This window comes from Capra hircus, chromosome 3, assembly GCF_001704415.2.
Source record: "Capra hircus breed San Clemente chromosome 3, ASM170441v1, whole genome shotgun sequence".
Classification (NCBI taxonomy): domain Eukaryota; kingdom Metazoa; phylum Chordata; class Mammalia; order Artiodactyla; family Bovidae; genus Capra; species Capra hircus.
The window spans coordinates 117,346,206-117,490,384 of NC_030810.1; the positions used below are offsets into that span (position 1 = coordinate 117,346,206).

Genomic DNA, 144,179 nt, shown 5'->3' on the forward strand with positions numbered 1-144,179 from the left:
TGTGGTCTACTGAAGAAGGGAATGGCAAACCACTTCAGTATTCTTCCCTTGAGAACCCCATGAACAGTATGAAAAGGCAAAGTGATAGGATACTGAAAGAGGTAATCCCCAGGTCATTAGGTGCCCACTATGCTACTGGAGGTCAGTGGAGAAATAACTCCAGAAAGAATGAAGGGTTGGAGCCAAAGCTAAAACATACCCAGCTATGGATGTAATTGGTGATAGAAGCAAGATCCTATGCTGTAAAGAGCAATATTGCATAGGAACCTGGAATGTCAGGTCCATGAATCATGGCAAATTGGAAGTGGTCAAACAGGAGATGGCAAGAGTGAATGTCAACATTCTAGGAATCAGTGAACTAAAATGGACTGGAATGGGTGAATTTAACTCAGATGACTATTATATCTACTACTGTGAGCAAGAATCCCTCAGAAGAACTGGAGTAGCCATTATGGTCAACAGAAGAGTCCGAAATGCAGTACTTGGATGCGATCTCAAAAACGACGGAATGATCTCTGTTTGTCTCCAAGGCAAACCATTCAATATCACAGTAATCCAAGTCTATGCCTCAACCAGTAACGCTGAAGAAGCTGAAGTTGAACGGTTTTATGAAGACCTACAAGAACTTTTAGAACTAACACCCCCCAAAAATGTCCTTTTCATTATAGGGGACTAGAATGCAAAAGTAGGAAGTCAAGAAACACCTGGAGTAACAGGCAAATTTGGCCTTGGAATGCGGAAGAAGCAGGGCAAAGACTAATAGAGTTTTGCCAAGAAAATGCACTGGTCATAGCAAACACCTCCTTCCAACAACACAAGAGAAGACGCTACACATGGACATCACCAGATGGTCAACACCGAAATCAGACTGATTGTATTCTTTGCAGCCAAAGATGGAGAAGCTCTATACAGTCAACAAAAACAAGACCAGGAGCTGACTGTGGCTCAGATCAGGAACTCCTTATTACCAAATTCAGACTTTAATCGAAGAAAGTAGGGAAAACCGCTAGACCATTTAGGTATGACCTAAATCAAATCCCTTATGATTATACAGTGGAAGTGAGAAATAGATTTAAGGGCCTAGATCTGATAGATAGAGTGCCTGATGAACTATGGAATGAGGTTCATAACATTGTACAGGAGACAGGGATCAAGACCATCCCCATGGAAAAGAAATGCAAAAAAGCAAAATGGCTGTCTGGGGAGGCCTTACAAATAGCTGTGAAAAGAAGAGAAGCAAAAAGCCAAAGAGAAAAGGAAAGATATAAGTTTCTGAATGCAGAGTTCCAAAGAATAGCAAGGAGAGATAAGAGATAAGAAAGCCTTCTTCAGCGATCAATGCAAAGAAGTAGAGGAAAACAACAGAATGGGAAAGACTAGAGATCTCTTCAAGAAAATTAGATATACCAAGGGAACATTTCATGCAAAGATGGGCTCGATAAAGGACAGAAATGGTATGGACCTAACAGAAGGTATTAAGAAGAGGTGGCAAGAATACACAGAAGAACTGTACAAAAAGGATCCTCATGACGATGGTGTGATCACTCATCTAGAGCCAGACATCCTGGAATGTGAAGTCAAGTGGGCCTTTGAAAGCATCACTACAAACAAAGCTAGTGGAGGTGATGGAATTCCAGTGGAGCTGTTTCAAATCTTGAAAGATGATGCTGTGAAAGTGCTGCACTCAATATGTCAGCAAATTTGGAAAACTCAGCAGTGGCCACAGGGCTGGAAAAGGTCAGTTTTCATTCGAATTCCAAAGAAAGTCAATGCCAAAGAATGCTCAAACTACCGCACATGAATGCTCATCTCACACACTAGTAAAGTAATGCTCAAAATTCTCCGAGCCAGCCTTCAGCAATACGTGAACCATGAACTTCTGGCATGAACTTCTGGATGTTCAAGCTGGTTTTAGAAAAGGCAGAGGAACCAGAGATCAAATTGCCAACATCCGCTGGATCATGGAAAAAGCAAGAGAGTTCCAAAAGAACATCTATTTCTGTTTTATTGACTATGCCAAAGCCTTTGACTGTGTGGATCACAAGAAACTGTGGAAAATTCTGAAATTGATGGGAATACCAGATCACCTAACCTGCCTCTTGAGAAATCTGTATGCAGGCCAGGAAGCAACAGTTAGAACTGGACATGGAACAACAAACTGGTTCCAAATAGGAAAAGGAGTACATCAAAGCTGTATATTGTCCCCCTGCTTATTTAACTCCTATACAGAGTACATCATGAGAAATGCTGGACTGGAAGAAACACAAGCTGGAATCAAGATTGCTGGGAGAAATATCAATAACCTCAGATATGCAGATGACACCACCCTTATGGCAGAAAGTGAAGAGGAACTAAAAAGCCTCTTGATGAAAGCAAAAGAAGAGAGTGAAAAAGTTGGCTTAAAGCTCAACATTCAGAAAACGAAGATCATGGCATCCAGTCCAATCACTCCATGGGAAATAGATGGGGAAACAGTGTCAGACTTTATTTTTTTGGGCTCTAAAATCACTGCAGATGGTGACTGCAAACCATGAAATTAAAAGACGCTTACTCCTTGGAAGAAAAGTTATGAGTAACCTAGATAGCATATTCAAAAGCGGAGACATTACTTTGCCGACTAAGGTCCGTCTAGTCAAGGCTATGGTTTTTCCTGTGGTCATGTATGGATGTGAGAGTTGGACTGTGAAGAAAGCTGAGTACCGAAGAACTGATGCTTTTGAACTGTGGTGTTGGTGAAGACTCTTGAGAGTCCCTTGGACTGCAAGGAGATCCAACCAGTCCATTCTAAAGGAGATCAACCCTGGGATTTCTTTGGAAGGAATGATGCTAAAGCTGAAACTCCAGTACTTTGGCCACCTCATGTGAAGAGTTGACTTATTGGAGAAGACTTGGATGCTGGGAGGGATTGGGGGCAGGAGGAGAAGGGGATGACAGGATGAGATGGCTGGATGGCATCACCGACTCTATGGACACGACTCTGAGTGAACTCCGGGAGTTGGTGATGGACAGGGAGGCCTGGCGTGCTGTGATTCATGGGGTCGCGAAGAGTCGGACATGACTGAGCGACTGAATTGAACTGATGTGTGCATGTGTGTGACAGAGAGAGAGAGAGAGAGAGAGAGAGAGAGAGAGAGAGAGAGAGAATATGAACTAGTGACTCTTGGCCCTCTTAAAACTGCTGATCCCACAGAATGGTCACAACTCTTATTTAAAATAGCCACGGCAGATTTTAATAAAAGTTGCAGTAGAGAGAAGAACTGTTACTTGGATGACTCCAAGCCCTTACCAGCCAGGCACCGACTTCCAAAGCAGAAAAGCAGGTTCAGGGTCCTAGTAGGGAGAGGCGGGGTGGAGCTGGGATTCTGATGGGCTGGGTCATCAATTCCTCTTATGTCCATTGGGTTTCAGAATCCAAGAGGTCCATCCTCACTACACCTCCCAGTCTTGCCTAGCTGCCATCTGATCGTCTGAAAATGCAACTCTGAGGGAGAGAAGGCAATATCCCAGAAGGTTTAACTGCCTTCAGGAGCCCAGACTCTTCCAACTATCTTGGTGTAGTCAGAACTTGAGTAGCAAGTTAAGCTAGAGGAAAATCAGTTAGCAAAAGCAAAGCAGAAACTGGTCAAAGAGTGCTCCAGGGAAGTGAAGGTGGAGAGAGGATGGAAGAGCAAAGTTTGCCCTCTGTGTTTCTAGAATGTTCTCCTTCCCCTAATTTCAAAGCACTGAGTCACAGACTAGGATAGAATACCATCAGGGAGAAGGATGAGGACCCTTTTCTGTTCCTTACTCAATGTCATCCAGCTTCTTTCTCAACAGAGACTTGCCTTCTGGACCAATGATGATCGCAGCACTCTGCTTTAGTCTGCCAGATCTCCTCGCTGAGCAGGGCTCCTGCATCTGCCTCTGTATGTCCCAGGCTTGCTTATTCCTGGAGCCTTCCCTGGGCTTTTTGGAAAACCCAGCACTGCATCTTTAAGGACCAAATTAAAGAGAAAAGATACGTTGTTGTTGAGTACATACTGTATTTAACGTTTTTTAATCCCAGAGAAGTGAAATGCAACATCTGTTTGAGTTTATGTAATGTCCAAAGACTGACAATTCAGAATTTCCTAATTAAAGTCATTTTTAAGGCACTCTGCAGAGCCAGCTTTCATTCTCTTCCTTCATTGGGTTTTTCTCCAAACTGTAGCAGAATACCGGGGTTCTCTTTCTTCAAAATGATACACACATGCTCATGCTTTGAACCTGCTCTTTGTCCTGACAACACAGAAAACAGCACAGTTCCAATTGGGAAACAGGACAGGAAGGAAATACATGTGGGGAGGTGGGGCAGAAGAACATGGAGAAGATGTACAATTTGATGAACTAACACAGTGGGAGCAGAAAAGTGAAGAGCCAGAAGGGAAATGGGACAGGGTGGGGTGGGCCAGATGGCTGGCAGCCAGTAAAAAATAGGCTACATTTCCCAGTGATGTTTCAATTAATTTAGCTGGTTCCTTTTTTTTTTTTTTTTTAAGATGGAGCTGATATAAGGGAGGTGTCTCAAAATTATGGCAAGTGTGTACACAGTAAGTGTGCCTGCTTGTGCTCATGCACTGAAGAAGGTTTGATTTTAGACACAGGTGTGATTTAGGAGCTCTAAAAAGCCCCCTTTTGATAAAAAATAATATCCCTTACTGGCCCACAGCTGTGCCTGAAATTCCCACCATGAGAGCCATACTTTCAGATTAAGGCAAAATCTATAGCCCCTATTAAAATATAAATGTCACCGGAGAGGGTAACACTCAACTCTTTAGCACCCACTGACTGAACTGTCTGTTTCCTATCCAGAGTAGGACCCTGAGAGATGGGATGGAGGGGTGGGCACATTCTGACAGTTGGGGGAAGAAGGCTTGGTGATGTGGGCCGCAGGAGGGGGACAGGTTGGGCAGCTGAGGGTGTGTGACATTGTATTAATAGTTGCTCCAGGAGGCTACTCAGGGGCAAAAGAGTAACCCTTGGAGGGATGGGGTAGCAAAAATAACTCCTCCCACATCACAGGTTTCCTTAGTGTGTGTGTGTGTGTGTGTGTGTGTGTGTGTGTGTGTGGTATATCTAACAGTTTGTAAATATTACAACATTCTGGGTATATGCCCAATATATTGGGCTGGTCAAAAAAGTTCATTCATAACGTATTATGGAAAAACCCAAATGGGCTTTTTGGCCAACCCAACAGAATTCACTCAGGCCTTTTAAGAACAGAGTACATCTCTGTATGTCCCTACGGTGTGTATACAGTCTGTGCACATGTGTACACACACCTTTCCTCATACTCCACAGTAAGAGATCTTGTAAGCCATCAGGGATTTGGATGGGTCCTGTTCTTGGGGAAAGGACTGGCTTGGGGCAGGCAACATGGCTCCTTTCTTCGTTATCAGCAGATTTTCGTTCAGTTCAAGTGGCTCTGCAGAAATGGCCAAGGCTTGGGTTATAAACACTGGGCGTGGGCCTTTCCATCTGGACTGGGGTTTGGAGGCATTCATGTGGACTTGGGGATCCTGGGGGAGGGGCAAGTGGAGAGCAAATTTGGCAAAGGGTAGGTCTGAGATCAGCCCCAGGCTGCGTGCAGGAACCACGCGGGTACAGCAGGCAGGATCTGCCAGCTCTCTAGGGGTTTGCTCTGGTTGACTGACCTAATGGGGAAGAGTCAGAAATGAGGAAGATTCAGGGCTGGAGGAGTGGGAGGAGAACTCGTCATTCCTCAATGGCCTTTTCCTATTCTTGGCACAGAAGAAAACTTGGGAAATCACGGATGAAGAATGTGGGCAGGGGGAGGGGCAAAGGTGGGAAGACACTAGAAGTGCTTCTCAATCCTAGTCTCACATTAGGATCATCTGCGTGACTTTCTAAAAACACCCGTCCCAGGCCCCATCCCCAAAGATTCTGTTGGAATGCGGTTGGGGAGGGGATCAGACATGAGTTTTCTGTAAGCTCCTTGGTGTCTCAAAAGTACATGTGGCGTTAGTTGAGAAGACAGCACCAGAGCAATCCAGAAGTCTTGTTCTGAGAGGGCCAGGCTGGAGCTGACTGGTCAGTCCCCACCATCGTATGAAGGAGAAGAGGTGGGTCGATATGAGGGGGGACAGTGGGGGACGATTCTGAGAACTTCCATTTGGACAGTCAAGCATCTACTAGTTTGTTTGGCTTTACAGCCTCACTAGGTCTCTAATCCACTTCTGGTTTAAAATCTGTCTGAGGTGGAGGTGTTTGGGCACAGGGAGAGAATCCCCCCGCCCCCCGCCCCCGCCGCCCCCCGCCCCATTTCCTGTCACTTCAAAGAGGAGTAATTCACTGTGCTGTATGGGGCCAAGAAGACAAATTCTGGGGTGAGATGGGAGTAGATTTTTCTGTTATATAATAAACACATGTTTCATAAATAAATAAACAAACCAGTAAGCAAGGCAATAAACAAAATAATGCACACAGTTTCTGCTCTCTTAAAGTGGTTCTCTCCTCACCCCATTGATCCTGGTGGCATACACGTGGCCCTTGGTCACCTGAAGGTGACCAGCCCAGTCGTATGGAGGAAGTAGGACTGCTTTGGCCCCGGCTCTGCAAGGATCAGAGGAATCTAGAGAGAGTATTAACACTGGCCACCCGTGTGGTGGAGGGAGAAAGAGTGGAGATATATATTCCCTCTGTTTTTCATCCAAAAGTATAGGGAGGGAAGTTAGGGCTTGGGAACCAATGCTGGAACATTTTAGGTATCTGAAGTCCAAACTGACCGCACTTCATCCCAGCTTCACTTAGAGGTGTGGGGATGGACTTGAGATCTGGATGGACCCAATCTTTCCACACAAAAAGATACAGCAGGCACAACTCCCGCTTCAACACAGCTCCCCAGGAGCCAACCAGCCAGGCTGTGGAGAGTGCTGCACGGCATGTGGTGGGGTGGGAGGGAGGACAGGCCATGCGATGAGGGAATGGGAGGATGGTGAGGAGACAGGTAGGGTGGCGCCCGTTTTAGTGGGAAGGCAGCTATCCAGGGCTTCCGCTTCTGGAGCCAGCAGCCATTGCTCACTTCCTCCTCTTTAGTCTCTGCCATGTGGTTCTGCTCCTGGGCGTGCCTTGTTCTACTAGGTGACCTGTATGTGGACATGGAGACATGTAAATAAAATGGGCATTAAGACAGTGGCCAAAGAATGTTATTCCTTAAAAGCAGATGTTTATAATCTGGGCTTCATAAGTAGATTGCAAGGGGACAATGACCCTGAGACTTTTATGCAAAATTATGAGTACTTATTTACATATGCATTGCTCTGTCAAGACAGTCTATAGTATTTATGTGGCTGTTAAGCACAAACAATATTAGATTCTAGATCGGCTATAAGTGTAACCCACTAGCAAGGCACAAAAGGGTCTACAGAAATGGGTGGGAATTCCAGACCCTCTATGGCTTTGGTTCTCAGTATCCAAAGGCACAAGGGAATTTGTAAGAATTGCTGATTCACCAGAACTCTATCTATGGCTCTCCCAGTATACCTGCGCATGGGCATATATTCGAGCTCTGCTAAAACATTTTGAATGTGAATCTGTATTACTCAACTTAGAGTTGTTGATCAATTTTTCTTCTTTCAAAAAGACTGTTTTGGGGGAGTACTTGCATATATGGTAAGTTGTGGTCCTAAAGAAGTGAACCGAATTTTTAAAATAAAAAGAGTATTTTTGAATGCATGAACGGAGTTGTTTTGAGATAAATCCAAGCATTGGACATCTTCCTCTTGCTTTCCTGATCATTTGTTTATGCTTCGTATCATTGGATTGTTATTATGCGGGGTTGGTTATAGCAATGTACTACTATAATGGCACAATGAGTTTTTGTGATTCCAAATGAACACAGTTGCATTCAGATTTTAGGCATGGTTTCAGTTTCAGAAAGAAAAAAAAACCCCTGAAATTCTTATAGAGATGGTGAAATAAACTTGTTCCAACTGTTTGAAGTTTGCAGACAACCCCACTATATATACAAATGAGGACTTAATAGCCTAGAAGCCATTCTAGAAACTGTCCCTCCCTTCATCTTGTGCTCTGGAATAACTGCTCCCCTTCCTGCAGTGAGAGACTGCTTGTGCTGGGCTCTGCCAGCCTTTGATGTTATGCATGCCACAGAGAGACACATACGGTGCGTGATGGGGAAGAGTGGGGGTACTGCGTGGATACAGGTGTGCAGAGGCTTGGAGACAACCTCAGAATCTGTCTACTGCTCATGGACCACAGTGGAGAGATACCTGTGTGCAAAAGTCACATCATCGTGATGACCACTTTATATGACTATTATATTTATTATCATATTCCTATTATAGTAGTTATCCAATAAGGATGCCTTTAGAGTAGCATAATTTTTGCACAAAATTTTTTTTCAACTACATAGTTGAGTTCCATCTATCAATTTTCCTCAAGGCAAGGCACAAGAAGCTTAGAGTTCTCTGTCAATGTGCTCCCACAAACCTAAAAACTTTAAGGGAGTGACTGTGGCACTGAGGACAGGTTTTCTTCCCATTTTACAGATGGAAAAGTGCAGGTGATCTGTATGAGAAGTCTTGCCTAATAAAGTCAATTCAACATCAGGCCTTAAGGGTTCTCAGGTTTCCTCATCCACAAGACCTCCTGAGCACTTGAAATAGGCTTGGGAAATGACTCTTTCTCTACTGAAGAGGAAAAGACAAGATTGTTCTGGCTGCAGAAAGTTTGGAATCCAGCTGAGTTTAGAGTTGCTTATCCTCTCATAAGAAATGGCCCATTTCCTTTATGATAAACACGCCCAAAGATAGCATTTCTCCTTGCTATTGTGAATGGCTTTTCAGAGGTGGTATTTTCTTGTTGTTTCTTCAGGTGAGATAGTGAGTCTTTAGTCCCTGATGTGTGTGTGTGTGTGTGTGTGGTGTGTGTGTGTGTGTGTGTGTGTACACTGTGTGTATGCATAAGCACTGTGCATGGAGAGGTGGGTGGGATAGTGCCTTGGTCCCTGTTCATCGGATATGCACACACAGAGTCCTTCTTTCTTTCCTAGTTAATTAGTAATAATAGCTTTCTATAGTTTCTGGTATATAAGGGAATGAAGTGGGAAATAATCTAATTGGCTGTTTTCCTTTCAAAGTCCAGTTTAATGAAATTGTTCTCAGCCTGAAATGCATGTATTATCTTTCCTGTTATTTTTCCAATTAATATTTCATTGGATCACGTCTATGAGGAATATTCTAATTGGTTTGAAGGGGTGGGGGGTGAGGGGATGAGAGCAGATGGAGAGATGACCAGCTGCTCCTCTCATCACCAGAGCCACGTATGCACTGATGCAGCTGTAGGTTTTCCCCAATGCCTTTCCTTGGAGGAGCTCAAAGAGCTTGACAGAGTGCTGCCTTGCTACCTTAACCATCCTCACTGATCTCTTGGGCCACAGACCAAGGGGCCTCCTGCCAAGGTCCCTGGGTTCGCTGAGATGTGTGACTCCAAAGGCAAGATGAGTAGCTCCTGTTCCCTGTGGGCATTGTCTACCTGCAGACTCTGTTCAGCCTACAAGAGCGAACACCTCTTATAGACCCTTGTTTTAAGAGTGAGTCTCCAGAGGGACCTCACAACCATACCTCCCCATATCTGCTCTTCTTGTGAAGAGAACAATGCATAGAAGATGGCATGGCAACAGGGCTGGGCCTGGGGTGAGGCAATCTGGGTGCCCAGGGCAGACACCGAAGGGGCCTCCCTCTCAGCAGATGCAGAATCAGTGTTTGCAAACAGGAGTGAGTGCCTTCTTTGATTTCCCAGGGCAGGCACCTTGGTTGGGTTTGTGTCTGGCCTGAAGCAAAGCGTTCCGTCCTCTCTCCTGTCTCCTCCTTGCTCCCCGTGATGTGGGGTCTCAGCCGTCTGAGCCCAGCCCCATGCCTAGCCATCTCTCTATTCAGATGCTTCACGTGCACTCGCAGAGCCCCTCACAGTCCCCAGGGAGGTCTGCATGCAGCTGGGCTGCTGCTCTGCGACTTGGCCTTCTCCTTTCTCCTATAACTTGAACGTCTATTTTCCATTCTCTTGGGCATTTCTGACCCAGTATTCAGCTGTTTTAAGGGTCAGGCCACATTTTCTGGGTTAGTGAAGGACAGATAGGAGCCAGAGGCAGAGAAGAGCCTCCTTTGCATGGCCATGTGACCTGCTGCCCAAAGGCCTGACTTCATGTTTGTTTTGGTGAGAAAAGATAGTAGGTTCTCTTTGGGATCACTCTCCAGCTGGGCAAAATTGCCTTTCTTCCCAGAAATTCTGTGGTGTGGCCAACCTGGGAGTGAGGCACAGATTGGGATGTGGGAGCAGAGGGCCTTGGGAAGCAGCCCTGAAGCAAGCTCTGTGGCTGGTCCAGGGTGGGGCATGTGAAATAGGGCCTTAGCAGGCAGGGCAGGCAGAGAGAGGGGCCATAGCCAATTATATTTCCAGTGTGGTGAGACAGCTTGGGGGTGGGGGGCAGTGTAGGAAGAAGTATTTCCTCCTTTTATGTGCACCCATGTGACCAAATCTGTAACGTTACCTACAAACTTGAAGTCCCAGCCAAGATCTGGTGCATCTTGCAGAGATGGGAACTGTGTAGAGACAGACAGGCCAGTGGAGACCCACATAAAGATATGTATACATATAATAATAAGAATAATTTCCCCCTCTGTATTTCTTGCCTGAGCCTATGATAGGAAAAATGTAGCTGTCCCTGGCTGGCTTCTCCAGGAGGTTTAAATAGGCAAATCATTTTGGGATTTCAAGTCTGGCCCAGATCTGATCAGCCTCTTTTCCTTTCTGAAAGATCTCTTGGAATTCCAGCTATAAATTCTTCCCAGAGCTGCTTTCTACAGGGCTATGTAGAGATCTGCTTTCTTTCCTTGACTGCCAGGGTCCAGGCCTCACCAACAAGGTGTCTGGGGGCCGGGTGAACTCAAGATGCCCACTATTCCCCACAAAGCCAGGCCTCCCCTGGCAGGGACAGTGGGCTTCCCTGAGATGGTCTTGGGCTTCCAATCTGATGGGGCTTGAAGGCCTGCAACTCTTCCTGGGCCCCATGATTCTACTGACATGACAAGACCTTACATCAGGCAGCACTTCAGACATTTTTGAGTGTTTCCAGACATCACATCGCTGTGTCTTCCTGACTACAATGTTGGCTGGGCTGTGCTAGTGCCTCTGTTAACAAAGGACGAAACAGGCTGAGATGAATGACATGATTTGTTGATGGTCTAGTTCATCAGCTGGGTTTAGAAGACTCAGATCTTTCGGAGGTCCTGGGCTCTGACCTCTGACTTCAGAGCACCCAAGTAGGCCTCCTTTCCAACATGGAAGAAGAGAGAAGTCACTGAAGACATAGATCCTAAGACCGCTGAACCCAGATTCCTCAGGAGAGCTTGCTCTGCCTGGTCAAAGTGCATCCAGAGATCAATTAGGGCGGCTGTGCACAGACTTCCCCTGCAAGGGAGTCACCCTGCCTTAGGAACAGCAGTGGAGAAAATGCTCCATGAGAGTGGAGGAAAGGAGAGGAGCCAGAAGACTGAAATTCAAATCTTAAGAGCACCATTGGTAGTAGTGTGACCTTGGACAGGTCACTTGACCTTCAAGTCTCTCATCTGTAAAATGGGGATATAAATTAGACCTTACAAGGTTATTGAGAATCAAGTCAAAAAGCATTTGTGTCTGTGCTATGCAGACTGCAACAAACTAATCAAATGGGAATTCTTGTTGTTATAAGGATTAGACCAATACTAAGAATTTCTATCCTGAATAGAGATGTTTTATACTCTATGTAAAGGGAAGAAAGCACCCTTTTTAAGCTGTAAAGTGCTGTAGACCTCAAAGGAATTGTTAGGAGGAATGAGGTTAATTAGTAACGGGATCCATCATGGGAGGGAGCATGGCTAACCAAGGTAAGCAGAAGGACTCCATTTCTCCAAAAGCATTCTTATGAGTGTTTAAAAATGGCCAAACAACCTTGGCTGTCCTCTAGTCACTGAGCTGGCAACTCTTCTGAAGGCCTTCCATAGGCAGATGTCCTAACTAAGAAACTGGAACCAGACGTACTCAAGATCTCAAAAGAAATTTATGGCAATAAGACTCTGGGGTAAAAATATCTCTGGGCACTGAGCTAGCTCACTCCACTCCCTTTCTATCTAAGGATCATTTAGGCTTAATTATAGAGTTCAGGCATTCATTGGGGTTTTGATTAATTTTCTTTCCAGCTTGAAGCATGTGTGAGTGTAGCAGGTCTCTGTGTGTGTGTGTTTACATCTTTTTTTGCAACTCAGTTGGGAGCTGGCTCTGGCAATGTTTAATTGTGCCCTCAGTTCTAACAAGAATAGTCAATGTGCCAACTGGAGCTTGGAAAGCCATTGTTTCCAATGCCTCCGCCCCATGGGCTGCTCCTGCTGCATTGAGGGGTGGAGGGTGGCAAGGCCTTGCTCAGCTGGGACCTCAGCTGTGGGATGCTTGCTTTCCTCCCCCTTTTGTGCTCTTGGTGTTTCAGGGATTCTGAGACCAGGAGAGTAGGTTTCCTACTCCACCGATCACCAGTACTGTGCTACAAGCTGGTGAGTGACAGCCAGCTCACCCACACTGCAGCCCCTGGCAGGAATGTTTTCTGGGCAAGTCTCCTTGTGGATTACACAGTTTTCTGCATAAGAAAGCAGTGTTACTTCTCTTAGTTTAATATGCCCACTTAGTTGACAGGTAGGGACTACATGACTGTGTAGGTGAAAGTGACCCGCTTCCTCCTTCCTTCTCTTCTGTGCTCTCCAGGCAGGGCAACTCAGGAGGCGCCACAGTGTAGCATCATGGCGAGAGATGTGGAGCCAAGTGGCTCAGTTTGAATCCCAACTCCCCATATTTTCCATTTGTGTGCCTATCCACTTAACCTCTGTGGATCTCAGTTTACTGTTACACTCCTAAGACTGTCTGGGGATGGGAAAATGCACGTGGAAGCCTTTTGTAAACTACTCCATAAATCACAGTTGTTTTATTTTACTGCTCAGAATGACTGCTGAGAACATGATTTTGACCTATGAGATATTCCTAGCTCCAGAAAAGAGCTGCAAAAAGGCCCATGGAAAAGAAGACAGAGAAAGAACTAGCTTCCAACCTTCTTGGGTGCTGTGGACCAAAGCAACAAGCTGGGAATGTAAGATGCTGCAAAGACCCAGACTAAGAGTTCAAATCAGTTGATATAGGTAAAAGAGAATCAGGAACATTCATTTCTTGGACATAACTGTTTTTTAAAGCATGGATTTCATTGTCTCTAGTGCTAAGAGGGTGAATGGCTCAAGGACTGTGACAATGTTTTGCCTGGAGCCAAGAGGAGAACTACGGGTCTCAGGTGAGTGTGACAATGCTGTGATACGAGATATGGGGACCCAGGTCTTCTCTCGGCTCTGCTGCTGATTATGACCCTGAGAATGATGTGACCCTGAATAGATGAGACCTCAATTTCCTTGAGATTATGGAAAAAAAAATCTCAAAGGAATCTATGAGGAATTTATGATTTAATAAAATGCTCTTTCCCACACAGCAATTAAAAACTCTTGTGCCACTAAGAGACTGTTGTGGTATGTATGTGTGTTTAGAATTCAAATATAGTACTAAGACTACCCAACTAAAACCTAATAGAGGCACCACACGAACCCCTTTAAACTGATGGCATCTGGTGTCAGACACAAGGACTGTCAGGGAAAGAAAGGCTTGATGGGAGGATGGAGGTGACCCAAACAGAGATTTCAAGATGAATTCACTCTTGTTGGAGAGCCTTTCATTTGGCAATATCTGATGAAGCTGAAAGGTAATGACCTATGGATGACAGAAAAGACGCTATTTCCTTGTAAAGCAACTCTAACTTCAAAATAATAGGCTGCAGAGCAACAGAACATTCTGCCAGGCTGACTTCAGAACTGAGATACCCAACTAAGAGTTCACAGCACTATCACTGACAGTAGTCATAATGTATATTTGCACAGTACCTTTAACTTTTATAAGTACATTCCTATTTCTCTCATTTTTGTTATTACCTAATTTTCCAGAAAACTTGCCCAGGGCAATTTCTTTTAAAACTCTAGAAAATGTGAGTTTTCAGTGGGAAAAAATGTCTAACCAAGTATGTAGCATTTATAAATACAGATATGCCCTTGAAAAAGTTATGCTATATGTAAACATAATTGTGTAAGTCATATCATATTTTCATGGGCAGAAATCATGTGTAGCATTTTGTAATATAAAAAAAACCTTTCCTCTTTAACCTTCTGTTTGTTACAATTTTAGATTTTTAAATATCAGGTTTTCTTAAAGTAGGGCCATAAGGATTAGATTTCAGGATCAGTATCCACACTCCAGAATTCCATAAGGGTAACATCTAATTCAATCACAGGGAGAGATTCCTATTTCTGATGTCAACATGGAAAATTAAGCAGCTTTGTATTTAAACCATGGAGCTCTCTGAGACTACCTCTCCCATAAAATAAGGAGAGATAGGAAAGGACAGGGAAATCCAAACGTAACAGTTGAACTGTTTCTAAATGGAATGTCTCTAGGTCTTCTGTGAGTCACTGCTGTGTCATGAATGTGGTGTTATAAATAGCTCAGCTTGCCATCAATAACTAATCTATAGACAGTAGTTGGTGGTTAGGATATGAGGTTAAAATTTGGAGTGGATCTGCTAAACTTCTCATGTAAATAAGCACCTACTCCTGTGACATGAAGTAACCTGAAGTAAATAAGACCAAACTCCATTTTTGATAAAAGTAATAAACAAGTCTTCCTGCTTTTTATTCTCCATCTTCAAACTCAGATAAAAGATAGATCAGTGGAGCCAACCATGGGATTATAATAATTGCATGAACGTTAACTCTCTCGGCTCTGAAATTAGGCTGGCAATATCCACTCATAAAATCCACAATGGTATTGTGGGAGTTTTAGAATTATTTTGCATGGAGGGTTTTGAACAAGGATCTATCTATCTATCTATCAAAATTAGCACTATCAAGAATAAAAGGAAAAGCTCTTTTGTAATGACTTTAAAGTTCTTTTTGTGGTGATCCTTATGGCAAAGATTGGATACCTTTAAAAACTTATATTGTCCTGACTAGAGGAAATATGGCCTTTCATCCTTATTGGTTGGATCTCACCAATACAGGTTTGTTTGCTGTGAGTAGCTCAGATTTTCATTAAGAGTCTGAAGTTAAGCATTATGAAGCACGTTCTCACAAATGCTCAAGCAGTTGAAGTTGAGCTTCTGTGAAACTGAGCTAAAATAAACATATACAGATACACAGCATATGTACTGTGTATGCAGAAAGGCTATAAGCACACAAGCAGATACAGCTAGCAGGTCCTGCCAGCAATCATGCTGGCATGGGTGTTTGCATGTGTGAATGTGTAACAGCTAAATGCTATCCTTACTTGTTGAAATGGTCTCGAAACTCTACATGGGTTCAAGCCTTATAAACAATTATCTTTTTGTAAATTAGGGCTGGTAATAGGAAGAGAAGCAGCAGCTGTAAACAAAATCACAATTTGGGTTTCAGTAAAAACATGGTGAAGGCCCCAAATGTCACAGCTATTGCAGAATTCAGAAACTATCTATCCAAATACTGTGATTGAGGATACTTTGAATAAACAGTTTTTGGAAAGATGTGGGTAGATGGAAATGCTGTCATCATCATCAACTAGAACCACCGTCAGCACCCTGGACAGTTCCTAGGAGGCTCTCCCTCGGAACAGAAGCAACATATTGTTTTCTTAGCGTTTCTTTCATTTCAGTAAGTGTGTTGATGATCTGATGATTAACTAATACATGCATAGGTATTACTTTGCAGTAACAAAGTTATCCCCTCCTCCTTCCATTGCCCATTCACTTTCATTCCGCCCCATTCCCCAGCACCCTCCAGTTAGACAATGGGACATATGTCTTACAAACACCTGATGTGGATGTTTTCACTCTCACTTCTAATTGGTTGGGAAGCAGCATTTGCCACAGGCACTGTTTAATTTTGTTTCCATCCCCTGCCTCTCACAGGAAAGAAATGGTCAATAGTTCAGATAAAAGAATCATCCTGGTCAGCTCCAAAATATGGCTACTTGCATGGCAATCACAGCAAGTCTTTCAGAGCAGCGATTTTCTTTATTCCTAAAAGGAAGGGATTTTTCCTAAGGACTATGGTTCTACCAACCAAGGAGCAGCTCTACTCTTCACAAGTGGCTGCAAAGGCTGGCAAACCATGAGGTCTGCTTTGGCTCAGAAACTCAGTTTGGCTCCTGCCACCCCTGGCTCACTGCATGTCTCAGTGGCATATGCTCCACACACAGTCAGGCCAGTCTGCTTCTACTTAGGAGGGATCACAACTAGAGGTGGCCCCCGCTTGGGCCTCCACATGAGGACCTGGGCATCGTTGGCATTGGGCTTCACTAGTGCGTTGGGGGGTATGGGCTCCATCCGGCTCAGGATCCGGGGCTGCTCCTGCTGAGTCCTGCCCACCAGGCGGGCCCGTTGCCCCAAAAGTTGAAGAGGGTCCACCTCAATGTCCACCCTCATCCTCCACTTGATGGTCTGCAGAATGATCTTCTCTTTCGTGGTCGTGTTCATGGCCACCAGCCAGGTAGTGAAACTTTGGTCCCTCTTGATCCGTGTGAGCAGCGGCACATTGCTGTCACTCACTGGCACCGCCCATGTCACACTGGGGTAGAAATTGTCATTCATGCTGACGGAGAACCTGGAGATCTTGTTGGTGGGGCCAACCAGGGTCACAGTTTCTGTGGTGTTCCCGTACCAAGGGTAGCTCACCCCATCTGAGTCACTGATGGCTTTCACTCTCCCTTCCCTCAAGTCAGGCAGTTCCCAGCTTGACCTGGCAAAGCAGAAGAGATGTACAAGAAAAGAAGAGGCTGAATGAATTTTTAAAAGCTGGAGAGGTGCCCACCACTTACTAACAGTCAACTTGGGCAAAATGGGAAGTTTAGAGGGGGAATTCAGGTAAAAAATGTCTATGCTGTGCTGCTTCAGGATTAAATGAGAACAAATCAAAACAGAACAAAAATGCAACACCAATACAAATCAAGTTAAGCCATAAGTAGTTCAAGAGAGAGCAAAAATCTCAAAGAAGCATTTGTGAGATCCACAAAGGCATCAACTATCTGCAACCGTATAATTGTAATGAACTATTTAGAGGTATTCAACTGAATAAAAATACTTTCTCAGGAAGTGTGAGCTTATGTAAGGTTTGTTTGTTAAGAAAAGATGGTGGTTGGAATTTGACATACTTGTAAGGAAGTTGCATGTGGAAAGGAGGGCAAAGAGAGCTAAGGTTAAAGGTTATACTGGTTTCATATGAAATCACAATAGTAGATTTCTACTCAACAAAGAAAAATGTTTAAATTCTAGTCATTGGCCAATCCAGTATTTAGAAAACCTGCACATAGAAACTTGTAATAGGAGATAAGGGTCACCTTTGGGAAACCACTTCAGTGTGCAAGTTGTGCCACAGATTGGCATACATAGTCTATTGTGCTGTTCTCCCATCACCTTTAAGTCCAGCCTGGAAGTTTAATTGCTTAGTTTAGCAAACACACCATTCTGGGCACTTTGTTACTCCTCCTGGCTGCTTCTAACTTTGAACGGAAGGAAGGAGGAGAAGATATGCCCATATTCTTAGCCCATGTTTCTCCTCCAATGCTATGGAATATTCTTCATCATCATCATAGCTGATACTTATTGAGTGCTTACTCTATTCCAACCACTGTGCTGAGTTTTTTATGTTATCTCAGTTAATGCTCAAAATATCTCACAAGATAAATATATTTTTATTTCCATTTATACTTGAGAGGATGGACACTTAAAAATATTAAGGCACATGCAAGAGTTCTACAAGCTGTAAGGCGTGGGGCTGGGAGTCGTCTGACTCCAAAGTCTATGCTTTTGACCACAAAGCAACAATGCCTTCTGAAGTGGCCTTACACGATGCTGGAAGAAGCCAGAGTGGAGGGGATTCAGGCTGTCCAATGATCTAGCAGCTCCCAGAGCAGCCATGGGAAGCTGGACTGGACGCTACTGGGGGCAGATATTGAGTCAGCAGAGTCTGGCTATGCAACCTCCATATATCCTTTCCTGGGACCAAGAATAACTCAGTAATATTGTGTAAGAATTTAATAATTAAGGAAAGAAAGGAGACTGCGCCACTCATCAGCAAAGAGGTAGTCTTGTTCTATACAATGTTCTTCCTCTTACAAAGTGACAGAGATCCTGCAGGACTTTATACCAATCACCTGAAAGGGAGCTACGTTGCCAGGTTAATACTGAACTGTCTCAGAATCCTTCACACAAGGACACTAACTGCTGCCTCCTGCTGCCACTGCCCCCACCCCACCCTCCACCCCAGCGTTCCCTATGCTAGTCAGACCCAGCCTGAAGGGAAGGGAAGGCTGGATTGCCTGGAGAGGAGGTGAGCTCACAGCTTCAAGAACCCTTTATCTTGCCTCCATGCCCTTAATAACTGCTGGCAATAACTGCAGTGTATAATGGTTAGCAGAAACTAAGTAAGAGGAATTGACTTGGTGCAGAAAGTTAGAGATTTTGTTACAATTTTGTTACCTGTGCTAGTTGTAGCTGGACCAAGGAGTAGCTGCCAGATAATTCTATAGCTGCTTATTACTGTACAAAGGGGAATAAGTGTTGTTTGAGTGGGATATAATCATACAAGGGTCAGGTCAAGTGAGAACCGAACTGCTTGCTGGGTTGATGAAACAACCACACTGGAGGTAGCTTTGTGTCCCAAGTCAAAGGATTGCTACAATTATTCAGTCACAAGGCACTCATTTTCTGTGTTGCTCCAACCTACTTCTTCACTGGTTACAGTGACCAGGCTCCGCTGGCCTGTGGTTTCCTCTGTGGGACTGGAGGACAAGTATTCTCAATAGTGTAAAACTGTACTTGCTCTCCTGTCCTAAACACTGGGCCGGCTGTAGAATGTTGTTTAGGGAATTTGGCTTGTTATAATGCTGTCCTTTTCTGGGCTGAATATCTTGCCATTTAATTATTTTTTTCTATAAAGTATTTACAGTTCATACTTTGCCTCTATTTTCCTACACAAAATTATGTGAGCAGAGACTTGGGCCCAAAGCTTAGTTTGGTCCCAGATTTTCTGAAAACAGAGATAATAAAATAAAGTTGCACTCTTGTGCCTATCTTGAAAGAGAAAGATGATACCCTTGTCTTAGAAGATTCTCTGGAACAGAGAAGTGAAACAGGCTTCTTAATCATCACAATGGTCATGAACTTGAGCAAATTCCAGGAGACAGTGAAAGACAGGGAAGTCCGGAGTGCTGCAGTCCATGGGGTCGCAAAGAGACATGACTTAGCAACTGAACAACAATCATCACATCAACACAAATGCATCTGGAAAGTGTAGCCAGTGAATGTGGTGACCTTGGGAGGCTACACATTTGTTCATTCCACCCATTGCTGTGACTTTGTCCACTGGTCTATTGGAAATCCCTCAGGTCTGAGGTATGGTCTCTTTCACAGCTCCAGGTGCCCCAGGACTACTACAATGGTTAAGGAAGTGTTTGATTTTGGAAGCAGCCAAAACTCACTGACTTAAGCCTAGTGATTGAGAGTAGGTTTCTTTTTGAAAAGTATCATATCATCTTTCTATTATGAGAAATAGTTATTAATGTGCATTCCAAGGTAGTGGATTTTTACAAAAAGAGTTATGCCTATAAAATGCATAACTGGTTAATGCAGCTTTTGTAATAGTTTGCAGAGATCCCTGATAAGTTCCAAAAATAGCACCACTAGAATCATTCTATAACTATTACAACTACTTCAAATGAGATGCCAGAATCACTTCAAATTACACATGACCTAAACTAAATCACCACATCCGCCATAAACTTGGGCTTCCCTGATAGCTCAGTTGGTAAAATATCAGCCTGCAATGCAGGAGACCGCTGTTCAATTCTTGGGTTGGGAAGATCTGCTGGAGAAGGGCTAGGCTACCCACTCCAGTATTCTTGGGCTTCCCATGTGGCTCAGCTGGTAAAGAATCCACCTGCAATGTGGGAGACCTGGGTTCAATGCCTGGGTTGGGAAGATTGCCTGGAGAAGGGAATGGCTACCCACTCCAGTATTCCAGCCTGGAGAATTCCATGGACAGTAAAGTCGATGGGGGTCACAAAGAGTTGGACATGACTGAGCGACCTTCAGCATAAACTTGGTCCTTTCACCCTGTCTCTGCTGCAGGCATTGGCCCACTGCTCATCCCATCTTCCAGGCCAGAAGTGTGATCATTTTTGGCTCTTCCTCTGCCCTGTCCTAGACTGCCACAGCCACTGTGTTACTGCATATTGTGAATTTTTTCCCATAGGTGATGCTTGACTTTATCTCCCTTTCTCCATCAAACTCTCACTGCCCTCGTTTAAGCCAAGCCCTCAGCATCTCTTACCTGGTCTACTATAATGGTCCACAACTGGTCTCTCTGCATCCAACTCTGATTCCTCTTAAATTCATCTTCCAGGCTGCACTGATGTTCAAATATGCAGATATGATTATGTCTTTTCTCTGCCTAAAACCCTTCATAGTCTCCTTTACATGGACATCACTGGCACAACCTACAGGAAAAATTTAAGTTCCTTAATAGGACATTTGTGGCCCTCTGTGGCCTGGCCTTCCTGTCCCCATAAACCATGCTGTTTCTCACCTCTGGCCCTTTGCTCATGCTGTGCCCTCTGCCTGCACTGCTCTTTCCTCTCCTAAAGTTTACTGTGTGTAACTGCCTGATATTTGAGGATCATTGCATGTACTATCTCCTCCAGGAAGCTTTCTTCTGCATTTCCATGGATATCTCCAGGTCTTTATAAGTCCTGGATTTTAATTATCTGGAAGGCTTTACCCTTTGCCCCCATCATTCCTGGCAATCTTTCCTGATTTCCTGAATCTCAGTGCAATCTTTCCTGATCACCATATTTAAAATCAAAACTTCTTGCCCCAGCCCTCCGCATCCCCCATCTTTGCTTCATTTTTCTCCACAGCAGTCTAATATACAATATTAGACATATGCAGAGTACATATATTTAACTTATATGTTTATTTAACTTATACACAGGGTACATCATGCAAAATGCCAGTCTAGATGAATCAGAAGCTGGAATCAAGATAACCAATAACCTCACATATGTAGATGACACTGCCCTAATGGCAGAAAGCAAAGAGGAACTAAAGAGACTCCTGATGAAGGTAAAAGAGAGTAAAAAGGCTGGTTTAAAACTCAACATTAAAAAAACTAAGATCATGGCATCCAGTTCCATTGCTTCATGGCAAGTAGATGGGGAAAAGATGGACAGTGACAGACTTTATTTTCTTGGGCTCCAAAATCACTGGATGGTGACTGCAACCATGAAATTAAAAGATGCTTGCACCTTGGAAGAAAAGCTATGACAAACCTAGACATTAAAAAGGAGAGACATCACTTTTCTGATAAAGGTCCATGGTTTTTCCAGTAGTCATGTATGGATGTGAGAGTTAGAAAGAAGACTGAGCGCTGAGGAATTGATGCTCTCAAAGGGTAGTGCTGGAGAAGACTCTTAAGAATCCCTTGGACTGCAAGGATATCAAACCAGTTAACCCTAAAGGAAACCAACCCGGAGTATTCACTAGAAGGACTGATGCTGAAGGTGAAGCTCCAATACTTGGGCTACCTGATGTGAAGAGCTGACTCATTGGAAAAGCCCCTGATGCTGGGAAAGATTGAAAGCAAGAGAAGAAGGGGCCGAAAGAGGATGAGATGGCTGGATGGCATCACTGACTCAATGGACATGAGTTTGAGTAAACTCCGGGAGATAGGAAAGGACAGGGAAGCTTGGCATGGTGCAGTCAATGGGATTTCAAAGAGCCGGACATGACTTAGCAACTGAACAACCACAACATATTATATAACTTACTTATCCCTTGGAGAAGGGAATGGCAACCCACACCAGTATTCTTGCCTAGAGAATCCCATGGACAGAGGAACCTGGTGGGCTACAGTCCATAGGGTCGCAAAGAGTCAGACATGACTGAAGTGACTGAGCACAGCGCAAGGAACAGAGATGGGACAGGGTTAGAGAGAAAGGAAACAAACAACCACAGGACCCTTGCATGTGCAAGCACTTGGCTGCAACTGTAAGAGGCAGGGACTATTATGTGGTGTTCTTACATGAGGAAAGGGGGAGGAAATAGCAACCCACTCCAGTAGTCTTGCCTGGAAAATCCCCTGGACAGAGGAGCGTGGTGGGTTACAGTCCACGTGGCCACAAAAGTGCTGGGCATGACTTAGCGACTGAGCATGGATAAGGAAAAGAGAACTATGCAAAGTCATACAGATGGGGAAGGGGCGGTGCCAGGATTTAAAGCCGAATCTCCTTGACCTCAAACTCTTGCCTTTTCTACTGCATCACACTTGTGGGAACAGCTCCTCTGAGTTTTATATCTCACCTTTCCTTCCTTGAAGTCTTTGGTGTGATGGATGGAGGAAGCACCAAGACTGCCCTCAGGAGTCTTGGATGTCAGTCCCAAGGTGGCTGCTGGCTGACCTTAGCAAGTCAGCCTCAGGCTGCTCATGTGTAAAATAGGAAGGAAAATAAGCCCACCTCTTTAATCTCAGGGCTATTCCAAGGATCAGATGAAGTGACGTGATGTGTGAACAACTGCTTTGTAAACTGTAACACACTAGGTCAATATTAATCCTTATCATCTCATTCCCCTCCTTCTCCAACAACCCTTCTCCTCATTGTGATAAACACAGTGTTTTTGTTTTAGACAATCAGCCATTGACCTGAAGCTCACAGCTAATGGACTCGCCAATGGAGCTGATAATGAACACATCCATTACTGCAACCTTCATGCTTTCTGAATCCCATTTCTAGAATAAAGACGCAAATCTCAATCAAACAAGCTTATGTGAAGCATTTCATTTAAATAACCAGTCCCTGGATTTAAGTACAGGCCTCCACCCAGACCCAGCTAGTTTTCCCAGTGTCCATGAGGGCCAGAGCAACCTCTCTAAAGGACCCTTGCTTTGCTCTCATGGAAGCCCTGTGGTCACCAAGTGGATGTGGGCAGGGGCAGCAGCATTCTTCAAGACAGGGAGTGGGCAGGTGTGCAGGGCACGGTTGATACTAACACCCTCTGATGGAGACTGGGATGGGAATCAGAGAACCACACACGAGATGATGGTTTCATGCCTGTATAGCTGCCAGGGAAGGCTCTGAGATCCTGGATGGTTCTAAACTGACTCCCCTCTCCCGAAGAGCACCCTCCCAGGCTACCCAGGTTCTTCCTTGGGCTCTGGTTCTGTCCAGCAACTAAAGGGTTAGTGTAGGCATGGCAGAGGACAAGTTCCACCGCTGAGCCTCAGTCCTGGTCATGTCACAGGCCCTGTTCTGAGAGTCTCTGGCCTAACCACCATCACAAGCCTGCTCTTAAAGGAAGTCTGACCACTGTGTAAACTTAACTGCATTTAGAAGGTGGAAAAGAGGCCCCTACCTTGTCTCTTTATGTCATGGTCTGAACCTATGGAGTTACCAGTCAGGAATGTGGGAAGTTTAAAGAGCACACCGGGGTTTCTGAGAATTCAGCTTCTTTTCTCCTGACTGTGCTAAGAGCCCTGTGCCCACGTCCCAGGAAACCTGCTCTGCATCACTTTTGGCACATGCAGCACCCAGAATCTTTCCTCCCCACGGCCCACTGCAGAAGAGGCTCTGAAACAGCAGTCCAAGGCAGGTGGGGAGGCTGAGAGGGAGAGGACGGAGACACGCCCCTTTGGAAAGAGTCGGTGGGGACAGGGCTCAGCACTGGGAGAGGGCTGAGGTGGGGGTGGGGTGAAGCCAGCACCCTGTGTCACCCAGGGGAGTCATGAAGTCCATGGGCCCTCGGCTCACTCAGGCACCAGTCCCAGCCCGGGTGCTGGCACATATACTGATTCTCAGATGGTCTGCACCATGATTACAGAGTAAGTTTTAAAATTAGGTTTTTCCTCATTCTGCTCTGTTTATGTCAGACTCTTGAGAAGCCTGTAAATACCACCCTCCCACCTCCCCCTTCCTTCCTGACCACATCCTTTTCTTTCTGGCATACAGGGAGGCATTTTTCCCCCCACAGCAGAAAGGACAATTTCCAGTGTTTTTAGAGTCATCAGTGTTGGGCAAGACTCCACGTTTGAGTGAAAGTCTTCTTTGGTAAGTCACCCTCATGTTCTGTTTAGACTGGGTGTCTCTACCACTGGAGACACCTTTTAGTATGTACTTATCCTTCACCACTGGGAGGTCAGTTACCATCTCGAAGCCCCTGTCTCAGAGGCCTCTGCTGGGCTGTCTTATTTGATAGCCCTGAGGTCTTGGATCAGTGGCCAGTTTTCTGGGTCATGTCTGGGGATGGTTTGTCTCTGACTCTCATTCTGAGTTTCTTGGAGCAAAGCGAGAGTGAGCTACAGGCCGGGGTAGCTTTACCCATGGAGCATCCTCACATACGCCTGTGGGGTGGGAATGATGAGCTATGGCCGCTACAGAGCTGACCAGGCCCTGGCACATGAGGGTCTGTATCTACCCTCAAAGCGCTCACAGCCAGCCTGAGGTGACAGACCATACCTCCTGATGAGTTGGAGACCAGAATTCACCTTTTCTCTCTATGTGCGTGGCCCCCATCCTGTTCCTCATCATTTCTCCTCTCACTGGGATGCTGCAATGCTGGGCCCCAGCTCTAAACTTACCTTACCCCCACAAGCCACAGACGTGGTTTTTAAGAAATGTAAGTCAGGTCATGCCTCACTTCTCTGAAAACTCCTACGATGGTATCCCTTGCACTTAACATCCACAATGCATTATTTTCCCCCTGTCAGTTCTCCAGCCTCATCTCCACTGCCTCCCCGGCTCCTTACACTCCACCAACACTGGCTGTCTTCACCCTGGAAAAAAACACCTTCCCACCTCTGGGCCTTGGGACTTGCTGTTCTCTTTGCCCAGAGCTCCCTTCTCCCAGTTCTTTCAATGCTTGACTCCTCTTCATCCTCATCCTCAATTTGCAGTTACAATTCACCTCCTGAGAGGGAGTGAACAACAGAGTGTGAACTTCCATGTGCTGCATCTGCAGCAGAGGGGATGACATGGGGAAGGCTCTTCAAGAGACCAGGGAGACAGGCCTGATATGGTAGCCAAAGGAATGCAAAGGGATTGGATGAAGAAGCACTGGGACAAGTGTCCTGGGGCTTCTGGCTTGGTGCTGAGTGCCCTCCTTCTGACAGTCAGCACTGCCCATGGGCCCGGCTCCCCAGGCAGTGGGAGAGGCCATAGGAGATGGGTGGTGGTGGGTGCACAATTCGGGCATGGCATCCCATGAGGCAGACAGATAGTGGACAGAGGAAGAGGGAAAGTGGACATGTGTTTTTTTTTCTTATTATTTTGGAATTCTGCTACTACAGGTAGAATCTTAGTTAAAATTTAAAAAAGATATTGTTGGGTGGAGACCATCAAAATGTTAAAAGTATGATGATAAGGTTATGGGTATTCCCTTTTATTTTTATTTTGTATGTTTTCTCATATAAAAGGGAGCTTCCCTGGTAGCTCAGTTGGTAAAGAATCTGCCTGCAGTACAGGAGACCTGGGTTTGATCCCTGGGTCAGCAACAGCCCCTGGAGAAGGAAATGGCAACCCACTCTAGTATCCTTACCTGGAAAATCCCATGGACAGAGGAGTCTGGCAGGCTGCAGTCCATGGGTTGCAAAGAGTTCGGCATGACTGAGTGACTAACACTGGGTCACTGGGCTTATATAAAAAATAATTAATGTGTATCTATTCTGCAATCAGAAGTGATGAGATGCTTCACAGGATTGCATATCATGAGCATGACGCATTCGAGAAGAAAAAAGAGGAAGAGGAGTGGCAACATAATGTAAGATGAATTGAGCTGGGCAGGCGAGTGGCGACTGGAGGCGACACGGGGAGGCAGCGGGTGCGGCTGACACTGACCTGTGTGTAGCTCTGGACAGCGCTTCCTGACGCACCACACAGCCTTGGGCAAACAGCTAGGCTTCTCAGGTTTTCAGTTTCCAACAAGGATGGGAATAATAATAAAACCTATCTTACATGTTGCTTTTAGAAATAAATGAGAAAGCTTTGCAAAGCAATCTCTTTAGTGCCTGGCACAGAGTAGGTGCTTCATGAATGATAACTGTAATTATGGACACAGCTCATTTAGGGAGAATGTTGACTGGCTGGGACCCAAGCATCCTCAAAGGGTAAGAGGTATTTCCTCCTTTTATGCAGGTAATGTGGCTACCTAAGTATATTCCCTCCATCCCAGCTATGGTTTTTCCAGTAGTCATGTATGGATGTGAGAGTTGGACCATAAAGAAAGCTGTGAAAGTCGCTCAGTCATGTTCAACTCTTTGAGACCCCTCTTGGAATTCTCTAGGCCAGAATACTGGAGTGGGTAGCCTTTCCCTTCTCCAGGGGATCTTCCCAACCCAAGGATTGAACCCAGGTCTCCCGCATTGCAGGAAGATGCTTTACCAGCTGAGCTACAAGGGAAGCCCAAGAATACTGGAGTGAGTAGCCTATCCCTTCTCCAGAGGATCTTCCCAACAAAGGAAATCAAACTGGGGTCTCCTGCATTGCAGGTGGATTCTTTACCAACTGAACTATCAAGGAAAGCTGAGTGCTGAAGAATTGATGCTTTTGAATTGTGGTGTTTAAAAAGACTCTTGATTCATGTTGATGTATTGCAAAATCAATACAATATTGTAAAGTAATTAGCCTCCAATTAAAATAAGTAAATTTAAATTAAAAACAAAAAGACTCTTGAGAGTCTCTTTGACAGCAGGAGATCAAACCAGTCAATCCTAAAGGAAATCAACCTTGAATATTCATTGGAAGGACTGATGCTGATGCTGAAGCTCCAATACTTTGGCCACTTGATGAGAAGAACTGACTCATTGGAAAATACCCTGATGCTGTAAAGGATTGAAGGCAGGAGGACAAGGGGCCAACAGAGGATGAGAAGGGGCCAACAGAGGATGAGATGGTTGGATGGCATCACCAACTCGATGCACATGAGTTTGAGAGAGCTCCAGGAGCTGGTGATGGACAGGGAAGCCTGATGTGCTGCATTCCATGGGGTTGCAAAGTGTTGGACATGACTGAGCAACTGAACTGAATTGAACTTTCTTCTCAACATTGAGTCAGACTTTGTGGTTAACACAGAGGACCAAGGACACCAACACTGTCAAATTTTGCATACAATTTCACGGGAGAAGGGGTTTCAATTTTAAAATACCTCTTTTGGAAGCTACTAGCCTGGTGAGAGACTACCCTCTCATGCTCTTCTGGGATGACTTGTGGGGCTCCTTCTCCAATACCAGCCCTTTCATCCTCAATTTCTTCATCTATAAAACTGACAGAATGAAACAAACAGCCTCATGAATAAGCTCTTATGCTCTTTGACCAAAGACCTCAGTCCTTGTGCTGATGGCCAGTAGGGTTTGCAGGGCCACAGAGGAAGAAGCTCTGGTTTCAGAAGAGAAATGTCATGGGTACTTCCCAAGGACAGGGAATAGCACTGTTCCAGAACACAAGATCCCACACAAATTGTTCTCCCTGAGGTCCAGGAACACTGGGGACTTATGGTGGCTTCCCTTCATTCACACTCCACTCCAGGGTCTGACATCATCCTGACTGAGGTTCCCACACTGCCTGCAGCTGGGGAGCCACTGCAGTTCTTGAGCCCCGATGGGCGTCTCTGACTTGCCAGTTGTCAGGCTTCTAACCTGCGCCTTGGTGATGGAAGGAGACATCATACTTGCCTTCACATGGCCTGGATCCCAGTTCCCAGTGGAGCCTAGAATCTGGGAGCTTTGTGATGACAAAAGGCCTTTCACAGTGTGAATATCCAATCTCTTTCTTTCTTTGCATTTTTCCTGTTCTTTCTTGTTCCTGACTGGGAGGAGGTGTGGTTTGCTTCTTTCTTTTTTGTTGTTATTCAAGAAGGATTCCTAGTACGGAATCTTCTGTTGATCCTGGGGGTGGACATATTGAAGTCCTCCCATTTACTCCATCTCAGTGAGCTGACACCATCTGGCCCTGCGTGCTCAGCAGTCTCATTGACTCTTTTACCCCAGAATATATGCAGCTTTAACTGTTATTTATACAGATATGGCTAGTTTTCTGGGGGCTGAATCTGATGGTGGCACATATGTATGATGAAGGCAATAAGAGGAAGGTTGGCTGGGAGCCCTGGGCAGCCCGGAGGAGGAGACAGACACTCTGCCACCCCAGTCTGTCATCTGCACCTAACACGGATGGGGGCTGAGGCCAGAACTCAGAAGTCTTCCTGTCTGTTGGCCTGGACAGCAGTTATTATTTCTAGATTTCCATCTAATTTGAGGACTATTAAAGGGGAAAAATTCTTCAAGATCAAGGAGATATGGGTAATGACACAATTGCCAAATCTTCCCCGAGATGAACAGGAAGTCCCTAGACATTTACCATCTGAGTGAATGAATGAACCAGAGCAGGACTCCTGGGCACAAGTCTCTGCAGGCTTGCAGGGGCGCCACCCACCCTCTTGTGTCAGGGAGCATCCTTACCTTTCTCCTTGGACCAGAGCTGTTCAAGGCTCATTGATCCCAGCCTGGGAGAGGGGAAATGTTGCCCTCTTCCTCTCTTGCCCACCCCATCAGCTGGCCCCGAGGAACATCCCACAGAGCTCTGGATGCTTTGGGGACTAGAGTTAGGGAGGCACGTAGAGAGGCTAACAGACTCTGGTCTGTGCCACTGAGCCAAGAGTGGGGCACTGGGGCTCAAGAGTGGCCCGAGGGGTGGGGGGGGCCAATGCAGGGTTTTGGGGGGTGGGCTCCTTGGCCTCAGTGGTCTAGAGGTTAAAGTCTGGAAGCTGGGAAACAAAGTCAAAGTTAAAAATACATTAATTGGAGCAAGAACAAGACCAGAAGAATCAGACTGAGCAAAACAGCCATGCTGACAATGTTGAGAAGATCAAGGCAGACAGAGGGGAGACTCTCAGAAGTCAGGTATTATTAATACCGCTATTACTCATAAGAGCTGGAGGCTTACTGTGTGCCGAGCAAATCTACTAAATGCCTGACACATCAGCTTCAAAGGAGGCACTGCTACTCCCTCCACCTTTTTTTCTCCCCACTTAAGGGAAGTTAAATCACTTGGCAAAGTCACAAAGCAAGTAGGCGGCTGAGCTGGTGTGAACCTATCTCCCCAGCACCTGTGACCACCTTTTGCCTGGAACCAAAGGCATTGACCACCGTTTCCTAGCCTGATTGCTTGAGTAGTCCCCACACACTGGTTCCCTGTACAGGTGGCACTATAGTGACACTGCAGGTCCCCAGGGGAGGCCTGATGGCAGAAGGACAGGACTGCTGGCTGCTGCCGCTGGCTGCTGGGACCAGTCCTCTCTCCCCAGCACTGGGCCAGGTGCAGCTGCGAGCCACATTGGCAGAACATGGATACGCCTGTTCCCCTTCTCCAGCTGCCAAATCCTTCCACTGCTTCTTCAGGGAGCTCCTATATTCTGCCAAATAATGGCCAAGGTATTATTAGTAGCTGAGTTGGTAAAGAATCTGCCTGCAATGCAGGAGACCTAGGTTCAATCCCTGGGTCGGGAAGAGCCCCTGGAGAAGGCAATGGCAACCCACTCCAGTACTCTTGCCTGGAGAATTCCATGCACAGAGGAGTCTGGCAGGCTGCAGTCCATGGGATCACAAAGAGTTGGACATGACTGTGTGACTTCCTTTCACTTTCAGTGGCAAAGGAGGCAGAGGGAAGGGTCAGGTTCACCAGGCTAAGCTGAGGAGAGGGGCAGACACAGAGACGCAGAACGGACCAGGCTGAGGATGGAGGCGGAGGCGTGTAGCCGCACAGGCTTTGAAAATCACAGTTGACTGTTTTCATTAGCTTTCCACTGTGTGTTCATCCCAGGCCACATTTCAGCGCACGCTGAGCAGGGCAGCAGATGTGGGGAGCTACTAGCAGCAGCTAAGCTGGGGGCAGACCATGAGGATGCTGGCAGCTCCGTGTGTGTTCTGGTGACAGAGCCATGAAGAGGACTCATTAGACAGGTGCCTGCTTAGCACACGGAAGGAGCAGCCATGTGCAGGGAGTTGAGATCCGCACATGCGCAGGCACAGAGGGCTCCGTGCGGGGCATCTCGGTGTTTCCCAGTGCGGCATGTCCGGGTGGGACGCCCCTCTCGGTTCCAACGGAGGTAAGTGCTTCACACGCTTGTCCTCACACGCTTGTCCTCACTGTATCTGAATCACTACCAGGTGCTTTCTGTTAGGCTGACCAAAAAGTTCACTTGGGCTTTTCTGTTAAATGTGACAGAAAAACCCAAACAAACTTTCTGGCCAACCCAATATTATTGCCATCCTATCTTGCAAAGGGGGAAACAGATGCATAAAGATTAAGAGGTGCCCAGGATCACATGACTAGTAACCACGGGGCCAGGATTCACACCCAAGCAGTTCTCTCCATGGCCCAGATTCAGGCACTTGGCTCTTCAGAGACAGAGAAAAATACCTTTTCTTGAGCACCTCCTATGCTTCAGGCAGCATACTAGGTCCTTGGTCAACTAGTCCAGGTTTCATAACTGTCCTTGTGAGGGAGGCAAAGCCCTGACTTGGAAATGCAGCAACTTAGACTGACAGAAGTTGGTAACTTATCTACATTCTCCTGGCTAGTAACTACAGAGCTGAGATTTATGCCTTGATGCCATGCTCTTTCCCCTAACATGGGACAGAGTGTGGTGTGCCTCCTACATGGCCATATAGTGTTTCCAATTTTAAGAAGTTACACTACAACAGGCCCTCGGCATCCAAAGGTTCTGCATCCACAGATTCAACCAACAGTGCGTTGAAAATATTGGGAAAAATATTTCAGAAAGTTCCAAGAAGCAAACTTAAATTTGCCATTGTTGTTGTTCATCAGTATTGTCTGACTCTTTGCAACCCCATAGACTGCAGCATGCCAGGCTTCCCTGTCCTTAACCATCTCCTGGAGCTTGCTCAAACTCATATCCATTGAGTCGGTGATGCCATCCAACCATCTCATCCTCAGTCATTCCCATCTCCTCCTGCCAACTATCTACATAGCACTTGGAGAAGGAAATGGCAGCCCACTCCAGTATTCTTGCCTGGAAAATTCCATGGACAGAGGAGCCTGGTAGGCTACAGTCCATGGGGTCGCAAAGAGTCGGACATGACTGAACGACTTCACTTCACTTCTACATTGTATTTACAACTATTTACACACTCATATTGCGTTAGGTATTATACCTAGGTATAAGTAACCTAGAGATGATTTAAAGTATATGGGAAGACTTCCCTGGTAGTCCAGTGGTTAAGACTCCATGCTTCCAATGTAGGGGGTACAGGTTAGATCCCTAGTCGGGGAACTAAGATTCCGTATGCCATGGAGTGTGGCCAAAAAAATAAAAATAAATAAATAAAGTATATGGGAGAATGTGTATAAGCTATATGAAAATACTATGCCATTTTATATAATGGACTTGGACATTCCCAGATTCTGGTATACTCCAGGGGTCCTGGGACCAATATCCTGTGAATACTGAGGGACAACTGTATTTATTGACAGGGCTTTGCTCATTGATTGTTTAATTCCTTTAACATGTAATTTTTGAAGTCCTTCTGTGCCCAAGGCAATATGGGGGAGGGAACCAAAGCTGGCTGTAGTCTGGTTCCCAGTGGGTATGGTGACCGGGATGTGAGGAGGAAGGAGGAAGGCGAGGAGTGCTGCTCAACCAGAGAACATTTTGGGGTGTCGGGGATGGCAGAGGGCACTTGTTCTTGGTACTTTATTCTTGATGTTTCTGTAAGTGGGATTGTTTCCTGATTTCCTGTTCTGATAATTCATTATTAGTGTATGGAGATGCAGCTGATTCAGGGCGCACCTGTGTCTGCCACTGTTTCCTTCTGCACCCTGAGGAAGGTGGCTCAGGAGTCAGCCTTCCCCAGTGTGAAGTCCAGGCTTACACACTTTGAGCCAGTTCCCTTCAAGCTGTTGATCACCTCCATCAAACACTCAGGGGACTGGCTCTTTCCCTTGGATGGATCATCTCTGCTCTGATGATTCTGGTGTCAGCCTGAGAGCCAGGAGGGGAGCTAGCTTTCAACAGAGGCTTCTGAAACCTTGTGCTTTTTAGAGGGTCAGTTGAAAGCTGGAGCTTTATGACTTTTCCTTTATTTGAGAGCCCATCAAAGCCATGTGGGAGCTACCGTGGATTCAGAAAGAACACCAGCATCACAGCTGCATGGCCTGTGGCCCCACCATGTTCCAATTCACTCTCTTTCCAAGGGAATTTTCTTTCTTCTGCAGACCCTGCTGGGTGGGGCAGAAAAAACACTGGGAGGCAGAAGCTCCAGGCCCTCATTCCCAGCTGTCTCTCAGCGGCTCGACTCTCAGGAGTCAGATTCTTCTAGGCCTCAGTTGTCTGAGCTGCAGAATGGAGATAATAACGCCCTCTTGAGGATCCACCATGTGGAAGTAAGTGGAATGCTAGGTTTTATGTCCATTACAATTTCTAGGCTTCACCGAGGAACTTTCAGCTACAGCCAAGTCATGTCCACCCTCTGAATCTCTGTGAAGGGCTTCTTGATTAGTCTAGCCCACCTGACTTCCAGAGGGCTGTGTGACTTCTTCCCAGATGTACGGGCACAGGAAGCAGATGCTGGATTAATCTGGGGTTTGGGTTTTGCTGGGCTGGTGGCCTCCCCAGTTTACGATACTTCAAAGGCTTCCTATCACAGGTAGAATACAACGCAGAGCCCTAACTTGCTCCACATGGCCTTACCTACTCTGGTCTCTGACTCTCTCCCCAGCTTCACCTCACACTATACTCCCTTGGCTCTCAGCTCTCCATCCCCACCAGCTTCCATGATAGTTCTGAAATGTGCCTTCTCTTTCCTGACTCAGGGCCTTGGCGCACGCTGTTGAGAAAGCACTTCTCCCACTGTCAATGTGGCTAACTGAGTAATCTCAGCTGTCAGAGCAAGTATTACTTCCTCTGGGATCTTCTCTGGTCTGCACGTGATCACTGAGCTAAACTAGGTCTCTTATTGAGCCCAGATTCATAGAACATATCACTGTTTGCAATTACGTATGTGTGACTGCATTTACGGCTTAATCTCTGTCTCTTCATGCTTGACTGGACACGTAGACTCTGATGACTGTTACAGACTCAGCACCTGCCAGAGTCTGGCTCATGGTGCTGTTTCGTGAATTTGTGGAAGGGTGAATGCCTGCCGAAGAGGCAAGAGGATGGAGACTGCTGCAAAATCAGGGATGATGATAATGCGCCTGAGAGGTGAGGAGGCAGGGAGAAAGCAGAGGGCTCCATGAGAGGGGAGATGAGTCCAGGGGAAGACCTGAGAGTGAGTATTTGAATTTAAGACGTCATAGGAGCAGTCTTGAAGGATGGTCTGTTTTGATGCTCTCAGAAGGGGTACGTGCTGCCTCCTGATTGGGTCTTGTGCAGTTGGGGCATCCAGAGGCCCCGGGAGCTGGGGAACAGACCAGGAAGTAGGAGTGAGCTCCTGTGTTGTCATGACACTGTGGGATGGGGCAGCCCTGCCTCCAGGTATCTGCGGGAGTTGGGATTTCACGTATATTCCTTGGACTCAGCAGGAGGGAGCTCTCTCTGGGAGGCAGGGGTTCTGTGAACATAACTGCAGTGGGGGTTAAGTAGCAGCTTTCCCTCATGGTCTGGAACTCTGTGGCCAAAAATGCTGCATGGATTCTGTGAGTCTCAGCTGTCACTGCCCCTGGGCCCCACTGGGGCTCTTCATTCTCTTGGCAGCAATGATAAAGCTGAACAGCAGAGGAGGTAGGGAAGGCCAGGTAGGAAGCTGGTAACAGCCTCTTGCAGAAGCAGCTCTTCTGTAATACAAAGGTTGATACCAAGGGCAGTTATACAACACTCGCCCTGTCCTGCCCAGGCCTACAGTTCTCAGTGTCCACTTTCTGACCAGATGCTCTCATGTGGATTGAAAGATGTCAACATGAAAACTGGGAAACAGGAAGCCCTGTCCCGTGTGTATCACTTTTCAGGGCTCTTGAGCATACAGCTGTGGGGGTAAATCTTCATGTTCCAAGCCAGGACCATGATAACCATCTGCTCATTCACAAGCCCTGCCCCTAGACAGACAGACCACATTCCAGAGCCGCTGAAACTGACCCTCATGCAACAGGAAGACAGGCTGAAAAAGTAAAGGTCATCAGGAGAAGCAGGCGCTAGAAGCTGACCACTTTGATGATGACAGTGAAGTCAGAACCATATAAAATCATAGGTTAAGTCCATCCTCCCATGGCTATGACTAGCTCCACTGAAAGGACTGTTGTTCCAGTCAAAATTGACAGTAAAGAAAAACCACCCCAAGGCGACAGATGGTAACTAGACATCGTGGTGGTCATTTTGTAATGTATAGAAATATTGAATCACTATGTTGTACACCAGGAATTAACACAGTGTGGTAGGTCAAATTATACTCCAGTTAAAAAAACAATCATGATCAAATAGATACGAAGGCAGGGAAGTTTGCCAAATTCCTTTTAGCAGCATCCTGCTTGCACACCTAATTAGATAAATTGTGGAAAGCAGTTACACTGAAGTCCCACCCAACTGTAGCGTCTTCATTCCAGACCCAAAGCTCAGATGCCATTAGACAGGACAGAAGTCACCTAGAGTGTACACTGAAATGTCATGTTATTTCTGAGAGTGGTGCTGAGGGTGATTTTGTTTTCTGCCTTATATGCTTATGTATGAATTGCTTGTATAATAAAAAATGGTATTAAAGAAAAAAGAAAAACCACCACAGGGATATTTGAAGTCAGTTCCATGATTTCTTGAACTCGTACCATGTGCCTGGCTCTGTCTGGTTACAGAGACCATCAAGACTCATAAGACAGGGTCCCTGTCCTCAGAGAACGCCAACGTTATTTGGGGAGGACTTAGAGGCAGACCACTTCAACACAATGCGGTCTATTTGGGGATAGAGACACATCATCATGGAAGAAGGAGTGCTTTTCTGGAGAGAGGATGGTGGTGGCAATAGCAACAGCCAGCCTGATGCAGCATCTGCCCTGTGTGGCCACTGTTCATGGCCCTTCACATGTATTATCTGATTAATCTTAACCCAGTAAGGCTGGAACTAGCCTTGTCCCCTTGGAGAAGGACATGGCAACCCACTCCAGTGTTCTTGCCTGGAGAATCCCAGTGACAGAGGAGCCTGGTGGGCTGCCGTCTATGGGGTCACACAGAGCAGGACACGACTGAAGCGACTTAGCAGCAGCAGCAGCAGCCTTGTCCCCATTTTACTTATTTTTTAACACTTACATTTACTTATTTGTTTGGTTGCTCTGCATATTAGTTGTCTCATGCAGGATCTGCAGTTATAGCATGCGGGATCTAGTTCCCTCACCAGGAATCAAACCTGGGACCCCTGCCCTGGTAGTGTGAAGTCTTAGCCACTGGGCCACTAGGGAAGTCCCAGCCTTGTCTCCATTTTAAATAGGAAAAAATGAGGTTTGGGGAGGTGAAGAGACTAGTCTTCGGGCAACACAGGATCTGAATGCAGGCCAGCTGCCTCCTGAGCAGAGTCAGGAGAAAGAATGCAGAAGAGGAAGCAGTGTGAGCAAGGGCCTTGACGCGCGGGGTGGGCAGAAAAAGGCAGAAGTGATGTCTGTATCACCTGAACAGACGCTGGGCTAAAAACAAGGGAGGATGAGGCTGGAGAGGAGGTAGTGGCCTTGACAATGCCCCAGGGCTGTCTGCTCAGGTTGGTACAGGGAGGTAGGGTCTCAAGAATGATTCCTTGTGGTCCTGTTGCCTCCTGCTGCCGTGGAAATGCTCCACAATGTTTGGTGACTGAACGAGGAAACAACAGCCAAATATTGGCTGGTGCTGTGCTAAGTCGCTTCAGTTGTGTCTGACTCTGTGTGATCCCATGGACAGGGGAGCCTGGCAGGCTACTGTCCATGGGATTCTCCAGGCAGGAATACTGGAATGGATTGCCATACCCTCCTACAGATGATCTTCCACACCCAGGGATTAAAACCCACAGCTCTTATGTCTCCTGCATTGGCAGCTGAGTTCTTTACCACTACCGCCACCTGGGAAGCCCAGCAAATACTGGCTTAGCATTCTACTTTTCACAACATACTTACCTTTTTCTTGGCCGTGTCATGTAGTTTGTGGGATCTTCGTTCCATGACCCTGGTTTGGTTCCTGGGTCGGGGAGAATCCCTTGGAGAAGGCATAGGCTACCCATTTCAGTATTCTTGGGCTTCCCTGGTGGCTCAGATGGTAATGAATCCACCTGCAGTGTGGGAGACCTGCAGTTGGGAAGATCCCCTGGAGGAGGGCATGGCAACCTACTCTAGTATTCTTGCCTGGAGAATCCCCATGGACAGAGGAGCCTGGTGGGCTACAGTCCATGGGGTCTCAAAGAGTTGGACATGATTGAGCAACTAAGCATAGCACAGTTCCCTGACAGGGGATCAAACCTGCATTCCCGACATTGGAAGCACAGAGTCTTAACCAGTGGATCACCAGGGAGGTCCCAAAACATACTCCTCTTATAAAGGATCTTATTTAATCTTCATGATAATCTTATGAAACAGACAGTATGTCCTCCATTTCATAGATAGGGAAACCGAAGCTCAGAAAAGCTAACTACTTTTTCTCAAGGTTCAACAGTTAGTCAGCGATGGAGACAGGTCTTGAGCCCATGTATAAGCTCTGTGTCTCCTGCCATACTCCCCAAGGCCGTCACTGAGGCAAGATGGAGGAGAACGTAGAAATGCTGTAGTAGACAGTAGAGCTATCATTTTTCTGAAAGACAGGGGGATAGAAGCCTTATGTATCAAGCATCTATTTTTTCTGAAGAATTTTCCAGTACTTGACTCTCAGAAAGATGTATCCAAATTGTCCGTAATGCACTTGGTAAACATGAACCAGAAATAATTAGCTAATGAGCTACCATCAGTGCTAATTATCTGTGCCAAGAGAGACAGGCACTGAGGAAGGAGGTAAAAGGTCACAGGAAACTGTCTCTTAGATGGTGGGGCTATGGCCCTGCTCCCCAGCTGGGGGTCCTGGGATGGCCTGCGCCCGAAACCTGCCTGATGGTCCTGACCCTACTCTCTCTGGGGGCTTTGTTTAAAGGGACCCCTCCAGGTGGTCAGTGGTCGCAACCCCCCTCCTGCCTCCAGTTAGTCCTGCTCATCTTCTCTTCTGCAGACATTTCACCTTGGATTCCATTCTGGTTCTCTACCTATTCTCTGCCTTCACACTTCAGGCTTCCTGAGCCTGTTCTTGTTAATCAGGATGCAGACCTGGCTTCTCCTTTACTCCATGACCCTTAGTTACAAGCCAGCCTTGCCCACCCAGAGCTCCAGTCCTGACACTCAGGAGCCATGGGTATGGGCTCCCCAAAGTGAATTTTGTGTGCACAGCAGAGTTTTTATCTTAGGTCCAACCATCCCAAACATAGTCTCTTAAATTGGCTCACATCTGCCGGGTTCTTTTTGTGTGAAACAGTAAAGGTGTCTCTCAGACATGCCATTCTAAATCACATTTTTGATGAGTGAAGTGATAAGGAAATTGTTTAATCCTCTCAGCAATGTTTACTCTACAGAGAGGCATGTAGGATCTTGAGGTCTTGTAACTTGCCAGTAAGTGGCCAGGCTAGAATTAAACCTCCGCCTGTCTGAGCCCCAAGCCTATACTCTTAGATCCACTTGGAACTTCAGCAGTAGTTAAGGATATGTAAAGAGACAAATACACTGGGCAGCTGCTCCTTAAACGAGCCTCTCAGGGAAGCACTGTGGAACAGAAAAATCTTTATAAATAAGCATCCGTCAGTTTTCTGGTTTTATAAGTTTCTCTAAATCTGTATGTCCAGTTCCTTAAAGTGGGCATGTCAGTTTGTGAGAAATGACCCCCAAAAAAGTATTGGGCAGAAAGGGGTGGTGGGAAGACATGGCCAAATCATGTCTCAAGTCTAGTGATGAATGGTGGTTGTGAGCAGCAGGGAGAATACACAGCTGATCATGAGTTCTAATTTTCAAGCAGCTATTCTAAGTTCCTGCCCTTCCTATGACTCTTACCAAGAAAAAAAGGGGTCCTACAGAGACTTGTGGTTGTCAAGGGGGAGAGAGTTGGGGAAGATATGGATTGGAAGTTTGGGATTAGCAGATGCAAACTGGTATTTATAGAATGGATAAACAAGGTCCTATTGTATAGCACAGGGAACTATATTCAATATCCTATAATATAAACTGTAATGAAAAAGAATTTATGTGTGTTATTCACTAAGTTGTGTCTGACTCTTTGCGACCCCATGGATTGTAGCCCGCCAGGCTCCTCTGTTCATGGAATTCTCCAGGCAAGGATATTGGAGTGGGTTGCCATTCCCTTCTCCAGGGGATCTTCTTGACTCAGGGACTGAACAGGATCTCCTGCACTGCCAGCAGATTCTTTACCATCTGAGCCACCAGGGAAGCAATGTATATATATGTATGACCGAATCACTTTGCTATACAGTAGAAATTAACACAACATTGTAAAACAACTATGGGTTTCTCTGGTGGCTCAACTGGTAAAGAACCCACCTGCAATGAGGGAGACCAGGGTTCTATCCCTGCGTTGGGAAGATCTACTATACTTCAACACAATGATTAAAAAATAATAATAATAATTCTTGACATGGGCTTGTGGTGGGGGGAGAGGCATCTGTTGCTTTTTATTTCCTTTTCCCTTGGGCCAAAAGCAGAAGGAAAGAGGTTGATATTCACTCCCTGCCAGGTCGTATGGGACCCAGAGCTCAGAGAACCCTTTTAAGAGCCCTCTATGCTATCAAATATCTTCCTGGCCCTTCCCACACATACAGCCTCTAAAAACCTGTGCCACATGAACAGAGGACAAACTCATGAGAGAAAAGTGTGTCAGAGCAATTCTTTGCAGAATAAAAGATTTCTGATCAGCAGAAGCTTTTCAGGGCCCTGGCAGTGGCAGGCAAGCGGGTCATGTGAAAAGAGCGCTTTATTATTTATTAATTTTTTTTTTTTAAAGAAAGGGAGAGGATGAGCAAATGTAGATTAGGCACTAGAAGTAAGGCAGGCATTGATTTTTAGGGAAGATTTGATGCCTCCTGATTGGCTGGGATGATAGAACAGGGCTGCAAGGAAGAGACTGCGTTATCTTGGGAACAATGTCTGCAGAGGGGAGAGGCAGATGTGGATGTGAGGAACAGGAGAGGGGGGCACGTGAGCAGTGTGAATCTGTGTGTGTGTGTGTGTGTTCTGGAGTCCACGTTCTACAGAGCCAGAGGGCCGGCAGAGGGAGGGGAAGCAGGAGGCTGGGATGCAGGGCTGATCTCAAACAGCAAACGCTGAATGCAGCCCCACAGCAGAAGCCATTTGAGGGGGCCTGTGCCTAGGGAAGTGCCCACACCCAAGAGAAACGTGTGGCAAATGAAGAGCAAACAGGAGTGGTGGGAATGAAAGTCGATGTGGTCCTGGTGGAGTGTGAGGCTGCAGCCAGGAGGAGGGGATGGAAGTGGAAGGCCACCACCCGACTACAGAGGCAGGAAATGTCCTGTGCTCCCTGTGGGATCGGCCTGCCAGCCTCTCTCCCGGAGGTGTGCGCCATGCTGACGTCTGTCCTCCACGAGAACGCTGTGGCAGGCATTTTCCAGTCAAGGTGGACCCAGCGTTCTCTGCCCTTGGCCAGGCTGCACTGGGGCTGCAATGAGTCTGCGGATTCCTGCTGTCATGTTCTGCCAGCAAAAACTTCCCTCTGCTTCAAACAGTCTGTTCTTTAGCTGGAAGGCTGACGGGGCAGGAGTGTCCTGTAGATCTGGGGACAGAACGTGCCTTAATTCTTCTGAAGTGAACATTCTGGCCCCATATGGATGGGGCAATGAATTGAAACGGTCACGTATTCTGGGAGCAGCCCTGAGCAGAGGATGGTTGGGGCCACCTGAAGCTGAGAAGTGCAGGGGAGGGACAAGGCAAGGCTTCTGCTGCAGAGACAGCAATACGAGTGGTTCTCGTTACTGTGGTTTATGCACCTGTGACATGCCAGAGGCTGAAGAGCCTTTTATAGACGTTTCTCCCCTTAGTACTGAGAACCATGCTTCTGCACAGTGGGTATTCTTGGAGCCATTCAATATATAAGAACGCAAGCTCAAGAAGCTGGTGAGTCAGAGGTGGCCAAGCTGGTAGGTAAGATACTTGCCCTCCTCATTAGGCAGGAGACCTCTGTCCATCTGCACCTGCCCTTAGGACCCTGCAGAAGCAAGGCTGCCACACACCTGGGGGCTTGGGCGGCCGGGCCTCACGTGGCTATGTTTCCTCATTCTCCAAGGGCTTGCCAGGCCCTGTGGTGGCAGTTTCCTTTCCTTTGAGCGTGGCAAGCTCAGTGCACAGGCTTCTCCCTCTGTCTCAGCCCCTCTGTGGTGGCAGGCCAGGCCCGGAGGGACTTGGGTGGAGGAGTGCAGAGGTGAGACCAGGGTAATGGGGAGGCATCTGGACAGTTTAAATAAAAGCCAGAAAGGCAGGTAGAGGCAGCAGTGCAAGTGGCCAGTGGGCCCGGAGCCAGGCCAGGCAGGCAGGCGAGCTCACGGAGAGGGAGGAGTCAGAGCACACAGAGGCTGGCCCCATGCTGGCCCGAGGTTCAGGCACATCGGGGGCATGAGTGCACTTTACAGCTTCCTGATGGGGCAGCAGGGGACGTCAGGAGCTCTCAGGAGCTCGGAGGCAGGGACTTCAGGGGAAGGAAGGCCAGCAGGAGCATTTTCAGTAGGAGAGGTACAGCCGGGGCCTCTAGCACAGACTGCTGGGCAAGGCCCTGGCAGAGAATTCTCACTCCCTGCCTCTGCCCCACAACTCTTGAGCCCCCGGGGACCCTGGGCACCCCTAGTCATCCCTCTTGTCACCCCAGCCCAGATGGAGGCTGGGGGAAACAGGCAGCGCACTGCCCAAGTGATAGATACAGTTAGTGAGGCACAGACCCTCTCCAGAGAGAGGCCTCTGGGGCTGGAGCAGGGGAGGGAATCGGGAACCCTTGTGGGTGGAGACACTCCACCGGCAGAGAGGAGCAAGGCGCTGACTCCCGAGGACTGGTAATGGTTAGAAGAAGCACAGAGTTAATCAGATCCTACACGCACAAGCTGCAGACAGAAAGGTAATTCCCCAGCTGGCAATGATGACACCTAAAAATACTGAGCTGTGGTTCTCACAGGAATGCTTAACGGCCCACATTCAATCTAGAGCAGCTTCTGGATTACGGGTTAGAGTAAATAAAGAAGATCAGCTATGCAACATAACCATAGGCTTTTAGCTGAAAATGACGTCTGGTACAGCAGAGTGTCTGTCTCTAAGAAACTCAAATTGCCAGTCATCCCAGGAGGCTCTCTGCTGCTCTCAGCTAGTTTGCATCCTGACTTGTTCTGACCGGTGGCAAGAACACAAGTTTGGATCTCCAGCTTTCCTTTGGGTCCCCGTTGCTTGTTACCCAGGAGAGACTGCTGGGGATGACTGGCCACTGGCTAGCAGGGGCAGTGAGGTGGGTCTACTCCCACCTGTGGGCCAGAAGCTCAACCACTGGTCAGTCTTAACAGCCCCCCGTGCACCTCATTGTACACCTGTCTCTTCTCCAAGAGAAGCAACTTCAAGCGCTCAGCTTCCTGATGGCTGCTCAGTGGCAGCATTTTCTTTGGAAACAAGGAAAAGTCACTCCATGATAGATCTAATTCCTGGTTCTACACTGTCCTTCCCATGTGACCTAGGGCAGGTTACTTAGCTGCTTAGCTGGTTCAGTTTCATCATCCAAGATGCTGCCCTGAAGTTATCAGAGAGGACTGCTTCAGTGTTCTCATCCTCTTTTCACCCAGTTGGCCCTCCTGTCCTGAACACCCATCACGGCAGGTCTTTCTGCATCTTACTGCACCCTGACCTCTGCCTCTGGAAGCCAGTCTAGTCACCAGGGAAACCAGGCTGGAGTCTTAGGATCAAGAGACAATGAAGAGCTGTCTTCAAAAGGAAAAGAGCAAGATTTATCTCTGGCCCTGACCCTGGGTATCATGAAATCCTGACTTCACATCCTTCCTCGGCACAGCTGGGCACCTTTGAAGAGTCAGGCAGTGAGAGCCTGTAACTGCTGTCTTACTTCTGCTGTTTTGGACGTTATTCATGACCTTTTCTTCCTGTGGCTGAGGCCAAGGTAAGCAGTGAGCAACGGCTGGCTTTTCCTCCCATGAGCGGCTACCCAAATCCCAGCGAACAGTGACCTTCCCTGCTCCTTTCTTGCGTGCTGGTCACTGATGCTCTGAGCCCACCCTGCACACACTGGCTGCTGGCTAGGTGGGCATCAGGCACTTCAGATTCCACAAAGTTGGGCACTCCTCTGCTTTGGGAAAGTAGAGCCTGTGGCCCTTAACTATGAAAGATTCAGCTTCTGCTATCTCGTTGGGCAGAGCTCCAGGAAACTCAGCACGCCTGGACTTGTGAGGAGCAAGGCAGAAGGTACAGGATGGCATGGCCCGGGACAGGCACCAGCTCTGAGCCTCCAGCTTCTTTGCTTACAATACTGAGAATGAAAAAGTTACAGTTGTGAGCTTGGGCTGGCACTATACCATCAAGCTTTGAGAGGTCCTGTGCCCTACAAGCGTCGACAGGAATGACCAAGAAACCTGAAAGGTCCCTGCTGAGCAAGTATGAAGAAGGACACCATAGCTGTGGAAAACCCAGTGACCAGGATGAGCTGTCTTTGATGACCACAGCTGGAGAGCGGAAAAAATTAAGCCTCTTCGTGAAGACAACTGATGGGACCACTGTCGATAAGGGTCTCCTGACCGCCTTGAAAATGCTGGTCTGGACCTGACCCTTCTCTTTCATATGTCCCCTGGATCAAGCAACCATGGGATTTAAGCAGCTGAGATCAGTTCAAAGAACGCACCTTTCAGCGCATCTGCTCCTTCCGTATTAGGAGACCCCGAAAGCATGGTTTGTTAAAAGTAGGTACTCTCTCCAGCACTTATGGGCAGAAATAGGAAGGATAAGATTATACTGGGTGTTATGTCTGTACTCTGCACCCCAGGAAATGGGCCTCTGCATTCAGAGCTCGATTGTCAAGTCAAGGTGCCTGATATGATGATCTCATCAATGCAGACAGAAAACTGGAAGTCTCAGACAAGTCCAGGACAACCTGTAACAGAGGCTAGAATAGCTGTCATCCAACAAGGACACATTGACTGTGGTCCATGTACAGTCTCTGATGTACCTACAGTTTTTTCTGGAAATGCAATCAGTCTCTTCCTTTAGGTACAAATAACTGGGGACTGCCATTTCTTTTTGGCAAAAAAGAAAAGGGGGAGAAAAGTCAAACCACAAGGTCCCAGAATATGTCTTTATAACAGAAAACTGTCAAGTGCTTACTAAACCAGGATGGCTCCTGCACAGGGCTTTTAGAGGGGATCCAGTGAATGCAGGTTATTCGAAGTACAGTTCTTAATACATAATAAGTACTTGGGAAATGTTCAATTATCTAATTTCCTATAATATTTAAAATATAACCAGCCAGAAAGTAGGGCTCCTGGTTTCCCAGAGGCTAATTCATTGCCTATGGCTTTCCAGTTTTTAATGCTCTCTGGCTAAATTTCTATCCAGGTCATAGTGGTTTTGCCTAAGAGATAAATTGAATTCAGTAAGTTGCATGATCCAGGTTCTCAGAGACTTGATTAACATCAGGAATCATTACTCAGTGCTATGAACTTCCCTGGTTATATTCTGTAATCTTGTTTCCAGAAGCAGCCAGGTCTCTGGCGTTGCTGCTTCTGTCTAAATTCTTGGGGTGTATCTCCCCACTGGTTCTGTCTACAATCCTCTTTCCGCTTAGTCTTTCCTTCTCCAGAATAGACTTACTAGAGATTAACTTTCTTATTTATCACATTTCTATTTCAATCATACTCACAACCCCAGTCCCTGGACAGACACAAAACAGAGAGAAAGGTTAAGGGAAAATACAGGCCCAAGCCCAAAGCAGGGTTCTATGGAGTCCAGCCTATTTCTTCTCTTCTGTTCTCCACCTCATTTGTGCGTGCTCACGTCCGACTCTTTGTGGCTGTGGCCTGGGCCCCGCCAGGCTCCTCTCTCCATGGGACTCTCCGGTCAAGAACACTAGAGTGGGCTGTCATTTCCTCCTCCAGGGGATCTTCTTGACCTAGGGATCGAACCTGTGTCTCCTGCATCAGCAGGTGGATTCTCTTACCACTGAGCCACCTCACCACTGAAGCCCAGTCTTCACCTCACTTCACCCAGTTTATTTTTTTTCTTTTCCATTATGGTTTATTACAAGATACTGAATATAGTTCCCTGTGCCGTATGGTAGGACCTTGTTATTTATCCATCCTATATACAATAGTTTGCATCTACTAATCCAAACTCCCCAATCCATTTCCTCTTCGTATCCCTCCAACTTGGCAACCACGAATCTGTTCTCTATGTCTGTTAGGCACTAACCAGAGTTCTTGCTTAGGTCAACAATCTGAATTACCCTGGACAGAAACCTCTGGAACCCAAAAGGGTACTTTCCCTCATAATCCTCCTTTAAATGTTGTCAGACCAAGCTCCCGGCCCTCAGCGCACATGGCACTGCCTCAGTAATGTACCTGAGGAAAGGTCTCGAAGGAGATGTTAATTCATCAATTTCCCTGAAGAGCAGAGCACACACTAACGTCCCACTCTTCTGCAGATGGCTCACCATTCAAGGAGCAGCTAAAATACTGTAGGTGCTCCATCACTCCAAAGGCAGGTATTGTTTGAGCTCCTGTCCTCAAATCAAGAAGGATTTGAGATCCTTGGACTCAATAGGCTGGACTCCTAGAACCCTGCTTTGGGCTTGGGCTTGGGATTTGACAACAAGGCCCTGGATCACCTACAATTCTGGGAGTACTTCCTATATGCCAGACCCCATGCTAAGAATTCTATACAGTCACCTCATTTCATCTTTGCAACAATACTAAAAAGCACAGACTAGGTTACCCCTATGTTATAGATGTGCAAAGTGAGGCCCAAAGAGGTTATATAATTTAACCAAACTCACTAATATGCGCCAGAGCTGAGACATGAAACCATTAGACTGTATTCTTGGGAAGTCCACTCAAAGTACATCGTTAAATGTACATGGCTAAATTAGAGAGATGAGAGATTAAAAACAAATATGCTTCCTAATTAAAAAATAAAACTACAGAAACTTACTATCATTAATCAGGCTTGGCTGTGCCCTGCCTGATGGCTATTGAGCCTGAAGACAGTCACTGGCCCGCAGACCCTGCATGCCCTGTCCTGGTCCAGGTGCGGGGCCGGGTGTGGGTGGGTGGGCAGCAGATGAGCAAGCTGACTCTCATGATGAGCCTCCGGGCCGCTTTGCTGTACTCAGACAGGATTCCCCTTCTGCGGGCTCTGGACTCACAGCCCTTCCCTATTAGGGTCCTGCCCCCCAACAGGTTTCCTTGGAGACAAGAGACAAGTAGGGGTCAGGGAGGGGGAAGAGGGGAGCTGGATTTTAAATTCCATCTCTCTTACTTGTACCTATATGTTCAGATGACTTTACCACTCCAGTTTGGGTTTCCTCAGCTGTGAAGCAGAGCTAATCGGTCCATCACAGTTGTGAAGATACATTAAATGTGTGGTGAGAGATCACAAGAAGAGCTTTGTAAATGTTAGCAGTTAAATGTATAACAAGATGCATTTTCATCAGGGTGTGAATGACCACTGGGAGTTTTGCATTTTAAAGCGTACTTGCATTTTAAAAGAGGAATCTGACAAAGCAAATGAGGCTGAAGCCCTGGGTTGTTGATGTGACACCAGCAATCCAAGAACCCCATTTATTTCCTCCAGCAGGCAGGCCTCTGTCCTTGCTTCAGAAAGGCTCTGGCCCCGCTGTGTTGTTCTAGGTGGCCTCTGTGCATTCATACTCAAGTGTGTTTCCTTGAACAGCCTGGTGCACCCACACTCAAGTGTGTTTCCGTGAACAGCCCACCACAGAAATGTGCTGATGTTTCCTGGTACAGAGGGGCTGCCGGGGGTGGGCAGTGGGGAGTGGGGCCTGCATGCAGAGGAGAGCAGCTGTGAAACCTCAGCTCTGCCATGCGAGATGGGGAAGGTAGGGCAAGATGCCACCTCTGACAGGAGCAGTGTCAGGATCCAAATGTATAATCCAAAGAAGGTCAGACACAGGCCAAAAGGAGGCAGCCCATCGTAACCTGTAACACCTGCTACCATCCCAAGATTCACCGCCCTGAGGATGCTTGTCGGCAGGCAGACTCTTTATGTAGCAAGATGCAGGGCAGTAAGTAAATCAAAGCAACATTGTTTATGCTGTTAATATTCAGGCAAAGGCCCACTCTGTGCTCACTCTATGTTGGGGACCATTGGGGAATATGATATATGATATAAAAAGGCATTTCTAAGGCATATTAGAATTTTTGAGGTGCTCACACATGTGTTATCTAACTAAGTCCTTGAAACAAACTGCAGAAAATAGTCTAATGCCCATTTAGAAGTTGGGACACTGAGGTTCAGAGAGGGTACCCTGAATCAAAGTAAATAACAGAGCTCAGGCTAAAGGCCATTTGTTTATTCATTCATCAGTCACAAAGTGGCTGGGGTTTCTCTTAATTGATTTTGGTGTAGATCTGTCATCTTTTAGAAAAGACTGACTGTTGAGGCCAGAGCATCCAGTGGCCTATGAGGGACAGAGATGTCTGTTTGGTTGATGTGGTCTTGCTGGGACAGTGGCTGCTCTCTTGAACACAGAGGGAGGAGTAACAGGTAGAAAACTGAACTTTTACTGACTTCAAACTGTGCCTCTCTTTTGCTCAGCTCCTATGGGTCCAGAGACCATGACACAGAGGACACAGGAAGCCCGGCATCACAAATCACACTGGCTGGAGGTCAGCTGCCATGTTACACACTCTTTTCATCTCTATAACATCTGCGGGAGGAGGTGCGAAAACCTCACTTTACAAAAGGGAAAAGCAGGACAGGGACAGAAGGCAGAGAGCTGTTGCACCCTCCCACTGCTCTGCAGGTTGCCAGGAGCACTGACCACTACAGGGCTGCCTACCACCTTGCAAGTCCTCTCCTTCCTTCCATCTTCCTGCAGTCACGACTCTAGTTCACCCAGACCCTGATTTTGTCTCTCTTGAGCTACTGCAATCATTCCATCTGACATTTGTGAAAAAAAAAAAAAAAAAATGTGTACAGTTAGTGAGTACCAGCAGCGTCCCAGGCTCCGTGCTGGACACTGCAATAGAACAAGACGTGTAAGTTAGTGCCTGCTGTTCTAGTGAGGGGCACGGCAGGAGAACAGGCAGCCCTACGTGAGGATGAGCGCCGTCACAGGGACAAGTCCAAGTGTAGCATGAGAGCCTGGCAGATGCACCTGGTCCAGCTGATGGAGGCAAGGGGACGTGGTGCTCATGGTCACGGGTGGCTGGGGACCTCCAAGATGAGTCCAAGTCAGCCATCTTCCTAAGAATCCCCTTTGAGAGTCCTTTTGAAACTGAAAAACCAAGCAAAGCACTCCTCTTTTCAAAACACTTCAGTGGCTCCCTGTCAGCTACAGAATGAAGAACAGGCTCCTTAATGAGGCTCCCAAAGTTCTCCATGTTCTGACCTCATCTCCCACTGTGTCCCGATGTACCTACACATCTTGTCTCTTTCAGACTGGAAACATCCTGGAGGCAGGGTCTATGTCCAGTTGTTCTTTGTACCCAGGACACCCATTTATTTAGGTGTGTGATAGACTTTTTCAAATAATGAAGATATTCCTGAGGTCTGAGTTACTATCCACAGTAAGAATCTTTACCATCTGAGTCACCAGGGAAGCTCATTGTTCCCAAAGAAAAGGCCAATTCTGCTTTCCTCTGGGTCTCCAGATGGGAATGGCCTGAGCCCCCTGCAATTTTGGTCCCTGAGGGAAGAAAAGAAATTTAAAAAGGAATGGGGCATGTGGCTCCTCTGGGGTGTAGATCTGCACCCCGATTTCCTGACCTCAGCCTTACAGAGTTCTTCCTAGTCTTGACACAGAGGAATCCTGGGTCAGCTTACATATCCCTGAGTCAGACCAGAGTCCACGGAAATTCCTTTGAGTGACCTGTCCCTTCCCCACGTCCTTGGCATCCTATCCCTAGGAGCCCCAGGCCCCTGCTCACTGCTCTGCACACACCAAGTGTTTAGGAAGTTCTGTGTGAATACTGAACACTCTTGTCACCAGGATGAGGTTTATAATGGAGACAAATTCTCCTGTACTAATTTTCAAGGAGAAAGGAAATGCACTTCAAGCAAGAAAATTGGACATCTGGGAAGGTTTCCAGGCAGGAGATTTCCAGCAGGACTTGAAAAAAATGTAGTCCATCCCTCATTATAATAGAGTGGGGGTGGGGCGGTGGCCTTTACCGCACCCCCCCACCACCCCATTCCCTGCCCCACCGCACACACCTTTCCCCAGCCCTGTGCTCATCACCTCAGAGGACACAGAAGAGAAAGGCGTGTTGCCAGCTCAGGAGAGTATAACAATGTGGATTCCTTATTTTAAAAGAGGCAACAATGCAGCTTAGGTTCTTTGTGGGGTTTTTCCCCTCAAAGCTCAGAAACTGTAACTGCGGCGGCCAACGTTTTAGCAATGTCAACTTCAGGGCTCCTGACTCCCAGAGAGACAGGCTAAGTGAAAGTCGCTCAGTCTTGTCCAACTCTTTATGACCCCATAGACTATACAATCCGTGGAATTCTCCAGGCTTGAATACTGGAGTGGGTAGCCGTTCCTTTCTCCAGGGTATCTTCCCAACCTAGGGGTCAAACCCAGGTCTCCCTCATTTCAGGTGGATTCTTTACCAGTTGAGCCACCAGGGAAGTCCAGGAATACTGGAGTGGGTAGCTTATCCCTTCTTCAGTGGATCTTCCTGATCCAGGAATCTCCTGCATTGCAGGTGGATTCTTTACCAGGGAAGCTCTAGGAAGACAGTCTGGTCTTGTCCAAGAGGTTACCCTCAGCATTCTCTAATTGCTAGCATGGAGATGGAGATTCTCCAATTTAGGGGCGGTTGGGTGGAAGGGTGGAGGATGCAAATGAGGATGAGGAGGGGCATGTGGTACCACTATGCTCTCCAGATGTAACAAGAAAGCAAATTTTAGTGCCTTAACATGGAACAGCACGACTTGTTCATTCATTTGAAAGATGTCTGCTGTTCTAAGTTCTGGGGTCACAGTAGCAAACAAAACAAAGCTCCTGCCCTCAGGGAGCTTATGTGGTAGGAGAAATAGATAATAAATAAACAGGATAGAGATAATGAGGAATGGGGCTGATTTTTAAGACAGAAGTGCAAGGAAGGCCTCTTTGGGAATGTTGTTTCAGTGTCATTTTTAAGCAAACAACAGAATGAAGTGAGGAAGACAGCTGCTTGTATATGCGAAGGCAAAGGGGGGTGGGTTCCAAGGCAAAGGCCCCACAGTGGTAGTATCTCATGCATTTGAGGTCATCTTGGGGAAGGTGGGTAGAGGTGAGGTCGTGGGGGCTGTGGATCCAAGGGTGAGGCAGACATTATGGGCCCTGGAAGCCAGTTTGAATGAACTTTGGTGTACCTGAGTGCATCTGATTCAGGGTCTGCTGAGCATCTTCTCCGGGGCGGGCATGTCCTAACACCTGGCGATACTCTGGTGAACAGTCGTAGCCCCCACTTTCATGCAGCTTATGGTCTAGGAAAGGGTGACCAACAAAGAGAGGGAGTCCAGGACCCAATTGTCAGTGCTGAGGGGGCACTTGGAGGGGCCAAGGGCTCAGGAAAGACCTTCCAGAGATGTCGCTAAAGCCAGAGGAATCCTGTGTTCTGTGTTCTAGACCCAGTTTTGCTCATTTGCTATTTCAGTCCAGTTCCTCTCTGAGCCTCTACTTTCTTGTGTATAGAATGGGAATAATAATAATATCTGTTCTTTAAAGAAAAAACATGGCAGAGGATGAGATGGTTGGAGAGCATCACCGACTCAATGGACATGAATTTGAGCAGACTTCAGGAGGTAGAGAAGGACAGGGAAGCCTGGGGTGCTGCCGTCCGTGGGATCACAAAGAGTTGGTCATGACTAAGCGACTGAACAACAACAACAACAAAAAAAAACAGGGTCATAGATGTCAAAATGCTTTGAAAACTGTAAAGCCCCAAACAGATGTGAAACACTGCTATTCTCTCGTTGCACGGGTTTCTTTTCCTATGTATTGGGACTCTGTGTTTGTTACTGCAAAGACTCCTGGCCTCTCTCCCTCCTCTGGAGCCCAACCAGAGCTGGTGGCTCAGTCTTTGAAGATCTAAGCCAAGCTTCTCAACCAGAGGCCTGGTTGCAACCTGTAGACCCCTCACGTACTGTGGACACCAGTGCGGCTGGAAATGGCAACCCACTCCAGTATGCTTGTCTGGGAAATCCCATGAACAGAGGGTCCTGCTGGGCTACAGTCCATGTGATCGCAAAGAGTCGGACACAACTGAGCGACTAATGCACACCAGACTTGGCTCTGTCCAGAGAGGCAGTTGTCTGCAGTAAGAGGCCCTCAGCCAGGGAAAGAGCAGAGCCTGCTCTTTTTATAAAGAAGGTCCATCTTGGGAGTAAATTTTCATCAGCAGATTGGCAAGGTCATAGTTTAACACCAAATAATCTCCAACGAACTTAGAATGGAGTGCTTTCCACAAATCTTATTTCATGATTGAAAAGCTCTTTTTCCTAGGTCCCTTTATGAAGAAGAGAATTTCCTTTCAATTATCGTGGGCTTTATGCACATCCACCTGATGTTCCAGGGTATTTTCTTCAATCAGAGTTGTCCTATGGAAGCCTCACCCTCCTCATCTGAAACACCCAGTCTTGATTCATAGGGGAATACTGGCTGGGTTTAAGTACTGGCTCTATGACTCTGAGCACCTGGGCTTCAGTGACTGTCTGTGAAATGAGGGGATGAGACCACATGACTCCAAGGTCTCAGGACTCTTCCTTTTCAATGACACCTCCCTGCCATCTTGTCCTGTCTGAGAAGTCACCACGTCCCTTGATTTTACCTTGACGTTTCCCTTTCCATGGTCTCTTTCTGCATCTCCCCCCAGTTTAGGGAAAAACACAATTCCCTGGAGAGGATTCCTGCCTAATATGACATTGTGTGGAACATGTAGTTAACCGTTAGTGGTCAATAAACACAACAGCAAAATAACAGACCCCCAAATAGCAAGTTTTTCTTTGCTCATTTAGACGTGCAGCCATTGCCATCTCGGTACTCCCGGAGCTGTGTCTCCTCATCAGCACAAGCTTCTACTTCTCTGACAGGCTAATAACATAAGAGTCCATTTACTCCCACCCGAGAGGCAAAGTTCCTAGGGCTGCTGCTTCATTCCCAGTTTTAATGGCACTTATTTTCAATGGATATATGCTTTCATTAGCATAGATTTCTGTTGAAAAGGCAGTTAACTATTTTTTTTTTTTTTCAAAGCAGGAATGGCTGAACTGTGGGTTTATAGGTAAGCTAAAGACACTAGCTGGAAGAAGCACAAGCTGGAATCAAGATAGCCAGGAGAAATATCAATAACCTCAGATATGCAGATGACACCACCCTTATGGCAGAAAGTGAAGAGGAACTAAAAAGCCTCTTGATGAAAGTGAAAGAGGAGAGTGAAAAAGTTGCCTTAAAGCTCAACATTCAGAAAACTAATATCATGGCATCTGGTCCCATCACTTCATGGGAAATAGATGGGGAAACAGTGGAAACAGTGGCAGGCTTTATTTTTGGGGGCTCCAAAATCACTGCAGATGGTGACTGCAGCCATGAAATTAAAAGATGCTTACTCCTTGGAAGGAAAGTTATGACCAACCTAGATACCATATTAAAAAGCAGAGACACTACTTTGCCAACAAAGGTCCATCTAGTCAAGGCTATGGTTTTTCCTGTGGTCATGTATGGACGTGAGAGTTGGACTGTGAAGAAAGCTGAGCCCCGAGGAATTGATGCTTTTGAACTGTGGTGTTGGAGAAGACTCTTGAGAGTCCCTTGGACTGCAAGGAGATCCAACCAGTCCATCCTAAAGGAGATCAGTCCTGGGTGTTCATTGGAAGGACTGATGCTGAAGCTGAAACTCCAATCCTTTGACCACCTCATGTGAAGAGTTGACTCATTGGAAAAGACCCTGATGCTGGGAGGGATTGGGGGCAGGAGGAGAAGAGGGTGACAGAGAATGAGATGGCTGGATGGCATCAATGACTCGATGGACATGAGTTTGGGTAAACTTCAGGAGTTAGTGATGGACAGGGAGGCCTGGCGTGCTGCAATTCATGGGGTCACAAAGAGTCAGACACGACTGAGTGACTGAATTGAACTGAACTGAAAGACACTAGGGAGTCTGCTTGGTCTGAAAAAGAGTGGACTTTAAATATCTGAAGAGTTATCATGTATTCTAAATGTTTCTGGATACTGGGGCCCAAGGGCTATCCAGGAAGAGCTTCTGGATATCTGGGAAGGGCATAGGGGCTGAACCAAGTGCAGTCTGAGAAGTAGAGTTGGGAGTGCAGCTGGGATGGAAAGTTAACATGCAGTCCGCCTGGAGTGGGAGTGCTTCCCCCAAAAGTCTGGACCTGGGTGAGCCAGCCTGACATGTGGCAGCTGGAAAGGTGTGAGGAGTCAGGGACAGTGGGCCAGCTTTCTACTGGAAGGAAGGAGACAGCATTGAAATGGTCCTTTGAGGCAAACCTCTTGGACTCAAAAGAGGAAGTGCAACTCATCTGAGGGGGTTGAGGGCAGAAAGAGAAGGTAGAAGCAAGAAGCACGCACAAGTGGGACCAATGGGGTAAGTCACAAGGAAGCAGAGTCTGCCTTTGTTGAGAACTTACTGACAGCAGGAAGGGCCTGGGTGGGCTGGGCTGTCTCCTGAGATGGGGAGTTCAGTGCAAAGTACTGGTAAGCACAAATCAGGAACTTATGAGGGGCTTCCAGGATGAAGCAGGTAGTGATCCCTAAGACCCTTTAAGTTATGAGTCCACCATTCTATGAGATTTTTAAAAGTGCATACCAAGATAGTCATCTAATGTGTAACCTACCTAACCACATAGCAAATAAAATCACAAACAATTTCACATTCTAATGGGTTTGTGCTTTCACAAGCTAAAACCTATAACTTTATTATTAGGGAGAACCTTACTGGTAATGTTTATTACCTTGATTGAGGTGATGGCTTCATGGGTGGATACATATGTCCAAACTTATCAAATTAAATATTAAATATGTGCAGTTTTTTTGTATATCAGTTATACTTCAATAAAGCTGTCAATTAAAAACCTGTAAATTAAAAAAAACCAGGACCTTGTTGGTCATCTAATCCATGGTTGGCCAACTATGGCCTGCTGGCTGTCTTTACAAATAAAGGTTTATTAGAACAGTCATGCTCATTCACTTATACATTTTCTTTGATGGTTTTCATGTTATAATGGCAAAGTTGAGTAGTTGCAACAGTGACCAAATGGACTGTGAAGCCTAAAATGCTTATTTTCTGGCCCTTTAGAGAAAAGGTTTGCCACCCTTCAATCTAATCCAGACTTCCCTGATGGCCCAGACAGTAAAGAATCTGCCTACAGTACAGGGGACTAGGGTTCTATCCTCTGGAGAAGGGAATGGCTACCCACCCCAGTATTCTTGCCTAGAGAATTTCATGGACAGAGGAGCCTGGTGGTGTACAGGCCTCAGTCTAATCGAAGCCCCCATTTTATAGGTAAGAGAATGGAGGCTGGGCCTCCCTGGTGGGCCAGTGGTTAAGAATCTGCCTTGTAACGCATGGGACACCAGTTTGAGCCCTGGTGCGGGAAGGACCCACATGCCATAGGGCAATGAAGCCCATGCACCAAAAGTACTGAAGCCCACGTGCCCTAGAGCCTGGGCTCCGCAACAAGAGAAGCCACCGCAATGAGAAGAATGCGCATCAGAACTGGAGAGTAGCCCCCGCTCGCCGACAGCTAGAGAAAGCCTGTGCACAGCAACCGAGACCCAGCGCAGCCAAAACTTACAAAAAAGAAAACAGAGACTGACATCGTTCAGTGACTTCCTTTAGGCTGAGTAAGTTGGTGACTGAATTGGTTTAAGAATCACAGCATCTGACACTCAAGCTGGTGTTTCTCTACCTCAGTCCATATTTCCCAACCCTGGCTGTTCTCTGTACAAGCACCTCTTCACGGCCTGCCACGTTCATATTTCACAGACCCAGGGCCCCAGGGCGGAGGTGGACTGACTGGCCCATGGTCACTCCGCACACCTGCTGACCACGTGATGGGTCTCACCCTTGCAAGTTCTGACCCGACAAAGCTAGCTCCAAACCGCTCCTCCAGGAAGGCTGAGGCCTTGGGAGGCAGTGCAAGCTTCTGAGAGCTTCTAAGACAAGCACTCACCTGGCTCCCCGAGCCCCTCTCAGCATTAACATTCACCTTCTGTTATTCAACAAAGGACACATTTACAACTGTCTTGAGTTCAGCCTGAAAATCCTTTGCACAGGTTTCCAGGGAAATTACTTCAAGCAGCCCTGATGGGTTGAAATGATTTTAACACACTCAGTTGCCTTCAATTTCTTCGGTGGCGTCTGCTACAAACAGCAAAACATATGAGTACCTGATATTTACTTTCTTTTGAAATAACAGATTCCAAAAGAGACAGTGCAAAAGGAGGGGGAAAAAACCCCAAGCCCTATGTACCCACAATCATATTTAAAAAACAAACAGGCAATCTGAGGCCCAAGTCAGGCCTCCACTTTCCCTGTGGGAGATTTCCCAGAGCGACGAGGATCAATCAGACCAACAGAACAATCTACATTTGTCCCGGAGAGTATAAGCTGAAAGCCAGCCCCTACTTTGCCTCCCTAAGAGGGCTGTTTTCCTCTTCCTTGCCATTTATAAAGCTTTACATTTTCTGCATTTCCACTTCTATTACACATCTCTCTTAGATAAGAAAGAATATTCATGCAGGAGATTAAAGTGCCATCAGCAACCCTGACATAAGTGGTCAAGAGAATAAATGATGAGGTTTGTAAGTGGCCACAGGAGACCCCGCAAGCCTTGCCAAGGCGATACATTTGACATGAGTGTGGTTCCCTGGGCCCACAGTACTCCTGCCCAATTCCAACTCAAGTTCAAATTTCAAGGGTGACATTTTCTAGCCAAAGGAGGAAAGTTAATGACTGAGAGAGAAGATGGATCAACAAAGGCAGCTGTGCTTGGGGTTTAGCCAGTGGGATCTGCTGTTACTTGTACCAGCTTGCTCCTCTCAGCAGAGTCAGCTCCTAACAGCTTAAAGAAAAGAGCGTGTCAGCCACTGGATGGGGTGCTGGGAATCAGAAATAAATAAGGTCATTGTCTTCACATTTATTGAGAATTTATTTGTGCCAGGTCTTACGCTAGGGGTTTTACATGTGCCGTTCTTTAAATCCTTGCACAGCCCTAAGGTCAGCATTATTATCCTCATTTTATACATGTAGCACTTGCAGCTCAGAGAAGTTAAGTGACTGGCCCAAAGATGCACAGGAATTAAGTGTTGGATCTGGGCTTTGAACTCATGGTTGTGTGTGGGTGCTTCCAATCACTCAGTGCCACCTCTAACATCTGGGGACTTTCTTTAACTGCAGGTGCTGGCTGACTGTGCCTCACATACTTAGTGGGTTGCTTAGGTTGAGGAACCAAGGGCACTGAGTTGCTCTATGTCATACTGAAACCAGAACTTCTGGAACTTTCAAAGGTCATTTGGAGAGGGAAGGCAGAGAGTGAGACAGGGAAGAACAAACCCAATCTATGTGGAAATACAATTGTTTATGTTGGCCTGAATTATGTGAATTATCTTGGCTGGTGAGAGTGCCAGATGTACAGACAATCGTGCTAAGTCAGACCCTAGGGCTCCTGAAGAGGGGTCCCCGAAGGCCTCTGCAGGGATGCTGAAGATAACAGAAACACAAGATTCCAGCTGGATCTGGAGTGAGGTGGGTGGAGAAAACAGGAGGAGTCGAAAGCTGCTTCCAAGAGAAGGGAGAGTGGGATCCCTACCAAGAGCTCCCAGTTAACCAGCACAAACAGATAGATGTTTGAGGTGGGAGGGCTCGGCCTGACTTGAGGAACCCTGCTGCACCTGCACACGCTGTTTGTTTTGTCTGTCACTCCTAAGTTTCTAACACCTCTGCCTTCTCTCTACTTGGCCAGTCGGCAGAGGGAGGAAGTGAGAAAGCAAATCAATACGTCCTGCTGTCACTTCCAGGTGCTGGGCCCAGAACATCAGCTTGGCAATCATTCTCCATGTGCCCCTTCACCACCAATATCAGCAGCGCAGTCCCTCAACTCCCCTAAAATTTTCAGGGTCTGGGACAAGATTTTTTTTTTTTTAAGAAGAGCCCACATACAGTATGAGTAAGTATTTTAAAGTTATAGGTCAATCTTACAAATTGCTAAACAAAATATGTGCTCTTCTCTGACCCTGACAACTCTAAAGCTTCATGTCTGGAAGACTGGATCCAAATTTAGAATGATCAGACTCCACCGATTTCTGCAGGACCATGGTGGCGGGACACAGCAGTCACATGGATGTGGACACTGCAGTCCATGAGGAGCACACCCACATCCCCAACAGGCATGAGGGGCCACAGACACACAGGTGCAGGCCCTGCGGTCCACAGAGAGCTGATCACACCCAGGTGGGGACACCGAAGTCCACAGCCAGGTTCCATCCACACCATCATCTTCAGTTACATGGGGCCTCTGGGGTTTCCCAAGGCAGTGGAGTCCACCCCCAAGAGGCAGACGTGAGGAAAAGGTCTACAGGAGTTCTAGAAGCAGATATGAGGTTGTTTCATGGAGATTCTGAAGTCGTGGTACCTGAAGCTTATGGTCTAGAAAGGAGTCTGGACGTGTCTTCTTGGCCCTTTAGAACGCGATACAATGTGGGGTGCAGGGCTCTCTAAGGCATGGGGTCTAAGGATGAGGGTCTAAGAGTGATAATGATCTTCTCTGATACCCACTGAGCATCATGTAATAATCGTTGCCCTAAGCACTCTATGGGGCTTAACTTAGGTAATTCTCACAACTCCATGAGCTAGGAACCATTATCGCCATTTCCCAGAGGAGGAACCTGAGACACAGAACTGACAAGCTACTTGCCCAGGGTTATATCTGATGGAGTGGGCTGTCTGGCTATAGGTCTTCACTCTTATCCGTCACTCCATGTCCCTCCTCACATGGTAGAGCCCACCTTCAGGGCACATAAGGCTCTTACCACTCTTAGACCCTTGTCCTTAGACCCCATGCCTTAGAGAGTCCTGCACCCCACAGTGTATGGAGTTCTGAAGGGCTGAGAAGACATGCCTAGGCTCCTCCCTCCCAGAGGGATGCACGGCCCTCAAGATAACTTCCAATCAGGCACTATGGAGCATCTACAGTATACTTGTTGCCCATATGCCTGAATGTTTGGAATAACTTTTTGTCACATCCCTGCATCTCTGATGCCTTTGATGAATCACAGATTAATTCCCAGGTCTGTGTGGTGGACCTGCTGAAGAATCATTTTGAAGAGTTGGAAGTAACTTAGAAGATGAATTTTTTTCCTTGACTCAGCTGAGATAAGGAATTGAATCTTCCCTAAGGAAGGGGTAAGCATGGTTTGAGGGCACGTGTGGTTTGATGCTGTAGCTGATAACCAGAAAACAGTTGCTCTGCTCAGGACACAGATCTGCCTAAAATGTGAGAGGTGGAAAACACCCGAGATGAATGAGATTTGTAGAAGCCAGTGCATTGCTTCTTGGCCTTTTGGCCAAGATCCAGTGTCTAGAAGCCAGTGACGGTACCTGCTCTGAAACTGGGGGAGAGTACAAACCAACAAAAAGAAAACTTCTGTACCTCAACCTGGTTCTTTAAAAAGTGCAACCCATCTCTACTCAAATCAGATAATTAAAGTGAAGAAAAACACCATCAGTTTCATATTATGTTTGTAAAGTTTATTATCCAATGCTATGTTGGATATCCAACAACTGACATCTTAGATAACTATAGTTGCTTGACTTAGATAATAGCAACCCACTCTAAAATGGTAAGAAAAAAAAAAAAACAAAAACTGTCTAAAGGTGAGAATGATCAAGGAGCTGGGCTCAGAACTTTTTTCCCTTTACAGCTGCATGATGCTGTTTATGTTATTTGATTTTCCTGAACCGTGGCTTTCTCACCTGTAAAATGGAGTAGAAAGTATCTACCAAGGTCTTGTGAGAATTAAATCAAATGATATTTGTAAAGTCTCTCGTCTATATAATGAACTTTTTTCTTAAATTTTTTTTAATTTTAAAATTTAAAAAACTTGAATGAAAGGTTCTTCAAATGCTATAGTGCTTTACGATTTTATAAGCATTCACATACATGGTTTTATATAATCTCACAGTAACCATTTTTCTTTTTTCCCTACTCCATACCCTCTCTCTACGGGAAACCACTAGTTTGTTCTCTATTTCTGTGAGCCTTCTACTTTCTCATTATAGTCACTAGCTGGTTGTACTTTTTGGTTCCACATATAAATGACATCATAATACAGTATTTGTCTTTCTCTGTCCAACTTCTTTCACAGCCTAATGTCCTCCAAGTCTATCCATGTTGCTGTAAGTGAAAAAACTTCAATCTTATTGACTAAACAGCATTCCATTTATAAATATATACATATACCACCTTTTCTGTATTCACTGGTCTGTTGATGGGCACTTAAGCTCCTCCCGTAGAATGTACTTTTAAAACGTGCTCTCCTCTACACGTAAGCCGTCTCCCCTTCCACTCCTCCCCCTGGCAAGCTTCTCTCATGCCGCCTTTAGGCCCTTATGGGGCAGGCTCTTCACAGCTCCAGGAGGCCTCTTCCATGTGGGGGATACATGGTCAGGCTGGGAGCCCCGGGAAGGCACAAAGGCAGCAGAGAGCAAGGCCAACTTTTGATGAGGAATCACTCTAAGAAACATGGGAAAATGGACAAACACATTTAAAAGAAACCCCTCGGCAGTGACAGATAACAGACCACTGGGGTGGGCGGGGGGTGGGGGCAGACCCTCCACAGCCAGGTGACAGTGTGTTGAGCAGAAAGGCCTTGCTGCAAGGGGAGAACAGAATTTCTCCCTGTCTCTGCCACCACCTGGCCTTGACCTTCCAAGCTAGGCCACCTGCAGCGGGTCGAGAGGCCTCAGGCCCTGGGGTTCACGGGCGGGGACGTGGCTGACGCCGGTCAGCTCCTGGTCCCTCCTGCTCTGGGCCGCCTCAGGCACTTGCCTCCGTTTCTAGGATCCGCCTGTCATCCCCATTCCTACTTCAATTCTCTCAGGTCAGGCCCTCGCCACTTCTCTCCTAGTTGAGGATGACAGCCGGTACCTGGTGTCCCCATCTGCAATCTTTCTCTCTAATTCATCCTCCACAGTGCTGTCAGGGCGATGTCTCTGAGAGGCCCAACCGACCCCAATTTAACACCCTTCAACAGCTCCTCACTCTCAGCAGATGAAATCCCAGCTCTTTGGTGTGGTCTATTAGTCAGGCCTTTTTCATTTGCAAATGTCAGAAACTCCCTAGAAGAAGCTGAGATTCTCCCAACAGGCTTGCTGGCAGGACAATGGGAAAGTTCACAGCACAGAAGGAAGGCCTGCAGGCACCTGGGCAGTCTCAGGACCTGAGAGGCCGGGACTGGGGACCATGTCACGGCGGGAAAGAGGCCATTAGTTCCGCAGAACCACACTCCTCCAGCGACATGCCACGAGGAGCCGTGGGCTGGTCCTCCCAGGCCCCAGCAGAAATTCCTGGGGACCATTATGAATGGCCAGCTTGGGGCACACACTGATCTCTCCAAAACTCTTGTGGCCAGTAGTACAGGGAAGGTGACTGCTACCTGGACCTGGAGGAAGTGAGAAGAAGAGTGGGATCTGGGCTAACAGAATTCAGAAGAAGGTGCTGAGCTAATAAAATCCCCCATGATCTGACCTTGCTTCAGCCTCAACCCTTAGTATCCTGCCTCGAACCTCAGAACAGAAGCAACACTAGCCTCCGTGAAGTTCCTAACACACGGGTACATCACACTCGTGGTTTATCAACATCCCTTCCCTGCACCATCTTCCACCTTCTCAACTGGGGTAATGTCTACTTATCATTCCAGACTCAGGTCATTGTTACCTCTTTCAGGAATCTTTCCCAGATTAAAGTCTCTTTTTGGACTCCTAGAACCCCTGTGAATCTTTATAGCACTTATTACAGAATAACACTAAACATTAATAATGACAAGAAAAACAAGCATTTACTAATGCCAGGCACTGTTCTGGGCACTTGACATTCATTTGTAGCTTACAATAACTTGATGATATAGGCACTATTATTAGTCCTCATTCCCCAAGATCACAGAGTTAATAAGTAGTAGCGTGTGCTAAGTAGCTTCAGTTGTATCTGACTCTGTGCGACCCTGTGGACTGGAGCCCACCAGGATCCTCTGTCTATGGGAGCCAGGTTCAAACCCAGGATGGATCTGGGTCTGTATTCCTAAGTACTGTCTCTAGAAATGGCTTGAGGAGCCTCAGTTGGCAGTGTTGGGCTGGAAGCCCTGATTCAGGGACAGTGACAACCACCTCACATGGTTAGTGATGGCTGAGCGGGCCTTCACAAAACACTGCCAGTCAGGACTCAACAGAACCTTCTCTGTTGGGAGACAAAAGGAAGAAGAAGGAAGAGGAAAAGGCTACTTGGGCCCCTGGGTGTGCAGGGCCGAGGAAGGAACGGGATCAGAGGAGTCCAGTCTCACATCGCCTGTGCCCTGGCGGTCACGGGACGGGGCTGGGGGGTGGCGGGAGCAGGGCATGGGCACAGACACTATACAGGCTGCCCGGGCCCTGCTGCCCACCAGGCCATTTCTGTGGAGTATCTCTGGTTGACTGGGCCACACTTTCTTTTTCTCCAATTTGTCTCCGTATTCTTTAGGCAAATTTGGCTTCTACAGTTTTCTGAGACTCGCCTAGTGGCACAAAATAGGAAGGTTCTGCATTGAGCTCTGACGACTGCAGTTCTTTCCCACCCGTAACTTGGTAAGGCCAGCACTGGGATGCACCGCGCCGAGGGGATTCTCTCCCAGGGCTGAGGCATTCCTCAGTGTAGCTGCACCTTCCTACCATTGCTGGCTGGTCACACAGGCAGGTATCTGACTCTCCGTCTTTCCTTAAACCAGCTACCAAATGCTCCCTGACTTGGCTTCTCCAGCCCCAGCGGGTCACAGAGCTTCACAAAATGCTCTATCTGTGTCCGCTAGGAAGGTGGGTAGCAACAGGGAACTTGCCTACGATGGATGAGCCTGTGGAACATACCCTGAGTTTCCCTCCAGTGGGACCTCAACCCAACAAATTAATCAACGTGAAGGTGAGATACAAGAGCAGCCTTTTACTGAGTCTTTGCTATGGGTCAGGCTTTGAGCTAAGTGATTAAGAAGCACTCTCTAGTTCTCACCGATCTCACAAAGGATTTCCCAGTAAATCCTTTCAATGCTATGACTTGAGCATCTGTATATGCCAGGCTCTGTATTGGGCACCTCGGACACAGTAGTGAACAAAACAGACAAGGACCTTTAACTTGCATACAGACAGCAAGCAATACAGATAATAAACAAGCAGTAAAGTACAAAGTCAATATGTAGTTGGTTAGGGAAAAATACTATAGATAAAACAGAAATACAGATAAGAGGGACCGGGAGTGCTGGGGTATGGTCCTCATTGAGAAGATGATATCTGAGCAAAAATTTGTTAAGTAAAGGAATAGGCTGTGTGGATAGAGGAAGTGGAGAAGGCAATGGCACCCCACTCCAGTACTCTTGCCTGGAAAATCCCATGGACGGAGGAGCCTGGTGGGCTGCAGTCCATGGGGTCGCGAAGAGTCAGACACAACTGAGCGACTTCACTTTCACTTTTCACTTTCATGCATTGGAGAAGGAAATGGCAACCCACTCCAGTGTTCTTGCCTGGAGAATCCCAGGGACGGAGGAGCCTGGTGGGCTGCCGTCTATGAGGTCGCACAGAGCTGGACACGACTGAAGCGACTTAGCAGCAGCAGGATAGAGGAAGATCATTCTAGACAGAGAATGGCCAGTGTGAAGGCTTGAAGGTGGAAATGTGATGGGAGTGTTCAGGGAGTGGTGAGAAGGCCAGTGAGGCTGGGAAGAAGTGAGGTGGGAAAGGTGAGGATGAGAGGCTACAAGGGACCATGTGGGGTGGGGCTCTGTAGGCCACAAGATGAATACTGCTATCGTCTCCATTTTACAGATGAGCAAACCAAGGCAGAGAAAGTTTATGCCCAATGTGCTACGATTTGTATTAGAGCCGGGAATTAACAAGCTTTAACCACAATCACAACCCATGTGCATATCCTACTACTATATACCCCCCTCTCCACACATGGCAAACCAGGAAGTTTCTTGATAGCCTCCCATGTCAACCAAGTTAGGCTGAGTGGGACCCAAGATTCAGAAGTTTCTGAACTTGCAAGGAATGCTAGAAATCCTCTTGTCCAATTCTGGTATTGTGGAAGGAACAATAGACTTTGTGGCTGAAGCCTGGATGTTCCCTCTTGCTGGGTGACAGGTCATATGACATTTGACAGGTTTCCTTACCTGTAAAATGGCAACAATCACTCCTGCCTCATGTAGTTGTGCAGATTAAATGAAATGATGTATGTACCAGGGCTCTGAAAAACGCTTGCAGTTCATCTTTTTTTTTTCTATCTCCTCCCCCAGCTTCTTGGAGCTGCAATCAGTGACAATCCAATCTCAAAGTTCAACACTGTCTCAAACAGAGACAGGATATATATTTAAAAATTGTTAATTGAAGTATAGTTGATTTATAATATTGTGTTAGTTTCAGATATACAGCAAAGTGATTCAACTATACATATATATGTATCCATTATTTTTCAGAATCTTTTCTCACATAGGTTATTACAGGATATTGGGTAGAGCCCCTGTCATATAGGTCCTTATTATTGACGGAAGATGTGGTACATACACACAATGGATTATTACTTGGCCATAAACAAGAATGAAATAATGACATTTGCAACAACATGGAGAGAAAGGGTATGTATTGATAGCCTCCCTGCAATCATTGCCAATATAGTGGGGAGCTTGGAGTTTCCCTGGGACTGTGGGGCACCGTCCCCCTTATCTGTCCCTATGCATGGCGAGTCCACTGTCCTCCACTCTCATCTCCAGAGGTCCCCAAATGTGAGTCTCCGCAGTTCCTCTCCTATCAGCTGGGGCCCTACTGTATGCACTTGCAGCTCTGTTTAGAGTGAGAGACATGTAGTAGGTACTTAATAAACGGTTGTTGCTATTACTAGCAGAAATGGAACTCACTGCCACCAAAACTGTCTTGCCAATTTGAACAGACACTGGAAAAGGAAAACTTAATGATGGAAAGAGAAAGATAAATTTAGTTCACAAATCTGTCTGAACAGCCATTACATGTGTGGGCAAGTCAGTGACAGAGCTGCACCAAGATGCGAGAGCACAGACTGCCTGCGAGGGTTAGCCCTCGGGCCAGTACCAAGACCACACCTCGCCTGCGGCAGTCCTGGCCGGTCAGGCGGCAAACGGATGTTCTGCACAGAACTATTGAGTGTGCACCTGTGATTATCTTCAGAGTGACCAATATAAAACGTAGAGCCATCATATCAGACAAGGCATTTCTCTATGAGATAAAAAGCACGTGGGAAGCTGGCCTCACTAGTATAAACTTTATTGTAGGAATCTCAGGAAACATGTATAAAACAAAAGCCCAGGACACAGGAGCTAAAGGAAATGGGTAAACAGAGAAATAGAAGAGCTCAGCCAACAAATATCATTTTGACACTATAATTAGATCTATTCCCAGGAGCTAAACTTTGCTTCTTTGTACATCATATCCTTTCGTTTCTTTATTCCTCTAGTTAATTCATTCCTCATTCATTTATTTACTCATTATTTACTCATCCCCAAGTCACTTATTTTATGCATTTATTTTTTTCCTCCCTTATTTGTTCCTCACTCCATGGCAGCCCTGATCAGCAATGGAATGGACCAGGGGAAGCCTGCAGCAGCAGAAAGGAAAGCAAAGGTGACCGACTTGACAGAAGTCACCAGGGGGCAGGAGCCTGGACAGGGGACTGGGCTTCCGGTCCTTGCTCTGGCACAAAGGAGTTGTGTGGCTCTGGGTGAGCCATGCACCTCTCCGCACCTCAGTCCCCTACAAAGCAGGGGCAAGTTAATACCTATGCTAGTTTCCATCATGCCAGCTGGCTGGGCTAATGTGGATGAAAATTCTTGATCAATTTGAACAGGTATCCACAGGTAAGGCGTGGTTTTTTGATCATTGCTGGAGAACAGAGGGAAGAAGGTTCACAGCTGGCTCCCACTGCCAACTTCTATAAACCAGAGCCAGACCACTTGGTCCTTGGACCTCTCCTCCCACTCTCCCCCGAGAGTGAACGCAGCACGGGGCTGTCAGTGAGAGTGGCTGAGGCAGGATGGCCATCTTTCCTGTGACAGCCCCACATATGCATGAAGGATCTCTTTAGCTGATTAACAGATAAAAATTAATGACTAAACATGTATGTAGGGTGGAAGATGGATGGGTGTCCTGGGAGCCATCCCTTTGATTGTCCCTTCTTAGATACATTTAAGAATCACAACATCATAATTGCAGAGTTCATTGGAACAAAATAATATAAAGGGCGAGGGTGGGATGGGGGTCAGGATAAAGAAAAAATAAACCAAAATCATTATCACCTGCTGACAGGACAAGATGGGAACATGACAGAGGAGTCCCTGGGAAAGGTGAAGCTTTTGTGGCAACATAAGCATGGGGATACCTGCTCCAGTACTCAAGGGTCCAGGCTGTTTTCCTGACTGGGTGTGTGAGCAGTGGAAGGAAGCCCACCCAGCTGGACCAATTCGAGCTCAGAGCCCCTGCTGTGGGCACACACTTGTGTATACGGATTTAGAGCGTCCCGGTATACCGTTAGAATGTTAGGAAAAAACAGCATATGGCATATACTCTGCATGCAATTCTGCTCCTACTGTTAACTTAGTTAATTCCAAACTCTGATTCTTTTTGCTTATAAAAGGTGCTTTGCACAGGCACTCAGGCCCTAAGCTGAGGTTTTTTTCCCTCGTCTTTTCACTGAATGTTAGGGACATAAGTAGTCCCTCAAAAATGATAAATGGATTTGAGAAGCCCACCTCCATTGAAAAAAACAAAGCATTGAGCAAGCGACAGTGTGCCCTTTCCCAGAGGAAGCGTGCTAGACTGCGTCATGCATGGATGTGGAAGGATTCGGGAAACACAGGCATTTAATGCTTTTCCCTGGCTCCTCTCCAATGCCCAAAGTTCCTGGTTCCTGGTTCTTCCTCCATCTCCTCCTGTTCTATTAATGGGAACCTCTTTCTCAGGGATCAGATTCAATGTCCTCTCTGCCTCCTTCCCTTCCTCCTTCACCTCCTACAAGTTTTGTTGTTTCTCCCCCTGTACCTTCTTCTCCACTTCCTCATCCCCCATTCCAACCACTATCACTCTAGTCTGACCCCTCAGGCATCTTGTACTTGGCCCTTCCTCACTCAGATTCATCCCTGACACTACTGCCAAACCCCTTCAATACAGCTCTGACCCTGCCATCCCACTGCTCAGAAAATTTCCATGGTTCCCCCATCAAGCTAAAGACATGGTGCAAACATGGCATTTGGAGCCTTCATGAACAGGCCACAGGGTCTTCTCTCCTGCCACCCTGTCATCTAATCCTATGTGCTTCTCTTCGCTCAATCACACTGCTCCCTACTGAAATCCCATTCGACCCTCAGGGCCTTGTCCCCCAAAGAACCTCTTAGATGAGTATTTGCTCTCTGCTACCTGAGTGCCTCTTTCTGTCTTAGGTATGTATACTCTGTATTTCCGGTCATTTCTGTGTTTAAATATTCCTCCCACTGGAATTTATCATCCATGAAAATAAGCATGGCTACTCATCTTTCTGGCTCTTCACCTAACACACAGTTGATACTAAATATGTTGCGAAAAGGACTTCCCTGGTAGCTCAGATGGTAAAGCGCCTGCCTACAATGCGGGATACCTGGGTTCAATCCTTGGGTCAGGAAGACCTCCTGGAGGAGGAAATGGCAACCCACTCCAGTATTCTTGCCTAGAAAATCCCTTGGACAGAGGAGCCTGGGAGGCTACATGGGGTCTCAAAGAGTGGGACAGATTGAGCGACTTCACTTTCACTTTCACTCATCTTTCTGGCTCTTCACCTAACACACAGTTGATACCAAATATGTTTAAAAAAGGAAACAGCTGAATTGCATGAAGTAAAGAATGGACTTATCAAGTTACTTGCGGAACCATGCAGGGATATGGTATAGAATATGTGGTTTCTACTTTCTGCTTCTGGCTTCCCTGGTGGCTCAGTGGTAAAGAATATGCCTACCAATGCAGGGAACATGGATGCGATCCTTGGGTCAGGAAGATTCTCTAGAGAAGAAAATAGCAACTCACTCCAGTATTCCTGACTAGGAAATTCCATGGACACAGGAACCTGGCAGGTTACAGTCCATGGGTTTGCAAAAGAGTCAGACATGACTTAGTGATTAAAAAACAACTTTCTGCTTCTACAGTTCAGTTCAGTCGCTCAGTCATATCTGACTCTTTGCGACCCCATGAAGTGCAGCACACCAGGCCTCCCTGTCCATCACCAACCCCTAGAGTCTACCCAAACAAATGTCCATTGAGTCGGTGATGCCATTCAACCATCTCATCCTCTGTCATCCCCTTCTCCTCCTGCCCTCAAGTCAGCTCTTCACATCAGGTGGCCAAAATATTGGAGTTTCAACTTCAACATCAGTGCTTCCAATGAACACCCAGGACTGATCTCCTTTAGGATGGACTGGTTGAATCTCCTTGCAGTCCAAGGGACTCTCAAGAGTCTTCTCCAACACCACAGTTCAAAAGCATCAATTCTACGGTGCTCAGCTTTCTTTATAGTCCAACTCTCACATCTACACATGACAACTGGAAAAACCATAGCCTTGACTAGATGGACCTTTTCTGACAAAGTAATGTCTCTGCTTTTTAATATGCTGTCTAGGTTGGTCATAACTTTTCTTCTAAGGAGTAAGTGTCTTCTAATTTCATGCTGCAGTCACCATCTGCAGTGATCTTGCTGCTGCTGCTGCTAAGTCGCTTCAGTTGTGTCCGACTCTGTGTGACCCCATAGACGGCAGCCCACAAGGCTCCCCCATCCCTGGGATTCTCCAGGCAAGAGCACTGGAGTGGGTTGCCATTTCCTTCTCCAATGCATGAACGTGAAAAGTGAAAGTGAAGACGCTCAGTCGTATCCGACTCTTAGCAACACCATGGACTGCAGCCAACCAGGCTCCTCCGTCCACGGGATTTTCCAGGTAAGAGTACCGGAGTGGGTTGCCGTTGCCTTCTCTGACAGTAATTTTGGAGCCCCTCAAAATAAAGTTGGCCACTGTTTCCCCATCAATTTGCCATGAAGTGATGGGATCGGATGCTATGATCTTAGTTTTCTGAATGTTGAGCTTTAAGCCATCTTTTTCACTTTCCTCTTTCACTTTCATCAAGAGGCTCTTTAGTTCTTCACTTTCTGCCATAAGGGTGGTGTCATGTGCATATCTGAGGTTATTGATATTTCTCCCTGCAATCTTGATTCCAGCTTGTGCTTCTTCCAGCCCAGCGTTTCTCATGATGTACTCTGCATAGAAGTTAAATAAGCAGGGTGACAATATACAGCCTTGACGTACTCCCTTTCCTATTTGGAACCAGTCTGTTGTTCCATGTCTAGTTCTAATTGTTGCTTCCTGACCTGCATACAGGTTTCTCAAGAGGCACATCAGGTATTCCCATCTCTTTCAGAATTTTCCATAGTTTATTGTGATCCACACAGTCAAAGGCTTTGGCATAATCAGTAAAGCAGAAATAGATGTTTTTCTGGAACTCTCTTGCCTTTTCAATAATCCAGCGGATGTTGGCAATTTGATTTCTGGTTCCTCTGCCTTTTCTAAAACCAGCTTGAACATCTGGAAGTTCATGGTTCATGTACTGCTGAAGCCTGGCTTGGAGAATTTTGAGCATCACTTTACTAGTGTGTGAGATGAGTGCAATTGTGCGGTAGTTTGAGCATTCTTTGGCATTGCCTTTCTTTGGGATTGGAATGAAGACTGACGTTTTGTAGTCCTGTGGCCACTGCTGAGTTTTCCAAATTTGCTGGCATACTGAGTGCAGCACTTTCACAGCATCATCTTTTAGGATTTGAAACAGCTCAACTGGATTTCCAACACCTCCACTACTAGCTTTGTTCATAGTGATGAACTAGCTTTGTTCACAGTGATGAAGGCCCACTTGACTTCACATTCCAGGATGTCTGGCTCTAGGTGAGTGTGAGTGATCACACCATCATGATTATCTGGGTCATGAGGATCTTTTATTGTACAGTTCTTCTGTGTATTCTTGCCACCTCTTCTTAATATCTTCTGCTTCTGTTAGGTCCATACCATTTCTGTCCTTTATTGAGCCCATCTTTGCATGAAATGTTCCCTTGGTATCTCTAATTTTCTTGAAGACATCTCTAGTCTTTCCCATTCTGTTGTTTTCCTCTATTTTTTTGCATTGATTGCTGAGTAAGCCTTTCTTATCTCTCTGTTATTCTTTGGAACTCTGCATTCAGATGCTTATATCTTTCCTTTTCTCCTTTGCTTTTCACTTCTCTTCTTGTCACAGCTATTTGTAAGGCCTCCTCAGACAGCCATTTTGCTTTTTTGCATTTCTTTTCCATGGGGATGGTCTTGATTCCTGTCTCTTGTACAATGTCACGAACCTCCGTTCATAGTTCATCAGTTACTCTGTCTATCAGATCTAGTCCCTTAAATCTATTTCTCACTTCTACTGTATAGTCATAAGGGATTTGATTTAGGTCATACCTGAATGATCTCGTGGTTTTCCCTACTTTCTTCAATTTAAGTGTGAATTTGGCAATAAGGAGTTTGTGATCTGAGCCACAGTCAGCTCCCGGTCTTGTTTTTGCTGACTGTATACAGCTTCTCCATCTTTGGCTGCAAAGAATACAATCAGTCTGATTTCTGTGTTGACCATCTGGTGATGTCCATGTGTAGAGCCTTTTCTTGTGTCATTGGAAGAGGGTGTTTCTGCTTCTACAGAATTATAGTCAAATCAGAGAACACCAAAATGTAAAAAGAATGATGATGTCAACTATGATGTCCTGTATTTGCACACATTATTACTTCATGTATCCAGATAATCTTATGAGTTAATGCAGTGCTTCTTAACAGGGGGCAGTTTTGCCCCCCTGAGGACACTTGGCAATGTCTAGAGACACTTCAGGTTGTCACAAGGTGGAAATGATACTGGCATCTGGGGAGCAGGGGCTTGGCCTTCTGCTATACATGCTGCGATTCTCTACTCCGGCCCCCACCAAAGAATTATTTGGGCCAAAATATAAATAGTGCTATTGTTGACAAACCCTGGATTAATGTAAAACAGGCATATTAACCCTATAATCCAGATGAAAAACTGACAAGACAGATGGTTTCCCCACGATAACACAGCAGTTCAAGTGACAGTAATTTTCCTCTGTCTAAACTCCAGGTTCCCTGTTTCCCAGCCCTACATTCTTTCCCTTAGATTATGCATCCATCTGCAGAGCAGACACCATGGCAGGAACTCAGAGGCACCAGACCTGACCAAGATGCTATTATTAAGCCTGGTTGATGCCAAAACAACCACATGGGTAGGCCCAGGTTGGATAACTTGGTCCGCCACCCACTCCTGCTCCAGGATGCTCTTCTATAGATCCTCCAAATTGAACAAGATAGTAGAAGGCAATGCCAGAGGGCAGTGGACCCCCATCTCAGTAGGTAGGGCCAGATTGCTCTGGGGTTGAAGCAACTCCACTTCGCCATGTTGGGAAGGGTGTCAGAGAGAGGAAAACAGCAGCCCTTCCCATCAATAGATTACTGAACCCTCCAGCAGACAGTGGCTTTGTGGAGACCAAATAGCATCAAGGTCAGTTTTCCTTGCTCCAAGTGTTGTATGAAGTCTGGGAAGAGGCCCAATGAGAGTCAATACCCAGAGATGAAAATGCCATGCAGGGAAACCCTACACCAAGGCTTGCTTACTGAATTCCTTGATTCAAGAGAGGCAGCATGCTGGCATGGAGGGCTTGACAGACACAGGTACCAATTTTTCTTAGCATTTGAGCCCATGTCCTGAAACCTACCATCAATAGGAGAGCAATAGGTTGGAAAGGGGCTGAGGAAGACTGATGGGGAGAGCAGAGGCTTGGTGGGTATGACCACTTCCTCAACAGCCATGTGGATCTCTGAGAAGGAATTATCTTGGGGGCTCTTGCAGGTAGAACTGGGATTCATGGACAGGATAAAATTTGACAGATTTGGGCCCAATATGAGAGAGAATAGAGACAACGTATACAACTGCATGTGGTTCCATATCACTGGGATTGAGTAAGAGATGTTGAAGAAGTTCCCAATTAGATATCTCCAAAATCCTGTGTGCTTTATGAAAGAAAAAGCAAGGTTATGTGACAATGTGACAATTGAGGGGTCTAAGCTTATGATCTGTCTGGGATGGAGATGTGGCTTGAAAAAGCCCTGCCCCCACACAGCAGGAGACGTTCAGCTGAACTCCGAAGACCTAGGTCTGAAATTTTGCAGTGATATCTTATTACTTTTGTGTAACATGGGGACTAAGTGGCTCAGTGAACAACTGAAAAGTGGTTTTTCTGTTCTCACTTTGTTACTGAGAGGGGTGGAGCCAATTCTCTTCCCCCTCAACACTCACAGTATGAAGAGAATGACACACTGACGTTGACTGCCACTTCCTGAATTCAAAATCTGACACTGCAATTTAACAGCGTGACCTTAGGCAAGTCATGTAATATTCACGTTGTGGTTCCCTCATCTGTAAAATTTGGATACTACGACTACTTACCTTTATAGGGTCACTGCTGAGGATTAAACGAGATGTTCATACAGGACACAGGAAGTGTGGTCACGTGGCTGCTGAATGTCAGCCATCATTACAAAGGGCTTTCCCAAGTCATCGCCCTCTCCTTGCACCTCTGTAGGTGGCAGCAGAGGAAGAGTCTCCTCTGCCTCCCTCCACTGCACAATTCTCCACCCAACAGTTGTTCTTCTCACTAAATTATTCTGCCCAACTAGACAGAGATTCTCATGTTAAGATGAAGGCACAAAGTTAAAAAGTCACTCACTTCCAGTTGTTTGCTGGGAAGGAACAACTATAAAGTATAGTATAGTTCATCAACTATGTGAACCAGGAAGGTCAGTTTTGTTGCTAATGGCCCCCAAGTATTATTAGATAAACAGTGACCTGAGTTATAACACTGGCTTATCAGTGTGATGAAATAATATTTCATAATATCTGCTGGCTTCTGAAGATGAACCCTGATGAAAGCAGGAAGAGCAGTTTGTAAGGATGTCCACTGTCCTATGTGTCTCTTCAGGGATATGGGGACACTCTCTGGGGCCAGTCCAATGTCATCAGCAGTACTGGGTATTTGCTGGGCAACTGTGCTTCCAATACTGGGGGAAGGTATGGGTTTTTTTATTAGATTGGCAGGAAAGGGGTATTGCTGACTCTAAGAAGGACAAAGTGGCTTCCTTCTCATCTTTGAGAACAGTATTTCTGCTAGGGTCTGGACCCCAGTGTTCTTCTCTTGGCATTTTTTATGGTGAACAAAGGCTGAGTTTTGCAGAGCTGAATGTCCTGATCTAGGAGCTGAATGCAGTGCCTAAAACTCCTGATAAGGCCCTCTTCTTTCCTTTCTGAAGAGCAGGTTACATCTCAGGAAAAGATGATTGTTGTTCTTGTATAACTTTAGGTTTATCTTTCCTAAAGATGTACCCCAAAGGTACAATTTCTTGAAAGAACCTGCAATTTACATACTCTGCCAGTAGAGGACAATGATGTGAACCACACAAGACATCAGCTTCTGTGGAGATCTCTCCCCAAATTCCACAAGTGTATAATAATTGTTATGTCCACTGATTTATTAAAACATGTACAACTTTTGAACAATATTATATGCAAAGCTGAGCAATCGTAAAGAAAAACATGGATATAATGTGGAACACTGAATCTGACTTTTACTGGTTAGGAATGTTTTCTGCTGCTAATTTCATGCCTAATTAATTGCAGAAGACTTTGCACAGCTGTGGACTGCAGGCTGCAACGTTTCCCAGACTGCTTCCTTCAGCTGCACCAGCTTCTCCTTCATTGAAGGCTATTAACAAGGAGCTTGCCATTATAACTGTTCTGTTTTGGAACACCTCTCTCCTTTCTCTAAACATTATGATTTACTGAGTACTGACTCTATACCAGAAACACTTTATGCCACTAATCTCATTTCAGCCTCATCACAATGCCACAAGTTCCATTATTATTTCCATTTTACCATCAAAAGACTGGAGTCTGGTGACTGGGCCACATCTGAATTCAGATTTTGCCTCACTCTTACATACACTGTGAGTTCCTCCCCCATCTCTGTCTCACATCATCTACCAAATTCAAAGAAAAGGAAGTTATGCGCTTCCTGGTGCTGACACCGGCTTCCTTGCACTGCCCTTACAATGTCCATTTCCTATCAGAAGAGGGAAGTTCTCTACTTTATCCCTATTGTAAAACAAGACAAAACAACCCTTCCACCCCACTATTCTTTTACTCTACGAATTACTTGAATTAATGTGCATAACATACTTATTTATAGATTCAGAGAATTTCACCACGAATGGGACCTCAGAGGGCATTTGATGGAACTCCCTCTCTTTGAGAAGAAAACCAGGCAGGACAAATGCCTGGAGGGTCGAGCGCCTAGTTAGTGGCAGAGGTAGGGCTGGAGCTCAGCGGCCCTGTCTTACAGTTGGACTGTAGTACCCTGTAAGCTTTTTTTCTTTATTCCTACTTAGAATTTTTATGTTTTCTCCACTAACCCCCTGTAGGTTTTTCAGACCATTTCAGAGAATTCTGAAAAAGGGGCTGGGTGAAACGATCAGAAGAACATCATAATCATCAACAGCAGAAAGAAAGAAAAGAATGAAAAAGAAAGAAAAAACAAGAGGTTCGATTGGTTAAAATGGCTTAAAAAGAATGGAGTATGAGAATTTAAAACACCTCAGTGAGTCAGACCAACATTCACTCCACCTTATCCAGAGCCCCTAATGGTGGTGTCACCAAGGGTCATGGGAAAATATGGGAGACTCATCTCTAATGTTAACTTAAGCATTTGGAAAATGTTCCCGAACTTATTGGGTTCCTTAACCCAATTTATATTTGTCATCTATGACTCTAAAAGTTCATTCCTGGAATCTATTTATAATTTCAGCCCATACTGTTTCTAGGAGCAACGATTTTCACACATTTACTACCTACAGTGTAAAGTACTACTTCCTTTTATTGGCCTAAAACTATCAAGCTCTCTAGCTGTGCTCAGCAGGTCAGGACGAGAAGCCGTTAACATCTTTCACCTGAAGAATTATTTTTAAAGCAGCTAATTAAGTCTGCAATGAGAACAGGTATATTTACTATGCAAAAACGTTAATTAGGCCAATTTTGAGGTTCCTACAAGTTTCCTGGAAGAGTTCAGTCCACCTACAGGACTTTATCTGCTCCAGATGTCTTCGGCGTAGAATCTACTTCAGTAGGAATTTTCTTTACATGCCTGTGTGGGCATGGTTTGTGCCCTCCCCAGAACAAAAATGAAAACAGGGAGTCTGAGGGGCAGGGATATATAACCTATACCTAGAGGCTTATAGCAATGACATCGTGAAAGTGCATTCTTTCGTTTTCAAAGTTCAAAACCGAAAACAACTCCTTCCTGAACAAAGGTATGTTGGGAATGGTTAACTGACTCCCATAGCTAAAGCTGGGAGATGGGATAGCAGGAAACACCATTTTGATGAAGATTCAGATTTCATCACTAGAACCCTTCCAGATCATGATTTCATGAAAGTATGCATTGCTCCCCCGCCCCCCGACCCTGTTTCACTAACAATATAGAATAAGCGACTGTTGTTTGCTATTCAGCCCATAGCATGAGACGTGTTGGGTGAAGACATTTTCCTTAAAGACTCAAAGAAAGAACAGCTAGATGGCACCCTCCGAGTCTCCTTTTGTGGTCAGGGCAGGAAAGGGATAGAGAGACAATCGGGCCAGAGAGAATTCCAGACGGAGCAGTTCCCACTAAGGCGCAGGGTTCTGGGTTAGCAGCCCCAACCGACACAGGCACAGAGCGCTTCTAGTCAGCACCATGGCGTCTGTCCAGAGGAGAGTGGAGGCTGGTGCCCAAATGTGCTTCTCTCTCCTCTAAATAGATTTACAATCTGTATGCATTCCACAGAGATAGTGCAAAGGTTAATAATCTGAGGTATTTTAGAATTAGTACAGACCAAACCCACTTTCCGAAAGCCGGTTTTCGATGTACTAAGAAGAGATCTAGTCTCCCAAGACCCAGGAAATCCCCAGGGGTTCCTGCATTTGTAAGACGGAGCAGAAAGAATATACAAACATAGCAAGCCTCAACACTAAGTCTTTTCAAATAGCCCCTTTGAGGGGAACTTGTCAATCACCAGTATTTCAAGATGGGCTAAGTACAGTGCCTTAGCCAAACCCTGCCAGTAATTTGCTTGTCTATGAGACCAGCTGGGAACTAGCAAAGGACACAGGAGATGTAACAGAACAAGGCTCTAAGAATTCTAATGCATGGAGGGTGTCAGAGATTTAATGAGTTCAATCTATACCAATGTCTGAATTCACAGCATGGCTTATTCCAAGAAGTGCCAAGTGCTTTAAAGATGACACGTTAATCTTCCCAGAGCCTAGGTAATGGAAAGCCTGAGCCTTCAGGGACAGGGTGTAAGGTTGGGGAAGAATACTTGTAGCTGTGTGCTGGCCCCCCGGAGCGGATCAGTGACGTGGGTAGCAAGACAGCCATATCCAGACGCCTCATCCTTCTGCCCTGATTGCTGCTGCTGGTGCTGCCAGCTCTCACTGCCAGTGTTACTCCAAACTGTGACTCCTTACTTCTCACTTTCTTTATGGCAGCAGAACTTTATTAAGTAATAACCAAAAATAAGAGGGCCAAAGAGCAGATAAGTGAGTAAAGGGGGTAACAGAAAGACGTGCCAAAAGAAAAAAGCAATGAGCACATGGAAAGTATGCGGTGGACAAATCTACCTCCTGCCTGAGGTCCCGGGCCACCCTGCCCAGAGCTGGGAATGTATCTGCTCCAGAGTCTAGGCTCTCTGCCCCTGGGCAGGAAGAAGATCTAGATGCCTGGTGGGGTGTTCAAGGTCCTGGCCTGGCCCAGTACAAATAAGGCTCTACTCCACGTGTCAGTTCAGTGCTTGGCATAGAGCAGGTGCTCACTGAGTGTCTGTCTGTTAAGTGTCTGTCCATGTACTGCATTCTATAGTTTAGTAAAGTGCTTGCTCACCTCATCCCCTCACTTCTCATAACTACTATGATGCTACTGACCCTCAAATTAAAGTCAAGAACACTACGTCTCTAAAGGAGAGAGAAAGCGCCTGAACACAGATTGTCTCATTCCATTACTTCTTCTAAATGTCTGTAGAAAAGGAATGTCCCAGGCTGACTTAGTAGAAACAGCATGAGTTGGAAGGGAGGAGGCCAGGTTTCTACACCCCAGAATGTTAGGATAGAAAAGAACTTGGCGAATTAGCTGGGGGATGACAAGCAGTTTCCTTCTATGTGTGAACTCTGATTCCCAGTGGTGGCCACCGACCCCCTGGGAGCATGGCACTGAGAACTCTGGGGCTGCGAGGGGAGAAGTGTGCTGTGATTGATTAGCCATGTCTGCCACAGGTCTGGAAAGGGCGAACAGAACCACAGATGTTATCTATCATCATATTTTCTTTTTCTAGTCTACCTATTTGTATTATAGATAATAAATTCTATTAGAAAATTAATATATTCAAAGCCACACAGATGGAAGGGAGGTGAAATCTGAAGCCAGGATTCTTGACTACTAGTCCAGTATATTTTCACTATTTCATAATAATATCCTGGCCCCAATACTTAGTTCTAGCTCTACAAATACAGATAAATGAGTCCCCTGTGACTCTTGTTTCCTCACCTGCAGATTAGAGGAGATAAAACCCTGTTTTATCAGTCTCAGAATTACTCAAAACCAAATGAAATGCCAGAATCCCAGAACTTGAAGCTTGCAGGCCCACATTCTTGCTACTGCACCACGATGCTATCAATAGACATGAAAACACTGAAAGGCAAAAGCAGCCCTAAAAATGCAAAGCAGTATTATTGGAAGAGTCTGGAGCCCTAGATTCTCTTCAGCTGCATCTGTTCCACACCTGCAGGCTTTCTCTCTATAGCCAAACGGGCTCAGTTCAGGAACAGTCAGGGTGGGAGAGAAGCAAGGCTAACAGGGAAGCAGTCCTCAGACCCCTGGGAGGCAGTCGGTCTTGTGTATGTTGCAGAGGAGAGCATGGGACTGGAGGTAGAAGCTTTGTCCTCTTATATCCCACTCATCCTTCTAGCCTACTTTCCAGAGTACATGTCCCAGACCTAGTCAATGAACATGAGTTGTGTGACTGGAATTCCGGGCTGCAGGCAGCCTCCCTGCTTGTCAGTATTAGGGCTTACAGGGGAGTGAGCTGGGATTTCTGGTTTTGCATTGAGGGGTTTTCTCTCTGTCTCTTACTTCTGCTCCCACCTCACTCTGCTCATCAAAGGCTCCATCTCTCTGGCTTGCTAATTCCTCCTCCTTCTGACTCACTCTTATTGGTTCTTCAACCGACTTGCATAGCCTCTGAAGTCCTCCATCTTCAGCCTCAGAATCACAGTGATATCAAGAAAAAGCACCCACCCCTTGCCATGTGCGTTTGTGAAGTACTGGGTTTGCATTCCTTTCAAAAAAACAGCCACGGCATTTACCTTTTCTCCCAGAATGAAAGTCACCAGTGTAGAGGCCAGGATTAAGCCTAGAGGTGTTAGAATACAGACAGATCACTCATCTTAACTAGCCTGAGATTCATAACCTTGCAGGGCTGAAAGGCATCAAGAAGCTCTAGTCTAACCAGCCACTGGAGACAAATCATAAATATTAAAATTAATGTATTTGAAGTCACACAGCTGGACTGTAGCAGAAGTGAAATCTGAAGCCAGGACTCTTGACGACTAGTCCAGTGAGTTTTCATCATGTCAGATATTCTGGTCCCAGCACTAGTTCCCCTGTGCTGCAGGCCATGGGGTTGCAGAGAGTTGGACACGACTGAGCGACTGAACTAACACTCAGTTCCAGCTCTATAAATACGGATATATGAGTCCTTTGTGACTCATTTATAAAAGTACCCCTGAACACAGCAAACACTAGCTCCCAGGCAGCCCATTTTGGGAGTCCAAGAAACTCCACCAATACATTTATTTTATTTTTGCGTGTCACTGCTCACTAGATAGTAACCTCCATAAGGTAAGGGTTTTTGTCTCTTTTATTCATTTCTGCATCCCTATTGCCTAGAATAGGGCTTCCTTGGTCGCTCAGCAGTGAAGAATCATCCTGCAACGTGGGAGATGCATGTTCAATCCCTGTATCAGGAAGATCGCCTGGGGAAGGAAATGGGAACGCACTCTAGTATGCTTGCCTGGGGAATCCCACAGACAGAGGAGCTTGGTGGGCTATAGTCCATGGGGTCTCAAAAGAGTAGGACATGACTTAGGGACTAAATAACAACCTTGCTTAGAATAGTGCCTGCATATGGAAGATGCTTAATAATTATTTGCTTAACAACCACTGGTCTTCTTTCTAGCCCACAGGGCCTTTTGAGAGAGTCTGATCCTTTTTATCTTATATATTATAGCACCTCATATAATTAAAAACAACTGGTATATCCCTGAGTCTTCTTCCTCCATCCCTAAATACTGACAATCCCTTAAATATTATCTGAAGTATATCCAGACCTTTTACCATCTTGGGGTGTTCTCTGAACGTGCTCCAAAATCACAAGACAGCAAGGGGGATGTCTGATGTTTTCCGAGCTAATCCAAGTTCTCACTTTAGACACAAACTTGGAGACACATAAAGGCACAGCAACTGCGCTAGGAGGAGAGGCTTGGGCTCAAATCTTTATTAAGTAGCAGGCCGGCCAACATAAGGGCTTCCCAGGTGGCACTAGTGGTAAAGAACCCACCTGGAGTGCGGGAGATGCAGGGGACCCAGGCTCACCCCCTGGGTCAGGGAGACCCCCTGGAGGAGGGCATGGCAGCCACTCCAGTATTCTTGCCTGGAGAAGCCCATAGACAGGGGAGCTTGGCAGGCTACAGTCCATAGGGACGCAAAGAATCGGACACGACTGAAGTGATTTGGCATGCAGGCACGCAGGCCAACATCAGAAACAACTGATAAGCTCTATGATGCAGAAACTTTGTAGGTAAAATCAATCCCAATGTATTTCCCAACTTTTTGATGCTATCCCCGTGAGTAGCATAAATAGGTGTCTCTAAAAGGAATCTAACGACTATGGCTCTTTATTTAGTCAGATTTTTTATTTCTTCAAAAAGCACTGTTGACAAGTCAGTGTATGTTATGAACTGTGCTGGGCTTTGAGGCTACAAAGCTGAGGAAGAAACACCTGACGCACTTCTATACACGTGCCACTTACAATCTAGTGGAGAAACCCAAGTAGACAAAATGGCCACAGCGATACAGGGGCAGAGTTAACAGGGAACAGAGAGAGAGGAGCCACTAAGTCAGTGTCAGGGAGGTGGGGTAGGCTTCTTGGAGGAGGAAGGAGCATTTGAGCCCCAATAAGCACCACCAAGACATGCCTGGTCTGGGTTTGCCACTGGTTTCAGGTTGAACCCTAATATATACAAGATGTGCAGCTGGCAGAGGCGGTGCAGGGATGGTCTTAACCATACTAGCAAATCCCATGGGCTACTCTTCCTGTGCACACCATCAGCCAGGCTTGTGTTGCCCCAGAAATACATTCTTTCAGCCAAAGAGCTGAACAGCCTGTTGCTGTTGCTTTATCATGCAAGTCCAAGTCGGGCTGTCCTACTTTGGGGATGAAGGTTAGGGGCTGAACTCTACCATGATGCAGAGCCAGGGTGGCAGCCTCCCTACCACCACCGCCAGGGTCCCTCAAAGGCAGGACATAATGAAGGCCATACAGGATGTGGGGCAGGGTGGAGGGAGATTTCTCCAAACCTTTTTGGAGGACTGCTTTAAATGACCAGGAAAGAGAGGTGCAGAGCACATGTGTTTCTGACACCATCCAGCAGGGCTGGACTCTTCTTAGCTAGAAGATAGCCTTTCTATTCCAGGAGCAGAACTGCTATCTACCCGTCGCATCCCCCTCCACACCAAGCCTTCAAATGTGCAGATTCCTTATTCATTCTTTCATCCACCTCACAATCCACCACCAACATATGACTCCTAAGAGTTGCCCCCATCCTGGAGAGAGGAGGGAAGAGCAGAAACCACAATTAGGTGACAGAACCAGCCCCAGCCAGACTGCGGCCCGGGGGATCTGGATTGGACAGTGAAAGTGAATATGCAAATTAGAATCCAGACATTGTTAGGGGCTAGAGACTGATTATAAATCTGGGAAGTCAGACAGCAGCATTACAGAGCACTGGGCCTTCAGAAAATGATCGTTAGGGCAACTAATGAATCTGAGCCAGAGGAGAGAAAGAGGCACCCTCATCTCTGCTCTAGGCTGGGATGAGGAAACTGACCTGCAGAAGCCTTCTGTCCTTTTCTAGATTGCCAATGCTAAGTCATATGACGTGCCTCAATTTCCCTTATTGCAAACAGTGGGCAAACTTGCTGAATATAAGGAAACAGTGGATGGTTCTAAGAAAATGCTTGATAGGAAAACTACAAAGAAGACTTAATTTTTTTTTTTTTGCCATGGTTTGTATCAGTCTTGACCACTGGTTTATAGCAAGAGAGGAGGGGCAGTGCTCTGAAATTTAAAAATCTTCCTGTTCCCATCATCCTATTCACTCTCAGAACATCCCCATGAGGCTGGGATCTTACTGTCTGTTTTCTAGATGAAGAGACAATGATGGCTGAGAAAAATCAGGCAACTTGCTCAGAGTTTATGACCAACCAATAGTAGAGGTGTGACTACAATCTGACCTTCGGACACTAAAGCCCAGGCTGCCTCTGTAAGTGAAAGTAGCTGAATTAGAGGGGCACTAAGTGTCTAAACTAAAAAGCCTCTTGATGAAAGTGAAAGTGGAGAGTGAAAAAGTTGGCTTCAAGCTCAACATTCAGAAAACTAAGATCATGGCTTCTGGTCCCATCACTTCATGGCAAATAGATGGGGAAACAGTGGAAACAGTGTCAGACTTTATATTTTGGGGCTCCAAAATCACTGCAGATGGTGACTGCAGCCATGAAATTAAAAGACGCTTACTCCTTGGAAGAAAAGTTATGACCAACCTAGATAGCATGTTGAAAAGCAGAGACATTATTTTGCCAACAAATGTCCGTCTAGTCAAGGCTATGGTTTTTCCTGTGGTCATGTATGATGTGAGAGTTGGACTGTGAAGAAAGCTGAGTGTTGAAGAATTGATGTTTTTGTACTGTGGTGTTGGAGAAGACTCTTGAGAGTCCCTTGGACTGCAAGGAGATCCAACCAGTCCATTCTGAAGGAGACCAGCCCTGGGATTTCTTTGGAAGGAATGATGCTAAAGTTGAAACTCCAGTACTTTGGCCACCTTATGAGAAGAGTTGACTCATTGGAAAAGACTCTGATGCTGGGAGGGATTGGGGGCAGGGGGAGAAGGGGACAACAGAGGATGAGATGGCTGGATGGCATCACTGACTCGTTGGACGTGAGTCTGAGTGAACTCCGGGAGTTGGTGATGGACAGGGAGGCCTGGCATGATGGGGTTGCAAAGAGTCAGACACGACTGAGCGACTGAACTGAACTGAAGTGTCCAAAAAGTGGACACCTTTATGTGTTTGCGATGCTCCCTTGATATTGAAGGCTGGGTCAGTGAGCAGGCAAAATGCTCATAAATGGCTCACCCGCCATGGGCCAACAAATCTGTACTATGTGCTCACTGGGACAACAACATGTAAGGTGCAGAGACAGTCTCTGCCCTCATGGTCCCTAGTGCAACAAAGAGATAAGTCAACACACAGTTACATTATAGTCAGACAGATGACTAAAGGGGCAAACACCCCACCACAAGCAGAGGTTCAGAGACATGAAAATCTCTGTGGGTTTGACTCTAGTTACTGAGACCCTATTTCCCTGCATATTCTAAGAGCATCAAACAATTGAAGGGAAAGAGTTGGAATATTGCTACCTGTGTGTTTTTCCATGTTGTTTTGAAACCACTTTGTCTAAGACAGAATTTCTTAAAGCTATTACATTTGAGTGTTTACTATGTATTGGAAGCTGTGTCCCCAATAGGTACTTAAATATTTGTTAAACAAACAGCTGTAGAATCTCCACAAACACTCTGCAAAGTAGGTATGTTTATTCCCATTTTACAGAAGAGAAAAGTGTGTTCCTACTACAAGGTGACAGGACTTGGATATCCATGTGGGATCTGGTAAAGAGTGACCTACAGAAGAGTGGGCAACACTCTGGCTGCCCAAGGTGCTTCTAGAGGCAGTCCCTGACAGCGTGCGTTGTCTTTTAATCCACATTGAAGGATGCAAAGCTGTACAAGCCAGGGATAGACTGCAAGTGCCCCTGACTCTGTTAGAGGGAAACTGTTCTGGGCTGGGTGAGGTAGAGAAGGGGAGGAGGCAGGCTGATAGGTAGTGAGCTGCTCTCGCAAAAATGTGGTGTTTTTTTTGCAATCCTGGCAAGATGTGCCAACTGTGAGAGGTCCTGGGTTTCCTTGTTCTGAGAATAGTTTCCCTGTGGTCAGACTGGCTACGGGGGTGACTGACACAGTGGCAGGCAGCCCTGCTCTGCCCTAGGGCGTGTCTGCATGGATGGAGGCAGCTGCCTGGTACAGTCTATTGTGCAATGGAAAACAACTGGTAACCAGTGGAGGGGTCAGACTGTACTTATTGAGGCTCCAGTGTCCTGAACAACTTGGGTCTATAGCCGCTTGGGACTCTTGTGCCCAGAAATCCACTTCCGACCTGGAATCTCTCAGATGCCCTTTATTACTCAGGCCTGGGAAGCCTGCATAACTGAAGCTAGGACACAGTGCAGCTGCAGAAGCCTTAGGTTCACAGAGAAGCACTTGCTGAGCATTGGGCACAGAGCTGCAGTTCACTCGCTCTCTTTTCAAGGGACTCGGGATCTAGTGGGGACAAATGGGAGACTATTTTTACACAAGGACTGATTATAAAACAAAGAAACTGATTTTTGTTTGTGATTTGAGGAATCAATATCATTACTTTAGGCTTGCATATAATGTTCTCTATCTCAACCAAATTATAAGTCTCCCAAGGGCGCAGCTGTATCTTCTATGTCTCTGACTCCAAAGTTTTAGCACATGAAGGCCTTCTAGACCTTTTTTTATGGAATGATGCAGGGGCAACTGGTGGCAAACTGGGTTAATCTTAAATCTACTGAGTCCTACAGACTTAGGATGATGGTTTGGTGGAAAGGTTACCTGAAAAGGAACTGTGCTTACACCCTGAGTGAGATAGCGGGACAGGCTCCAGGATCAAACATGCACAGGGCTTCTCAGGTCAAGGGGCTCGGACCAGAGAGGACGGTGGTTTGGCCGACAGCACTAGAGGCGACAGAGCCCAGTGGTTACAAGTGTAGACTCGTAAGCCAAGTTCTTTTGGGTTCAAATCCCAGTTCCAAGCTGTGAGATCTTGGACAAATCAGTTAATTTCTCTGTGTCTCAATTTCCTCATCTGTGAGTGGCCACAGCAACAGTGCCTAGTTCATAGGGTTGCTGTGAGGATTAAATGCTTTGTTGCTGTGGTTCAGTTGCTAACTCATGTCTGACTCTTTTTGACCCCATGAAATGAGTATCCCAGGCTTCCCTGTCCTTCACCATCTCCTGGAGTTTGCTCAAATTCATGTCCATTGAGTCCGTGATGCTATCCAACCATCTCATTTTCTATTGTCCCCTTCTCCTCCTGCCCTCAATCTTTCCTAGCATCAGGATCTTTCCCAATGAGTCAGCTTTTCACATCAGGTGGTCAAAATATTGGAGCTTTGGTTTGACCATCAGTACTTCCAATGAATAATCAGTGTTGATTTTTTTTTAGGATTGACTGGTTTGATCTCCTTACAGTCCAAAGGACTCTCAAGAGTATTCTCCAGCACCAAAATTTGAAAGCATCAATTCTTTGGTGCTCAGCCTTCTTTATGGTCCAACTCTCACATCTGTACATGACTACTGGAAAAACCATAACTTTGACTAGACTGACCTTTGTCAGCAAAGTAATGTCTCTGCTTTTTAATATGCTGTCTAGGTTGGTCATAACTTTCCTTCTAAGGAGCAAGCATCTTTTAATTTCAGGACTGCGTCACCATCTGCAGTGATTTGGGAGCCCAAGAAAATAAAATCTTTCACTGTTTCCACTTTTTACCCATCTATTTTCCATAAAGTGATGTGACTAGAGCCATGATCTTAATATTTTGAATGCTGTGTTTTGTTTTGTTTTTTGAATGTCGAGGCAAGCTTTTCAACTCCTTTTTCACCCCCATCAAGAGGCTCTTTAGTTCCTCTTTGCTTTCTGCCATTAGTGTGGTGTCATCTGCATATCTGAGGTTGTTGATATTTCTCCCGGCAATCTTGATCCCAGTTTAAATGTGTTAAGATATATGAAGCATCTGGAAACACGTAAGTGCTAGTTATTAACACATAGAAGATGCTGGGCTGGTGGAAGGGACACTGAATCCAGGCTGGGGGAAGGTGCCAGGGGGACTCTCTGGGGAAATGACACATCCTGGTGGGAACTGCCCCTGGTGGTACTAATGGTAAAGAATTCACCTGCCAGTGTAGGAGACACAAGGGATGTGGGTTTGATCCCGGGACAGGAAGATCCCCTGGAGAAGAAAATGGCAAACCACTCCAGTATCCTTGCCTGAAAAATTCCATGGACAGAGGAGCTTGGCAGGCTATAGCCCATGGGGCTGCAAAGAGTTGGACACGACTGACTGTGTCCAGGGGACCTGGTGGAGGGACCACAGATGAGATGGTTAAGAGATGCCTCGGATTTTCTAAGTGGGGAAGGTCTCGCATTAGTTGCTAAGGAGTTTGAACTTTATCTTGAAGGGCATGCAGAGCCTTAGGAGGGGGTGACTTGATCATATTTATACCGTGAGATGCTCATTCTGACTGTGATGCAGAGGATGGGTGGTAGAGGCAAAGAGTGTGGAGAAGGGAGGCAGGGAGGCCAGTCAGGAGGCCATGGCAGTAAGGCAGATGAGAAGCGCAGGCTGGCACTAAAGAAGTGGGGAAGATTAGTTAAATAAGTCATGTTAAACAGCAAGACTGGCAGATACTAAACTACCAACAATAATAATACATATGGAGCCCTCAACAACGTGTCAGGCCCTGGGCTTAATAGCCGGCATGGATCATCTCATTTAGTCCTTACTCATACCCTGCAAACTTCATAGGGGTGCGGTGGAGGGACGAGGGAAGGACAGATGCACTTAGGGACTGGAGGACAGATAAGACACTACCTACTAACTTACCTTTGCTAGAAATCAAAAAGGAAATTTTATCAAGGAGTAAGTAATCATGAGGCAGCCAAAACAGCTGACAAAAGGCACCAAAGAAATCCTGAACACAGATTAGCGGGCACAGTAACCAGAGGTCCCAAGGCATAAAGGAATTGGTGGGTGTCTACTGCTAATTATTCAGGAAATAAATATCAACATGTAAAATTGCCTGATAGTCTGCAGTCTGTCAAATGCATGTGTATGTGCGTGTGCGTGTATGTGTGTGTGTGCGAGAGAGAGACAGAGAGAGAGACTATATTTTTACAAATTCATGCACGCTCCAGCATTTGGATGGGAAGAAAGAGCTGTGAGTAAGGGAGGGGTCTAGGAATGAGTCTGATTCTCCTTATGAATGATCGTGATGTGGGTGTCACTGGAATGAAATCAACAGATGGCAATAAATTTGTAGAAAATGAAAGAGACAGATTTAAATCCAGGATCACAGGAACCCTTAAACTGCTTCTATCAAGGGAGGCATACGAACATTAAATATTTCCTGAAGGATAAGCTCAGTTCTGGCAGGTGGGAGGCAAGGACCGGGAAGAGGCGGCTGGCTGTCCCCATGATGGAGCAGGAAGAATTAGAGAGTAATGGGGCGGGCAGAGACGGGAGCAGAGTGAGGTCTCTCATTCATCTCTAGCTGTACTGGCTCTTGACAGACAGGGAGTGGGTGGCTGTTTATCTCTCAAAACTCAGCTATTTTCTTCAGTAACAAGGTGTAAACTAACTTTGCTCAGGGCAAGATCTTCTGCTGCAAAGGGAAAAAGCACACCAAAGGTACAGAGCCTATGGGTGAAGGACAGACCTTCCAGGGAAGCCCCCTCTCTGTTCTCTATGGAGGTACCTCACTTGGAGGCTTCCTTAGGAATTCATTCATCTTTCCATAAGAAAAGCAACTCTTCCTACCTCCTGCCTGGGAAAGGGAGAACTTTGGGGTTTCTTTGAAAAAGTAAAAGATGGGGTGGGTACTATGGGGACTCAATACCTGCCAGACATGACTATCATTTGAAAGGCACACATCTGCTTCCAGTTTCCTAGATCTCAAACTTTGTCAAAGAAGACAGGAGGCAGGATGTCCTCAGGTTGGCTTGAGTCCATTATAGTTAAAGTGAAGGATGTGCCTGAGGACAAAACAAGCTGAACCCTTGTCTGACATCCTCAGGAGGCCAAGGACTGCAGGCACAGCCATCCTTGCCTCAGACTCTCCTCTGCTCCATCAATGTCTCCGTCACATTTGTCTCTCCAAGTTAGAGGTGCCTTCCAGACAAGGAACGGAGGCAAGATTTTACATTTTGCATGATTTCCCACCTGCCTCACTCCCCTGCCCAACCTGTTTGGCAAAAAATACCATCCTGGAGCACATCTGGCATCCTGCCTCCAGGGCATCCTGCTGGTTGGCACCAGGTGCCATCACAGCATCAGCACTTGGCCTGTGCTTTAAAAGGACAAGAGGGCTTCCTAATGGGCAGAGGGAATGTATGGAAGGGCCTGCATGGTACAGGACATCCACCTGTTCTGGGTGGTGTGGAGGAGGGGGAGGAAGAGCCAGATGTTTCCTCCAATTCCCTTCCAGTTGCTTCACAAGTTTGAGAGACGCCATAAAGCATTATCTTAGAAAAAGTCAGCAGACTGTCCGGTCTTGGGTCTGTATATGATCAAAAACAATCTCCAGTCTGACACAGTTGTGGCACCCAAGGGGGCCCACCTAGGCAAGGTTTCCAAATGAAAGGGGACTGACTCTTTCTCTTGGTTGGTGGCACATTAAACTGTTTCTCAAATTCAGGACCCGAAAGGCTAGTAGGATGGTAAAGATACTTTCATCCATCTGCACCTTCTGGCCTTGGACAAGTCACGTAACTTCCGAGTCTTTGTTTCTTCATTTGGAAGAGAAATGATACTTTCTCTACTTTTACTTTCATAGCTCCTGTGAGAAGGAAAAGAAATGCTATAAGCAAAAGCACTTTGTAAGCTTTTATTACCAGGATGAAGGATGGTTAGTAGTAACATGGCTTGCAAGGGCCAGAATCTTCCCTGAGGACAGTTCAGAGGTGTGCTTTAGGCCTTTAGTCCAACAGACTAATATCTCAGAGTTACTGCCACCACCATTTTGTCAAAAAGGCTTTTGACCTCAATGGCCAATTTCTAACTTCTCCATTCAGGGTTTTATGGCATCTGGGACCACAAAACATTGGGTTTATTGAGGGTCCTGTCTGAGTCACCTTTTCTATCTCTGAATTAACCTTTTTGATTATTGGGCCAGGGGTGGCACATTATAAAGTCAACAGGATGTCAAAGTGGACCGAAAGCAGGGAACACGTCTTGGGGGACATTTCCTCCAACCTCAGCGGAGGCAAAGAACCTCCTGAGCACTAGTGTTCATTTCATTTGGGCTTGCAGGACCTGGGATTTTCCTGGGCTTCCTTCTGTGGAAGCATTAGTTCCTTAGCCTTCCCCAGTAGTCCGTGCTCAAGCTCAGTTTATGACTTTGTGATGATGACTTACAGTCTCTCTTTGCTGGTCTCACCCCCTGCCATCAGGGTTCCTAAAAATTCTGAGTTCATAACCTAATTCCAGGGCTTTGAGCTCTGGGTCTGGATCTCACCTGCTTGGTGTTTAAGTGAGACCATATCTAGGAGGAGATGAGCACAGAGATGTTAGGAAAGAACAAAGTGCAACTTTGCAAGCCAGCAACTGACACAAGCAAAGGAAATTTGTTCAAACCCAGGACAGGAAAGACTGGCTGTATGTGAAGTGAGGACAGTCAGCAAAGTCCTAGGGGCTGTTGAAGGTAACAGCTGGTATCTCTTACTGGAATGCTATGGTTCCAGAGATAGGAAGCAGGTACAATACTGGGAAAAATAACACCCAGATGGAAATCAGTAAACAGGAGGCCTGGGGAAGTCTCTCATGCCTGCTGCCTGCTCAGGCTAGATCTTCTCTGAGAACAGAGTCCAAGGATGAACAAGTTAGACACCACAAGGATGCTCTAGGAAACTGCTGAATGGCTAGAAATTCTGCCTAAAGTTGGATGAAAGGTGAACTAATGGTGGATGTCAACTGGTCTTTACACATCTACAGGGTTTTCCCTCCTCTGAGTGGGCCTCCTGGACCCAGCACAGTGCCAAGTACCAAGGTGCTGCACAGTACCAACAGGCTGATCCAGCAGGATAAAGGGTTCTTACACAACCATGGCAAGCTTTTCTTCACAGTATGAAATATTTCCCAGCACAGTTTCTGCCACATACCAGGTATTCAATAAATATTTGTCCATTTAATTATTTGTTCACCCATTTAAAAAAATGTAACAGAAACATATAATGCCTGTGACTCATCAGGCACTGTTCATTCTGTTCAGTTCAGTTTCAGTTCAGTCACTCAGTCGTGTCTGACTCTTTGCAACCCCAGGGACTGGAGAATATGAAGCTTCCCTGTCCATCATCAGCTCCCTGAGCTTGCTCAAACTCATGTCCATGGAGTCTGATACCATCCAACCATCTCATTCTCTGTCGTCCTCTTCTCCTCCAGCCTTCAATCTTTCCCAGCATCAGGGTCTTTTCCAATGAGTCAGTTCTTTGCATCACCTAGCCAAAGTATTGGAGCTTCAGCTTTAGCATCAGTCCTTTCAATGAATATTCAGGACCAATTTCCTTTAGGATTGACTGGATTGATCTCCTTGCTCACCAAGGGACTCTTCAGAGTCTTCTCCAGCACCACAGCTCAAAAGTGTCAGTTCTTTGGCACTCAGCCTTCTTTATGGTCCAACTCTCACATCCATGCATGACTACTGGAAAAACCACAGCTTTGACTAGATGGTCCTTTGTTGGCAAAGTAATGTCTCTGCTTTTTAATACACTGCCTAGGTTTGTCGTTACTTTTCTTCCAAGGAGCAAGCATCTTTAATTTCATGACTGCAGTCACCATCTGCAGTGATTTTGGAGCCCAAGAAAATAAAGTCTGTCACTGTTTCCATTGTTTCCCCACCTATTTGCCATGAACTGATGGGACCGGATGCCATGATCTTAGGTTTTTGAATGTTGAGTTTTAAGCCAGGTTTTTCACTCTGCTTTCACCCTCCTCGGAGGCTCTTTAGTTCCTCTTCACTTTCTGCCGTAAGGGTGGTATCATCTGCATATCCGAGGTTATTGATATTTCTCCTGGCAATCTTGATTTCAGCTTGTGCTTCATCCAGTCCAGCATTTTACATGATAAACTCTGCATACAGGTTAAATAAGCAGGGTGACAATATACAGCCTCGACGTACTGCTTTCCAGATTTGGAACCAGTCTGTTGTTCCACGTCCGGTTCTAACTGTTGCTTTTTGACCTGCATACAGATTTCTCAGGAGGCAGGTAAGGTGGTCTGGTAGTCCCATCTCTTGAAGAATTTTCCACAGTTTGCTGTGATCCACATAGTCAGGCTTTGGCAGAAGTAGACGTTTTTCTGGAATTCTCTTGCTTTATCTATGGCAATTTGATTTCTGGTTCCTCTGCCTTTTCTAAAACCAGCTTGAACATCTGGAATTCTTGGTTCACATACTGCTGAAGCCTGGCTTGGAGATTTTTGAGCATTATTTTGCTGGCACGTGAGATGAGGGCAATTGTGCGGTAGTTTGAGCATTCTTTGGCATTGCCTTTCTTTGGGTTTGGAATGAAAATTGACCTTTTCCTGTGGCCTGTGGCCTGTGGCCACTGCAGAGTTTTCCAGATTTGCTGGCATACTGATTGCAGCACTTTCACAGCATCATCTTTGAGGATACAAAGATGGAATTCCATCACCTCCAATAGCTTTGTTCGTAATGATGCTTCCTAAGATCCATTTGACTGCGCACTCCAGGATGTCTGGCTCTAGGTGAGTGACCTTAGATTTTCTATCATTCTTCTGTGTATTCTTGCCACCTCTTCTTAATATCTTCTGCCTCTGTTAGGTCCACACAATTTCTGTCCTTTATTGTGCCCATTTCTGCATGAAATGTTCTCTTGGTATCTCTGATTTTCTTGAAGAGATCTCTAGTCTTTGCCATTCTATTGTTTTCTTCTATTTCTTTGCACTGATCACGTAGGAAGGCTTTCTTATCTCTCCTTGCTATTCTTTGGAACTCTGCATTCAGATGGGTATATCTTTCCTTTTCTCCTTTGCCTTTTGCTTCTCTTCTTTTCTCAGCTATTACTTCCATCACCAGTCACATCCACAACTGGTTTCACTTTGCCTCAGCCTCTTCATTCTTTCTGGAGCTATTTCTCCATTCTTCTCCAGTAGCATATTGAGCACCTACTGACCTGGGGAGTTCATCTTTCAGTGCCATATATTTTTACCTTTTCATACTGCTCATTGGGTTCTCAAGGCAAGAATACTGAAGTGGTTTGCCATTCCCTTCTCCAGTGGATCACGTTTTGTCAGAACTCTCCACCACGACCTGTCCATCTTCAGTGCCCCTACATGGCATGGCTCATAGTTTCATTGAGTTAGACAAGGCTGTGGTCCATGTGATCAGTTTGTTTAGTTTTCTGTAATTGTGCTTTCCATTCTATTTTTAAAAATGCAACAAAACATATAATGCCTGTGACTCATCAGGCACCATACTAAGCACTTTATAAATGTGAATTCATTACATCTTCCCAATAATTTTATGATGTAGGAAATATTATTACCTCTCATTATGGATGGAGAAGCAGAGGTGTAGAGAGGTTAGTTATACTGCCTGAAGTTACACAGCTAGTAAGTGGTGGAGGCAGGGAGGGGCTCCCGAGTAGCTCAGACGGTAAAGAATCTGCCAGCAATGCAGGAGACCCAGGTTTGATCCTGGGTCAGGAAGATCATCTGAAGAAGGGAATGGCAAGCCACTACAATATTCTTGTCTGAAGAATTCCCTGGATAGAGAAGATGGCCATGGGGTTGCAAAGAGTCAGACATGACTGAGCAACTAACACACACACACAAGTGGTGGAAGCAGGATTTGAACCTGTGTACAGAGGCTGCAAGGTCAACACTTCTTAATACTACAGTGCTTCCAGTCAGAGAGAAGGAGTAAAGGACAATGCATTTTCAGTGACCCGTGGCTATGAACGCCATGCTCTTCTCCCCAGTGGCACACTTCCTGTTCACCTATGGCTTTATCTTTAACAATAATAACTGCAACAATGAGTCTCCAATGCTGTGGTCCACCTACACAGAAACCCCAGATGAATGCAAGGTAAGATGTAAGGGGTCTAGAAAGCTGGTAACACAAAAAGAACTGAAATCTTTGATACTATTCTGTTAAGGGTGATTTTTTGGCTTACAGATAAATCTTGAAATACCTTTCATATGCATGCAGTTTGGTAAGATTGTTTGCAATAGTTTTGTTATCAGATGTTCAAATTATTTGCTGTTCCCAGCATTCTCAACCACCACCTGGAGTTTGAATTTTTCTTTCAGGTGAAGCAATAATATACTAATATTGGTGGTCAGAGTGTATGTTTGGAGTCCTTTGAACCTGGTGTTAAATTCTGGTTTTAGCACTGTGAGTTTGGGCAAGTTACATGATCTTTCAAAAACCTCAGTTTCTTTATGTGTGAAACAGAGATAAGATGAATATAAATGAACTTTAAATGAGATGTAATTTGTGTACCTGCCTCCTGAGAAAACTATATAGGTTTCACAGATCAAGAAGCAACAGTTAGAATTGAACATGGAACAATGGACTGGTTCAAAATTGGGAAAGGAGATGTCAAGATCGTATATTGTCACCCTGCTTATTTAACTTATATGCAGAGTACATCACATGAAATGCTGCACTGGATGAAGCACAAGCTGGAATCAAGATTGCCGGGAGAAACATCAATAACCTCAGATATGCAGATGACAGGAGCCTTACGGCGAAAAGTGAAGAACTAAAGAGCCTCTTGAGAAAGATGAAAGAGGAGAGTGAAAAAGCTGGCTTAAAACTCAACATTCAAAAAACTAAGATCATGGCATCTGGTCCCATCATGTCATGGTATATAGGTGGGGATACAATGGAAACAGTGACAGACTTTATTTTCTTGCACTCCAAAATCACCGCAGATGATGACGGCAGCCATGAAATTAAAAGACGCTTGCTCCTTGGAAGAAAAGCTATGACAAACCTAGGCAGTATATTAAAAAGCAGAGACATTATCCTGCTGGCAAGGGTTCATATAGTCAAAACTATGGTTTTTCCAGTAGTCATGTACGGATGTGAGAGCTGGACCATAAAAAGACTGAGCGCTGAAGAACTGATGATTTTGAACTGTGGTGTTGGAGAAAACTCTTGAAAGCCCCTTGGACTGCAAGGAGATCGAACCAGATCCTGAAGAAAATCAAACTGTGAATATTCACTGGAAGGACTGATGCTGAAGCTGAAGCTCCAATACTTTGGCCACCTGATGCAAAGAAATGACTAATTGGAAAAGACCCTGCTGCTGGGAAAGATTGAACCAAGGAGGAGAAGGGAACAAGAGGGGATGAGATGCTTGGATGGCATCACCAACTCAAAGGACAGGAGTTTGAGCAAGCTTCACAAGATGGTAAAGGACAGGGCAGCCTGGCGTGCTGCAGTCCATGGGGTCGCAGAGTCAGACATGACTGAGCTACTGAACAACAACAATTTGTGTAAAACACCTAACATCTCCTGTTTGTCTTATGCTTATTAGGTGATGAATCAATAATACATATCTGGGTTAGGAAAGGACCTACACTGACAGCCAAGTGTGTTACACAGCTCAGATTTCTGATGGGTACTAAATGGACTTGAGGGAGGAAACAATTCATTCGACCAGTTGGAACTCAGGAGGCCCGGCTGACAATTGTGGTTCAGGACCTTTCTTACCAATATAGTTGTCTATTAGGCTAGCCATTCCTGTAGACTATCATTACAGTATGGAGTTTATTTCCCAAAGAAATGATAAGCTTTCATAAAAAATGAAATTCACTGAATTGAAATGCTATCAGAAACACAAAGTTTTAAAATAAATGCAATCCTTTGAGGACTGCTAAGTGGTCTGCCACTTTACTTTTTGTATGACCTTGGACAATCCCTTTTACCTCTTTTTATGTTTGGGTTTTATTTTTCTCTCTTCTTTTAACCTGCAAAAAATTTAAAGGAGTAAGGGCAGGGAATTTCAACGTCATTTCAGCTTCCAAAGGTCTATCAGTGTTCTTTATTCCAATATCAGCTACCTAAAGGGAACAATCAATTTGGAATCAGATAGCAAGTGTGACCACTTCCTCACTTAACCTGCCAAATCACTTACAACTTGCATAGCCTTGGTTTTCCCCTTGTTATATGGACAATAATATCATCTCTAAGAGTGAGCATGAAGTTCAACAGAGGTAACATACTTGAAAGTGTTTTTGTAAACGCTGATGTGCTAGCTTTGTCTTTCGTTATCAAAGTCGAGCTTTATATGGCCCCAACCACCTTGAGATCTCCACAGCCCTAAATAGCTTGATACAGGGAATCTCTACCCCCAGCCCCTACCTCTGGAGAGAGTCAGCCTGCTGAGTGCCAGGGCCATGCCAGGCATGTATGCCTTCTCAGGGGTCCCTGGGTATGCCTTCCAAATAGTAGACAGCTTTGCCTCCCAGCTGCCCTCCCACCCTCCTTCCTCCTGTTGGTCTTTCTCAGAGCCATCTGGAACAGAAGGAGGTTAAACAAGCTCACCATTTGCCAGAAGCCAAATGCCAGTGCAAAGTGAGCCTCAGGGGGAAGGCCCAGGGAAGGAGAGTGGGGAATCTTGGAGCCAACTCATGTCTCTGCCACTACAGAGAGTCACTGAGGATGCCTGTGCTTGAGTGGGGCCTTGAGGTTTCTTAGGAAAGCAGCTTCTTCTCCAGCAGAACATTCTGTCCTGCCAAGGCCATCTTGGGCCCTGTATTGTGTACAAATGGTTGGCAAATGCAGTCATCATTCAGCAGTCGCTTACCACACTGCAGAGGCACTGGGTCCACTGAAGCAGTGGTCTGCACCTGTCATTCATGCCCAGTACAGAGCAGGGGTCTTGTTGGACACTCTTGTCCTTAGCTGTGGGCCCAAGATCCTCACAGTGCCTTGTCTCCCCTCTTCACCCTCAATGTCAGTGCTAAGAAACTTCAGCTCTTTTTATCAAAGCACCTTAACACCTTGCCTAGACAGGCAGCTTGCTTTGAAAGGCATCCCTTCAAATTGGAAAAAGTAGCCACTAAAAGCTCTGTCTGTAGTTGAGGAACAGAAGAATCTCGTACACAAATCATAATTGTGGTAGACTAAATATCTTGAAAAACCCTCCGTTACAAATTTCTTACTGAATCCATAGTTGGGGTTGCAAAACAAATCCCCAGGAGTCAGAAATGAAGAGGACACTGAAAATCAAACAGGTAAACACGCTCAGGCTCAAAATGTATAAAATGACAGTGGACAGCCCTGCAGAAAGAATCATCAATACCCAAGCAAGAGAGAAATTCCAACAGACTTTCTCAATCACTGATAGGCTGAGCAGATAGAACTTGGCAAGAATATAGACCATTTCCATAACATAGCTAACAAGCTTGAGCTTATGGACATAAGAGACAGTAAAAATACATTCATTTAAAGCATACATAGAAGCCCGTCGGGAATGTTCAGAAGTTAAATGGAGTGGCCTGGTACTGGGATTTTGAGCTCCTATGAAAAGTGATTTCTGCCAGGGAGACCCACCTCAGTTCTATCTGGGGTCATGTAAATATCCCACTGTTGACAAACAGGGATGAATCTGAAGAAAATGAATGCTTAAGATTGGAAACAACTGCATGAAACTTGTAACAGTTCAGGAGTTTCATTGCTACCTTGTAAACTGGTCTGCGTTCTTGAACTGCAGATATATACTTAGCCCTTGACCTGTCCCAATGAAGACAGCCTGACCATCCCACCCACTTCTTTCTCTCTGGCTACTCTGCTTCCATTTAACCGGAGATATTTCTAGGAGAATACCTTTTCAATGTCTTTGTTCTTTCAAGATGGCATGACAACACTCCAAGGTGCTTTTCCTTCTCGTGGACACAGACACTGGTATATAACTCTAGATACCAATTCTGACAACCAGACGTTTCAGGAGGCACCAGATGCTGAGGGTAAATCTTGAAAAAAACCTCTTGGCATCCAAGTAGGGGATTTATTTCTCAGAATAACCACATAAACATGCTTGTGTTCTGATCTAGAAGCATCCCCACTCTTCTTGGCTCAACAGTGGTTGTTCGTCTGATTTAACAGTGGTTGTTTGTCCCATTGTAGGGGTACCTGGCCTCTGACTCCTCAATCTCAAGTCTGAAGGCATTGATACAAACTGCAGAAACTATGGCCTCTGTGAGTGGAGAGGAAACCATTGTTTGTTTGGACACAAACAATCCTCCATGAGGACCGCACCCATGTCTCAGCTTTAGTGTGGGATCGACACCACTATTCAACCATTTGGTGAAAGCCCACTGGCCACTTGGTGGAAAGTGCACAGACCCTAAGGTTGACAGTTTCCATGAAAACTTTCTCATGTCGACAAATGTTACTTTCTCACGTGGACAAATTCTCCCCTTCCATTCGGCGGTGAGGCCTGGGGGTTTCTGCGAGAGAGAGGGGCCCTTGGCACTGCATCTGCACCAAGACCCCCCTCTGTCAGCCTTGCTCTGGGTCCAACTCTCCATCTAATTATGTATCAGGTCCATTTCTGAAAGTCTTTTCAACAGTGATTTAGCAACTCCACTAGTAGCCAGATGGTCTAGGTTCCCAGTGGGATTTAGGTCCTGAAAAGATGAACTCTTCCAGGGACATCTGAGAGGAGCCGGCAGTGGCTTGGGCAGGAGGATGTTTGCCTTGGCTGCAGAGAGACCACTTTGGACTTCCTGGCTCCCTTCCATCTCAGAAGCCTCTCAGCTCAACTACCCATGTGGAGAGTTTCCTGCGGGGGCTTTTCTGCAGGGAAGCCTCTGCGGGAGGTTGTTCTCTGGCATCGGTCGTGTGCGGTGGGGTCCAAACAAGGATGGGCCAGTCCCCACCACGTTCACACCTGGGAGGACAAAGCGTCCAGAGCTTGTCTCGGCACTCTGGGCAGGAATGAGGCTGCCTATGGTTCCCCTGGACTGAGTCTATCTCTGCCACTTGTCCTCTCTGTCTGAGGGTCTGCTCTGGACACCTAGGCCTTTCTGATGGCTGCTGGGAAGCCAAGGGCTGTAAAGCAGGTTCTGAACCTCCTTTCATGGCCCCTCTCTCTGCTGCAGATTGTGTGCTGACTAGGCCTGAATGCTGGTCACACTGATGCCCTCATCCCTGCCCCTACCTGCTCTGAGGCTGTCTCTGGTGCTCTGGTTCTAGCTGTTCCAGCTGCCTCATCAGACCTCCAGAACACTAGTTTAGTTGCCCATTTAAGGCACAAACAGTTTTCTTTACAGAGATCATGCTCACTCGTGAGATGAAGGTGGAAGTCCAGGACAGGCTTGGAGGGTCCAAGGAGGACAGAGGCATGTGTGAGCTTCTCTGGCTACAGCCCCCTCTGCACGTGTGTTTCCCCCTCAGAGGGACAGAGTAAGCCTGACAAGGAGGGCCAGGAGACAGGGGGCCTGGGAGCAGGCATCTGGCTAAAGCCCAACAGCTTGAAAGAACGCCTGACCAGAGACAGGGTCAGAGGGCAAGCAGGGAGATACTGAGATGGACACGGAGACAGCACAAGTGTTGGACAGGGATGAAGGCAGGCAAAGCCTTCCCAAATATAGGCTGATCAGACCGGACACCTAAAGGGGCCTCCTCCTCCACGGAGGCCTCTAGAGAATGCCAGAGCTAAGTCATTAGTACAGGTTTTGAAAGGAAGGGTTAAGGCTGGAATGGGACCACACTAGTACAAGTTTTGAAAGGGAAGGCCAAGGCTAGAATGGGACCTTGTTGGAGAAAGCAGACTTCCTGACATGATGCTGAATTTCTAGAATCTTCCTCAGGAGAGGCAGCGTGGAGTGGTGCAAAGATCTTGGATTTAGTCAGATAGGTAGAGGTGACAGGCTGCATGGAGGCACAAAGTCAGCTCCCTCTTCCTCTAACCCATCCCTCAGATCCCAACAAGGGCAAAGCAAACTGTTGTAGCCCAGCCTGCTTGTTCCTGCTCCTCCCGCCCTCACCTCCTTTAGAGTAAGTAGACACAGCACGACTGGATCAGAACCCAATGTTAAACTGTATCGAGTTCACAAAACATAAAAGGAAAAAAAATGGAGAAAACCCAACTAAAAGCCACAATAGAAACAGTCTCCAGGCTTCCAGGATCTCCCTTTCAGACTCCCCATCTGCTCCGCTCCACAGGGGCCACCCAGCTGAGCCCTGCTGTCAGGGGAGGGCCCTGGCCCCCTCACAATCTGTCATCTCTGACATCACTTGGATCTCATTTCTTCTGGAGCTGCCAGGGGCGGAGGAGCTACCCTGCTGCCTGTGGGCAGGGGACCAGGAGTCCGGGGATGGCCTCGGCACTTGGGCTGGGGATGGGGAGCGTTGAGGGGCGGAGGAAATTGATTCTTGGTTGTTGGGCATCCAGGCCGAATCTCAATTGTCAATTTTTCCATGCATGCCTCCTCCCCTGGCTGCCAAGCCCTCCCGTTTCCTGCCATCTGTGCTGGGCGTCTCCGGGGAGCCCCGCTCCTTTCTGGTTTGCTAATCACTGCCTATGGACACTGGGAAGAGGCTGGTGTCTGTGCTCCTGGCACCTGGGTAGCCATTCCCTGGGGCCCATCTGAGTTCCTCTCTGTGCGGAAGGGCTGTGCTCTGGCCTCGCTTGGGCGGCCCACAGACTTGGACCCTCAACAAACGGGGGGATAGGAAAATAGGTGGCACGGACCCCTGACGACTGCAATACAGACCGAGGTGTCCCAGCCTTGACTCACGGAGTGAGCTACCTGCTCCCCGTCAGGCCCGGTGTAGCCTGGTGGTGAGGAACGTTGGCGGTGGAGTCAGAGAGACCCGGGTCTCTTCCCGGCTCCAGCACTCACTCGCTGTGTCAGTGAGCCTCTCTGGAGCTCACTGTCCACGTCTGTAACGTGAGCAGCTGGGCTACGTGACTTCTCACATGGCCCTCACACCCCCAGGTCAAGGGTGACTCTGTTGACCCGCCACTCACATTTTCCTGGCTGTGCCTCTGCCCTGTAACCTAGAGTCTGCTAGAACTGGTAGCTGGAAGCAGCCTTGTGCGAGGCAGCTGGAAGGGGAGGGAGTGCTGACCTGGGTGCTGGGAGGGTCCCCTGGGTCTGACCCCAAGACCTGATCTCATTAACATGCCTGGACCAGCTGAGCAAACCAGCTGGGAGGCGACTAGACTGGCTGCTTCCAAAGTGATTTAAACCCTTTGTTCCCTAAGTCTCCACAGCAAGGACAAAAGCAAGCACTCAAGGCATTATCCTGAACGCTCTCTGCTCATCCATGGGTTCATCCATTCACTCGACCACTTGGCCTTAATGCGGCAGTGAAATATCATAAGGAGTCACTGCAATTCTGGGTTCTGATCCTAGCTCTGTTGCTTGTGAGTTGGGTAATGCTGGGGAAGTTACCCACTGTCTCTGGGCCTTGGTTTTGTCATCTCTAATGCGGGGATAGTATGGTACCCATCTCTCAATGCATACGAGGACATCTAGCACTGGCGAAGTCTTCAACAAATGGTGGCTGTGATCATCACTAGGTTGAATACATTGTTTACAGCCTCGTGGGGAGACAGACACTAGCCTAATGCCTGCCCACTTCTTAAAGTATACATGTGTCCCAGGAAGACAAGCTCCCTGGCTCCAAGGGCCAAGAAGACATCTTCAACAGGAATTTGGGTTTAGTTCTTTAGCACAAATCTCTTATCCTTCCTCAAAAAAAAAAAAAAAAAAAAAAGTGAAGTTTATTTATGGAAATTTGAAAGAGTCTCAGATATTTGAGTCAGTTAAAACCTGGTCTTGAAGCGAGTTGCCCAGGCTTTGGTGTGAAGGCGGTCATTTGCCATTTTGGAATGGAGGCTCAGCTGGTGGCTCTTGGGAGGAGGGGGGAGAAAGCCACCTCTCATTCTCCTTCATCCTTCCCTCCTGACACATGCCAGATCCTGACTCACTCCCCTTACCCATGCCCAGGGCAAAGGAACATTTCCTTTGCCTGTTTCTGGCAGTTTCCAGCCTTGCCAAAGGCTGTCCCTGTCACCACTTATGCCCACAAACCGTGACCTCCCTGGCCTGCCTGTCCCTTCAGGATGCTGCTGAGCTTGCTGACTGAGGATGCCCATTTACCGCTTCCCATTAGCCAGACTTCTGACAGCCTCTAAGCACCCTGGCCTGACACAGCCCACACACCAGCTTGGAAAGGTCAGGTCTCAAGAGAGTCAGTCAGCCAGAGGCTTTTTGAGACAGTCTTGTCACAGTAACCCCACCGAGGTGCCGTCGGGTGACACACGGCCTTATTTATTTTGCTTAATTGGACAGCCTGAAAATTTCTGTTTGCTTTTTTGGAACACATTTGAATGTTCCTATCTGCCCACTCTTATCTTCAGAGACCATAAACGGTGCCCTCCAAAATGCTTGTGCACCGACTGACCCTGGTGCTCCATGTACACAACCCTGGGGATGGCCTCTCTCATCCCCGCCTCCTGCACAGGGTTGGCACAGACCATGCACTTGGCACAGGAGGGCATGAAGCAGCCCTGATTCTACCAGTGCCCGCCACCATGACCTCGAGCACATGAGTTATTCAGTCAGCTTGCTTACCTAAAATAGGAAAAATGGCTGTCCTACACAGGTCTCATGATTTCAGGATTATGTGAGGTTCCCTTCTACACAGACACATTCATGAAAGTATAAGTTAAAGATCTACTAAAGATGTATCAGGAAGAATGTATTAAAAATAGTTCTGGACACAAATTATTTCAGGTGTGGGTCTCATTGTCCACCCAGGCTGGAAACTCCAGACCTTCCTGAAAAGGGACAGCACAGTATCACTCCAGCCCCAAGTCCTTGACTTCTCATCTGGGGCCTAACTGACACTGACATCAGGGGGTCTGGGGCAGGGCAGGCAGTCCCCATGAGGACCTGGCTGAGATGCAGGCATAGCGCCAAGGACTGGGAGCAGCAGGGTCCTGGCTGCTGCCCAGAGTCCACAGCTCAGAGCAGATCTGGAAAGGCAACCTCTAGGTGGGACAAAAGGTAGCAGCTACCCCCTTCCTCTGAGTATGAATGAAAAACAGCCCTGGCTCTGAATATAAAGTCAGCCTTTCTCCTCCCCTCTGACTCTGAGTGGGACTTGGGGGAGCGTGGCTCATGCACAAGGGACCCTTCCCCAGAGTGTGAATGCTTCTCTCTGCCCGGGAAGCCACAACCTCCCTATTCCTTAAGGCTGATCCAGAGTCACCCTCCAGTAACAACAGCCATGTTGCTGTTTAGTCGCTCTGTTGTGTCTGACTCTGCGAACCCATGGACTGTAGCCCACCCGGCTCCTCCATCCATGGGATTCTCCAGGCAAGAACACTGGAGTGGGGTGCCCTTTCCTCCTCCAGGGGATCCTCCCGACCCAGGGATTGACCCCACATCTGCCGCAGTGGCAGGCAGATTCTTTACTGCTGAGCCACCCGGGAAGCTCAGCAAGAGTCATGCTCTATAAAAAAAAAACCACACGTGCACAATACACTAGTTTGGAGAGCACTTTCTCAGTTTTCATCTCACCTGATTCCTGACCCCCAGCCAAGTAGACAGGATGGGACTTTTTGCTGTCTATTTACATGAATGCAAACTAGACACTAGATTGTTAAGGAATCTGCCAAAGGTCATATGGCTCGGAATCGAATCCAAGGTCTTCTGACTCACATCCCTGTGCTGGAAAGATACCCTCAACCAGCACAGTGAACAGTTCCAACTGGCTTGTGTCAGAGCTGCTGAGGGAGTGGGGTCCACACAGCTAACACAGTGGCCTGGGTGAACCTTGCAATAATAGTATAAGAATTCCCAGGAGCCAGCGGAATTTCTGCTGAGTGAGGGTAGAGCCAGGGGTCCTTCCCACTACCAGAAGAGGGTCCTCTTTTTCCTCCTAATCACCTGTCCAAACAGCAATTGTGTGGAGAGTTTGAGGGATGAATGGGCTCACAAGTACAATAACTGAGGAGTCTGTGTAACTGCTGGGGTCCAGGGCTGCCCATCTGGGCTGACATGTGAGCCCCAGGGAAGATCCTGGAGGAGACAGCACAGGACTAAAACCTGCAGTCCCGGCCAGCTTGGGTCCCTGAGAGGTGAGGTGTCCCCCTGCTCCCAGGGAATGAGCTCAGGGATGGATGGACCTGGTACTCCACCCTCTTGGCCCCACCCTCTCACAAAGATTCAGCTCAGCCACCAACTAGATGCATGATCTCAGGCAAGTCCTCTGACCCCCTGAGCCTTAGTTTTCTCAACAGATATAATCAGAACATCTAGCTCCCAGGGTGAGACAAGATCAGAGCACTCCACAAATCGGAGGGAAGGGGATCTTACGTCTCACACTAGATTCTGCATTTCCTGACTCAACCTGCAGCCTTCTTGAACCTGGAACATGAAGCATCTGCAGACCTCACCCCGCAAACAGTATCCGCCGCTGCTCTCACGTGGAAGGTCGCTGACACTCTGTAGGCCCACACCTCCCAGCTCGCCTGTCCTGCTTTCTCCACCCAGCGCAGCTGTGTTTCAGCAGCCCATGCTACACAAGCCACATTTTAACTCCCACGTACTGCTCGCCTTCTTTTTCTGAATCATGTTTCCTTGCCTGTTCCTCCAACCCCCTCCAACTCCAGAGTTGTGCTTTATCTCCAGTGAGATTAATGCTTCCTGATAAGACCAGCTAATCTGCTGCTGCTCCTCTTTTGCCGAGATGGAGAAGATTAGAGGCAAAGGGTTAGGCTGCCTCCCTTTCAAGGGCACTCAGGACTTTAATAAGGGAATTGGATCCTGCTTTCCCATCTGATGCTCTGGGACAGGGTCCCCATCGTTTCTGGTGAGGACTAGCCTTCACTACTTCCAGATAATGGGGCCCCTGACTGGGGGTGTCATGGGAATGGGGGAGGGGTGTTGGTTCTGGTCTCCACAGGGAGACTGAGGACGGGGCCGCCAGCTGCTGAGAAGCACTGGGCCTGGTGAGACACGCACCTGCACACTCATCCGGCTCCTGGGACGCATGAGCCGAGCTGGTCCGCAAGAGCAAAGTGCCTGAAGGAGGCATCTCGACCAGTGAGGGCCACGCTCAAAGCTATGCTGCACATGCTGCCCTGAACAGGGGCAGTGTTTGCTTCGGGGGCAATCACCCTACTAGGCCAGGTGCTTAAGTGCTGGCTAGGACCATCACCCCCAGAAGTCCCGGAGTTCAGGCCGTGAGTTACTGATGCAGGTGGAACTGTGCTATGACACGGTTCCCATGTCCCAGCTCCTTGGGCAGACGCTGAATGCCACTCTGCAGCAGGTGACGTGACAGTCGGGCCTCAGTGTTTACTGAACCACACTCCTGGTGTGCAGAACACCACAGGGAAACAGAGGAAGTGACAGACACGCGCCTTGGCTTGAGGAGCAGGGAATCTCGTGGGACAATGCAGCTCAAAATGACATAAACGCACGGCGGAGTTCAATCGCTCGTGTGTTAAGCGACTGCTGGAGAGTCAGGAGTTGGAGAGATTTGTGGCATTAGCACTAGGTTTTACACGAAAGGCGAATTTTCCAGAAAGACGTGATTTTTTGAAAGGGACACAGACTATTTGAGGTTAGAAAAAGGGCTCCTTTATTTTGATCTGGCAACCCACTCCAGTATTCTTGCCTGGAGAATCCCATGGACGGAGGAGCCTGGTGGGCTACAGTCCACGGGGTCGCAAAAAGTCGGACACAACTGAGCGACTTCACTTTATTTTGATCAAATGTTTAACGCCTGTTATGGGCCAAGCACTATTCACAGGGAAATAAAATGTATATAATACCTGCTTTAATGGGGCTTACAGTCTTGTAGATAAATCAGAAGTTACATAAACATATAAATACTTGCTTACTAATGGTAACAACGAAAAGAGTAGTATGTTACTCAAGAGAACAGGAGAACCCTAATACAAACTATGAACTCAGGGTTGCCTCTCTGAAGTAACGGCTGAGACCTGAATGAGGAGTAGGAATTTGCTAGAAAAGGGTAGGTGTGTAGAGCATTTCAGACAGAGAGCAGCACGTAGAAAAGTTCTGAATCAGGATAAAGCTAGTTCCTCTGAAGAAATGAAAAAAGGTTGAAGGGGCTTAAGAACAGAAATCAGAGTGGGAAGAGATTTGCAAATTTTATCCTGGGATTGTAATGGGAAGCCATTAAAGGGTTTAAGCAAGAAAGCAACAGCATTTACACTTTTAAAATGTCTCTTGACTATCATATGGGGGATAGGCTGGATGGAGGGCAAGAACAGAGGTGGCAAGTTTGGTCAGAAATCCTCTTTCGGAGCAAGTGATAGGGGATGATGACATGTTCTACACTGGAAGAGGTGGGCACAGAAAGTGGTGGCTGGATTAGTTATCTGCGGGATGGGATCAGCAGGATTTGATAATGGAATGAATGTCGGGGGAAGTATCTACAGTGACAAACAGATTTTCAGCTAAGGCAACCCAGGGACTGAAGGTGTTACTAAAATGGGAAAGAATGGCAGAGGTGCAGCTTTTGGGTGGGAGCTATAGCAGAGATCAAGAGTGCAGGTTTGGATACATTGAGCTTGAGATTTCTTCCAGCCAGCCAAGTGGACACTGTGTAGACACATACACCTGTACTGCAGGTGACTCTGTATCCCAAAGGCCATCTGGTGCCCTTGGGATGGAAGAAATAACTATCCCTCCAGTACAGAATGAGAAGTGTCCCAATGAACTGCATTTTGAGGTCAGATAGAGGAACAGCCAGAAAAACAGCAGGAGAGCTAAATGATGGAAGTGATTTAAGACACAGGAAGCTGTCAACCATGCGGAATGTTGATGAAAAGGTAAGTGTCTGCTGGATCTGGAAATATGGAAAGCCCAGATGAACTGAGCAAGCGCAAATTTGGAACTGAGAGAAATCAGCTTGGAATAAACTGAAACGGTAACAGAGGTGGGTGGGTATAGTCAAACCCTCAGTAATGTTGGCTCTGCGGGAGGAGGAGAGAGACGGGCAGGAGCTGTCTCCTGAAGGTGAGGCGTGAGCTCCCACCTCCTCAAGCTGCACCCAGGCCAAGGCTCTCCAAGCCCTACACCATCAGCCCTAAGCTGACCACAGCTGACCCTTACAGCTCTAGAAGACACCACGCCTAGGTGTGGAGGGAGCGGGAAGGGCCTTCAGCCACTGCCGACTCTCCCCCTGCATCTTTGGCACATGAACCCCACTCCTTATTCTTGGGTATTGTACTCTAGCATTCAAAACTTCCATCATGGGGTGGGGGGAGGGATGGATTGGGAGCCTGAGATTAGGAGATGCAAACTATCACACATACGACAGATAAACAAGGACCTACTGTGCTGTATAGGAACTGCGCTCTATCCTGTGATAAACCGTAACAGAAAAGAATGTGTGTGTGTATCTGTGTGTCTGTGTGTGTACACACATATATGCTTGTGCTTAGTCACCCAAGTCATGTCTGACTCTTTGTGACCCCATGGACTGTAGCCTGCCAGTCTCCTCTGTCCATGGGATTCTCTAGACAAGAATATGGGGGTGAGTTGCCACGCCCAGCTCCAGGGGATCTTCCCAACCCAGAGATTGAACCCAGTCTCCCACATTCTTTATGGGCTGAGCCCCTCCAAATATATATATAGGCTAATCACTCCACTGTACAGCAGAAATTGGCACAACACTGTAAGTCAACTATATCAATAAATTAGAAAAAAAAAAAAAAAAGACCTGTTCTATCATAAGGGTCTTAAGTCTCTACTGAAAAGCTCCTGTATGCCCAAGAGGCACTGAAAGGGTATGAAGCACTTCCTCATACTCTTTTGGTTAGAAGATCTGATCTCAGCCTTCCCTTTTCCAGATCTACTCTTCTAGGCCTTCCCAACAGACCCTTTCTGACTTTATCCCCCACTGTTCTTCACCTTGAAAGTTCCTCTCCTGCATTTCTGTGCCCCTTTCTATTTTCCTACCTCCAGGTAGTTGCTGTTTTTGCCCTTTAGAACTAGTCCCTCCTCCTTGCCTGGCTGAATCTCACCCATCCCTTGCATCCAGCTTGAGTCTTTACAGATCTAGAACACTTGGCCTGGCCCCTTTCACTGGCATTTCTCCTATACTACTTGGGAGCACTGGCCTTTTCTGCCTGTGCCCCTCCTTACCTCCTGCACTGAGGAACACTGAAGCTGCCTTCTTATTCCTTTGTTTTCTTTGCTGGCACTGGTGCATCAGAGGCAGTTAGTAAAATAAACATTTGTTTATTGATGAGTTGATTGAGAAAATCCCGTGGTTCTTCCTCCCTGAAGGATGAAGCCTTGCAGCAGTCTTGGCAGGGCTGCAGGAGCAGGCTCATCAGGGCCAAATGAGAAAGAAATGGGGGCCACAAGCATTAATAGCCTGCTTCCTACAGAATCAGTAGGGGGAGTTTCAAGTCACTTGAGTTCAAGTTCAAATTAAGCTCTGGCCATCCTGACCATCAGCTATTTCAAATGCTCCTGTAGAAGACTTCCCTTTCTTGGAAATGTGGAGAAATTTAAACCATGAAAGCTCATGTTTTCTTTAAACCTATAGATAAAGTTTTCTTGGCATTTTAAGTTGCAGGTTTCCTCTGGCATAGGCCCTTTTAAATGTTGAAAAAGGCAGCTTTATAACCTATAGTCTCTCATCATACCATGCTTCATGTAACAAGACCATTACACAGGGGTGAAAATTCAGCCTGCGGTGTTTTCTCCACTCAAGGTACTGGCTAAAATGGACATAATAACTAATAGGCTGCAGTGACTTTCATACAGTATGGGTTTCTATCAGAAAGTTTACATTGGCCAAGTTTTCAGGGCCAAAACATTTCGTGGAAATTGGTTCAATCAAATCCAGGCTCCAAAGTGGCCTTAAACACACACAGCCATTATTGTAGCCACAAAGACAGGAGGCCCCTGGACACAAATCTAAAATAATATGCTTTATGATTTCTTGGGGACTATTTTTGTCCCCCGCCAACAACAACATAAAAAGCAAGAATCTTAAAATAATGAAAGTGGTAGTTTAAAGGCAGAACTTTTTTTTTTTTTTTTCCTCTAAATCCCAAAGGCAAGAACTCAGCAAGGAAGGGTCAGGGAGAATGTGTCCCTCTCAGCAGACACCAAGTCACACCCTAAAGTGGGTTCCCATGTAGACACATCTTCTCATAGAGTCAAGAAAGTTCAACTACCATGTCTGTTTATACTTCTCCTGAGGTAGAATATATTCTCTTTTATGAAAGAACGATTTATTTACTTTCAGATTACTAATTTACAGGAGATGTGAGGCAGCAGAGACTCTTGGCTGTGCAGTCTTGGGAAAAGCAAGACTTTCGGCTCAGTCCCTCCTAGTGTCTCTCAGAGTGGCCCCAGGCTGCAATTACTGCCCTCAGCCAATGCTGCACACTGCCGTCAGGGCCAGGCCAAGAGAACAAACATGAGGATGCCCTTGCCCTGTCTGGGGCTTTCTCTGATTTAGCTGGAAATAATAAGGTTCTTAAAAAAAAAAAAATCTTTAAGAGACACACATGTTCAGATATAATAATTCTTTTGAGGGGGTGTATGTTTCTAAATGGCACGTGTGTTAGTTGCTCAGTCATGTCCGACTCTTTGAGACTGTAGCCCACCAGGCTCCTCTGTCCGTGTGATTCTTTAGGCAAGAATACTGGAGTGGGTAGCCATTTCCTTCTCCAGGGGATCTTCCCAACCCAGGGACTGAACTGGGATCTCTTGAACTGCAAGCAGATTCTTTACCGTCTGAGCCATCAGAATTCACCCCAAATAAGATTTCCTCTATTTCTCACATCCAGCTGCCTTCCGGAAAGACAAGAACACTCTGGGTGCAGAGACAGAGCAAAACGGGCTGTCACACTTCTTCCTTAGGAAGGAGCTTTCTCCAGCATTGTATTTTTACGATTAGAGAGGAAAGTTCAGACTCTCTGGGGTAGGGAAAAGGGTGGGAGTGGGAGCCAGGAGAGACGAAGCAACCTGTCAGAATTCCTTTTAGCACCCATGACTAGTGTTAACTTACATGCTCCCAAAGTGCAATAAAAAGCCTGCAAACTGCTGTTAAAAAGATAGTTTGACCTTTTAAAATGGAAACTCTCCCACCTTATATCCATATTCAAAAGATGAACCTAGGGAACTCTGGAGTTTTAGATTACTAATGAAATGAGGCTGACTTTTCAGAAGAGGGTTTCCCTACGGGCTGCAAGCTAATTAGGGTGTTCTAGACCTACATTGTAACAGCAGGCAAAATGCAGGCCCCAAACCTTTTAGCCATTGTAGTTGCCAACTGTCCAGAGTGTACTTCTGAAAGGAGTCTGGCAGGGAGTTATGAAAATTTAGTTAATAAAAAAGTCCTGGAAGCGACTGTCAGCAGCCTGCGGTTCCGGGTCAGGCTGTCGGCCCCTGGCGGCAGAGGAGTCGCCGCGATCCCGGGTCTCCACCGCAGCTGCGGAGCCCGGCGCGCGCCGAGCGGCGCTGCTGAAAGAAGTTGGAGAGCTCCCAGCTCTCCGACAGAATTCGGCGGTGGGCGCTGGGGAATCCCTCCCAGAGCCGGAGAATAAAGTTTTGGAGTAAGTAAAGACCCTAGACCGACATGAGACCCATACTTTCACTGAGCACGGACACGCATCGCACCACGCCAATCAGAGGCTGCTCGCACGAGGCCATCAGCCTCGCTCCGCTGGGACGCGCCCGGAGCCTTCCCACTCCCACCACCTCCAGTTCTCTTCCGGAGGGCGCTGAGCCAGAGAGGTGGCTGTCGGCGGTGCGGTTCCGGATGGAAACGCCGCCAGGCTTTCCGGTTCGGGGGACAAGAGCTCGAAGTCAACAGTCGAAGGAACAAGGGCAGACCAAGTCCAGGCTGGACGCCTGGGACCTTCCTCTCCAAACCGGCTCGGGTTTCTCCAAAGCACGCGCGGTACAGCCCACGCGCCCCAGGCACTACACTACTCTCTACAGGTTCCCCCAAACTCTTCCCCAGAAGCCCTGCAAACCACAGACGGCGCCCCGAAACTCCCAGGGCACTAGCCAGCCACCCCACCTCCGTCTCTTGAACCCTCCTCAGAGCGTTCTTCCCGCCCCGCACCGTGCTCCTAGCATTCATAGGGAATCAGAAGCAAACCGCGAGAAAATGCCTTCGCGAGGAGCCTCCCTACACACATCAGCCCTGTCACTGAAACAAAAGCGTAGGGAGGAGGGAGATGGAAAAGGAGGCGGGAGGAAGGTTTATAAAAAGGATGGGGAGAGCAGTAAGAAGGAGCTGGGGAGGAGGGTCGGGGTGAGGAGAGACCCCGCCACGAAGCCCGCTCCTACTCCGCGCGGCCGGTCGCTTACATGCCCAGGTCGCTGTAGGTGTTGAAGAACTCCATCTGGTTGCACGCCTGGATCCAGCCCACCACCCAGGTCTCGTGGCGGGGGATGGGGGGCATGACCACGCGGGCCGAAGCTTTGAAGTAGGGGGTCTTGTAGCGCAGGACGATGGGCGAGGTCTCCTCGATGCGCGTGGGGCATTGGTCGATGGTGGCGCACACATCGTACACGACGATGTTCTCGCGCCGGATCCGTGCCTTGCAGGTAATGCTTTGGATACAGCCCATCCTGCGGCCCGGCGCCGGCGCGGCGCGGCGTGGGGCAGCGCCGGGGACCGCGCGGGCAGCCGGGGGCGCCCGTCACACCGGCATGGCGACGCGCCGCCCGCTCTGGGTCCGGCTCAGCTCGCGCCTAAGAGCGGGGAGCCGCCGCCGGGCATCCTCCGAGGCAGCCCCCTCCTCTCGCCGCCTTGCGGGGTCCCGGCTGCCCGACGCCCGCCCGCCCCCGCCCACGCCCGCCCCCTCTCTCCCGCAGGGCGCGCGGAGAGCGTGCGCTCCTAGAAGGCAGCGGGCGCCCCCGCCAGCTCCAGGGCCCGAGCGGAGGGCAGGGAGGGGAGCGGCGCTGCGAGGAGTGATGCCCACCCCGGGCCGGAGCCCCCCGCCCCTCGCCGGAGAGGAGGAGGCGGCAGCGGTGGCGGCATGGAGCCGGGGGAGGGCGGCGGCGGCGGCGGCAGCGCCGGGTCTGTCTGCCTCCGCGGCGGCAGCGGCAGCCGCCGCCGCCGCCGCCGCCGCCGCGGCCGCCGCCGCCGCTGCATGAACCTCTGCACCGCGGCGGCCCCCCGCGTGCAGCGCACCCAGCGGCGGGCGAGCGGGCGGCCGGAGCAGCAGGCGGAGGCAGGCGGAGGCAGCCGTGGCAGCGGCGGAGACCTGCGCTCCCGCCGGCCCCGCCCCGCAGCTGGGCCGTAGCGACACTCCTCTGCCGGGCCGCCGCGGGCTCAGGGCCGCCAGGGGCTGTGACCCAGGGTGGAAGGCCCCAAGGGCAGGGCAGTCCGGGACGAGATCCGCGGAGGAAGCTGGCTGAACGCCATGAGTTTTGTCCCTCTCCGGCTGCCGTTCGGGTCGGGCTGGGGGGGTGCTGCGTAAGGGTGGAGGTGTTTAAAGGGCCGCCAGCGCCGGGGTGGGGCCCGACACGTGGGTCTTGGGAGGGGCGGGGCTGCAGTGGGTGGCTCTCCAGGGGTGGGCTTGGGGGTTGTGGGGACCCCTCCTGGGTCGGGTGGGTGGGACCGAGAAGGGCGGGGCGCTGTCCAGAGTCTGGGTGGGAACGCGGCAGTGAACCTTTGGGGCAGCCTAAGGGTTAAGGGAGCAGCTATATCTGAGATTGGCCCGTCATTTATAATGTAGTTTGTTAAGAATTAGGCTTGAGCTCCCCTAGTATTTTACCCTGAAGAAGGCCGAAGTCTGGGCTCCAGTATGGTGCTAAATGCAGTGAATTTACGTCTTTCCCTGACTGGGTTTCCCCTGGAAGCTTTTCTTTGCACCACTCTACACGGTGAGGGTATCCAGAGAATTCTTCCATGCCCTAACACGCCAAGAGTTTTGGTTGAAGCTCGAACTCAGCTTCACTCATCATCTGCCTTCATACAAATCTTTTCCTTCTTTGAAAACCGTCTTTCAGCAAACCCCTACCCATTGGGAGATTAGAGCAGTAGTGAACGTACCCTAAACGCTGCATTTTGAATGTAGCTGTGTCCACAGACGGGTTATGCCTTGCGATACAGACTGGCTGCATTAGAATGCTTAGCAGCCTTCTTGAGGTTGCCCAAGGTAACCTGTGACCTGTTAAGTACAAGGAGAACTTGAGAACAATTTTGGAACCAGGCTGGATTTAAATAGTAACTGCTTAATGGTACAAGTCCAGGGCCATTTGTAGTAGTCCATCTGTCCTGTAAAAATCCTGGATCTCAGGGACCTGTTCTTTCCTTTGCTTGTGCCGTGTGACTGGCCCGCAGTAGCTGCACAGCAGTTTCTGTGAGTGAATGAATGAGTGAACAAAAAACAGCATCACAGTAGCTGTTCTGTGGAGACTGCCACCACAGATGTTGGGCACTGTGTGCAGTGTGATGCCCCGTGTCTGACATTGCCCTCTAAAATGCCAAACAGGAGAAAAAAAAAAAAGGTTTTACTAGGCATTTTTTCCCATTTGTATTTTTAAAACCAATACCTTCTTTTTACGTATTTCTTCCATGGTCATTGAGCATTTGTTGGATCCAGTGTCCAGGTGTGAAATGTTCTGACTTAGGCTGCACAGGACGCTGGTTAGAGTTGGTCTTTAGCTAAGGACAGATGTGATGCGTAATTTAAAAGTCAGTTGAGATCTAAAAGTACCCTATCCTTATTTTAACTTTCCTGGCATCTTGATTCAGGTTAGAGTTAACAAAAAAATGTAGTTTTTGCCCTTTGATAACATGCTTCTCTCATTTTACCGTGTAACCACCAATCTAGATCGCTGGTCCTTCCATTCAGCAAACACTGACTGCGTGGCAGGAGCCAAGCATCGTGCTAAATACTAGGATTCAAAGACAAGAGCTTGTGGATCACAGAAGAAGATAACTTTGTTACCACGTTCTTGCTGTAAACTGTGACATGTGCTTTAATAGCATGTTTTCAGGGCCACAGGAGCCCAGATGGAGGAGCCACTGAGAGGTTCACACGTGGCTCTCCTGAAGCAGTGGCATTTGAATTGAATCTAGAAGGTCTGGTAGAAATTCGGTAAAGTACAGGAGTGAAAAGGCCATGCAGCGCAAGAATTGGATAGATACAAAAATGCGTAGAGGTATGAAAGAACACAGCATAATTAGGAAAATAAGCAGCTCACAGTTAATGCAATTCTCAAAGTGTTATGTGTAGACCCATGGGCATCAGACTCACTGGCCAGTTATTGATGGAACCATATTTTTATCTTCAGTGGAAACTAATGAATGCAAGATTTGCATTTTGAGAAAAATTACTCTCTATCAACTTGGGGGATAGAGGAAGGACAGGTTAGAGGCACTGTGTCAGAATACTGTGATGCCAGATGATTTGGGTCTCAGCTAGGGCAGTGGCAGGGGACTGGAGAGGCCCAACTGCTTTTGAGAGTCATTTAAGAGTTAACGTCGATTTACTTGGTAACTGATTAGATATTGAGAGAAGAGTCTGGCCAGTTCTAAGCTTTCCAGCTTCAGCAATTAAATACGTGTGATCCTAATAGCCATAACAAGGTGACAAGTGGAAGCAGATTGAGGTCGTGTGTTGTCATGTTAAGTGTGAGGTATTTTGGGGAGGGGGCCTGATTGAAGTCTCAGTGGTTATTAAGTTACAGGAAATAGACTAAGGGAAAAGCATTCAGTTGGGGGAATTTAGTTGTCTATGTTGATTTGTCAGGCTGCAATTTAGTGGATAAATATTATTCTTTGTCTTCTGGTAATACATACTGAGCCTTCATAAACAGGGAAGGGCAATAGTACTCTTCTCCAAATTATAAGAAAATCATATAAAAGAGATTATATCTTGTTTTTCCAACTTAAAAATGAGAACATGTTATATCCAGTAGAGTGCCAATAAAATATAATTCATTATTCACAGACGTGGACCCCTGACATTCTCAAAGTGCTCATCCATGACCTTCATGAGTCTCCAGAATCATGAATATCACTATGACATATAATTTCCCCTATAAAAAGCAGTAAAGTGTAACTGAAAAATGCAAGGGATCTTTTTTAGACTCTTAATGGTTCTATAAATATGGGGCCAAGGTAATGTCTAAAGCTTCTTAAATAAATTTTGCCATTAAAATAAACTCTTTACTTCATTACATATGTGCCTTATTAACTCCATATTTCTCTGACTCTGCAAAGGAAAAAAAGTTAATCAGTGTGAGAATTACTACATAGATGCCAATGAGAAAAGAGGTAAGCTGTGCTGGGGCACAAATGCCAGGTGTGAGGTGTGATCCATTCACTAGTAAATGGGTGGCAAGTACACTCTGGCCTCCTAGCAGACCGTTCAGATTTGTGTCTCAGCAAAGTAACTACAGGAATGTTTCAGATCACTCAATAAAGACTATTTTCATTCATGAACATTCGGTCTGCAAAGAGCAATGGGCTGCTGCATGTAGCTCAAACCAGAGTCCTCAGAAGTGCGACGATGCCTCTGTGCTGCTCTTGTAAGTTTCTCTTCCTCTCTTGGTAAAGTCTCCCCTGCCTCTGTGAGCATCATGTACCTGCCGCTATTAGCATCTTTCCTGCTCTTTCGTGGTTGTTTGCTCACTCTTGTCTCCCTCAGCAGGCTGTACACCTCTCAAGGGGATGTGTCATCTGCCCTGTTGCCCAGCCTGGTGGCTGGGACCTAGGAGCTGCTCAGTAAATGTCTGAATGCTAAATTTATTTTTTTTAATCTGATAAAATACTATTTCCCATAACTTAACTATGAGCACTGTCTCTTTACTTACATTAAGCATATATTTTTATGTATTTTTAATTAATTTTATTTATTTATCTTTGGCTATGCTAGATCTTCGTTGCTGCATGAGGGCTTTTCACTAGTTGTGGTGTGTGGGCTTCTCATTGTGGTGGCTTCTTTTGTGGAGCACGGTTCCAGTGTGTGCAGGCTCGGTAGTTTTGGTGTATGAGCTTTGTTGCTCCATGGCATGTGGGATCTTCCCGGACCAGGGATTGAACCTGTACCTTCTGCATTGGCACGCAGATTCTTTACCACCGAGCCACCAGGGAAGCCCAATGAACATATATTTTTTAATCTACTTCTTTCTGCATGACACCTCTTTGTCCTCCACTCGCTTTGTCTCTCTCTCTCTCTAGCATCCCTCAGTTTAGTTCAGTTCAGTCGCTCAGTCATGTCTGACTCTTTGCGACCCCATGAATTGCAGCATGCCAGGCCTCCCTGTCCATCACCATCTGCCAGAGTTTACTCAGACTCACGTCCATCGAGTCAGTGATGCCATCCAGCCATCTCATCCTCTGTTGTCCCCTTCTCTTCCTGCCCCCAATCCCTCCCAGCATCAGAGTCTTTTCCAATGAGTCAACTCTTCACATGAGGTGGCCAAAGTACTGGAGTTTCAGCTTTAGCATCATTCCTTCCAAAGAAATCTCAGGGTTGATCTCCTTCAGAATGGACTGGTTGGATCTCCTTGCAGTCCAAGGGACTCTCAGGAGTCTTCTCCAACACCACAGTTGAAAAGCATCAATTCTTCGGTGCTCAGCTTTCTTCACAGTCCAACTCTCACATCCATACATGACCACAAGAAAAACCATAGCCTTGACTAGACGGACCTTTGTTGGCAAAGTCATGTCTCTGCTTTTCAATATGCTTTCTAGGTTGGTCATAACTTTTCTTCCAAGGAGTAAGCGTCTTTTAATTTCATGGCTGCAGTCATCATCTGCAGTGATTCTGGAGCCCCCCAAAATAAAGTCTGACACTGTTTCCACTGTTTCCCCATCTATTTCCCATGAAGTGATGGGACCAGATGCCATGATCTTAGTTTTCTGAATGTTGAGCTTGGTCTCAAATCGATGCCATTTGTCTTGAGCACTATTATCTACTCTCGAAGGTTATCAGTCCTAAACACCAAGAAATGGAAAAGCTTTAATGACAGGACCTCGGAGACAATCATTCCTTGTGAATAACTTCGTTCCAGTTTATTCTCAGGGCACACACAATTCCTCCTTTGTACTTCATGCTTCTGATGTTCTTGTGCATGACAGAGCCTCTCAGTTCTCCGAGTGAGAGCCCTAGAGTGCACTCTCCAGGATGTTGGCCTCTGTATCCCCTTTACAACGCTCTCCCTCAGCCTCCAGTGACCCCACACTCCATGTTTCCAGAAGCTGGTCAGTCTCTGACCTTCTTTTTCCTGTCAGTTGACTCATTACTCAATTTGTCAAGTGAGCTTTTTGGAAACTCTGGGTCACAAAGGCCTATTTTCTAGTTGATCTTGGTAAGAGTTTTCAGAGACTGTAACAGACCACCAAAAATTGTTGAGGAATTACCCCTGGAACTTCTTAAAAGGGAGATAATTTCTATTTGACTTAGACGTCTGAAGGCAAGCAAGGGGTTAACTGAATTCTCAAGATCTTAGAGAATATGATTAAAGAAATGACTCTTTGGGGGTAAAGCCCTCCTACCACCACTTCAAGTGAGAGTAACCAGTTTCTTTTCCAAGCTCAGCTAAGAAGCCTTACAGGAAGTGGACCCTGGCAATGGACTCAAGCTGCTTTGCTGAATGCGTTCAGCCCAAGGTGCAGCAGCTTCTTCAAGTGGCCAGTATTCATCAAGTTTTTCTGGCAGCCTCGCATTACAATAGGCTGCAGACATTACCAAGGATGCTTTAGTTGGTGAGCTATCTTGTTGAATGTCATTTGTGCCTGTCTTTGCCACAAAATCCTTTTCTCAGTCCTTACATGCAGGGCTTGATGCTCTTCTTTTTAAAATACATACAGCATGTGCTTTTTAAAAAAAAAAAAATATTTGTTTACTTGGCTGTGCTGGATCTTAGATGCAGCATGTAGGATCTACTTTCCTGACAAGGGATTGAACCTGGACCCCCTGCATTGGGAATACAGAGTCTTAGCCACTGGACAACTAAGGATATCCCTTGAAGCCTTTCTTTTAATTCCAGGATTCTGCAAATCCCAGTTCTCTTGGCTTCTCTGACTCCTTTTGCTTCCTGCCTTCCCCCAGGGTATATTTCCTAAGGAGCCCTCCTCCCCAGCCTGAGCTCCCTCAAGTCATTTACCCATGTTGCTGGTTTTAACTATTATTTTCTTGAAAAAAAATTTTTTTAAACTTTATTTTCCTTTCAATACTGTATTGGTTTTGCCATACATCAACATGAATCCACCATGGGTGTACACGTGTTCCCAATCCTGAACCCCCCCCTCCACTTTCCTCCCCATACCATCTCTCTGGGTCATCCCAGTGCACCAGCCCCAAGCATCCTGTGTCCTGCATCAAACCTAGACTGGTGATTCATTTCTTATATGATATTATACATGTTTCAATGCCATTCACCCAAATCATCCCACCCTCTCCCTCTCCCATAGAGTCCAAAAGACTGTTCTATACATCTGTGTCTCTTTTGCTGTCTTGCATAGAGGGTTATCATTACCATCTTTCTAAATTCCATATATATGTGTTAGTATACTGTATTGGTGTTTTTTTTTTTTTTTTCTGGCTTACTTCACTCTGTATAATAGGTTCCCGTTTCATCCACCTCCTTAGGACTGATTCAAGTGTATTCTTTTTAATGGCTGAGTAATACTCCATTGTGTGTATGTACCACAGCTTTCTTATCCATTCATCTGCTGATGGACATCTAGGTTGTTATTTTCAAAATTATTTATTATTCAGTGATGTCTTCCAAGTTCTTCCCTCCAGCCCAAATATTTCCTGAGCTCAACACCAGCTTGTCCATCTGCCTCTAGATGTTTCTATGTGGATATACTGCCAACTTCTTCATCTCAGTGAATTGACACTTCTCTTCCTGCAAACCAGGGTCTCCTCTTGATGACCTTGTTTCTAGGTGAAGCTTCCTCCCTCTCCATCTTTGCCATTCTCCTCCCACACATCAAGGCAGAGCAAATTTCTATCCTAATCCCACCTATTCTAGAAACTTCGGGTAGTTTTTGTTATTATTTGAATTCACTGCAGATCTTCTGAATTGGTATTGAAGTGCTCCATTGATGGAACCCCAAGTAGTGCTTCTAGCCTTTTTTTCTCTGCTTCTACTATACCCTGGACTTCAGGCCAAGCAGATGGCTCACCCGTCCCTCAAGAGGTCTCCATTCTTTCCTCTTCTCTCTTTGTAAGTTATGTTGTTGACTGAAAGTTCATATCCCACCCTGCTCCACACAATCATAATAATAGAATGGTGTATGTCTCACTGATTCCTCCTCTAGGTCTGTGAGGTAATATCATTATCCTCTTTTACAGACAGTGGTGCCAAGAGAGTAGGAATCTGCCCCAGGATCAAAACTAGCAAGTGGTTGTGCCAAGATTCAGATCTCTGTCTGACCACACACTCTGACCCACTGACTCATGAGAACTTCTGCAAGCACTTCAGCTAGCTATGATCTTTTCAACCCCTGAACTCCTGCTCAGAGTATACACTGAACACTGAATAACACATACATGAATGAATAGAATAATAGCAATTTTAATAGCTTTATAAGATTAAAGGAGAAGAAAGCATTAAGGATAAATCCAAATTTCTAGGCTAATTTGAGAGAAGGAGAGTTTGATGGGTCGGGGGTTGCAGTGATCTTGATATCGGGCTATATCCGCGCATCCAAATGAAGCTACCTCATGGGGAAGTCATTGATGAGTATGTCTCGTCTGAGTTGTCATTTTAGAAATTGTGGTTTATTTTATTTATGCATTTCAGAGCACACAGCACAGCTTGTGGGATCTTAGTTCCCTGACCAGAGATTGAACCCGTGCCCTCTGCAGTGGAAGAGCAAAGTCCTAACCACTGGACTGCCAGAGAACTCCCCGGAAATTACAGCTTAGTGCAGTTCCTTCTATCATATTTCCTTCCTTCCTTTTATGTCTTTTGCCTTCCCTTCTTTATTTTCCTTCAGAAATATCATTGAGACTTTTCTTAGTATCTGATATTATGATGGTGCTTACAGTTGTATATGTAAGATACTACATCCTGTTCTTACCTTGTTCATAGCGCTCACCCTTTAAAAAATACTATTTATTATATATCTTTCTCATGAATACATTATCATCTTAAGTTTGTGCCTCATATTTAATTTGATTTTGTGTCTTTAGTTCTAAACACAGTGCCTGGCACGTAGTAAATGCTCAAATGATATTGAGTAAAGAGTCGTATGGTGCAGAACAAAAGAAAGGATATTTCGGGTTGAGATCAGTGCTTCTTAAATTATAATGCATGTATAAATCCCCTGGAGATCTTCTTAAAAGATCTTCTTAAAAGATTGATTCAAATGGGGGCATAGGGGGCCCCGAAATGAGATTCTGCCTTTGTAGTCAGTTTCTAGGTCCTTGTTATTCAAAATGTGGTTTGTGGACTCATAGCATTGGCATACAAGTTGAGAAGCGTGATGGAGAGGATGGTGTGTAAGGAAGAAGCAGGAAATTTAGTGTGGCAGGGAATAGCCCCCGAAAGGGCAGGCATGGGGATTGCGAGCCCAGAAAGGAGGTTAGGACCAGAGCCCGTGGCTCCCGGGTATAGTGGAAGGCTAATGCAGCTGGACTCAGGCATGCCGTTCTGTACTTCGCTGGAGTCAGGGATGCTGTACTTCATTGCTCAGTCATGTCCGACGCTTTGCAACCCCATGGACTGGAGCCCACCAGGCTCCTTTGTCCATGGGGATTCTCCAGGCCAGAGGACTGGAGTGGTTGCCATGCCCTCCCCCAGGGAATCTTCCCAACCCAGAGACTGAACCCAGGTCTCCGACACTGCAGGCAGATTCTTTACGAGCTGAATCAGAGTCAGACATACTTGAGTTCTAATCTCAGTTTGGACAAGTACTGGTGGTACAATGTCACTGCTCCTAATTCTCACTTTCCTTGTATACACATGAGAACAGGGAAAGCAAAATGTCTTCTTCACAAGGCTGCTGTGAGCATTAACTCAGCGTAAATTTTCTAGATCAATGCCTGGCCTATGGTGGGCGCTCAATAAATGGCAGTGATCATCATTACCAGGGTAGATGACGGACAGTGTGAGTCTGGGCAGACAGAGAAAATATCATTTCTGCCTATAGGGATTTCTAGAGTGGATGAATCATCAATGTGATAAGCCTTCTGGCTATTGCCTCTCCCATCTCTATTTTGGTCATACTTCCCTGGTGGCTCAGATGGTAAATGCGTATGCCTACAATGAGGGAGACTGGGGTTCAATCCCTGGGTCAGGAAGATCCCCTGGAGAAGGAAATGGCAACCCACTCCAGTACTCTTGCCTGGAAAATCCCATGGACGGAGGAGCTTGGTAGGCCACAGTCCATGGGGTCGCAAAGAGTCAGATACGACTGAGAGACTTTGCTTCTTTAGAGGCTTCTCTATTTTGGGTTCATGACACAAGGGGATAAACTGTAAACTGATTTCATGGCATGAGGCCCCAGGTGAGATTTCACTCACAGTAGATCAGGTCAGTAAACACCCTCAGCAGAAGGCAGGCAGCTGGATTTGCTTGGCTGTCAACCACATCTCTTTTAGACAACTTCCCTTTTGTCTTCTTACTTCACTCAGGTTATCCTGCCAAATACCAACTAATCTTGGAAGAGGTATGTCTGACCAAATTCTTTCATGTGGGTCAGATAATAGAATTTGTTGGAGCAACAGTTCGGTGTCATTGTCTATCCACACATGATCTTTCCCATTAGTTGCTGTCCAGCCCTTGTGCTGTGTGGGAAGAAGACCCCTACTTGTCCTCAAACACACCCTTCTCCAGCTCCTTTGTCTCTGTTTGTGTTCAGTCCTCATCAGCCAGAGCAATAGTCTCCAGAACAGTCTCCACTGGAGGAGAGGAAGAAAATAATAAAATTCCTATTTTATTTGTGTTTTATTAACGACTATACAGTATCAGTGTTGTGGTACTGATGGATACAATTTATAAATAAATAGGCAAACCCACATGGCAACTACTGATCTTTTATCTTTGCAATTGTCTAGTTCCCATTCCTTCTAGTCTGGTCTGGGCTCAATCCCGTCTTGTATATTACACTGAGGATTATCTTTTGTTTCCAATCTCTTTCAAAAAGTTGAAATTAGTTAATTTGCAATGTGGGTTAGCTTCAAGTGTACAGCAAAGTGATCTGAAAAAGAATATATATATTCTTTTCAATTTTTTTCCTTTATAGGTTATTACAAAACATTGCATATAGTTCCCTGTGCTATATATTAGGTCCTTGTTTATCTATGTTGTGTGTATATGTTTATCTATATTGGGTATACTATGGTAGTGTATATATGTTAACACTAAGCTCCTAATTTATCTGCCTTACACCAAAGATTCTCTTTCTAAAATGTACTTCTCATTGTTCACTGGCCTGTCTAAAGTCATTCATTCATTCATAGGCTGCCACGCAGCTGCCACCAGGCAGGCACTATTATATTCTAGACTTACAAAGATGAGTGAGATGCCGCCCTTGCCTTTACAGAACCCAGGAAAGTAGGCTCCTTGTGATCTCCTGCTCCACCATGTGATGGAAGACTTTGTAATCCGCAACCTAAGTTCCAAACTCTCCTGTTCACATTTCGTCTCACCGAGGTGATTAGCATTGCCTAATTTTCACCTGTGTGCTCTCCGCCTTACATTTCACATTCTGCAAAAACGTAAACTCCATAAGGGCAGGGATCTTTGTATTTCAAATCCCAGTACATAGTGGGTGGTTAATAAATGCTTACTGACTGCAGGACTACTCAGTCTGTGTTGAGTCCCTTCCTCATTAAGATCTTTTCTCTCTGTCGCATACCTTTCACATAGCCAAGTCATCCTTCAGATCTCAGCCTAAATGCCGCTCCTTCAGCAACGCTTTTGACTTCCCAGACTCAGTGAGGGCTCACTATTGTGCATCCTTAAATCCCTCTGTACCTTTCCTCACAGCATGTATCACATGATTAATGATCATTTCTGGGATTATTTAATTATGACCTGTCTTCATCGCTGGATTATAAACTCCATAAGGGTAGCGACTATGTTTAATTTTGTCATGGCTGTTTTCTCAGGCCTTCAAAACAATGCCCAATACATAGTGGTTGTTCACAAAATGTCAAATGAGGGTGCTGACTTTATCTTAGTAACCTGCTCAGTTTCCCAGTCCTTCTGACGGGAGGGAAAGGGACAGGGCACAACCTTTAAAAAAAGTGACGTAGGCCAAGGACGTGACTCAAACTGATTAGAACAAAATAGGTCCAAGATGGCTGACGAGTTGACTTCCACTAGACCCTGAGCCTCAGCATACACTCATTCTGACACATCAGCAAGCTAAATGACACACCCACCAATGCCATGACAGTTCAAAGTTTGACCATAAAGGTAAAAAAGTGGTCAGTGGCCCAGTTCTTACAAATCCCCATCACTTCCCTCAAATAGCTGGAATACTTCAGCCACTCATTAGCCTAGGAAATTACCCATGCCTATACAAATATCTACTTCTGATTCATTGATTACAATAAAGTATTTCACTGTATGGATCACAACAAACTGTGGACAATTCTTAAAGAAAAGGGAATACCAGACAACCTTACCTGTCTCCTGAGAAACCTGTATGTGGGTCAAGAAGCAACAGTTAGAACCTTCAGTTGGTTCACTTCAGTTGCTCAGTCGTGTTCAACTCTTTGTGACCCCATGAATCACAGCACGCCAGGCCTCCCTGTCCATCACCAACTCCTGAACTTTACCCAAACTCATTTCCATCGAGTTGGTGATGCCATCCATCCATCTCATCCTCTGTCGTCCCCTTCTGCTCCTGCCCCAAATCCTTCTCAGCATCAGGGTCTTTTCCAATGAGTCAACTCTTGCATGAGACGGCCAAAGTATTGGAGTTTCAGCTTCAACATCAGTCCTTCCAATGAACACCTAAGACTGATATCCTTTAGGATGGACTGGTTGGATCTCCTTGCAGTCCCTGGGACTCTCAAGAGTCTTCTCCAACACCACGGTTTAAAAGCATCAATTCTTCGACACTCAGCTTTCCTTATAGTCCAACTCTCACATCCATACATGACCACTGGAAATATCATAGCCTTGACTGGACTGACCTTTGTTGGCAAAGTGATGTCTCTGATTTTTAGTATGCTGTCTAGGTTGGACATAACATTCCTTCCAAGGAGTAAGCATCTTTTAATTTCATGGCTGCAATCACCATCTGCAGTGATATTGGAGCCCCTCAAAATAAAGTCTGACACTGTTTCCACTGTTTCCCCATCTATTTCTCATGAAGTGATGAGACCAGATGCCATGATCTTAGTTTTCTGAATGCTGAGCTTTAAGCCAACTTTTGCACTCTCCTCTTTCACTTTCATCAAGAGGCTTTTGAGTTCCTCTTCACTTTCTGCCATAAGGGTGGTGTCATCTGCATATCTGAGGTTATTGATATTTCTCCTGGAAATCTTGATTCCAACTTGTGCTTCTTCCAGCCCAACGTTTCTCATGATGTTCAGTTCAGTTCAGTCGCTCAGTTGTATCCAACTCTTTGTGACCCCATGAATCTCAGCATGCCAGGCCTCCCTGTTCATCACTGTCTCCTGGAGTTCACTCAGACTCATGTCCATCGAGTCTGTGATGCCATCCAGCCGTCTCATCCTCGGTTGTCCCCTTCTCCTACTGCCCTCAATCCCTCCCAGCATCAGAGTCTCTTCCAATGAGGTGGCCAAAGTACTGGAGCTTCAGCTTCAGCATCATTCCTTCCAAAGAAATATCAGGGTTGATCTCCTTCAGAATGGACTGGTTGGATCTCCTTGCAGTCCAAGGGACCCTCAAGAGTCTTCTCCAACACCACAGTTCGAAAGCATCAATTCTTCGGTGCTCAGCCTTCTTCACAGTCCGACTCTCACATCCATACATGACCACAGGAAAAACCATAGCCTTGACTAGACGGACCCTAGTTGGCAAAATAATGTCTCTGCTTTTGAATATGCTATCTAGGTTGGTCATAACTTTCCTTCCAAGGAGTAAGCATCTTTTAATTTCATGGTTGCAGTCACCATCTGCGGTGATTTTGGAGCCCCCCAAAATAAAGTCTGACACTGTTTCCACTGTTTCCCTGTCTATTTCCCATGAAGTTATGGGACCAGATGCCATGATCTTAGTTTTCTTAATGTTGAGCTTTAAGCCAACTTTTTCACTCTCCTCTTTCACTTTCATCAAGAGGCTTTTTAACTCCTCTTCACTTTCTGCCATAAGGGTGGTGTCATCTGCATATCTGAGTTTATTGATACTTCTCCCGGCCATCTTGATTCCAGCTTGTGTTTCTTCCAGTCCAGTGCTTCTCATCATGTACTCTGTATATAAATTATTAAGCAGGGTGACAACATGCAGCCCTGACATACTCCTTTTCCTATTTGGAACCAGTCTGTTGTTCCATGTCCAGTTCTAACTGTTGCTTCCTGACCTGCATACAGGTTTCTCAAAAGGCACATCAGGTGGTCTGGTATTCCCATCTCTCTCAGATTTTCCACAGTTTATTGTGATCCACACAGTCAAAGGCTTTGGCATAGTCAATAAAGCAGGAATAGATGTTTTTCTGGAACTCTCTTGCTTTTTCCATGATCCAGTGGATGTTGGCAATTTGATCTCTGGTTCCTCTGCCTTTTCTAAAACCAGCTTGAACATCAGGGAGTTCACGGTTCACATATTGCTGAAGCCTGGCTTGGAGAATTTTGAGCATTACTTTACTAGCGTGTGAGATGAGTGCAACTTTGTGGTAGTTTGAGCATTCTTTGGCATTGCCTTTCTTTGGGATTGGAATGAAAACTGACCTTTTCCAGTCCTGTGGCCACTGCTGAGTTTTCCAAATTTGCTGGCATATTGAGTGCAGCACTTTCACAGCATCATCTTTCAGGATTTGAAACAGCTCAACTGGAATTCCATCACCTCCACTAGCTTTGTTCGTAGTGATGCTTCCTAAGGCCCACTTGACTTCACATCCAGGATGTCTGTCTCTAGATGAGTGATCACACCATCGTGATTATCTGGGTCATGAAGATCTCTTTTGTAGAGTTCTTCTGTGTATTCTTGCCACCTCTTCTTAATACCTTCTGTTAGGTCCATACCATTTCTGTCCTTTATCGAGCCCATCTTTGCATGAAATGTTCCCTTGGTATCTCTAATTTTCTTGAAGAGATCTCAGTCTTTCCCATTCTGTTGTTTTCCTCTATTTCTTTGCACTGATTGCTGAGGAAGGCTTTCTTTTCTCTCCTTTCTATTCTTTCGAACTGTGCATTCAAATGGGTATATCTTCCCTTTTCTCCTTTGCTTTTCGCTTCTCTTCTTTTCACAGCTATTTGTAAGGCCTCCTCAGACACCCATTTTGCTTTTTTGCATTTCTTTTTCTTGGGGATGGTCTTGAATCCTGTCTCCTGTACAATGTCATGAACCTCCATCCATAGTTCATCAGGTGCTCTGTCTAGCAGATCTAGGCCCTTAAATCTATTTCTCACTTCCACTATATAATCATAAGGGATTTGATTTAGGTCATACCTGAATGATCTAGTAATTTTCTCCACTTTCTTCAATTTAAGTCTGAATTTGGCAATAAGGAGTTCATGATCTGAGCCACAGTCAGCTCCCAGTCTTGGTTTTGCTGACTCTATAGAGCTTCTCCATCTTTGGCTGCAAAGAATATAATAATCTGATTTTGGTGTTGACCATCTGGTGATGTCCATGTGTAGAGTCTTCTCTAGTGTTGTTGGAAGAGGGTGTTTGCTATGACCAGTGCATTCTCTTGGCAGAACTCTGTTAGCCTTTGCCCTACTTAATTCCGTACTCCAAGGGCAAATTTGCCTGTTACTCTGGGTATTTCTTGACTTCCTACTTTTGAATTCCAGTCCCGTATAATGAAAAGGACATCTTTTTTGGGTGTTAGTTCTAAAAGGTCTTGTAGGTCTTCACAGAACCATTCAACTTCAGCTTCTTCAGCGTTACTTGTGCTTGGATTACTGTGATATTGAATGGTTTGCCTTGGAAATGAACAGAGATCATTCTGTCGTTTTTGAGACTGCGTCTAGGTACTGCATTTTGGACTCTTTTGTTGACCATGATGGCTACTCCGTTTCTTCTAAAGGATTCCTGACCACAGTAGTAGATATAATGGTCATCTGAGTTAAATTCACCCATTCCAGTCCATTTTAGTTCACTGATTCCTAGAATGTCGACGTTCATTCTTGCCATCTCTTGTTTGACCACTTCCAATTTGCCTTGATTCATGGACCTGACATTCCAGGTTCCTATGCAATATTGCTCTTTATAGCATCGGACCTTGCTTCTATCACCAGTCACATCCACAGCTGGGTATTGTTTTTGCTTTGACTCCATCCCTTGATTCTTTCTGGAGTTATTTCTCCACTAATCTCCAGTAGCATATTGGGCACTTACCGACCTGGAGATTTCCTCTTTCAGTATCCTATCATTTTTGCCCTTTCATACTGTTCATGGTGTTCTCAAGGCAAGAATACTGAAGTGGTTTGCCATTCCCTTCTCCAGTGAACCACATGGTGTCAGACCTCTCCACCATGACCCATCCATCTTGGGTGGCCCCACATGGCATGGCTTAGTTTCATTGAGTTAGACAAGGCTGTGGTCTGTGTGAGTCCAAGTGGCTGTGGTCCAAGTATGTTAGAACCTATTTGGAACAATTGACTGATTCAAAATTGGGAAAGGAGTATGACAAGGCTGTACATTGTCAATCTACTTATTTAACTTATATGCAGAGTACATCATGCAAAATCCTGTGCTGAATGAATCACAAGCTGGAATCAAGATTTCTGGGAGAAATATCAACAACCTCATATATGCAGATGACACCAACCTTATGGCAGAAAGTAAGGATAAACTAAAGAAACTCTTGATGAGGGTGAAAGAGAAGAGTGAAAAAGCTGGCTTAAAACTCAGCATTCAAAAAACTAAGAAAATGGCATCCGGTTTCATCACTTCATGGCAAATAGGAAGGGGAAAAAGTGGAAGTGGTGACCGATTTTATTTTCTTGGGATCCAAAATCAGTGGTGATGATTACTGCAGCCATGAATTTAAGAGACACTTGCTCCTTGGAAGAAAAGCTATGACAAACCTAGACAGCATACTAAAAAGCAGAGATATCACTTTGCCAACAAAGGTCTGTCTAGTCAAAGCTATGGTTTTTCCAGTAGTCATGCATGGGTGTGAGAATTGGACCATAAATAAGGCTGAGCACTAAAGAATTGATGCTTTCAAATTTTGATGCTGGAGAAGATCTTGAGAGTCCCTTGGACTGCAAGGAGATCAAACCAGTCAATCCTAAAGGAAATCAACCCTGAATATCCCTTGGAAGGACTCATGCTGAAGCTGAAGCTCCAATAGTTTGATTACCTGATGCTAAGAGCCAACTCACTGGAAAAGACTCTGATGCTGGAATTGAGTGAAGGCAAAAGGAGAAGAAGGCAGCAGAGGATGAAATGGTTAGATAGCATCACTGACTCCATGGACATGAATTTGAGCAAATTCTGGTATATAGTGAAGGACAGGGAAGCCTTGTGTGCTGCAGTCCATGGGGTCACAAAGGGTTAGACAAAACTTAGGAACTGAGCAGCAACAACAATAAAAACTGACAACTCCCTTCCTTGCTGCCTCTCTCGCCTCTGAGATAATCCGCACTCTATCCGTGAAGTGTGTTTCTTTTTAAATAAATCCACTTTCCTGTCAATTTTTCTCTCACTGAATTCTTTCTGCGATGAGATGTCAAGAGCCTAAGCTTCATTAAGTCTTGGGACCAGGTGTGAGCTCAGTTAAAAGACCATGGGTTTGAGTCCCAATCTGAGTTGCATGGTTTCGTTACTAGATACATCTCTCTCAGTGCTAGTTTTGGGATCTCCTCCTTAGTTTCAAGTCCTACCCCTCGTGGACTTCCTCATCCAAATTGTGTTGGGGACATGTATCTGGAGATAGCACGAGAGGTGGTGATGAGATGGTGTGTGGATCCCCAGGTACTGATTGTGTGGAGTGCTTTAATGTGTGTTGTATTTACTCAGAAAATTCAACCTGAGGCTCGGTCCAGGCTAAAGAAATACAATCTGGGGTAGAACTCTTAGTGAGGGTTTACCATTTGAAAAAAGTATTTATTTATATTTTTTTATTACTGTTGGGAAATAGTGATTGATAGAAAACAAGACCAAATCACTAATAAAAGGAATGAGTAGTATATGAACATAATACAAAAGGGAAGGAGAAAAACAGAGAAGATCTTTAAATTGGGTTTTTACTGAAACAGAAACTAATTATATTGGTATTACTCAGTAAGTATCACACACAGTGGAAGCAAAATAGCATTAGTATTTACACTTCCTGAGGCAACACCCACAATTCTGTACCAACATGAGACAAGCATCAAGTAGGTCACACATCACAATTTTATTTCATAAACACCTCATGGAGCTGGGTGGAGAATGCCATGCTCTCTCCCCAAAATGTTTGAAGTGCAGTTGATTACATCTTAAAATAGACTCAAAGCCTGGCACTGGAAGCTTTATTGGAAAGTTATGTCTCTGAGGCTTTTTGTCTTTCCATTGACAGAGGATTGAAACTGATATCAACTCTCTAGTCCCAGGAAGTCACAGAAAGATTTTGAGCCTCTTGTTTATATTTGTAATTCGAAAAGATGATCTTCATGGTTATCTCCAGATTTTCTCTTGTTTTTGTTTTCGGAAAAAGCTTTGCATGGGGCAAAAGATGAGAATTTGACAACAGGAACTTGAGCTCTATACAGTCAACAAAAACAAGACACGGAGCTGACTGTGGCTCAGATCATGAACTCCTTATTGCCAAATTCAGACTCAAATTGAAGAAAGTAGGGAAAACCACTAGACAATTCAGGTATGACCTAAATCAAATCCCTCATGATTATACAGTGGAAGTGAGAGATAGATTTAAGGGCCTAGATCTGATAGATAGAGTGCCTGATGAACTATGGAATGAGGTTCATGACATTGTACAGGAGACAGGGATCAAGACCATCCCCATGGAAAAGAGATGCAAAAAAGCAAAATGGCTGTCTGGGGAGGCCTTACAAATAGCTGTGAAAAGAAGAGAGGTGAAAAGCAAAGAAAAAGGAAAGATATAAACATCTGAATGTAGAGTTCCAAAGAATAGCAAGAAGAGATAAGAAAGCCTTCTTCAGTGATCAATGCAAAGAAATAGAGGAAAACAACAGAATGGGAAAGATTAGAGATATCTTTAAGAAAATTAGAGACACCAAGGGAACATTTCATGCAAAGATGGGCTCGATAAAGGACAGAAATGCTCTGGACCTAACAGAAGCAGAAGATATTAAGAAGAAGTGGCAAGAATACACAGAAGAACTGTACAAAAAAGATCTTCATGACCCAGATAATCATGATGATGTGATCACTAATCTAGAGCCAGACATCTTGGAATGTGAAGTCAAGTGGGCCTTAGAAAGCATCACTACGAACAAAGCTAGTGGAGGTGATGGAATTCCAGTTGAGCTGTTTCAAATCCAGAAAGATGATGCTGTGAAAGTGCTGCACTCAATATGTCAGCAAATTTGGAAAACTTAGCAGTGGCCACAGGACTGGAAAAGGTCAGTTTCCATTCCAATTCCAAAGAAAGGCAATGCCAAAGAATGCTCAAACTACCACAAAGTTGCACTCATCTCACACGCTAGTAAAGTAATGCTCAAAATTCTCCAAGCCAGGCTTCAGCAATATGTGAACCGTGAACTCCCTGATGTTCAAGCTGGTTTTAGAAAAGGCAGAGGAACCAGAGATCAAATTGCCAACATCCACTGGATCATGGAAAAAGCAAGAGAGTTCCAGAAAAACATCTATTTCTGCTTTATTGACTATGCCAAAGCCTTTGACTGTGGGGATCACAATAAACTGTGGAGAATTCTGAGAGATGGGAATACCAGACCACCTAACCTGCCTCTTGAGAAATCTGTATGCAGGTCAGGAAGCAACAGTTAGAACTGGACATGGAACAACAGACTGGTTCCAAATAGGAAAAGGAGTATGTCAAGGCTGTATATTGTCACCCTGCTTATTTAACTTCTATGCAGAGTACATCATGAGAAACGCTGGACTGGAAGAAACACAAGCTGGAATCAAGATTGCTGGGAGAAATATCAATAAACTCAGATATGCAGATGACACCACCCTTATGGCAGAAAGTGAAGAGGAACTAAAAAGCCTCTTGATGAAAGTGAAAGAGGAGAGCGTAAAAGTTGGCTTAAAGCTCAACATACAGAAAACGAAGATCATGGCATCTGGTCCCATCACTTCAAGGGAAATAGATGGGGAAACAGTGGAAACAGTGTCAGACTTTATTTTGGGGGGCTCCAAAATCACTGCAGATGGTGACTGCAGCCATGGAATTAAGAGATGCTTACTCCTTGGAAGAAAAGTTATGACTAACCTAGATAGTATATTCAAAAGCAGAGACATTACTTTGCCAACGAAGGTCCGTCTAGTCAAGGCTATGGTTTTTCCTGTGGTCATGTATGGATGTGAGAGTTGAACTGTGAAGAAGGCTGAGAGCTGAAGAATTGATGCTCTTGAACTGTGGTGTTGGAGAAGAGTCTTGAGAGTCCCTTGGACTGCAAGGAGATCCAACCAGTCCATTGTGAAGGAGATCAACCCTGGGGTTTCTTTGGAAGGAATGATGCTAAGGCTGAAGCTCCAGTACTTGGACACCTCATGCAGAGAGTTGACTCATTGGCAAAGACTCTGATGCTGGGAGAAATTGAGGGCAGGAGGAGAAGGGGACGATCCAGGATGAGATGGCTGGATGGCATCACTGACTCGATGGACGTGAGTCCGAGTGAAATCCGGGAGATGGTGATGGACAGGGAGGCCTGGCATGCTGCGATTCATGGGGTTGTAAAGAGTTGGACACGACTGAGCGACTGAACTGAACTGAACTGAACTGAAGATGTGAAATGGAAAAGACTCAGTGGGCTGTTAGCCTACTATGTGGGTTTACCTATTAAGCTTCAGTTCAAACATTCTTTTTTCTGTTGTTACTAGTATTTTGAGGAGAGAGATAAGGGGAGCTGAGCACTTTGTTGGAGGTAAAAGCAATGCCTAGAAGGTCTGGAAGTACGAGAAGCATGGTACAGGGCCGGGAAGACTTCCAACACCTTGACCTGTGGTGGAAGTCATCCAAAGGATGGGCAATTCAGAGATCAGATGGGATACATAGAGGCCAGCACAAAGGCTCTATTAATTTTTACTTCCTTGAAGCAGGGGTTGACAACTGTGGCATATGCTCAAAAGAAGAAGCCAGAGTAGGGAACTGTCAGCCAGGTTGGAAGTAGACCTTGTGCTCATCTACTATCTCATACTACAACCTTGGCTGAATAATTCATCCTTTCTGAGCTTCAGTTTCTTCATCAAAAAAGTAGAATTAGTCACACCTTCCTCATTGCCTCCGAATAGAATATTATATGTATAAATACTTGGACATAGTGGGACTATGCATACGTAAGTCAGATGATGACATTTTGAACGGAAAAGATGATGTATTTGTTTTTGGAGCTCTTCCAAGCCCCTCTGAGGATCTTTTCTTCATTTTGGATTGATTGCCTCTTTCTGTAAAGCACTAGATTGTATCTCAAGTGGCTGTCAACTATTCTCTGCTAAGGTGCTTATTGACCGATAATTTATGAAAAATCTCCCACATGCCAGACAATATGCTAGCCATTGAAGATTCAAAGGTAAATACTATTCTTGCCCTGGTAGAACTCACAGTCTAGGAAGAAAGAAATTAATATAAAAGACGGTGAAGTCCTATAATAGAAGTTTTAATAGCATGTTGTGGGAGAGATAGGAGAGATATGGAAGAGAAGCCTGAGGCAGAAGGGGAAGTCTTCTCAGAACAGAAGATATATGTTCTAGGATCTGAAGGAGGAATAAATGTTCCCCATTGAGAGGGCCATTGTGGGTGGTGTTTGCAGGGGAATGGCATGGGCAAAGGTATGATCATGTGGAAGTATTTTAAATATTTAGGAAATGGAGAGAAGACTGATGCAGATAAATTCTAATTTAAGGGTGGAATGGGGAAAGATGGAAGACAATATAGGATGGGTTGCTGGAGGCTAGGTCTTTTCAGTGAATTTGGAGCAGGTTGGAAAAACAATGGAGTATTACCATAATAGTTTTCTTTGGTTAAACTCCATTTGGTCACAATGAATCATCTTCTTTATATATTGATAGATTGGGTTTGCTAAAATGTAGTAATGACATTTAGTGATTATATTCTGTGGGTTCTTTATTGTAATATCATTGTCTGGTTTTTCTACCAAGGTAGTGCAGGCATCATAGAATAAATTGTAAGTGGTCCCTCTTTATCATATCAGTTTTTTATTTCTGCTCAACAAAGTGACACAGATTTTGTGGCTTAACACAACAAAAATCTATTATCATACAATTCTGAAGATCAGAAGTCCAAGATGAATTTTGCTATGCTAAAATCAAGATATTGACAGGGCTGACTTCCTTCTGGAGGCCCTAGGACAGAATCAGTTTCCTTGCCTTTTCTGGCTTCTGGAGGCTACCTGCATTCCTTGGCTCATATCATCTTCCTTTATCTTCAAAGCCAGAAATGTAATATCTTCTTTGATCTCTCATTTTAAGTCTCCTCTTTCTTAAGTAAAAGGACTCTTGTGATTACATTGGGTCCACCAGGATAATGCAGATTAGTCTCTCCATCCTAAGGTCCTTAAGTTTAATTACTTCTACAAAGTCCCCTTTGCCACACAAGGTAACACGTTCTATTCTTCCTTCCTACTTTTATTCATTTTTTTAAAGGAAAAATTTGTGTAGAATTAGTATTATTTCTTCCTTAAATGTTTGGTAGAACTTGCTGGTGAAGTCATCTGGGCCTGGAGATTTCTTCATGGAAAGATTTTTCGCTACAAATGAAATTTCTTTAATAGGCTTAACACTATTCAGATTATATGCTTCTTTTTAAGAGAGCTTCAGTAGATAATGCCTTTAAAAATAGTTTTTAACATTTCATCTAAGTTGCTGAATTTATTAGCATAAAGTTGGTTATAATAGTCCTTTGTTATTTTTTTTTTTAATCCCATAGGCTATATTGTGAAATCCACTTTCTTGTTTTACTTTGTTATTAGTGTCGTCTCTCTTTTTTTGGTCATGAACAATCTGTGTAGAAGTTTATGAGTTTTATTGATATTCTCAAAGAATAAGCTTTTGTTTCACTGATTTTATCTATTGTTATTCTCTTTTCATTTTATTGGTTTAGACTGTTATTATTTGCTTTCTTCTTACACTAGATTTATTTCAGTTCAAAATACTTTATATGGACCCTTGTGATTTCTTCTTTGACCCATGGTTTAGTTATATATGTGTTGTTTAATGTTTAAATATTTACGGAATTCTAGGTTGATGGTTTTCTTCTTTAAGCATTTTAAAGATGTTGCTCCACTTTCTTCTGCCTTATATTGTACTCAACGAGAAATCCCTTGTGATTCTTACCCTGTTCCTCTACATGTGATATTTTTTTTTGTTGTTTTTTAATCTCCATTTTTTAAAGATTTTTGCTTTATCATGGGTTTTGAGCAATCTGATTTTGATATGCCTTGGTATACTTTTTGTAATGTTTCTTCTTTTGAATTTCTTGGATCTGTGTCTATAGTTTTCACCAAATTTTGAAAAAAAATTTTTTTCTTCAAAATTTTTCTACATCTTCCTCTTTCCTTTTCCTTTCATTTATGGCCATAAATTATACATATATTAGACTACTTAAAGTTCTTCCACAGCTCATTTATACTTTGGTAATTTTTTTCAATAATTTTTCTCTCTGTAGTTTATTTAGAATCCTTCTATCATTATTCTTATTATTGTTTACTGAACATTTTTCTACAGTGCTCTTAACATTTTTTATTATATTTTTTCATATTAGGAGTATTTTTTATCTATAAAAGTTCAATTTGGATCTTTAAAAAATACCTTTTATATATTTCCTTAACATGTCCATGATTTCCACTATCTTCTTGAGTATATGGAATGTACTTGTATATGAAATAGTTGTTTTAATGTCTTTGTTTAATAGTTCTTTCATCTGATCCTTTTGAGGTTTGTTTTTAAACTTTAGTAAGTGGGACCTGGCAATCTTTTCAGTTCAGTTTGGTTCAGTCGCTCAGTCATGTCCGACTCTCTGCAACCCCCATGGCCTGAAGCACACCAGGCCTCACTGTCATTCACCAACTCCCAGAGTTTATTCAAACTCATCTCCATTGAGTCAGTGATGCCATCCAGCCATCTCATCCTCTGTCATCCCCTTCTCCTCCTGCCCTCAATCTTTCCCAGCATCAGGGTCTTTTGAAATGAGTCAGCTCTTTGCATCAGGTGGCCAAAGTATTGGAGTTTCAGCTTCAACATCAGTCCTTCAATGAATACTCAATGAACACTTCAAAGAACGCTTCCAGTGATCTCCTTTAGGATGGACTGGTTGGATCTCCTTGCAGTCCAAGGGACTCTCAAGAGTCTTCTCCAGCACCACAGTTTAAAAGCATCAATTCTTCAGCTCTCAGTTTTCTTCATAATCCAACTCTCACATCCATACATGAGCACTGGAAAAACCATAGCCTTGACTAGATGGACCTTTGTTGGCAAAGTAATGTCTCTGCTTTTTAATATGCCCTCTAGGTTGGTCATAACTTTTCTTCTAAGGAGTAAGTGTCTTTCAATTTCATGGCTGCAATCACCATCTGCAGTGATATTGGAGCCCCCCAAAATAAAGCCTGCCACTGTTTCCCCATCTATTTCTCATGAAATGATGGGACCAGATGCCATGATCTTCGTTTTCTGAATGTTGAGCTTTAAGCCAACTTTTTCATTCTTCTCTTTCACCTTCATCAAGAGGCTTTTTAGTTTTTCTTCACTTTCTGCCATAAGGGTGTTGTCATCTGCATATCTGGGTTTATTGATATTTCTCCTGGCAATCTTGATTCCAGCTTGTGTTTCTTCCAGTCCAGTGCTTCTCATGATGTACTCTGCATATAAGTTAAATAAGCAGGGTGACAATATGCAGCCTTGATGTACTCCTTTTCCTATTTGGAACCAGTCTGTTGTTCCATGTCCAGTTCTAACTGTTGCTTCCTGACCTGCATACAGATTTCTCAAGAGGCAGGTCAGGCAATCTTTTACATGGGGCTAATTTGGCAATACTCTTTGGAATACTCTTCCTGAAAACCCAACCTATTCCACTCTAATTTTGGGGAACAAAAACTATTCCCAGCCCTGTATGAGCTTTGAGAGTTGTTTCTTCTTCTCTTTTCCAGTGGTTCTTTCTCCTACCTAAGCTACTTTCCTCATGTGTTTGTCAGTCACTCAGTTGTGTCCACCTCTCTGTGACCCCATGGACTGTAACCTACCAGGTTCCTCTGTCAAAGAAATTCTCTAGGCAGGAATACTGGAGTGGGTTGCTGTTCCCTTCTCCAGGGGATCTTCCCAACGCAGGGGCAGAACCCAGGTCTCCTGCATTGCAGGCAGATTCTTTACTGTCAGTGCCACTGGGGAAGCCCAGTTTCCTCATACATAAGCACTAATCAGTACTGAGCCAAAGTATCAAGGTGAACCCTCTGCAGAGCTCTGGAGCCCTTTCTGTATGCAAATCTATTTCTCTGATGCTTCACTTTGTGAACTCTAGCTGCCTTGGACTTCCCAAACTCCCAACTCTATCGTCTCAACTCAACTTACCTTGGACTCCTCTCTCTGTTCTTTGCCTAGGAAACACTTCCTAGGCATCAGTCTGGGACAACCATAGGGCTTCCTTTGGTTGTTTCTTCTTTTCTCAGGAGACTCTGTCTTTTACTGCTTATTCCCAATGTCAAAAATCATATACTTTGTATTTTAGTTGTCTTAGGAGAGAGGGTAACTTTAGGCATTTTCAATTCATCTTTGTTGAAATTAGACATAAACAAAAAATGGCTTAGGATGAGATTGCTTAAAGATTTGATTTCAAGATGCCTTAGATCCAAAAAAATAATGCTATGGTCACAAAAACCTAATGCATGGAAATCTATGGCATAGTAGGGAGCAAGTGACTAATATCAATATGCCTAAAGTCAATATAATCAGTTCCACCTTGCTTCAGATCAAAAGCACACACTAGACCCTGCTGACAACTGCTGGAGCAGGGTATCTACACCCTCATTATCATGGGTGAGGGGCATTACTGTGCTCTTGGTTCTAGGAAACCCAGCTGCCCCAACCTGCAGGAAGTTGATGAAGTCATCAGGCAGAGTTGGGCTTGGGCCCCTGGTCACAGTAGATTTTCCAGGCTTCCTTGAAGATTATTTCTGCCTGTGTTTCTAGGGAAACAAGCTTGAGCTCATGGCACCTCCTAACACCTCAGAACTGAAACTCAAGACCAAGAAGCCATCCTCCAGTGCCTCAGTTCTGCCCACTGGAGTCATGATTAACTTTGTGGAAACAGAATTTTGATAAATGACCTTCTTTCCTTAACAGTAACTCAGATTTCTTGAGTGAATCTATGCTTTACATATGAGAAAACTAAGAAAAAGGCAGATTAAGTAAATTATTTAGGAATACACAGTTAATAAAAAGGAGGTATAATATTTGTGCTTGGGTCTACTCAAAAAAGAGTGCGGCCACTGCGACGATGCGCAGAGAGCAGCTGAGAGGAGCTACCCCACGTCCAAGGTCAGGGGCGACAGCCGGGAGGAGCTAACCTGCCTGAGGCCAGGGGCGGTGGCCAGGAGGAGCAACTCCACGTCCAAGGAGCGGTGGCTGCATCCAAGGAGCGGTGGCTGCACGGGCGCCAGAGGGCCTAGAGGAGCTATTCCACGTTCAAGGTCAGGAGGGGCGGTGGTGAGGAGATACCCCTCGCCTAAGGTAAGGAGCAGTGGCTGAACTTCGCTGAAGCAGCCGAGAAGAGATACCCCATGTTCAAGATAAGAGAAACCCAAGTAAGACGGTAGGTATTACAAGAGGGCAAACACACTGAAACCATACTCACAGAAAACTAGTCAATATAATTACACTAGGGCCACAGCCTTGTCTAACTCAATGAAACTAAGCCATGCCCTGTGAGGCCACCCAAGATGGGTGGGCATGGTGGAGAGGTCTAACGGAATGTGGTCCACAGGAGAAGGGAATGGCAAACCACTTCAGTAGTCTTCCCTTGAGAACCTTATGAACAAATGAAAAGGCAAAATGATAGGATACTGAAAGAGGAACTCCCCAGGTCAGTAGGTGCCCAATACGCTACTGGAGATCAGTGGAGAAATAACTCCAGAAAGAATGAAGGGATGAAGCCAAAGTAAAAACAATACCAGTTGTGGATGTGACTGGTGATAGAAGCAAGGTCCGATGCTGTAAAGAGCAATATTACATAGGAACCTGGAATGTCAGGTCCATGAATCAAGGCAAATTGGGAGTGGTCAAACAAGAGATGGCAAGGGTGAACGTCAACATTCTAGGAATCAGTGAACTAAAATGGACTGGAATGGGTGACTTTAACTCAGATGACCATTATATCTACTACTGTGGGCAGGAATCCCTCAGAAGAAATGGAGTAGCCATCATGGTCAACAAAAGAGTCCAAAATGCAGTACTTGTATGCAATCTCAAAAATGACAGAATGATCTCTGTTCATCTCCAAGGCAAACCATTCAATATCACAGTAATCCAAGTCTATGCCCCAACCAGTAATGCTGAAGAAGCTGAAGTTGAATGGTTCTATGAAGACCTACAAGACCTTTTAGAACTAACACCCCCAAAAGATGTCCTTTTCATTATAGGGGACTGGAATGCAAAAGTAGGAAGTCAAGAAACACCTGGAGTAACAGGCAAATTTGGCGTTGGAATTTGGAATGAAGCAGGGCAAAGGCAAATAGAATTTGGCCAAGAGAAGGCACTGGTCACAGCAAATACCCTCTTCCAACAACACCAGAGAAGACTCTACACATGGACATCACCAGACGATCAACACCAAAATCAGAATGATTACATTCTTTGCAGCCAGAGATGTAGAAGCTCTATACAGTCAGCAAAAACAAGACCAGGACTTGACTGTGGCTCAGATCATGAACTCCTTATTGCCAAATTCAGACATAAATTGAAGAAAGTAGGGAAAACTACTAGACCATTCAGGTATGACCTAAATCAAATCCCTTATGATTATACTGTGGAAGTGAGAAATAGATATAAGGGACTAGATCTGATAGATAGAGTACCTGATGAACTATGGAATGAGGTTCGTGACATTGTACAGGAGACAGGGATCAAGACCATCCCCATGGAAAAGAAATGCAAAAAAGCAAAATGGCTGTCTGGGGAGGCCTTACAAATCGCTGTGAAAAGAAGAGAAGCGAAAAACAAAGGAGAAAAGGAAAGATATAAGCATCTGAATGTAGAGTTCCAAAGAATAGCAAGAAGAGATAAGAAAGCCTTCCTCAGCGATCAATTAAGAATCGAGGAAAACAACAGAACTGGCAAAACTAGACATCTCTTCAAGAAAATTAGAGACACCAAGGGAACATTTCATGCAAAGATGGGCTCGATAAAGGACAGAAATGATATGGACCTAACAGAAGGTATTAAGAAGAGGTGGCAAGAATACACAGGAGAACTGTACAAAAAAGATCTTCATGACCCAGATAATCACGATGGTGTGCCCACTCATCTAGAGCCAGACATCCTGGAATGTGGAGTCAAGTGGGCCTTAGAAAGCATCACTACGAACAAAGCTAGTGGAGGTGATAGAATTCCAGTAGAGCTGTTTCAAATCCTGAAAGATGATGCTGTGAAAGTGCTACACTCAATATGCCAGCAAATTTGGAAAACTCAGCAGTGGCCACAGGACTGGAAAAGGTCAGTTTTCATTCCAATCCCAAAAAAAGGCAATGCCAAAGAATACTCAAACTACCACACAATTGCACTCATCTCACACGCTAGTAAAGTAATGCTCAAAATTCTCCAAGCCAGGCTTCAGCAATACGTGAACCATGAACTTCCAGATGTTCAAGCTGGTTTTAGAAAAGGCAGAGGAACCAGAGATCAAATTGTCAACATCTGCTGGATCATGGAAAAAGCAAGAGAGTTCCAGAAAAACATCTATTCCTGTTTTCTTGACTATGCCAAAGCCTTTGACTGTGGGGATCACAATAAACTGTGGAAAATTCTGAGAGAGATGGGAATACCAGACCACCTGATCTGCCTCTTGAGAAACCTATATGTAGGTCAGAAAACAATCATTAGAACTGGACGTGGAACGACAGATTGGTTCCAAATAGGAAAAGGAGTACATTAAGGCTGCATATTGTCACCCTGCTTATTTCACTTATATGCAGAGTACATCATGAGAAGCACTGGACTGGAAGAAACACAAGCTGGAATCAAGATGGCCGGGAGAAATATCAATAACCTCAGATATGCAGATGACACCACCCTTATGGCAGAAGTGAATAAAAACTAAAAAGCCTCTTGATGAAAGTGAAAGAGAAGAGTGCGAAAGTTGGCTTAAAGCTCAACATTCAGAAAACGAAGATCATGGCATCTGGTCTGATCATTTCATGGGAGATAGATGGGGAAACAGTGGAAACAGTGTCAGACTTTATTTTTTGGGCTCCAAAATCACTTGCAGATTGTGACTGTAGCCATGAAATTAAAAGATGCTTACTCCTTGGAAGAAAAGTTATGACCAACCTAGACAGCATATTGAAAAGCAGAGACATGACTTTGCCAACAAAGGTCCGTCTAGTCAAGGCTATTGTTTTTCCAGTGGTCATGTATGGATGTGAGAGTTGGACTGTGAAGAAGGCTGAGCACCGAAGAATTGATGCTCTTGAACTGTGGTGTTGGAGAAGACTCTTGCTAGTCCCTTGGACTTCAAGGAAATCCAACCAGTCCATTCTAAAGGAGATCGGCCCTGGGATTTCTTTGGAAGGAATGATGCTAAAGCTGAAACTCCAGGACTTTGGCCACCTCATGCGAAGAGCTGACTCATTGGAAAAGACTCTGATGCTGGGAGGGATTGGGGGCAGGAGGAGAAGGGGACGACCAAGGATGAGATGGCTGGATGGCATCACGGACTTGATGGATGAGAGTCTGAGTTAACTCCGGGAGTTGGTGATGGACAGGGAGGCCTGGTGTGCTGCGATTCATGGGGTCACAAAGAGTCGGACACGACTGTGTGGCTGAACTGACTGACTGATTGATGACTACTTTCTGGGGCTAGGCAGATGGGGAAGGAGTTACCTATAGGTTAAGCCTCTCTCCCAGGCCTAGCATCCTTATTTTAAAGAATCAGGCTAGGACGTCTCTGGTGGTCCAGTGGTTAAGAACTCTTTAGCTGCCAGTGCAGGGGACATGGGTTTAATCCCTCATGTGGGAAGATCCCGCACGCCCTGAAGTATATAAACCCACAAGCCACAACTACTGAGCCTGTGTGCTGCAGCTGCTGACGTCCACATACCTAGAGCCTATGCTCCACAACAAGAGAAGCCATGACAATGAGAAGACCGTGCAACTGCAGCTAAAGAGTAGCCCCCACTCACCGCAGCTAGAGAAAGCCCTGCAGCAGTGAATACCCAGTGCAGCCAACAATAAATAAATACAGAAACATTTTTAAGAAAGAAAAAAAAACCAGTCTGGCTAAATAGCCTAGAAGATCCTTACCTTATATCTTCTTGAAACAGTATCATTTCCCATTTAGTTTCTTTTTATTGAGGCAGAGTCCATAGAAGCCAATGCTGAGGAAGTATAGCCAGTGGAAGGAAGTGCAAGCAAAGCCTTCACCTCCTTGAATGACTAGGAAGGGCTCTTTCTAAGGGCCAGTTGTGATGACTCATAATGATGATAGGTTATCATTGTGATAACAAATGCCAGGCATCTGTGCATTTTGCTTAGAAGGCCTTGTTGACTGTAAGCATAAGCATATGTGTGTCCAAAATGTCTGCTGAATCACTGAAATGCCTGATGTAGGTCAGGACACACAGTAAGCACATAGGAAATGCTCACTGAATGAATAAGCAGAGAGAGTTCTATAGTTGCCATGGGCTTGGAGATGGATGCACTTATTGAGCTCTTCCTGACTGTGTGTCAGCAACATTGTGGCATACGAAACTAAAAATGGCACCTCACCTGCCATAGTGAGTTTTCCAGTCTGGGGCAAAGAACTGTAGTACAAAATAAAAAAGTTGTAACGTCTACAAAAGCAGCGATTCACAAAACCCAGGAGAAAGAGAATCCTTAATTCAAGCTTCTTCTTAAAACAGTAGCCCTCTGAAGCTAGTGGGTACCTGTTTTCTAATCACATGTTGTAAAACATTTCCTATATTTGGAATACTTTCTGCATTACAAGTCTCCCCCACCTCCAGGGGAAAAGTAGACACTCACTTTTCCAGTCGTCCTTGCAATTGGGTTATGTATATTCACAGATCCGAGTGAATATCCGAGTGGTGTTCCGAGTTCTGCCAATCAGATATGCTGATGGGAAACTCTGATTAGGAAAAGAGTAGAGGGAAGAAGCGGGGGCTGTAGCCCAGTTTATGATGAGGAAGACTGTGGGGGCACTTGGCTGTTGGGAGCAGCAGAGGCGGGGTTCAGGCTTCCAGGTCCCAGTGTGAAATCTGTGCTGTGTCAAGTCCTTCAGTGGGATCCCCGAGGAAGACATCAGTATGGTCCAAATATTGTTCCTTATCATGTCACCTCCAAGGCTGGCTTTCTGATCCTTCTAGAGATTTTCTGAGCTACCCCCCAATTTTAATTTTTAAAAAATATTTATTTATTTATTTGGCTGGGTCAGATCTTAGTTTTGGCTGGCAGGCTTAACTTGCTCTGAGGCATGTGGGATCTTAATTTCCTGACCAGGGATCGAACCTGCATCCCATGTATTATACGGTGGATTCTTACTCACTGGACCGTCAAGGAAATTCCCCAAAATCTTTAATAAATTATTTTTCGGCTTAAGGTAGCTATAGGAAGTTCTGTTATGTGTAACTGAGAACCTGACCGAAAAAACTCTCCTTTGTTGACTGGTAAGACTTCCTTTTTAAGTGTTTCATTTTTAAGCAAATGTGAAGAGATGCCATTTGTTTGTTTGTTTGTTTTTGATTAAAGATTCAGCTTTTTAAGAGCTTCTGGGTCAGAATGAGCGAGTAGGTCCCAAACTGTTCTTGAAGAAGTGAGCATACTTCTCACTTCTGAAAGTTTCCTTGCAGTTTCTGCACTCTAATTATACTGGGCATGAGTGTTCTTCTGCCTGCATCCTCCTTTTTTATTAGTATCCTTGGATGTCCAGCCTGAGGTATGCAGTCATCCCAGACCGTTCCTCTCCCTCACCTACCAGTGACAAACGTTCAGAATTTGACCTTGATGTTATTGCTTAAACTATTGCTCTTCTTCCCGTCTCCACTGGTACTCTCTTAGCTTAGTCCTCTGTCTGTCATATTTTCCTCCTAGTTCAGCCCCTGTCTCTAGCCTCTTCACATTTCAGGCCATCTTCCATGCCACAGAATTTAATCAAGCTACCCTTCCGTCCAAGATAAAACCCTCCAATGGTTACCTATTTCTAGTAGAAAAATGTCCAAGCTCTTTTGTAATTTTGCCCCGGAAAATCATCCTAGATATACTTCCTACTGTGCTCTCATCACCTCCCTTGTCTAGCCACCCACTGGTCTCCAAGTACCTGGCTCTCAGAGCTGCATCTCATTGTGCACTACTCCCCTCTCTTGAAATGTCCTTTGTCATGTTATGAATTTGGCATACTCCTACTCATCCTTCAAGATTTAGTGATAATGCCACCCAACTCTGGGAAATGGTTTCTGCCATTTCCAGCAAAGTGTAGCAGTTCTTTCTCTGTGCTCCCAGCCTTTTCCCATCCTTCTAATATAGCACTGACCACATTATTGTGTTTATTGACTCCTATGTGTTTATCTTCTCACTAGACGGTGAAGCTGTAAAGAGTAGGGGCAAAGTTATCTTCACCTCTGCATCTTCAGGTTCAAGGACAGTGCCCGGCACTTAGTAGAAACTCAGATGATGCTTATGAAATTAGCAAATTAATTAATAATAAAAACACTTGCAGGAAAGAATCTTGAAACTAGTTGAAAACACTGGCAACTTGGCAACCGGAATTCCCGAATAGAGGCTGTTATTAAAATAGTAAGATTCTAGTCACTCTGGCCACAGCTGTCCCGTCTCCAGTGAACCATGTGCATCCCCTAAGGGGAATCTTTTTGCACAGACAGCCTAAAAGCAGACCCAGAAAAGGAAATGAAACACCTGCTAATTTACAAACACCTAGGTATTTCGAATAATAATTAGCACAGAGCTCACTAATAGTTAGGGAGTAATTAATAGGTAAATGTGGGCATATTTAACAAAACGTTTTCCCCTTTTTCTACCCAAACAATGATTTTAAATTGAGGATGCTCAAAATGGCATGAAAGGGGAGGAAATCATTCCAGACATCACGTGTATTTAAAAGACAGTGCTGCTGGTGGGCGTCCTTCATTACCATCGTTAACCACAATGGGAACAGCCAGTGTTCACCGAGCCCCTGCCAGCTGAGGCAGAGGCGCAGAATTGAAGGCATGCCTGCTTTCACAAAAAGCTCTCATATGAAAATAAATTACACTCGTGAAGCAAATGAATTTAGAGAGAGGCGGGTGATAACTCACAATCCAAAGAGACCTTGTTCTAAACAAAAGGATCTCCCACGGGGCTCCTTTAAATAGGAAACTGCTAGGGAGCAGTTAAAACATCATTGAGTTTATAAGGAATCGATTAAGAACCAATTCTTTCAGAAACCAATCTATTGCACAACGGGGATGTAACTATGTTTAGAATTGCTGCTCAAACTTTTGCCTTGCCACCAGCCTTTGCCAGCAACCATTACACAGCAACAGTGAATAAAAGGAAATGTATAGAGAAGGTCAGGAGAGCCAGATTCGAATCTGGCTTTTGGCCATGCTGGTTCAGCCTGGAACAGGGGCCAACAGTCTTGGGGGTAAGGATTAAAAAAGAAAATGAGCTTGAAATAGCCCGTGACATGGGTGGTTGTTCACTGGTGTATTAGTTTGCTAGGATTGCTATAACAAAGTACCACAGACCAAGCTGCTTAAAGAGCAGAACTTTGGCTCATACTTCTAAAGCCCAGAAGTCCAAGGTGTGGTGAGGTCAGATCCTCCTGAAGTTTGTTCCCATGCCTCTCTCCAAGCTTCTGCTGCTTTGCTGCCAGTCTTTGGTGTTTCTTGTTTTCTGCTGCATCACACCAATCTGTTTTTATCATCATACAACATGTTCTCTGTGCGAATGTCCACTATGACCCCATGCTAACTAATTACATCTGCAATATTCTTATTTCCAAATGAGGTGACATTCTGAGATAACAGGAGTTAAAACTTTCACATGAATTTTGAGAGAACACAGTTTAATCCATAACAGCTCATTATTGCTCTGGCCTTAAGTCACTGGAATGACAGACATGCTGTGTTTTTTCATGGTAGATATTTTGCTTTTCTTGGCTAAGATGTTGCCAAGTGAAAGGCGTTTTTATAGAAATAACAGCAAGCCACAAAGAGAAGATCTTGAACATAGAAATCAAGACAAAAGGGAAACTTCTAGGAGAGAGTAGACCAGGCAGTAGCTTCAATAGCAGTTTTCTTCTCCCTGACAGCCTTTTATCTCTTCCCTCTTAGGAAAAAGGCTGTATTCACCAGGGATTTGGTCACATTCTCCTTTCCACATGAGGAGTATGAAGGAGGTCTGGCACTCTATTCTTATCATGACTCATTTTTCTTTTTGCAGGAAGAAGATTCCTCACACCCAGCAACACCATCCTTCTGTCAGATGGAGAAGGCTCTCTACCTCCAGGGTTCTGCCAAACCATCCACAAGAGCATTGAATTGGTCATTTCCTCCCAAGCATGGCTTTCAATAAACTAAAGCACACACACACACACGCACACAAAAAAAAAACAACCAACTGATGCTGTTGTCTCATAGATTATATCAGTATTATCATGGGATTGCTGCATGTATGGAAGTCAGAAACTGGAAGAAATTATTTGAGGAGCTTTAATACCTAGGACACACTTGTTCTGTGCTCTGGTCTTCACCCGGTGACCCTTGGATATTGGGGTAGATTAACTGTAGCAATGACTGAATTTGTTCCCACCACCTGTATCCAGGCATTTGATAATGCTCCCCTGCACTGACTTTCGGCACAGTTACGTGTCTTGATTTGGCCAAGGGAGCAGCCTCAAAAGCGCCTGTATATTGGGGCTGGTCCTCTTGCTGGTCTTGCAACCACTGCTGCTGCCACCAAATGATCAAGTACAAGCTTGCTTCCTGGAGGAGATACCACATGATCAGAGATAAGCCATCCCAGCTGAGCCATCATAGACTAGCCCATTGCCATCAACTCTACAGCTGATCACAGATGTGTGAGTGCCCAGCTGATATTAGCAGAGTATAGTCCCAAGCTGCAAGAACCACTCAGGCACAAGAGGCCTACACTGCAACTTATCAAAATTGTGAGCCAAAGTAGTGTCTTTTTTCCTCCCTTTTTCTTTTTGTTGTAGGCCACCTGATTTTGAAGTGTTTTGTTATGTAGCAAAAGTTAACTGACACAGATATCTCCCTAAGGTTTCTCCTGGAGCCCAGTGCCACTGGTGGGGTCATATGGCTGGGATTCTAGGGACGTTTTCTACTGTGCCAAGTGTAATGTGGGTGAACTGGGCTAGCAGGGGGGCTCTGTTACCAGTCATGCTCTGTGCTGTTTGGGAGCACAGGCTTTGGACTCAAACTGGCCTTAATTCCAATCATGGCATTGTGTCAGTGTAGAAGTAACAGCTATAAAATCTCATTGGTATAAAAACATCAAAATCTCAGTGGCTTCACACCATAAAGGTGTATTGCTCTCCTATGTCACTGCTCATGTATATATTTATGTATTTGGTGCCCTATACATATGTGATGGGATTCCCTGGTGGCTCAGATGGTAAAGAATCTGCCTGCATTGCAGGAGATCAGGTTTGATCCCTGGGTTAGGAAGATCCCCTGGAGAAGGAAGTGGCAACCCACTTCAATAT

At 45.8% G+C, this 144,179-nt stretch overlaps 1 protein-coding gene across 2 annotated transcripts; it reads right to left on the reverse strand.

Moving 5' to 3' along the window:
* Positions 16,137-109,193, reverse strand: FAM78B (family with sequence similarity 78 member B). Of its 2 annotated transcripts, XR_001917889.1 has the most exons (4): positions 36,262-36,341; positions 24,988-25,099; positions 20,472-20,637; positions 16,796-16,880 (listed from the first exon to the last, which is right to left on the reverse strand). XR_001917889.1 is itself a non-coding variant. In XM_005677089.2 (2 exons), exons 1-2 carry the CDS (start codon positions 108,646-108,648, stop codon positions 16,358-16,360), a joined length of 786 nt encoding a protein of 261 aa, XP_005677146.2. In that variant the 5' UTR covers positions 108,649-109,193; the 3' UTR covers positions 16,137-16,357. The 2 variants fall into 2 exon arrangements, 1 of the variants encoding a protein (XP_005677146.2); XM_005677089.2 differs by lacking the exons at positions 20,472-20,637; positions 24,988-25,099; positions 36,262-36,341 and adding an exon at positions 108,386-109,193 and having other exon boundaries at positions 16,137-16,880.

Bases quoted from the DNA above. Each gene is read 5' to 3' on its own strand.
- FAM78B (XM_005677089.2), bottom strand. From the start codon at position 108,648: ATGGGCTGTATCCAAAGCATTACCTGCAAGGCACGGATCCGGCGCGAG. The intron at 16,881-108,385 runs GTAAGCGACCGG...CTGCTTTGCCAG, and splicing joins ACCTACAGCGACCTGGGCAT to GTCAAGCTGGGAACTGCCTG.